Raw genomic sequence first — 139149 nt, forward strand, 5'->3', positions numbered from 1 at the left:
TCAGTGGGTCCAAAAGTATTTGTCGAGCGCACATGTGGCTGGAAACAGTGTGCAATGTGCGGGGTACATCTATGACAAGGTGACTCTATCCCCCATAAAAGCTGCCTTAAGTATGTGTCCCCCCCCCACCCCGTTCTCTCCCGTGACGATCCGAAAAGACGCCGCCCCAGTGAGAGGGGCAGAAGTCCCACCTGGCGGCAGGTGTCACAGGAGAGGCTAACACTACAAAGGCAACTCGGAGCGAGCGCCAGCTCTGACAGCCAGATGGGAAGCACGCTCGGCACCCCTACCCCCACCCCAGCCTCCCCGCAGCCCCAACCTAAGAAAAGAAACCCATCTCAGCCGCCCGCCCCCATCCCCGCCGCGAGACCGCCCGGCCCCGCAGCCCGAGCCCCGCCCCGCTCGGGAGCCCAGCGATTGGGAGATGCAAATCCCGGGTTCTCTGCCCAGCAACGGGTGACGCGCCGGCCGGGCGCGGGGCGTGGCCGGGCCGCAGCCCGGGCGGGCACCTCGGTGTTTACACGGGGCGGCCCCGCGCGAGCCGCAGCGGCCCGCAGACGGCGCGGGGGAGGGGCGGCGCGCGCGCCGGCGGGGCCGCGCGGGGAGAAAGACACTGGAAGGCGGCGGCGGCGGCGGCGGCGGGGGCTGCGAGAGAAGCCGGCGGGGTGCGATTCCTCCGCCCCCCCACGAAACAATGTGCGGCGTGCAGCGCGGCGCAACTTGCCGGGGGCGGCGGGGCCGCGCGGAACCCGCCTGAGGCCGCGCCGCGGGCCTTCTCCCCCCGCCGTCCGCTGGGCCGGAGCGCCCAGCTTCTCGCTCCCCAGCTCGCGGGGGCCGGGCCGAGCCGCGGGGCGGGGCCGCCCCTCCGTCGCCGCTGCCTCCTCCCCCACCCCCAGCCGCGGAGGATGCGGACGGCCCCCGGCGGCGTCTAGCGGCCCCGGGCCCAGGCGCGATGGTGCAGCAGCGGGGCGCGAGGGCCAAGCGGGACCACGGTGGGCCGCCGCCCCCGGGGCCCGGGCCGACCGAGGCGGGGGCGCGCGAGCCCGGCTGGTGCAAGACCCCGAGCGGCCACATCAAGAGGCCGATGAACGCGTTCATGGTGTGGTCGCAGCACGAACGGCGGAAGATCATGGACCAGTGGCCGGACATGCACAACGCCGAGATCTCCAAGCGCCTGGGCCGCCGCTGGCAGCTGCTGCAGGACTCGGAGAAGATCCCGTTCGTGCGGGAGGCGGAGCGGCTGCGCCTCAAGCACATGGCGGACTACCCGGACTACAAGTACCGGCCGCGCAAAAAGAGCAAGGGGGCGCCCGCCAAGGCGCGGCCCCGCCCCCCCGGCGGCGGCCGGCTCAAGCCCGGGCCGCAGCTGCCGGGCCGCGGGGGCCGCCGCGCTGCGGGCGGGCCCCTGGGGGGCGGCGCGGCGGCGCCCGAGGACGACGACGAGGACGACGACGAGGAGCTGCTGGAAGTGCGCCTGGTGGAGACCCCGGGGCGGGAGCTCTGGAGGATGGTCCCGGCGGGGCGCGCCGCCCGAGGGCCGGCCGAGCGTGCCCAGGGGCCGTCGGGGGAGGGGGCGGCGGCCGCGGCCGCCTCGCCTACCCCGTCGGAGGACGAGGAGCCCGAGGAGGAGGAGGAGGAGGAGGCGGCCCCGGCGGAGGAAGGCGAGGAGGAGACGGTGGCGTCGGGGGATGAGCCGCTGGGCTTTCTGTCCAGGCTGCCCCCGGGCCCCGTCGGCCTGGACTGCAGCGCCCTGGACCGCGACCCGGACCTGCCGCCCCCGTCGGGCACGTCCCACTTCGAGTTCCCGGACTACTGCACCCCCGAGGTCACCGAGATGATCGCGGGGGACTGGCGCCCGTCCAGCATCGCCGACCTGGTTTTCACCTACTGAGCCCACCGTCAGCGGGGCGCGCACGCCCCCAAACCAGCTGTTTACATACAGGAATCAGGTATCGGGGCCCCTCGGAGGCCGAGGCTGGCACCCCCCACCACCACCTCCTCCCGCGCAGCCTCCCCCCTCCCAGACGTGCCCATCCCCCTCTCCGATCCAGACGTGCCCCTCCCCCGCAGACACACCCCAAGGCGGCCCAACCCCCACCCCAGCCCTGACATCCAAGCCCCTCCCCACCGCGTCCCCTCCCGCACAGCCACCAGCAGCCAGCCCCCCTCCGAGGCAACTCGCGCCCTCTCCTACAGACCTGCGCCCCTCCCCCATTCTGCACACGCCCCTCCTCGTGGCCGGAGGACACGCCCCCGCGCCCGCTCTCGCGTCCTCCGCGCCGCCCCGGGGAGGGGGCGCTGCGGCCGGGCGGCCCCGCGCGCTCCTCCCATGCCCCCACCTCCGCGGGGGGAGGGGCTCTCTCCTTCGGCCCCGGGAGCTCCGGGGTCCGCCTCTCCTCTTGGGCCCACCCCCTTCCCGCGCATGCTTGATGCTTCTTGGGAGGAGGGGGCCGATCCCGGCAGGGCTGCACGCCTCGATCGGTCGCTCGGACTCCTTGCGGGATGGGGGTGGGGAGGGGGCGGTGGTGGATGCTGAGCGCTCCCGAGAAGTCCGCTGCTCCCTCTCCACCCGACGGGGTGTCGCTGCTTTAATGGGAGTCGTACTCCCAGGCTGGCTGGAAAGCGTCGGTTTGGGCCTGGAGCTCCCCCACGCCGCTTTGCCCGTCTTCCCCGAGGGGTCGCCCACAGCCCCGCACGCCGCCTCCCTGACTGCGTGCGTGATGCCTTTACAGCCTGCCTTCGGCCCCGGGAACGGCCCTTTCCTTCCCCATCTGGTAACGGGGGTGGGGGGTGGGGAGACGCTGCCTGAGAAAACGCAGCACCAGGACACGGGGGCCAGTCTGGGCGTGGGGTCCTTGCTGCTCCCGGCGCCCCCGCCCCCGCAGGCCCTATCACCTCAGGGCGCCCTTAAGCCCACCTCCCCCTCTCCGGTCCACCCTCGGCATCCGCAGTGTTCAGGGGGCCAACTGAGGCACGAGGGTGCTGGGAGTGGGGCTGGGGCCAGGCGGGTGGAGGTGGGCCACTGCGCGCCGCGGCGCTGCTGTGAGGAAGAAGTTGGACCCAGCCCTGCACCTGCGGGCCCCTGCCCTTGGCGCTGTCTCCCCCTGCAGCCCCGCCCCTCCGGCCTCCCTCACCCTTCGCCCTCACTACCTGTATCTCGCCGGCGTGGGCCCGCCCTCCGGGGTGGCCCCCACACACTCATTCACACACACAAATCTCAGGAACACACGGTCCCAGAGCCCTCCGGGCCCCCGCCCCGGTCTCGCAGGTCTCTGCCTCACGCGTTCCCGTTGCTGACAAAGCCACCAGCTGCCTCCTCTAAGCTTGGTGCTGGCCTCTGGGCCTTTCTTGCGCTCTTTCTCTGTCTCTTTCTCGTTTTCTTTTCTTTCTTTTTTTAAGAAAAAATAAAACGACAAAAAAGACTGAAAAAAAAAAAAAAACCCAACCAGAAAGCGTCATGTGAGCGAAGAAATGTGGCTGTCTGTAGCCTTGGAGGGGAGGGGTCCCCGCTGGGGCGTTGGCACCCACAGCAGGACTCGGCCAGCCTGGCGCCAGGACTGAATAAAGTGTATTTGCCCCGACCTCACCCTGTGGTTCCGCATGTCTGTGCTTGGCCAGATTCGAGTGGGGGGGCGGGATGCAGGTGGGTGCGGGAAGAGCTGTGTGTTCGGGACCAGGTCCCCGGAACTGCTGTCTGCCTGGGTGAGGGCAGCAGGCCCTGTGCACCCGGAGGCAGGGCATGGATGAGCCGTTCTCAGCACTGGCATCATGGTGGCCACTGCTCACCTGCCGTTGTGAGCCGGTGAGGATGCAGCCCCCTGGGGCCAGGTGGACAGACTGGAGGAAAAGTGGTGGATGGGGAAGTTTCTGAGTTGTGTTCACACCGGCCAAATGCAACGGGTGTGAGCTGAGCTGGGCCAGGAGGGCCAGAGAGCCAGGCTGAGCCACCCCGGGCTCGCAGCCCAGCTCCACCCCTGAGCACCTTTGCGACCTTGAGCTGCTCACTGTCCCCACTGTTGCAGCCGTGGTGCCTGGGTGTCTGCCTCACGGTGTGGAAGGAAGCTGGAGAGGAGCAGGTGGCCCAGCTGCGAAGCAGGTTCCCGGGTCTCGGTCTTGGCAGTCTTGGGGTGAGGCTGCCGCTCAGGGCCTGGGGCCAGGCACAGGCTGGCCAGCAGGTGGACATTCCGTAAGTGACCAAAGAGCAGCAGAACCCGCGATGGCGCTCCTTGAGGTCCTGACCATGGTGCTTTGTAACTGAGACCAAGACTTTGCCTTTGTCCCTTTGGATCCCCTGCCGAGTCCCTCTGTCAGACCTCAGAGGAAGCCCAGTTTCCCTGGAAGAGCGGGGGGGGGGGGGTGCTCGGGGTGGGAGTGACAGTGACTGCTTCCTGTGGCCTCGGTGGGAAGCAAGCTGGCGGAAAAGAAGGCAAGCCAGTGAGAAGAGAGAGCTGGGAAGGCTTGGAGGTCAGGGCTGTGTGCCACCCAGAAGCCCCTCCGGGGAGCAGCCCCTGGCAGAGGGAAGGGCGGCTGGCTGATGGCCTGAGCCGCAGGAAGCCGCCTGGGCCCTGGCGCACCCCAGCTAGTGCCCAGGGCAGCCGGGGCTTCTCCGTGCCTGCCGTGCAGTTCCCATTCTTCCTGTGCCCGGTCCCGCTTCCTCTTTTTTCACAGGTGTTCGTCTCTAATAAACATCTGGCACCCCAAACTCAGTCTCAGCGTTTGCTTCTGGGGGAGCACAGTCTGCAGGGGGCTGCACAAAGGGAATTGGGGCGCTAGCTCAGCGGCTAAGTGCAGTGTGACCCCAGATGCCAGGAGTCCCTTCCCTTCCCCCAGCACCCGCAGCACCGGGCTCGGGGCTGCACACCGGCAGGCACTGGTTAGGAGTCGCAGGCTGTTCCCCATGCTGCCCCATTGTCTCCCAGGGGCCTCCCCCAGCCACAGCAGGAGGAGGGCGGTGCTCTGCCTTTGTCCTTCAGGGTGGCCTAGGAGGGAGGCTAAAATGCCTGTCCAGAGACAATGCTGGACTTGGGGGGGGGATCCTTGGGCAACGCTCTCCCCTAGCCCGAGGCCTTGGCTGCCCCATGATGGGGGCGGGAGGTGGGGGGAAAAGCAAGGAGTAGCAGAGAGACCTTCCCTTGCTTTGCTTCCTTCCATCTCCGAGGCTGACCTGAAGGGTGGGGAGACACCTGCTTATGGGGGCTCTGGGGACACCTAGTGGCTGGGAGTGGAAAGCAAATTCCCGGCAGCTGAGGGTGGGCGGCAGGGTGTGTCCCACCCCAAGGAGCCAACTTGCCACCCAGCAGTCACTGCCTCCTTGCTGGGTCTGGTCCCTTGTCTGGGTGCTTTGAGCCGTCTGGGTTCCCAAGCTTTAAAAACAGCCGTTTGCACCTGTATTAGTTACTGCTGTGTAACCCAGTGCCACACACGGGCAGCTTCACACAGCACACGTGTGTATCTCACAGCCTGCGTGACTCAGGCGTCCACGCCTGCTTTCGCTGGGTCCTGCTCAGGCTCTCACAAGTCAGCACTGTCTGGCTGTGCAGCCTTTGCCCAGCTCTCGTGGTCCTGGGCAGAATTCAGGTCCTTGCATTAGAGGACAGAGGTCTCCACCTCCTGGCTCTTGATTCCCAAGAGCTGCCCGAGGTGCGGGCCACGCGGCCCGGCCACAGCACTGCAGCTCCCCGGGAAGAGAGAGGAGATGCCGCTGCTGCTGCCGTGCCAGGCCTCTAGTTAGGCACACCCAGGAATATCTCCCTTTTGCTCAGCGGAAACCCAGCTAACCTGGGATTGCACTTGCATCTGTGGAAGTCCTTTCGCTGTGTGCCGTTTATGGTAGCCTAGGCCTGGGTGCACACTGCATGTCCAAGAGGCTCGGCTGCGGGCCGGAGCGCAGACCTTGGCTTGGAGGAAGGGTAGGTAGGGCAGGTGCACCTGCGGCGGGGCGTCTCAGGGCCTCCTAGAACTCAAGTCTGCATCTCTGTTGCTGACCTTGCCGCACCTGCTGCCTCCTTGTTGTCCCCACCCGGGATGTCCAATCAGCGCCAACTTGACGCATCTAAAAATAACTAGTTTCCACAATGCTCCTGGCCACAGGGCCCCCGGGGGGTGAAAGGGCACCCCTGACCCCTCTTCCTCACTGCGTCATCTCCCTGGCGTCCTGCTGTCTCCACTTCTAGAATGTGTCATGTTCCAGCCTCCACATTGGATTCTTGTTTGCCCTTTGCCCTGGGTCCACACCCTTACTGTCCTCAGAGCAGCCAGCGTGGGCGGGTTGAGCTATAAATCAGAGCACAGCTGCCTCTATTTCAGATCCTCTACTGGCTCTGGTCAGGTTCAGTAAATGCCAGCGGTGTTGGCAAACCAGCCCGTGGCCCATCCTCGAACTCGCCTCTCACCACCGCTTCCTTCACTCACCATGCTCTAGTCACACGGGTCTCCTTGTGGTTCCTCAAAGCTGCCGCACCCACTGCCACCTCAGGCCCTTTGCACATGCTGTCCCCTTGCTCCCAGCACCCTTCCTGAAGATATCCACACAGCTCGCTCACTCCCTTCAGGCCCCGACTCCCACATCATCACCTCCAAGATGTCTCCCCTAGCCCTCTCTGCTAAGGCTCGCCCTCCTGCCTCTCTGTCTTTGCTTTATTTTTCTTAATAGTGTTTACCACCAGCTGGTGTTAGACATGTGACATGTGCATTTTTTATCTTTCTCTCCAATGACTGTGTAAGGATTGTGAGGAAGAAAAAACCCCAAATGGGCCCCGGTTCCTGTCCCAGCCACTCACCTTCCAATCCAGCTCTCTGCTGTGGCCTGGGAAAGCAGTAGAAGATGGCCCAAGTGCCTGGGCCCCTGCACCCACATGGGAGACCCAGAAGAAGCTCCAGGCTCCTGGTTTCGGATCCTTTGCTGCTTTCCCAGGCACATTAGCAGGGAGCAGGATCAGAAATGGAGCGGCCAGGACCGGAACTGGCACCGGCTTTACCAGCTACACTACAGCGCCCGCCCCCTGAGGGATCTTTTGAAAACACAAACCTGACCCCTGCTGAAGACCTTCCATGGCTCCCCGATACCCTCAGGATAGCCTTCGACTCCTTCCTCATGCTCAGCTATCAGACTCTGTCTCAGCCTTGCAGGCCACGCCCAGCTCCAACGACCCCCCCTTCTGCTTGTCTTTGCTCTTGTTGAGCAGCGGGGAGAGCTCGGGTTAACCATGATGCCTTTCGAGGCCTCAGTTTCCCCATCTACGTCAGGAGGTCGGACTGGAAGTCCCAGGAAGCCCACAGGGCCTGCAGTGTAAGAGTCCATACAACCAGGGAGAGAGGTGTTTGCAGCCAAACCTGCCTGTCTGGCTTCCAGGTTGCCTAGCAACGGACGCCAACCTTCTCCCCCATTCTTTGGGGTTTCTTAGCAACCCAGTTTTTCACCCTCAGCTGTTTTCAGGGTTTCCTTTTAAATAAATGTCAAGTTCTGCTCTTTCTCCTCTAAAAAACCCAAGGCCGGGGATCTCTGTGGAGTCTTGTATAGAAACCCGAGACGAGACTGAAAGAGGCCTGGGTTCGAGGCTGATGGAGGATTTGCTGTGTGATCTGGAGACCCTACCTGACCTCTCTGAATTTTATTTCAGATTGTGGCTCCCTGGCCCGCGCCCCCTAGAGCTTTCCCTCTTCTCTGGCATGTGTTACTTTTACTGGGCACCTACTATGTGCTCCACTCTAGCAATCAACTTCTACTTAGCACCTACTAAGTGCCAGGCACTGTCTTAGGGACGGGGATTAGTCCCTGACTCCTGGTGCTTGCGTTCTAGTGGACAGACACACATAATAAGTAGACAAATACATACAATTATGTCACGTGGTGAAGGGGATAAAATGTGAGAAGGGGCTCTGTTTTAGAGGTGGTGGTTGTATCAGTCCAGATACGCTCAGGAGGGCAGAGGAGGCCGAGAGAAACGCTCCGGCTCTGCCCCTCCCCCTGCAGACTCAGCGCGACGCCAGCTGGCGGGGAGGCCAGGCAGCCTCTGGGGGTCAGCACCCCAGGCCAGGGAAAGACCGAGGAATCCTTGGAAGACAGCAAGGCCCGGGAGTGCCTCTCGCCCCTGGGAGACACGTTGCTTTTCCAGTCCACTTCATGCATAGGAACTGTTAATATTTTGATAACTTTCAGAAATTGTAGTAAAATACACAGAACATAAAACATAACATCTTTTTTTAAAAGATTTATTTTATTTGAAAGACAGAGTTACAGAGAGAGGTAGAGACAGTGAGAGAGGTCTTCTATCTGCTGGTTCACTCCCCCAGATGGCCACAATGGCCAGGGCTTGGCTGATCCACGCCAGGAGCCAGGAGCTTCTTCAGGGTCTCCCACATGGGTACAGGGGCCCAAGGACTTGGACCATCCTCTTCTGCTTTCCCAGGCACATTAGCAGGGAGATGGATCAGAAGTGGAGCAGCTAGGCCTCGAACCCAAGTCCATATGGGATGCCAGTGCTGCAGGCAGCGGCTTTAACCCACTGTGCCACAGTACTGGTCCCAAAATATAACATCTTAACCATCTTTATGTGTACAGCTCCGTGGCATTAGGAACAGTCACGTTTTTTAAAAAAATGTTTAGTTTTTGAAAGTCAGAGTGATAGAGAAAGGAGAGGGAGAGACAGAGATGTGTTCCATCCACTTGTTCACTCTCCAAGTGGTTGCCACAGCCAGGGCTGGGCCATACTGAAGGCAGGAGTCTAGAACTCCATCTGGGCCTCCCACGTGGGTGGCAGGGGCTCATGTGCCTGGGCCATCCTCTGCTCCTTCCCAGGCACAGAAGCAGGGAGCTGGACTGGAAGCAGAGCAGCTGGGACTGCCGGGCTCTCCCGTGAGAGATGCAGGCCTCCCGGCGGCAGCTCAAACCCACTGCACCACACTGCCACACCACACTTTTACATTTTTTAAATTATTTATTTATATGATAGGAGGAGAGGGGGAGGGGAGGGGGAGGGGGAAGAGGGGGAAGAGGAGGGGGATCTCATCTGAATCCAGGAGCTTGGAACTCAGTCCGAGTCTCCCGCATGGGTGGCAGGGACCTGCTGCCTCCCAGGGTGCACACTAGCAGGAAGCTGGAATCAAGGGGGGAGGCAGGACTCCAACCCAGGGCTGCAGATGTGAGATGCGGGTAACCCAAGGGCTGTCTTAGCTGCTAGGCCAGACTCCCACCCCCGCCCCAATTTCTTTAGCGGTCAGGATGGGCTGGTTTCTGACCAGTGATGGCGAGCCCTGGAAAACAGTGACACCACAAAGACTCACCTCGCGTTTCACCAGGTCCTGGTGCCGGGTGCTGGTTGCCAGGTGCCGGGTGCCGGGTGCTGGGTACCGAGGCCCTGCCGAGCAGCCGGCCTCCACTCGGGCACTCAGAGACCGCGTCTGCTTCCGGCTGCTGGTCCAGGGCATCAACACCGAGCCTCCGCAGCTGTTCGGCGGGACTGCAGGTAACTGGAGGGCCAGGCCCGGGGCCTGAAAGCCGGCAGCTGTCAAGGCTTTGACTCCTCCCACCGTCAGGAAGCGGCTCCTCCCCTGGAGCAGGGAAGCAGGCCACCCTGGAAGTGGATCTCTCTGGTCTCTGGTGGAGCCGCCCCAGCCGACACCACGTGGAGCAGACTTGAGCCTTCCTGCCGAGGCTTGCCCAAGTGGCCGGTGTGTGGGCATAATAACGCTTGTTGGAGCTTCAAGTCTTTGTTATGCAGCAGGAATGATGGGAGCAAACGCTTTGGGCGGGGAGCCGTGCGCCACGCTGCTCCTGGCTCGCCGGCCAGAAATCACCCCACGGCTTTGCCGCACGCCACGGGCCACGTAGGTGAAGCCCACGGAAACTTGGGGAGCCGTCAGCATGTCCACCACGGTGTTTAAGTAAAGCGGCTCTGTAAGATAACAGGACCAGAGAGCTGGGTAAAGCAAGAGGCCAGCCGTGCAGTTACCTGGAGAAACAAGTAGTCAAGGCAGAGAAAAAGAAAGGAGCTTGGGGCGGGTGTCAGTGTGGCAGTTAGGCCCCTGCTTGGGCCACCCACATCCCAGCTGGAGTACAGGGGTTGGAGCCCCAGCTCTGCTCCCAACTCCGGCTTCCTGCTAATGAGCACCTTGGGAGGTAGCAGGTGACAGCTCAAGCGGTTGGGTCCCTGCCACGCACATGGGAGACCTGGATGGAGTTCCAGGCTCCTGGCTTCAGCTTGGTCCACCCTGGCTGTTGCAGGCATTTGGGCAGTGAATCAGCAGATGGGAGATAAGCTTGTTCTCTCTCTCTCTCTCTCTCTCTCTCTCTCTGTCTCTCCTTCAAATAAATGAAATAAAAATTTTACCAGGTTCTAGTCCCGGTCGGGGCGCCGGATTCTGTCCTGGTTGCCCCTCTTCCAGGCCAGCTCTCTGCTGTGGCCAGGGAGTGCAGTGGAGGATGGCCCAAGTGCTTGAGCCCTGCACCCCATGGGAGACCAGGAGAAGCACCTGGTTCCTGCCTTGGGATCAGCGTGGTGTGCCAGCCGCAGCGTGCTGGCCGTGGCGGCCATTGGAGGGTGAACCAATGGCAAAAGGAAGACCTTTCTTTTTTTTTTTTTTTTTTTTTTTTTGACAGGCAGAGTGGACAGTGAGAGAGAGAGAGAGAGAGAAAGGTCTTCCTTTTTGCCGTTGGTTCACCCTCCAATGGCCGCCGCGGCCGGCGCGCTGCGGCCGGCGCACCGCGCTGATCAGATGGCAGGAGCCAGGAGCCAGGAGCCAGGTGCTTTTCCTGGTCTTCCATGTGGTGCAGGGCCCAAGCACCTGGGCCATCCTCCACTGCACTCCCTGGCCACGGCAGAGGGCTGGCCTGGAAGAGGGGCAACCGGGACAGGATCCGGCGCCCCGACCGGGACTAGAACCTGGTGTGCCGGCGCCGCTAGGTGGAGGATTAGCCTAGTGAGCCGCGGCGCCGGCCAAAAGGAAGACCTTTCTCTCTGTCTCTCTCTCTCACTGTCCACTCTGCCTGTAAAAAAAAAAAAGAAAAAAGAAAAAAGAAAAAAGAAAAAGAAAAATTTTAAGGAAACATTAAACATGGTGTCTTAGCCATTTTAAGCGTATGTTTCAGTGGCGCTAAGGGTATTTAAATTGCTGTGCCATAGAGCTCTAGACTGTTTTCATCTTGCAGCAAACAGTACCTGCCAGTCCCTGATTCTCCTCACCTTGCACTTTGAAGTTGGCTGTGGCTGAGCGTGCGGACGAGGACTTTGGCACAGCACTGGGGGAGTGGAGATGGCAGGAGTCTTGTCAAGGCGACTCCTGAGAACCAGGTTCGTTCCCCTGTCATTTGCCTGTCACGAGTGACACGTGATTATTTCAGCTTAATTTGAAAGTAAGTAAAATTACGGGGCAGACACTTGGCCTGGGAGTGAAGGCACCAGCTAGGACAGCCACATCAGTATCCCAGGGCCTGAGTTCAAGTCCCGGCTCCAGCTCCTGGTTCCAGCTTCCTGCTAAGGTACCCTGGGCGATGCAGGTAGTGGCTGGGTCCCTGCCACTTCCATGGGAGATCCTGACTGAGGTCTGGGCTCCTGGCTTTGGCCTGGCCCAGACCTAGCTGTGGTGGGTATCTGGGGAATAAACCAGGAAATGCAAGATCTCTCTCTGTCCCTTCCTCTATTTCAAATAAAATGAAAATAAATAACATTTAAAATTCAGTGCCTCAGTCACACTAGCCACACTTCGAATGCCTGGCAGCCACACGTGGCCTGTGGTTCCCGTGTTGGCAGCAAGGTATAGAACCCAGCCATCTTGGGAGAAAGTTCTAGAGACAGCACTCGCCGCCAGCCACGTCCCACATCCGAAGCCACTCACAGGACCCGCACTCTGGACACAGACCCCTTCCTTCCCACTGGGGCTGACCTCATCGAGCTCCTCAGACCAGAAGCCCGGCTGTATCCGCGCCCCTCCTCGCCCGCCTTGGGGTTCCTCCCCCTGAGCCCCTGTGGAATCTGCTCTCTCCTTCCCGCTGCACCCCCTGTGCCTCCTCACTCTGCCCCTGCTCGGGGAAGTGACGGAATGGGAGGTGAGTGACTTAGCCTCCCGCTCTCAGGGTTCATCACCTGTGAAGTGGGAACCATCCCAGCTCCTAGCTCATAAGATCATTAGCAAGATTACTTTTTCCTCTTCCTTTTTTAGTTTTCATTTTATTTATTTGAAAGGCAGAGTGACAGAGAGAGAGGCAGAGACAGAGAGACAGAAAAGGGGTCTCCCATCTGCTGGTTGCTCCCCCAAATGGCTGCAATGGCTAGCGCTGGGCCAGGCCAAAGCCAGGAGCCTGCAGCTCCATCTGGGTCTCCTACGTGGGTGGCAGGGGCCCATGCACTGAGGCCATCTTCTGCTGCCCTTCTAGGCACATTAGCAGGGAGCTGGATCAGAAGAGGAGCAGCCAGAACTCAAACCTGCAGTAGATATGAGGTGTGGCGTTGCAAGCAGTGGCTTAACCCACTGCAGCACAACACTTACCCCTCCTGTTCACTCAAGAGCTTGGGACCGGCACTGTGGCGTAGCGGATAAGGCCACTGCCTGCAGTGCCACCATCCTATATTGGTGCCAGTTTGAGTCCCGGCTGCTCCACTTCCAATTCAGCTCTCTGGTATGGCCTGGGAAAGCAGTAGAAGATGGCCCAAGTCCTTGGGCCTCTGCACCGGCGTGGGAGACCCGGAGGAAGATCCTGGCTCCTGGCTTCAGATCGACACAGCTCTGGCTGTTGTGGGCATTTGGGGAGTGAACCAGCAGATGGAAGACCTTTCTCCCTCTGCCCCTGCCTCTCTGTAACTGCCTTTCAAATAAGTAAATAAATCTTAAAAAAAAAAAAAAAAGAGCAGACAGCCTATTAGGTGTCATGTCACTCAACCTCGTCCGCTGTGCACCTGTCCACTAATGAAACAGTCATAGTAGCAACAACAATGTATTGAGTTCTTACACTTCCAAACGCTTTGAAAAATGCCTCGAATGCACATCTCATTTCACTCTTTCAACCCCTTTCATTTCTTTTAAAGATTTTATTTATTTATTTGAGAGGCAGAGCTACAGACAGAAAGAGGGGGAGAGAGAGAGAGAGAGAGAGAGAGAGCGAGCTTCCATCCGCTGGTTCACTCTCCAAATGGGACGCAGAGGGAGGCTTAGCCTGCTGCGCCACAGTGCCAGCCCCTTCAACCTCTTCCAGAAGCAACCACTTCAGTATCTCGGCTCTACTACAGGGAAGCAGGCTCGCACTGGGTGAATCACGCAAGCACCAAGTGGCGCCTGACATTCAGACCTCCACCTGCCTGGCCCGGCACAACTCACCAGCCTTCCCCCGCAGCTCTTCCCAGGGGCTGCCCCCCACCCATCCACCCAGCCCCTCCACAGGCAGTGTGATCTCTGCAGGGTGCATATCAGGCCACGTCGCCCCTAGCCTTCCAAACCCTGCCGTGGCTCCCCGCTTGCCCCTTATGCCCCAGGTGAGTGGATGTTTGTGGAGCCGCCTGCTCAGTGGCAAGCGCTATGGGAGGCTTGGGTAACGCGGACAACACAGAGATGTGGCTCCCGGTGCAGAGCCCAGCCAGGCCCTCGCCTGGGGAGAGCCAGAGAGGAGGCTCAAGACACGAGGGCACGTTTGTGCACTGGTGCCCGGTGAAGTTCAGAGCAGTCAACGACTTTGCCCAGACTGCACAGAGGCTGAGCATAGAGCAGGCCTCCAGTGGAGGCAGCTGCCTGGTGGAGGCCGGTTCTAGGGGAGACAGTGGTGGCCGCACACTGCCCGGGGCACCGCTGCTCTACTCCTGCAAGACCACAGGGCAGGCTGTCTCCTCCGCTGCCTCCATCAGCAAAGGGGGAGTCGCTTGTCCCCCACACCTCCCCCCAGCCCAAGCCCTCCTCAGGGTTAGGGGGAAGATCCTTAGCAAGGGGAGAAGGCCCCAGGGAGAAGGAAGGGGCTTCCCTGCCAGCGGGAGGGGCCTCCTGGGAGGCGGCCGGGGAGAGAGGTGGGGCTCAGTGCGGGCTGGGGTGGGGGTTTCTATGCCAGGATGGGCTTGAGACCCTGAGAGGGGACCGAGGGTGTAGCGAGGAGACCGGCGCTCCGCGAGGGGAGCTGGGGTGGGGCCCAGGCAGGGGCTGGGGTCTCCACAAGAGGCCTGGGGTCCCAGCGCGAGAAGGGAACTCAGGAAAGGGCGAGGGGCTCAGGAAGCTACAGGGGCCGCCGTGTGCAGAGCCAGCCCCCGGGGCGGGCCGGCGCCCCCTCCTCCCTCCGCCCCCGTGTCACCCCCGCCCGGGACTGCAGCGCAGGCGCGGACCTAGCCCGCGTTTGCTCGGCTTCAGCTCCGGCTCCCGCTCGCTTGCTCGCTCGCTCGCTTGGCGGACACCGCAGGAAGAGAGGTGAGCTCAGCAGCCCCCCTCCTCGGGGATCTGAGGGTCCCCTCTTCCCCCTGCGGTGTCCCGCTAAGGGCAGGACCTCTGCGATGTGCGGGGGTGGGGGGTGTCCCGGAAAGCGCCAGGCCCCTTGCGGCTCCACCCCTTAGGGTGGGCGGAGGCTTCAAAGGACTCGATCTTTAAGGGCCGTTCCGCCCCCTCTCTGCCTCAGTTTCCCCCAGGGGAAAGGACACGGTTCGCCTCGCAGGGTCAGGTCAGAAAGAGGTAGCAGTAGAGATGTGCCGAGCAGGGGACGACAGTCCGACTGCCCTCGCCCCCCGCCTGGGGAGACAGCCTGGGCAGCAAGGGGCGCGGGAGTGGGCGGGTCTGGGGTCTGGGGTCTGGAAGGTAAACAGCCAGTCAGTGCCGACCACCGAGTCCAGCAGGCTTCGCCTGTCGCCTCCGCCGCCGCCGCAGTGGCCTCCTCCCGCTTCTGCCCACCAAGTTCCTCCCGGCGCCGGTGGGGGACACCTCCCCAGGTTCCCCTGGCAACCCCGCTGCATCCTCGGCGCCCCCCACCCCTCCCGCCTCCCTGCAGACCTAAAGGGGGCAGGCAGCCGAGGGGAGGCCCCGCCAAGGTCACCTTCCTGCGCCCTCACGGCCGGATTGCGGGGCTGCACACCTGCGGCGGGTCCCGGCGAGCTGCGTGCGCGGTGGGAGCTGACCCGGGCCGCCTGTCCCTCTGCCCCCTTGCCTGGGGTCCCTAATCCGCAGGGACCGACGCTCTTGCCCCCGCCCTTCTCCCAGAGCCTCCTACGAGGGCCAAAACCGCAGTAGATCCTGCTCCAGACCTCTCGCCCTCTGCTGCCTCCGCTCGCCCTGGCCTCGGCCTCGGCTTGCTCCCCTTCTGCGGGACTTGGAAAATGCGTTTTCCTTTCGGTCTGCTTCCTAGGATTGAGGGATGGACCGCTTTACCACCGCAGTCCTGGGGCTGCTGGGGCTGCGGGGCTGCGTCTCTCAGGCAGCACCCAACTCTGTGTGCGTGCGGGGGCGGGGTGGGTGTTCCTCTGTTGGGGGTGGGTTTCTGTGGGGAGAGGTGTGTGTCTCTGGGGTGTGTGTCTGTGGGGTGTGTGTGTCTCTGTGTCATGTTTGTATCTCAGTGGGGTGTGTGTCTCTGTGGGGTGTGTGTCTCTCTGGGGTGTGTGCGTCTGTGGGGTACGTGTGTCTCTGGGGTGTGAGTCAAGCCTCTGGGGTGTGAGTCTCTGTGGGGTGTGTGTCAGTGGAGTGTGTGTTTGTGGGGTGTGTGGGGGGTGTGTTTGTGGGGTGTGTGTGAGATGTATCTGTGGGGTGTGTGTCAGTGGGGTGTGTGTGCCTGTGGGGGGTGTGTTTGTGGGGTTGTGTCTCTGGGGGCATGTGGGGTGTGTGTCTCAGTGAGGTGCGTGTGCCTGTGGGGTGTGCACATGTGCCTTGAGTCTCTGGGCAGAGATTTGGGGGCCCCAGCTGATGGGAGGAGAGAGTTGTGGGTAGTCTGCATCCCCCCCCCAGAACAAGCCTTTGGTTTTTTGCTTTTTGTTTGTTTTTAAAAATTTATTTACCCATTTGAAAGGCAGAGTCACAGAGGGAGAGGGAGAGACAGAGAGAGGTCTTCTATCTGCTGGTTCACTCCCAAAATAACCACAGTGGCCTGAACTGGGCCGGTTTGAAGCCAGGAGCCAGGAGCTTCCTTCAGGTCTCCCACGTGGGTACAGGGGCCCAAGGACCTGAGCCATCTTCTATTGCTTTCCCAGGCCACAGCAGAGAGCTGGATCGGAAGTGGAGTAGCCAGGTCTTGAACCGGCGCCCATATGGGATGCCGGCACTGCAGGAGGCAGTCCCACACGCCACGCCACGGCACCAGCCCCAAGCCTGTGGTTTTGTGGAAGCTCTCAGAGGGGCCATGGTGGGGGAGGCGGGGGCAGCAGCTCCGTCCTGGCCTGGGTCTGGAGTGTGGAGACACAAGCACCTTCTGCTCTTGGAGGTCCCTAACTTTCATCTCCTGTGGGGCTCGAATTCCCTGGGCCTCCGAGAGGGCGGCCCTGAAGGGGGACCTCTAGGGGGCTCGCAGCCTGGGAGCCAGGTGTCAGCTGGGCCCTAAAGAGGAGCGAGACTGGTGGGGTGGGGGGAAGGGTCTCTCACTCCAGCCCCAGGCCTGGGAAGTTCAGGATGAAAATCCTAACAGGCTCCAGTAATCGGATTATGAGCCCTGCTTTACAGATGAGAAACAGGGGCCCAGAGAGGCCGCCATGGAGCAGTGAGTCTGGGGGTCCACTCAGCACAGCCAGGCTCCGGGGCCCACACCTGCCGCCGCCCGGCTCCGGGCCCAGTACTCAGAGCTGGGGCTTGGTCCAAGTGTGACTGGAGACAGGGGGACGGCCCCGTGGGCAGCTGCCCCTGACTGCGCCCTCCGCCGGCCCACCCTGCCCCCTCCCAGGAATCTACGATGCTGAGCTGCACTCGTCCCTGCGGCTGCAGCCATCGCAGCAGCGTGGAGGACGGCAGGTGCTCGGGGGTCCGCTCCTATCTGCACCTGTTCTATGAGGACTGCGCAGGTACGGCTCTCAGTGACGACCCAGAGGGGCCTCCAGTGCTGTGCCCCCGCCGACCCTGGCCCTCCCTGTGCTGGAAGGTAAGGCCGGAGGAGCGGCTCCCAGCATTCCTGGGGTTTCATGGAGGAGGTGGGGCTGAATGGGAGCCTCAGAGGGTGGAGCCAGGTGGAGTAGGAGTTTGGAGTCTTGTGTGTGTTCAAGCAACAGAAATCCCAACTCAAGTGGGTGTGAATAAAGGGAAAATTGTGCTCATTTTCTACATGAGACCACAGGCAGGGTGCCTTCAGGCAAAGTTTGATCAAGCAGTTTAAACCATCACACTGAGGACTTTACAGTTTCTCTTAGTTCTCTGGTTTCCCATGGTGCCACCACCCTAGTACCCTGGAGGCATCAGGGTCTCCCCCAGGTGTGGCCTGAGACATCAGGGTCTCCCCCAGTCATGACCTGAGGCATCAGGGTCTCCCCCAGTCATGGCCTGAGGCATCAGGGTCTCCCCCAGGTTCCCCTCGTGGCTGCTACCTTGCTGACCTTCAGACTATCAAGAGCAGCCAGGGTCTCCTCCAGTGTTTCCTAAAGAGACTATGCAGAATAGCCAGAAGCTAAAAACACATGGAGATGTCCATGACTACCAAAACAAGGAGTGCCTAGGTATAAGTCTAACACATTTACACACTATGTGGGAAGCTACAGAACTCTGATGAAAGGCACAGATGAAACATATCAATAGAGAGATAGTCCATGTTCATGGATGTCGAGACTCAGTGCTGTCCAGACGTCAGCTCTTCCCAGCCCGATCCCTAGATTCAAAGCTACTGCAAGCAGACCCACAGCAAGTCCTTGTGTGGGTTTTCTGCAGCCTGATTATACAATCCATTTAGAGGGATCAAGGGTGCAGAACAGCCAGAAATCTAGTTTGCCATTTACAGGAAACAGTGCTTCATCCCCAGCGGTCCTGGCCAGCCCAATCTAATTCGCATGACCCGGGGCAGGGAGTGGGCTCCTTTCGCTTACATCTTGCTGAGTTGCTGGGTGCTGTGCTGGGTTGCCATCGCCAGGGCAGCGGGAAGATGGGAGAGAACCGACGGCTGAGGTCACAGCAGCCAGGGAGCATGGCTGGCCAGGGTGCATGGTGTGGGGGCAGAAAGGGAGGGACAGTGACATTTGGTCACAGCACAGGGGTGATCAGGGAGGTCTTTCAGGAGAAGGTTGGTATTAAAGCCGTGAGCATCCTCTTATTGCCAGGCAGTGCGCTGGGCTCTTGGGAACAGTTAGGTGTGGAGACGTGGTCCCTGCCCTCAAGGAGCCCCTGGGCACGGCTCACGTGGTCATTCGGCAGGCAGCCACTCGTGCTGTGTGCCATCACCATGCCATGCACACAAGCCTCAGCAAGCACTGTGCATGCTCTCACGAGCCTCTCAGCCTGCTGGGACATGCAGACGTCACTCACACAGGAATTGCAACCCATGCTCCATCATGCTGCAAGGGACAGGCACGCAGGAATGAATGGGCACGGGGTTTTTGTGGAGGGCAGCGCAGGAGGCCTGACCCAGTCTGTGGAGTCTGGGGAGCCTGGCTGAGGAGGCACGCGCAGCAGTGAGATCTGAGGATGCACAGAGAGACAGAGGGTGAGAAGGTCAAGGGGACAAGATGGGATGGGCTGGGTGGGGGCTCAAGGCTGGCCAGAGGCAACCACTGCTGGGGGGAGCTGGGAAAGAAATGGATCAAGGAGCCCGGAGACTTCAAACAGAGCGTGGTGGTTAGCAGGTGTGTTCTGTGGTTTCAAGGGGTTCCCCGCAGGTGCAGTTGGGATCCAACATGATCCCTCGGCCCGGAGCCTCCCGCTGACCCTGACTGCCTCTCCCCAGATCAGCCTGTCCTCGGGGACCCTGCTTCTGCTGCTGGGTGTGGCTGCTCTGACCACGGGCTACGCAGTACCCCCCAAGCTGGAGAGTGTCACCTTCAGCGAGGCCCCCATATTGGATCAGCGTGCGGCCGACTACAACCAGGCCCTGGGCACCTGCCGCCTGGCAGGCACAGCGCTGTGCGTGGCAGCCGGCATCCTGCTGGCCATCTGCCTGTTCTGGGCCATGACAGGCTGGCTGAGCCAGGACACCAAGGCGGAGCCCGTGGACACTGAAGCCGACAGCCACGTGGAGGTCTTCAGGGACGAGCCGCCGCCGCCACTGTCCCCCGTCTTCCGAGACGCCAGTGGCCGGTCATGGCTCTCGGCTCCCGGCAGCAGCTTTGGGCAGCCTGTGCAGACCGTCCAGCCCGCACGGGACTCGTGAGCTGCCTGCATGGCAGCTCCAGGAGGCGCCAGAGCCCTCCCTCCTCCCCACCACCCCTTCTCTCCTTGTGTCTCCCCAACGCCTCCCTGTGAACGGGGCCCCTGCCTCCTAAGACCCCTGAGGACCCAAACCCCTGGGGGCAGGGCACCGACTCGGCCCAGATGCCAGCCTTCATGTCTCCCCACCCTCTTCTCCCGCCCCAGCCCTTCGGGGCAGAACACACGGCCCCCAGCCTGTCCCCACTCCTCCCTCTGGGACTTTGGTGGGCCAGGCCCTTGTCCTCTTGGTCCCTCGGTCCCTGCCCCTGTAGCAGGATGGGTGTGGGCCAGAGTCGGAGACCTTTCGGTTCTCCCCAGGGTGTGAGCTCGGCAGACAGGATGGAGGAGGGACCGGGCGCTGTCATCCTCCCAGGGCCTCTGAGTGGGCCAGCGAGCTCCCTTGAGCTCCCCCTCCAGGTCGGTGTGCAAACCTTGGCCCCTCACACTGCGTGCACTCCCTGCACTGTGCCTCTGACCCCAGGTCCACCCGCGATGGGCAGTGGCTACCCCAGTTTGCAGGTGAAGTGGCTGGGGGAGGCTGAGAGATTGTGTGTCCCAGGTCACAGTGCGAGGCCGTCTGTGCTGTGGGACCCCAGCCTCCTCTTGGGTCAGCTGTGGTTTCACGGCCAGAGGAGAGCCCTGCACCTTCCTGATCCCCAGGGAACCTAAGGGGTGGGGGACATGGCCCAGAGACACAGACGGAATAGGTCTCTAGGAACCAGGGGGCAGGAGAATTGGGGTGTCTTTGTCTGCCTCCTTGGAAACCGCCACTTCTAGTCCTACCCTGGTGACAAAAGGGGCGCTCTGACCCTCGGCTGGAAGCCACATCGCCTGCCTTTACCACCAGGGGGCGCTCCGACACAGCTCACGGATCCCGCCCCTTACTCGGGCCGGCTGAGTCCTCAGCACTGGCCCGCTGGCCCTTGTGCCTCCCGCCGCCTCCCCATCCTGCACCCTTTGCGTCCCACCTTCCCTTCCAATAAACAGCTGGGGTGGACCCCGACTCCTGCCTTCTCCCCTGCGGCTGGGGCCTGGGGAGGGAGGAGCGACGCGGTCTCCCAGCTGATGACCTGGAGCTCAGCGCTATCCTGCTGGGTCCACGCCTGAGAACCCACTGCCCCCACCCCAGGGGGAAGGTGAGCGGTGGAAGGGGCGACCATCGCTCAGCCAACCCCTGTGGGCCTTACCAGGGCTTCCAGACCTGCGTTCCTGCCACCTGGTGACCTGTGGCAGGGAGTGCACTGGACCAGTGGGCTCCTAAGCTCCAGGCAGTGTTTCTAGCTCTGCTGGGTCTCAGCTCAGCTATCTCAGGCCCCTGCCGGGCCAGCTGGCTCAGAGAGGGCAGCTCCACCCACGGAGTCCTCCAGTGTCAACTCGGCCTTGGAGATAAACCCTGGACCCCACCCCAGCCACTTCTCCTTGTCCCCTGGGCCAGGCTGGCCCCTGCTGGAAGCCTCCCACCTCCCACCTCAAACCAGAGATGCCGCAGCTTCTCCCAGCTCTCCTGGACTAAGCCTTTGGCACCCCTGCCCCCACGCGCATACCCTCCCCAAAGCTGATCTCTACAGAGCAGCCGCATGGATCCTGCTAGGACTTAAGTCGGCGCAAGTTCCTCCTCTGGTCAGAAGCCTCCTACGGCTCCTGCCCAGCTCAGAGCGAAACCCAGAACCCGCTCTGTGGCCCACAAGGTTCCAGATAATTTGCTGACCTTCAACCACCACCACCACCCTTGCTCTGTACCCTCCACTCCCACCATGCCCAGTTCCTGGGTTTATCTCAGGCCAGACTGGCCCCACGTCCCCCCATCACCACCCATCCCTCCTCTCAGGGGCCCAGGGTAATGCAGGGATGCTGCCACCTGGACCAGACATGAGGGGGCTTGGGGCCTCGGCAGGTGCAATGCTGTCCGGAAGCTGAGCTCCTGGGGGAGAGAAGCAGGACTCCGGGGAGGGGGGTAGGGAGGGCATGGGGTCCATGGAGGGGAGTGGGCAGTGGGTCAGTCCACCAGGGCTCCAGCCCCTGGGAGAGCCTGGGCAGCTTCCTTTCCTCTCGACCCCCAGGATTTCAGTCTCTAAGGTAGGGACAACAAGGTGCCAGTCTCAGGATGCTTTCAAGCCCTAAAGAGCTCAACTCGGTGTGCAGCTCACATCCGTGCCCCCGAGCCTCAGAAAGAGAAGTCTGAGGCCCAGACTCAGTGGGGAGCACACAGGTCAGGCTCCAGAGACGCGGCCAGGGAGCAGGACCACACTGCTCACCGTGAGAGGGCAGGTGCTGCGAGCGGATGGCACGGGGCGGCGTCAGCAGCCAAGGCCCTCGGCACCAGGCTCCGGGCTCGGTGCCACCCACAGATCAGCTCTTTCAAGTTACCAGCACCCCAATTCCCAGGAAAGGAACCTGAGCCCTTAGGGCTTAAGCAGTCTGGCCAAGACTGCACAGCACACAAAGGTGTTTTTTTTTTTTTTTTAAAGGAATCGTTGTCTTTATTTGAAAGGCACAGTTGGGGTGGAGAGAGACACAGAGAGGTTTTCTGTCTGTTGGTTCATGCCCCAGAGGGCTGCATTGGCCAGGGCTGGGCCAGGCCAGGAACTTCCTCCCAGACTGCCACATGGGTGCAGGGCCCCAAATACTCAGGCCATCTTCTACTGCTTTTCCCAGCCATTAGCGGGGAGCTGGATCGGAAGTGGAGCAGCAGGGACTCAGACTGGTGCCCATGTGGGATGGCGGCACTGCAGGCAGCGGCCGAACCCACAGCACCGGCCCTGAGATTGTGTTGCTCTGAGTGGGTTCACAGGTGCTTGCCTGTGTCTGTGTGTGCCATGGCTGCTGCAGCCATCTGGGAAGTAAGTCAATTCTCTGTCTCTCTCGCGCACACACTCTCTGTAACTCTGCCTTTCAAATAAATGAATAAATCTTAAAAAGAAAAGAAAAGAAAAGAAAAGAAAAGAAAAGAAAAGAAAAGAAAAGAAAAGAAGCACAATCCCTCCCCGCAGCCAGAGCTCAGACAGTCCTGTGCAACAGCACTCCAGGGATGGTGTGCGTGCTTGGAGAAAAGCAGCCTGCCCCCGGTGACTTCACAGGCAGGTGGGTGCATAGGTAAGTCGGCCAACTCATGCAGGTTCTTGAGTAAGCGTGTTACATGCCTGGACGCACATGTGTGCACACCAGCAGGTATGTTCTGAGGCTGTGGACGTGTTGCCGCACTTGCTGTATATTTGTACGCTGCTGCTGGGTGGTTTCAGCACCACTGTGTTTGAGTCAGCGTGGCTCAGAGAAGTGAAGTGGCTTGCCCACTCACACAACTGTCATAAAACGCTGGGGTTCAAGCCCTGCTCCTTTAATAGGGGGCGGAGATGTCCACCTTCACTGCTGTGCGGATGCGCCCGTGCCTGAACAGTGGTGCTGTGTCTGGCTTCTCACTTTGGCCTTGGCTGTGACCTTGGCCATGCCGTGTCATTGTCCATACTGCATCCCCATGTGAGTCTGTTGGCAGGCATGCTCTGAGAGGGGACTAGTGATCTTGGCCTTGCTCTGAGTCTCAGCCTGGGTTGGTGTCACCAGGTCTGTGAGCTTCCTGTCCTAGCCTCACCATGACCTGGAGCACAGGGCTCAGAGCCAAGCTCTGGGCTCTGGGCCACAATGGTTGTGGTGATGGAAGAACTCACAGGATTTCATAAGCATCTTCCCCAGGGCAGGGCTGGGGAGGGGAGGGAGGGGGAAGACAGGGTGTGCACCGGGCTGTGCACCTGGGCAGGGTCCCAGGCCAGGTCTGGCAGAACTGCGGGGATGAGGCAGCCAGGGGGTACTCCGCAGGTGCACGGTGTGTGAGCAGGAGGAGACAGGACCACACCTTTGCTGGCTCCTGGAGGCCCTGGTGAGGGGCAGATGGAGAGACGAATGAGTAAGTGAAGGGTGATTAAATTAATGATGGCAGCAAGGAGGCGTTCAGGTCTTCCACAATTTTTTTTTTTTTCAAAGGGAGGGGGAGTCATCCATCCACTGTTCTCTCCTCAAATGGCCACAATGGCGGGCCGGGCTAGCCCAAAGCCAGGAGCCGGGAGCTCCCACGTGGGTGCAGGGCCCCAGGCACCTGGGCCGTCTTCTGCTGCTTTCCCAGGGCATTAGCAGGGAGCTGGCCCAGAAGCAGAGCTGTGCCACAGCCCCAGCCCCTAGGATCCTATTTTCAAAAGTAAGTCAGACCTCATCCCTCTCCCTTCCTCTGCTTCAACGTCCTGGGGTTCCCAGAAGCCCTTTCAAAAGCCATCAAAGCGCCAGGTAGCCTGAAGCTCCATATCTCAGGTTTCACCTGCAAACACCCGCTCTGCAGCCACCCCAACACCGCCCACCGAGCCACGCACGCCCCCTCGGAGCCTCAGCTTAAGCTGCACTCCGTGCCTGAGCGGCGTCCCTGCAGACGGGCGCCCGGGCCCCTACTCCCGACACCGTGCCTGTCGCCCTGTAGCTCACGCCGTGGTTTATCCACTGCGGGAGTCGACGTGAGCAGCAGTCCTGTGGTTCTCCCCGCTGTTTCCCCGGCGTGAGAACGCGGTCTGGCAAGTGGGAGGGACCCGCAAACACCTGTAGTGTGAACGCGTGCGCTTTAAACCATACTGGAAAGAGAGACAGGCGATGGATGGATGGGTGGGCTTGTCGAAGAGAGGGCAGAGGGAAGGATGGAGAGGAAGCTAAAGCAAGCCAAAATGCGAGCAGAATCCTCGTCATGATGGAAAAGATAGAGTGCAGCGGGTGCAGCAAGACAGGGAACCGTGCGTGGGTGTGGATGGACCCGCTGAGTGGCCTTCTCTTACAGGTCCCCGCTGGCCGTGGCCGTGGAGGCACGGGCTGCTCGGCACCAGGTCCTTGGTTTGGCTTCAGGAAAGCACTGGAGGGAGGTAGGAAGCAGCAGATAGCGAGAGAAAGTTAAAACACTTCCTTATGAAATCACACGGGCGCAGAGTGGGGGTGGGGCGCCAGAATGGGCTGAGTTTGACAATACCTGGGTCTCTGGGGGGGGAGGGGAGGAGCATGGGGTGCAGCGGGGGAGGGGGGGATCTGGGCTGGGCTGTGTGTGTCATTACCTGAATCTCTGGAGCGGGGGAGGTGCATGCTAATGAGGGGCTTTCCTGCGGAGGTTTCCCGGAACCCAGCTACTGCCCCGTGTTTGCTGTCATGGCGGCTGGCAGGTGTGTCGTGAGCGTGCTCAGGTATGACTGCACACTCAGGGAGAGTGTAGTGAGCTGGCGGGCAATCTAGGGCAGCACTGGCCCCTGGACTGGTGGGGGCCTGATCCAGATGGGGGCTCTGTCTATCTTCAGGGCATGGGAAACCAAACCCATATCATGTAGGCCTTGAGCTCCTAGGAGTTCTTATTTCCAGGGGGCTCACCCTCTGCTTCCCTGTCTCAGCCACACGCGCCAGCCAACATCTCCAGAGCAAAGCCTTGCCACATCCCACCCGTGACCCTGACCTCAGAGTGCCTGGCCCTGCCTTGACTCAGCACCGGCCCCAGCCTGTCCCCAGTGGCGGCTCCCACCCTGCTGAGCAGGAGAAAGCTCCAAGTTCAGCAGAGCCCCTTGGCCATCAGCCTGCAGGGAAGTGGCAGGGGGTGGGGGACAGACAGGATGGAGGAGAACTAGGAGGGCGGCAGGTGTGGGAAGCTGCGCATCAGCCCCTGGGGTTTGACAGGAAGTCTGTGGCCAAGACTGGGGTGAGGGCCAAGCTTGGTCTGGGGGCTGAGGTCACGGCTAATGGGTTACAGCCAAATCTGTCTCCAGGTTTGTAACTCGATCAAGGTCTAGAATTGAAATCCAGGTCATGGATCAGGGTGGGTGCCCAGTCAGTGACCAAATCAGAGCTCAGGTTAGGGCCAGGGTCACGGCCAGCGGCCGGGTTTCAGGCTATGTCCACTGTTTCAGGTCAGAGTGCGGTGGGAGCCCTGGGTCGGGCAGCAGGGCTGCCTCTGCGCAGAGCCCAGGATCGGTCTCAGTCAGGATCGGGCACTGGCCTGGTCTCTCTCCAGGGGGGACTCTGTGATTGGGGTGGGCTCTGGATTCCCGGAGAGCTCCTTCCAGCCGTCTCAGCACCTGTCCCAGTCCCCTCCATCTCCTCACCATCCCCAGGTCACTCCCGAGGGCCAGGCCTGGCAGCCTCCCCAAGGCCCCCAGGGGCCACGTGCGAGCAGGGGCTGCAGGCAGGGCTCTGTGCACCTTGCGCAAGGCTGTCTGATGCAACGGGCTCCACATCCTCCCCCACCCCCTCCAGCTTTTCTCAGAAGGGGAAGGGCTGGGCAGTGCCTGAGTGGAACACACACAATCCCCTTGTCTTCCTGGCCTCTGATGGACCTGCAGGAGACAGGAAGGCAGAGGCTGGGGGAGGGGGCAGACGAGTCAGCCTTGGGGTGGAGGGAGCTGGGGCCCCCTCCTCCTCCCAGCCTGGTGGTGGGTGAGGCAGTGTGGGGCTGCCCTCGCCTCCCCCCTCCCTGACACACCAGTGATTTTGTCCCTGAGCCCGAGCCAGCTGGCTCCCTCTGCCCTCAGCACAGGCCTGCACTCCCACAGGAAGGGAGAGGACTCTTTCCAGGGAGGGAGTGGGACTTCCCCACCCCAGAACCTTCTGTCCCTCTCCACCGCACTCCTGAAGCAGGGGGACCATTGGGCCCCCACGGGGGCTGCACTCACCCCAGGCTTTCGTGGGGGTGGGGCACAGATTCCAGCAGAAAGTGCAGAGTCAGCTCCCCCCCCCCCCCGTCATCCTTGGCTGTGCTGGAGTGTGCACGTATGTGTGTGTGCTGGTGTGTATGTGTGTGTGTGCTTATGGGTGTGTGTGTATCTGTGTTGGGGAGTGTGTGTGTCATGTGTGTATGTTGGTGTGTATGTGTGTTCTTATGTGTGTGTTGGTGTGTATGTGTGTGTTGGTGTGTATATATGTGTTGGTGCATATGTGTGTTGGGGAGTGTGTGTTGATGTGTATGTGTGTGTGTTGTGTGTGTGTGTTGGGGAGTGTATGTATGTGTTGGTGTCTATGTGTGTGTCGGTGTGTATGTGTGTGTTGGTGTATATGTGTGTGTGTGCTTATGGGTGTGCGTATCTGTGTTGGGGAGTGTGTGTTGATGTGTATGTGTGTGTGTTGGTGTGTATGTGCGTTGGGGAGTATATGTATGTGTTGGTGTGTATGTGTGTGTGTTGGTATGTATGTGTGTTGGGGAGTATATGTATGCGTTGGTGTGTATGTGTGTGTGTTGGTGTGTATGTGTGTTGGGGAGTGTTTGTGTAGTTCAATCACCCTATCAAGAGGACAGATTTGCTCTGGGTCTCAGAGCAGCTAAGCGACCTGTCCAGCGTCATCCGAAGAGGACAGCTGGCACAGGGCGGTGGGTAAGAAACCAGCGGGGAGGGCGGGCACTGTGGTGCAGCCCTAGACATCAGCACCCATATTGGAGCCTCAGTTCGAATCCCAGCTGCTCCACTTCTGATCCAGCTTCTTGCTAATGCACTGGCAGGCAGCCAATAATGGCTCAAGCACTTGGTCCTCTGCCACACTTGTGGGAAACCGGATGGGGCTCCAGACTCCTGGCTGTCGCTATTCGGGGAGTGAACCAGTGGATGGATCTCTCTCTCTCTCTCTCTCTCTCTGTCTTTGCCCCTTTCTTTGTCACTCTGCCTTTCAGATAAATAGTAAATCTTTAAAGAGAGGGGCTGGTGCTATGTTGTAGTGGGTAAAGCTGCTGCCTGCAGTGCCACTACCCCATATGGGCACCAATTGGAGTCCTGGCTGCTCCGCTTCTGATCCAGCTCTCTGCTATGGCCTGGGAAAGCAGTAGAAAATGGCCCAAGTCCTTGGGCCCCTGTACCCACGTGGGAGACCAGAAGAAGCTCCTGGCTCCTGGCTTCGGATTGGCACAGCTCCAGCCATTGTGGCCAATTGAGGAATGAGCCAGCCAATGGAAGACTCTCTCTCTCTCTGCCTCTCCTTCTCTCTTTGTGTAACTCTGACTTTCAAATAAAGAAAGAAATTTTTTTTTAATTAAAAAAAAAAAAAAAAGAGACCGAGGGAGAGGGAGAATCCCGCGGCCCTCGGTCCCGGGCAGCGACGTCCCTTCTCCGAGGCCTGCTTTCCTCATCTGTCTCCAGGGATGCAAACAGCAGCCGCATGGCAAGGTTTGAGGATGACGTGAGAAGATGCAAGGCGGCTCCCACGCAGGGCCGTGCCCTCCCCACAGGCACAGGACTCACGTTCCTCACCCAGCCTCTGCCCAGGCCCCTGCTGGGGCCTCCTGGGGCCCCACCCTGGCCCCTACAGAGCCTCTGGCTGGCCTCTGAGAAAGGGCGGTGCCCTGTCTCCCAGCTAAGGGCTCCCCACAGGACCACGGGCCTAGAGCTGCACCTCTCGAGTCACGCACTGTGTTCCCCAAATTCATTGGCCAAATCCATGTACCTGTTGGTAGTACTAGCTCCAGGATGTGTTCTCTCAATCAGCTCATTTTTCTTAAAAAAAAAAAAAAAAGATTCATTCATTTATTTGAAAGAATCACACACACACACACAGATACACACACCCCTTCTGTGCTCTGGTTCACTCCAAGTTGGCAGCAATAGCCAGGGCTGGCATCACAGGCCATGGCTTAATCCACTGTGCCACAACGCTGGCTCCCAGTCGGCTCATTTTTAAAAAGAAAACCCGAGTTCTTTTTCTTTAAGAAAAGGTTTATTTATTTGCAAGAGAGACAGACAGAACAAGACAGAAACTTCCCATCTGCCGGTCCATCCCCAGATGGCCCGCTATGGGAAGTCCGTCCAGGTCTCCCCCACGATGCTAGGGGTCACCACTGGCTCCCAGAGTGTGCATCAACGGGAACAGCGCTGGGTCTCCAATGCCGACCCTGCAGTGTGGGAGGCACCTGCTGCAGCACGCTCGCCTAAGGGGGGGCCTCCCATCCCAGAGCCAGCGCCTGCTGGGAGGAGGAGGAGGTGACTGCAACATCACGCAACCGGAAAGCAAACTAGATTGTTGGTTTCTGGCCAGGTCCCGTTCCTCACGGCAGGCTCTGAGCTGAGCTCCTCTGTCCTTGACGACAGAGACATTGAAATGCTGCACATGTTAGACGAGACTCTGAGCAGTTGGAGGAACAGGAAGAAAACGAAAGGGAAGAAATGCGTCCCAGCATGATTCGTGTACATCGTTTGGTCTCGAGGCCTGAGACTCCGGTGCCCGCCACTGCTCCACACCCTGTACCTTGGACACCACCCGACCCCACTCCCCCCATTTCACAGGTGAGAGAACTGAGCCCCTGGACAGGGAAGTGACTTGCCCACAGTCCCATGGGGCTCCAGTGGGACCCAGAATCCAGCCGGAAATTTGAGGCCTTATTTTGGTGGGAAGAATGGGCAAAGATGCAAAGCTATGGGAACCAGTAGTGGGATTTTAGATACAGGGTGGCACTGGGGGCATGGAGGGGAGGCCGGGGTGGGGGGTGGGGTGGGCGCCGTTCCTGCCGAGGTGGGGCTCTGGACCGCCGCCTCCTCTCCTTCCTCAGAGCGGCTCTGCCAGCCCTGGAGCTCCTCAGGACCAAAGTAGATAGATACCCAGCTTGCTGTGCTTGGGAACCCAGGGCTCTGAGCCGCGAGAGGGAAAGATTTATTTATTTCAAAGTCAGAGTTACACACAGAGAGAAGGAGAGGGAGAGGGAGAGGGAGAGGGAGAGGGAGAGGGAGAGGGAGAGGAGAGAGAGAGAGAGAGGAGAGAGAGAAAGAGAGAGTGTGTCTTCCATCTGCTGGTTCACTTCCCAATTAGCTGCAACCACCGGAGTTACACTGATCCGAAGCCGGAAGCCAGGAGCTTCTTCCGGGTCTCCCACGCAGGTGCAGGGGCCCAAGGACCTGGGCCTTCTTCTACTGCTTTCCCAGGCCATAGCAGGGAGCTGGATTAGAAGTGGAACAGCTGGGACTCGAACTGGCGCCCATATGGGATGCGGCACTGTAGGTGGTGGCTTAACCCACTACACCGCAGCACCAGCCATGATTTTCTTTTTGACAGCTGCTCATATAGCACTTCTATCCCAGGCACTTCACAAAGAGCCACTACGTTCTATGACAAACCAATAAGGGAAATACTGTTATCATTCCTGCTTCACAGAAGAGGAAGTGCAGCTTGCCCAATGTCTGAGTGGTAAGATTTGAACCCAGGAATGTGATTTGGCTATGACAGGAGGTGGCCTTGATGCATTTAATCCTGATGACTGCAATGCGAGGGAGGTATAATTAATCCCATTTTACAGATTACAAAACTGAGGCTCAAGGTCAAACTACACTTGAGCAGGGGGCAAGCTACACACCTATCAAACTAAACATCTGTCTGCCCAGACGCTTCTCTTTGTGGTACCCTCTGGACCATGTGTTGGGAGTTCTCGGTCTAGCGACTACCTTTCCACATGGTGGCCGGTGTTGCCTGCACTATGGACATCCCACATTGGCGCCGGTTCGATTCCCAGCTGCTCTGCTGGTTCACTCCCAAATGCTCACAATGGCTGGGGCTGAAGTTGGGAGCCAGGAACTCAACCCATTTTTTCCCAGCTGGAGGGCAGGGACCTAAGTACTTGAGCCATCGCCTGTTGTCTCCCAGGGTGCACACTAGCAGGAGGCTGCAACTGGAACTGGAGCCAGGATTCAAACCCAGGCACTCCACAGTACGGGACACAGGCATCCCAAGCATAACTGCAACCACGGTGCCAAGCACCCACCCCTAAACACCACTTTGTGACCACCCCTACTAGAAAGAGCCACGCCCAGTGATGCTTCGGAACCAATCTATCCTGCTTTACTTTTTCCCTTCACGTCAAGAACATGCATGGCACTTTTTTTTTTTTTTTTTGACAGGCAGAGTGGACAGTGAGAGAGAGAGACAGAGAGAAAGGTCTTCCTTTGCTGTTGGTTCACCTTCCAATGGCCGCTGCGGCCGGCGTGCTGCAGCCGGTGCACCACGCTGATCTGAAGCCAGGAGCCAGGTGCTTTTCCTGGTTTCCCATGGGGTGCAGGGCCCAAGCACTTGGGCCATCCTCCACTGCCTTCCCAGGTCACAGCAGAGAGCTGGCCTGGAAGAGGGGCAACCGGGACAGAATCCAGCGCCCCGACCGGGACTAGAACCCGGTGTGCCGGCGCCGCAAGGCAGAGGATTAGCCTACTGAGCCGTGGCGCCGGCCATGGCACTTCTATAATCTATTTCAGAGTATGTTGGCTGTTGATTTTATTCTCTTGCTCAGTCTCCTTCCTGATCTGTGGATGCATAGATGGGTCACCTGGGCAGCCAGCATTCAGAACAGGGCGTGACACAGCGTGCAACAAAGTCAGGAATGGCCACCCAGACCCATCCCACCCCCAGCCCCTTGCAGCAGCGGGGTCTCCCCACCTGTCCTGGGGTAGGAAATGAGTTCATGCATTCCTCCCCACCTGGGGAGCCACTGAGTGAAATGAGACCCCAGAGTCCCCTAGGGTGCCCCAAAGCTTCCAAGACCTAGGTGAGCTGGTCCCTGGGGTTCTGGAGCCAGGGAGACAAGGGTGGTGCCGCCTGTCTCCCATCCAGCTCTGGCAGGAGGAGTTATTATTTTTTATTTATTTTACTTGAAAGAGTTACACAGAGAGAGGAGAGAGAGAGAGAGAGAGAGAGAGAGGTCTTCCATCTTCTGATTCACTCCCCAAGTGGCCACAATGGCTGGAGCTGCGCCAATCCAAAGCCAGGAGCCGGGAGCTTCAGCAAAGTCTCCCATGCAGGTGCAGGGGCTGAAGGACTTGGGCCATCTTCTACTGCTTCCCCAGGCCATAGCAGAGAGCTGGGCAGAAAGTGGATAGCCGTGTCTCTAACTAGTGTCCATATGGGATGCCATCGTTTCAGGCCAGGGCGTTAACCCGCTGCACCACAGTGCCTGCCCCTGGAGGGGTTATTTTTGACACTGATGAATTCAGATACAGAGACCTACTGTATTTTTAAATTCCCACTATATTTGTTAAAACACTTTTTTTATTTGAAAGGCAGAGTTAGAGAGAGAGGAGAGACGTTCCATGAACTGGTTCACTCCCCAGCAACATTGGCAGCAGCGGTGGAAGGCATTCAGGTCTCCCTCCGGGGCTGCAGGGGCCCAAGCACTCAGGCCACTTTCCGCAGCCATCCTGCATTGGCAGGGAGCTGAATCAGAAGCTGAGCGGCTGGGACTCCAGCGGGGTCCTCCTATGGGATGCCTGCCGCACCGGTGGCGCTGGCCCCAAGGCCGGCCCCAAGCAGTAAGTTATTTAACCGTCTCAAAGACGCCTTGAAGTGAGCGCTACTGTGAGACCGGTTCATGGAGAGGGACCCTGGGGCAGGGCATTAAGCAGCTTTCCTGAGCTGGGAAGGCGAAGCGCACGCCTAGGACGGCCGGCGCTGCGGGGGTGGCTCTAACCACTGGGCTGCACGGCCCCCGTCGGATGGCGGCGGGGCGCTCACCGACCTCGCTCTCCCCAGGGCACCGCACTGGCTCTTTGGAGCTCTTGGCTCAGCGCTGCAGCCTGATTGAGCAGAGCTCCAGGGCCGCTTCGGCGCATCTGGGAGAAAGGCGATCCCTGCGTGCCGGGTCTTCTCCCAAAGCAGCCCCGCACGGCGACGGCGGGAGCGCGCCGCACACGCGCGCCAGCGCCCGGGACACCCGGCTCCGCTCCTTTTCAGAGGGGAGAGGGTGACGTTGAGAAGGGAAGCTGCTCTCGGCCCCTGGCGGCTGGGAATCAAGGCTCCGGAAAGAGAAGCGCACCGTTTGCGCCGCGACCGAGCCAGCGGCTACGGGTCTGCCCTCGAGCGGCCGCCCGGCTGCAAGGGCGGAGGTTCCGGCGCGGACGCCGGCCGGCGCCGAGGCAGGGTCCCCGGGGCGGCGGGCGGAGCGCACTCGGGCGGCCCCGGGAGAGGCGGGGCGCGCGGATGGTGCAATCCGCGGCCCGAGGGCATCAGGCGAAGGCGGATTAGCTCAGGTTTACATCACCCGGGCCGGGGCCGCCAGACACTCGTGCGGGGCCGCCAGACACTCGTGCGGAAAGCCGCGGCCGCTCCGAGCGCACGCGTCCTCTGGTGGAGGCCCGTGTCGGAGCGGGACCGGGATCCCTGTTCGCCGGCGGTAGCCAGGACCAGGGCGGGACGCCAGGGTAAGGTGGCGGGCGAGGGGGCCTGGCGGAGCCGGAGGCTGGAGGGCGTCCGCGTGTCTCACTCAACTTCCAACTCCGTCGTTCGGGGGTGCTGGGGGCCGAGGGATCCCGCGGGTCTGGGGCGACGTGGTCCCGTACGCTTGCTTGTATGTGTGTGCCTGTGCCCGGGTGGGGACGCTGTAGGGTCTGCGTGTGTGGCAGTGTGCGAGGCTCTGCGAGTCCCGCGTGAGCCCGTGGGAGGAGAGGCCTGGGTGGAGCGGTCTCCGGAGTTCGCGTCTCCGTGCACGCTGAGCGCACTCTTGAGCTGTGGGGAGAGCCGGGCACACACGATGGGGCCCCCGGCGCGAGGGACCCCGCCGGGACGGAACTGGGCGCCCTGGAGGGGGTGCGTGTGCAGGGCGAGTGGAGCGAGGACGCAGCGCCGCGTGCGGGGCCACTGCGCGCCGGGTCTGGTCGGCAGGTACCCTGCTCCGCGCTTGCGGGTCCGGCGCGCGGGGTACTGGGTGTCCGCAGGCAAGGGGGGCGGGACGCGGGACGCCTCCCGGCCCTGGGTCCCGCCTCCTTCCCTCGGACTCACTCCGCCCAGTCCTGGGGCCGCCCCTCAGTTTCCGCGGCACCTTCCGGCCCGGCACACCCGCAGCCACCCCTTCCGCTCCCACGCGAGGAGCCTGCTGCGGAAGGCGGGGCGAGGTCGCTGACCAGCCTCGGGCACCCGGGCGTGCGTGTGGCCTCGGGGTCTGCCGTGGGAGGGGGAGCTGGCTGGGCCCGCGTGTGTCCGCGCTTGCCCGTAAGGGGCCAGGTGTATGCACTTGGTGGTGTGCCTGGCCCCGCCTGCCGGGTTGGGACAAAGTGAGAGTGAGAGAGAGAGAGCGCGCACTTTAAAGATATTATTTATTTATTTACAGGTGGAGTTACAGAGAGAGGGAGAGCCGGAAAAGTCTTCCATCCGCTGGTTCCCTCCCCGGAGCTGGGCTGATCCAAAGTCAGGAACCAGAAGCTTCCTCCCGGCCTCCCGCGGGGCTGCAGGGACCCAGGCACTTCGTCCGTCTTCCACTGCTTTCCCAGGCCACAGCAGAGAGCTGGACAGGAAGTGGAGCAGCTGGAGCCCGTGTGGGATGTCTAACGGGAGGCAGAGGCGTAGCCCACTGTGTCACAGCCCCGCCCCACGTGTGTTTTTGAGGGCGGGGAGGGGGTGTTTGGTGTAAGCTGCCAGAATCCTCCCTCACCCCTACCGTTGGGGTCGGAGTCTTGGGGCCTCTGAGAGACCCACCCAGCCCACCCAGGGCTCTTGAGGCTTTGGAGAAAAGAAATAGCCTGCTTTGAAATGCAGTCACTGAGGGCAGAACTTTGAAGGCACTGAAGGAGAAAATTGCCTTGCCTGTCTACCACAGCGCTTCCTCCTCCCACCGGGGCCGGTTTAGTCTGGGTCCTTCCAGACCTGTCCCTGTGTACAGACACACACGAGGTACACGCGCTGTGTGTAGGGGGATTGTTCAGCACTTGCACTGCCCCAGGACAACCGGCCTCTTGTTGGTCCTGCATTCAGCCCATACCTACCCACCCACCTACCTGCTGCCTTCCCTCCCTCCTTGCTTGCTCCCTCTCTTTCCTTCCCTCCCCTCCCCTCTCTCTCCTTGCCTCTCCTCCCCCCTGACTCCCCCCTCCCCTCCCTCTTCTCCCCTCCCCCTCCTGTATAGTAGTATTCCACTGCCCAGGCTGTTTTAGCCTTCTGTTTTAGCGGCCAGACATTTGAGTAGGTCCTGCCTTTTGTCTTTGGGCGCAAGCCTCTGCTATTTTATTTTCCTGTGAGCAGTTTAACTGGAGGATAAAGTGGGACACTTTTTCACACACACAAGGGAGTGTACTTTGTCATTTTAAAACAAGCTGCCAGGGGCCAGTGCTGAGGCACAGAAGGTTAAACCGCTGCCCTGCAGCGCCGGCATCCCATGTGGGCACCGGTTCATGCTCCAGCTGCTCCTCTTCAGTCCAGCTCCCTGCGAATGGGAAAGCAGCAGAAGATGGCGCAAGCGCTTGGGCCCCTGCACTCGCGTGGGAGACCCGGATGAAGCTCCTGGCTCCTGGCTGCCGCCTGGCTCAGCCCCAGCTGATGTAGCCATTTGGGGAGTGAACCAACGGTTGGAAGACCTCTCTGTCTCTCACTCTAACTCTGCCTTTTAAATAATAAATAAACCTTAAACAAACAAAAACATGCTGCCAGTGGCTCCCTCTGTGTGAGGACACACACACACACACACACACACACACCCCGCCCCGGCAGGGAATGGGGACCACCACAGCCTCACCTTAGAGCCTCTCTCCTTCTTTCCCTAGATGCCAGCCTCCCCAGCGGCAGCCTCCGGGGGTCCCCCCTCCCAGAAGAAGCAGAAGCGTTTGGAGCTGGACGATGACTTAGACACCAGGTGTCCCATCCGAAAACGAGCTCGAAGTGGACCCCCGTCTGGGCCATCCCCGTGCCTGCTGCCCCTGAGCCCTGACCCTGCACCTGCTGTGGCCCCTGCCTCCCGGATTGGGCCCTATGTCCTCCTGGAGCCCAAGGAGGGTGGGCGGGCCTACCGGGCCCTGCACCGGCCCACAGGCGTGGAGTACACCTGCAAGGTGCGTGCCCGGGCCACCCTCTTCCATAGCTGCAGGCGCTGCCACAGTGCTCGGAGGCCCCTGCCTTCAGTTATTCCTGTGTTTATTCTGAGAGCGGGGAGGGAAGCCAGGCGTGGTCCCAGCCCTGTGGGAATTCACAGCTTAGACCTGCCGGGTGGGCGCTGGGGGGACAGAGGAGACGCTTGGCAAAGGGGGGTGTCAGCAACAGCTGAATAGGAGCTGGGTGAGTAGGAGTTAACTGGGTGGAGGTGGGAGAAGGGAGTTCCAGAGAGGGGTGAGCTTCCGCTGGGCTGCAGGCAGCCTCTGGAGGAGTTTGCGCAGGAGAAGGGTGAGATGTGGTGAGACGTCAAAACTCCCGGCACCCTGGAGGTGATCGGGGACTCAACCTATGGCCATTTTACAGATGGGAAGACTGAGGACAAGATGGGGGAAGGGCCATACATGAAGTCATCGAGCACTGGGCCTGGCTCCTGGGGCAAAGTACCGGGTAGAGAAGTTGGAGGGTTCGTGGCAAAAATTAGGAAACTGGCAGGCCTGGGGCTCCCTGAGGTTTAGCCTGTGTGTGACAGCCCAGAGCTGACACTAAAAAGTGGAACAGTGGGTATGTACTGTGCACTCAGGGATGTGCTGACTGCTCAGGGCCCATCATGTCTGAATTCCACACAACCTGCGAGCTAATTACTATTCTCAAGCCCACTTTGCAGACAGGGAACATCGAGGCTGAGACAGGTGTGATTACTTGTCTTAGCACAGAGCCCGGAAGTGTCAGAGCTGGAAGTGGGCCTGGCAGGCTGAGCTCTGAGCTCTGTGCCCTGTGCTGGGACAAGTATTTCAGACATGGGCAGGGCAGGCAGGCCAAAGGAAGAAAGGGGACACCCAGATCCCCTGGGAGAGGCAGAGGGCGACCCGGATCTCCCTGGGGATGTATAGAGGGAGGGGGACTGAGGTCCCTCCCCCAGAAGATGCTGCACCCGCCTCTCGCTGTGACTGCCAGCTCTGCCTCGGCTCTGGGCTGTCTCATGTAGCCCCAGACTCTTCCCCCAGGTGTTTAAGGGAGCCTGCACTCTGCCTCCCAGGTTCCTGTTCATTCCCACAGGGGAGAGGCGGCCGTGCCAAGAGCAGTGACCGAGGCAGGCTCCAGGAAGAAATCCCTGGCCTTCACCTAGCTCCCGCGCTCGTCCCCAGGTTCCTTTGAGCTGCGGGGCCTGAGCTGTCCCCTCCAGACACCACCAGCTCTTCTGGCTGGTGTGCAGGGAGACCCATGGCCGGTCTCTGTTGATTACCGCCTCACCCCCTGAGCGCCCCCTACCTGCCTGGCACCACACTGCACTCAGATGGCAGACCTGCTCTGTTCTTGGCACACTGGCATTCCAGCGGGGATTCAGACAACAGGGATCCCAAGTGAGGTGGGGCAAACAGCTGGGAATGGAGAGAAGGGGGTGGGAGTGGGGCCAGCGCTGTGGCGTAGTGGGTAAAACTCTACCTGTGGTGTCAGCGTCATATAGGGGCGCCAGGTTCAAGTTCTGGCTGCTGCACTTCCCATGCAGCTCCCGGCTAATGCACCTGGGAAATGTGCCTCTGCCTCTCTGTATCTCTGCCTTTTAAATAAATAAATTTTAAAAGATTATTTATTTGAAAGGCAGAGATACAGAGAAAAGAGAGAAAGAGAGAGAGAGAAGCTGGGCCAGTCTGAAGCCAGAAGCCAGGAGCTTCTTCTGGGTCTCCCACATGGGTGCAGGGGTCCAAGGACCTGAGCCATCCTCCATTGTTTTCCCAGGTGCATTGGCAGGGAGCCGGATGGGAAGTAGAGCAGCCAGGATTCAAACCAGCGCTGTATGGGAGGCTGGCACCACAGGCAGAGGCTTAACCTCCTATGCCACAATGCTGGCCCCATAAACAAATCCTTTTTTAAAAAGAGTGAGGGGAGTGGGAGATCAGGGGTGCAGCTGGCTTAGCTGGGGTGGGGCAGAGGGTCGTGTGAGCGGTGACTTGCATAGTGGAAGGAGGCAGCTCCAGCACTGTCCAGGGGAAGGCCTCCGGGCAGCAGGTGCGGCAAGTGGGAGGGCATGGAGGTAGGCCCGGCTTGTCATACAGAAAAAAAGGACTCTGTGTTGAGATTCTTTCCTCAGTGCCGTCCCAACTGTAATTTCTTCCTTCTACTTCGTGAGAAAACAGCTGTGTCCTTTTTTCCAGTTTTTGAAAAGATTTATTGGGGCTGGCGCTGTGGCTCATTTGGTTAATCCTCCGCCTGCGGCACCGGCATCCCATATGGGCACCGGGTTCTAGTCCCAGATGCTCCTCTTCCAGTCCAGCTCTCTGCTATGGCCCGGGAGTGCAGTGGAGGATGGCCCAAGTCCTTGGGCCCTGCACCCACATGGGAGACCAGGAGGAAGCACCTGGCTCCTGGCTTTGGATCAGCGCAGCTCCAGCCATTGCAGCCATTTGGGGGGGTGAACCAACAAAAGGAAGACCTTTCTCTCTGTCTCTCTGTCTCACTGCCTATAACTCTACCTGTTAAATAAATTTAAAAAAGAAAAGATTTATTTATTCACTTGAAAGGCAGAGAGAGAAAGAGAGAGTGATCTTCTATCTGTCAGTTCACTTCCCAAATGCTCACAAAGGCTAGGGCTAGGCCAAGTGGAAGCCAGGATCCTGGAATTCCATCTGGGTCTCCCACGTGGCTGCAGGGGCCCGAGGATTCTGGCCATCTTCTGCTGCCTTCTCCGGTGCATTAGTAGGGAGTTGGGTCAGAAGCACAGGAATAGGGGACCAGAGGAGCTGGCACTTGAACCAGCGCTCATACGAGATTCTGGCTTCACAGGTAGTAGCTTAACCTGCTGTGCCACAGCGCTGGCCCATGTTTTGTGCTTTCGTGGGTTTGTTTTGTTTTGTTTGCTCTTGAGTTTTTGTTCACGGATTAAAATGTGTATATGCTCTTCTATTTTTTTTAAAAGATTTTTTATTTGAAAAGCAGAGTGACAGGGAAAGACAGAAAGTCCTCCAGCCGTTAGTTCACTCCCTAGATGGCTGTTGTGGCTGGGCCAGGCTGAAGCCAGGAACCCCTTCCAGGAGTCCCACACAGGTGGCAGGGACCCAAGCCCTTGGGTCATCTTCCACAGCTTCCCAGGAGCATTAGCAGGGAGCAGAACAGAGAGCGAGGACCTGGGACTCCAGCTGGCACTCGGCACGGCGTGTGGGGGTCCCAAGCAGCAGGGTTGTGCGCCGTGCCACACGCCAGCCCAGTGCTCCTGTTTTTCCTTTGTGGCACTGTCAAGATCATGTGCAGAGAGCTCCAATTCACACAAGCCACAGTGCGCGCACCAGCTCTGCTGCTGATGAGCTGGCTGATGGCTAACAAGTCACTTCCCTGTTGGGACCCTCGGTTTTGCCATCAGTAAAATGGGACACATCTTTCAGGGTGCGGGCGAGGTTTCTCTGTAAAGTCCACAAACCCCGAGCAGATTTCCCAGCAAGCCGGGCACCGTTCCCTGGTGTCCCTGTTCCGCTGCCCATCCATGCTTGCTGCCGTAATCTCTGGCTGGGTTTCTACAGTGGGTCAGGCCTGTTCTCTCCTCAGGGCCCTCGCACTGCCCCCACCTGAAAAACTTAGCCCACACGGGGCTCTGGATTACCGAGTGCACCCCCAGAATTGTGTCCGGTCTCCATTTCCTAAGATCGGTGTCCTCTTTCAAAACACCTCTATCCTCACACCTTCCATCACAGCATTTTTCAGAATTTGTAAATATCTAGTTTGTTGGCTTGTTTCCAGCGTCTCATGTTGAAACATGGGCACCAGGAAGGCAGGGGCCATGGCTGTCGGTCCAGCGAGTGGCCAGGCGGGCTCCGTGCTGGCGACCGAGTGACTGAAAGAGGGAGGCATGGTCCCAGAAGAAGTAGCTTTGGTGATGAGCGGCTGGGACCCCGCTCCTCTGGATTTACCCTGTGTTGAGGGTTCCCTTCCTGTTTGGGTTACCTGCCGTTTCCCAATTGTCTGAAGTTTTAGGTCATGCAAGGTAGCAGGTGCACAGGTTCCAGTCCCAGGTGCTGGGGCCCCCCAGCTTCCTTACTTGTGAAATGGAGCCTGTCTTGTCCTTAAAGGGTCGGTGTGTGGGTTGAGCCACTTAGCAAGGGCCGGGCTTGGCGCAGTGCCTGCCTGTCCCCGGGCGTGTCTGCAGGGTTGGTGGTTGCCTGCGCACGAGTGCCCCCGCTGTGCTCACACCATACTTGGTCCGCAGGTGTACCCGGCTTCCCAGGCTCAGGCCGTGCTGGAGCCCTACACACGGCTACCCCACCACCAGCATGTGGCCTGGCCCGCTGAGGTCCTGGCGGGCACCCAGCACCTCTACGCCTTTTTCACTCGGACCCACGGGGACATGCACAGCCTGGTGCGCAGCCGCCGCCGCGTCCCCGAGCTGGAGGCCGCAGCGCTCTTCCGCCAGATGGCCGCAGCCCTGGCGCACTGCCACCAGCATGGTCTGGTCCTGCGTGACCTCAAGCTGCGGCGCTTCGTCTTCACGGATGGCCAGAGGTGAGTACGGCTGTGGAGCCCCAGATGCCCACCCCCCCAGCTGGGCTGTGACGGGACACGGAGGCCTGGGAGGGAAAGGTACCCGAGGCGAGAAGCGGGGAAGCACAGACTAGCCTCGCTGCGACTCCCGGGAGCAGCTGGCTCGGTACCTGCTGCTGCTGGTGCCCGGAGGGTGAGAGCCGGCGTGCCCAGAGCTCAGTAGGGGCACCTTCCTGCCTTCCCGGCAGGCTGCAGCCAACTAAAGGAGTGGAGCCAGGGGAGCAGAGCCAGGAACGGCTACACAGCCGACGCGGGGATGCGCCCGCACTCTTGCCTCCCACACTTCCTGTTTCTCCCCCTTTATTACCCCACGGACTTTAGCTTTGCCCTTGGTTTAAGAGGTTTAGCCCCACTCAGCCACCTCCCCGAGACATCACTGGGCAATGTGATCTTCTCAGAAGTCTTGGTTTATATTTTATTTTTGGCTGGCATTGCCACTCACTAGGCTAATCCTCCACCTGCGGCGCCGGCACCCCGGGTTCTAGTCCCGGTCGGGGCGCCGGATTCTGTCCCGGTTGCTCCTCTTCCAGTCCAGCTCTCTGCTGTGGCCCGGGAGTGCAGTGGAGGATGGCCCAAGTGCTTGGGCCCTGCACCCGCATGGGAGACCAGGAGAAACATGTGGCTCCTGGCTTCGGATCGGCACAGCACCAGCTGCAGCGGCCATTGGAGGGTGAACCAATGGAAGGAAGACCTTTCTCTCTCTCTCTCTAACTCTGCCTGTCAAAAATATATATATTTTTTATTTTTAAGATTTATTTATTTGAAAGTCAGTTACACAGAGAGAAGAGAGGTAGAGGTAGAGAGAGAGAGGGAGGGAGGGAGGGAGGGAAAGGGAGAGAGAGGTGTCTTTATTTGCTAGTTCACTCTACAGTTGGCCGGAACGGCTGGAGCCGCGCTGATCCAAAGCCAGGAGCCATGCAGTTCCTCCAGGTCTCCCATATGGGTGCAGGGGCCCAAGGACCTGAGCCATCTTCTACTGCTTTCCCAGGCCATAGCACAGAGCTAGATTGGAAGTGGAGCAGCTGGGACTTGAACTGGCACCCCTATGGGATGCCGGCACTGCAGGTGGCAGCTTTACCTGCTATGCCACAGTGCCGGCCCCTATTTTTTATTTTTATAAATTTTACTTATTTCACACACACATACACACACACACACACACACACACACACACAGAGGCCCCCATCCACTGGCTCACTCCCCCAGTGCCTCTGAGAGCCAGAATGCAGTCAGGTCTCCCACGCGGGTGGCAGGAACCGGATTCCCTGAGCCCCCACTGCCGCCTCCCAGGGTGTGCACTAGCAGGAAGCTGGCGTGGGAGCTGCAGCCAGACCTGAAACCCAGCCGCTGGGCATCTTCACCACCTGGTTTCTTGGAATCTCTAATTTGTAAGACTGATTTTATTTATTTGAAAGAGTGCCAGAGAGGGAGGGAGGGAGAGACAAAGAAAGAGACAGACCTTCCATCCGCTGGTTCACTCCCCAAAAGGCTGCAATGGTCTTGGTTGGGCCAGGCTGAAGCCAGCAGCCTGGAGCTTCATCCGGGTCTCCCACGTGGGTGGCAGAGACCCAAGCACTCGGGCCATCTTCTGCTGCCTTCCCAGGTGCATTAGCAGGGAGCTGGATGGGAAAGGAAGCAGCCGGGACTTAAACTTACATGGTGCTCATATGGGATGCCAGGGTCGCAGGTGACCGCTTAATCTGCTCCGCCACAGCGCTGGCTCTCCGGGGTCTTAAACATAATTGCTCTGCAATTTCAAGAAAAGCTTTAACCTCTCTGAGCCTGGGCTTCCTCGCCAGCGAAGGATGAGGACTGGCTCTTGCCCAAAGCCAGCGGGCATTCGGGCATGGGTGCTCTTGAGGGGTGACGGTGTGGGGTGGTGGCATGGCGCTTCCAGACAGGGCCTGAGCCCTCTGTGTCTGCCCTGGCCCAGGACGAAGCTGGTGCTGGAGGACCTGGAGGACGCGCACGTGCTGACCGGGCCCGACGACTTGCTGTGGGACAAGCACGCATGCCCAGCCTACGTGGGCCCCGAGATCCTCAGCTCACAGGCGTCCTACTCGGGCAAGGCGGCCGATGTGTGGAGCCTGGGCGTGGCACTCTTCACCATGCTGGCTGGCCACTACCCCTTCCAGGACTCGGCCCCTGCCCTGCTCTTCGGCAAGATCCGCCGGGGGGCCTTCGCCCTGCCCGAGGGCCTCTCGGCCCCCGCCCGCTGCCTGCTCCGCTGCCTCCTTCGCCGGGAGCCGGTTGAGCGGCTCACCGCCACCGGCATCCTGCTGCACCCCTGGCTGAGGGGGGACCCGGTTCCCCCTGCCCCGGCCCGACCCCACCTCTGGGAGGCTGACCAGGTGGTCCCCGATGGGCCAGGTCTGGAGGAGGCCGAGGAGGAGGAGGGGGAAGGGGGGGCGGGTCTATACGGCTAGGGCCGCCTTCCTGGACCCTTAGCTGCAAACCGTGGATTGAGTTTGGGTGGGGGTCTCCCAGCTTTTCCCTGTCTCTTTGGACTGAGGCAAACCTTAAGTGCCTTTTAGGTGGGGGGAAGTGTGCTGTGTGCACATCCGTGTGGCCTGGCTGCTCAGGGAGCTGGCCCTGTCCCAGGGGCTGGGGACAGAGCCATGAGCGAGGGACACCGAACTCCCCACTCACAGCTCCTGAGCTGACAACAGGTCCTGTTGCCTTTGGGACCGTCCCCTTTACAACCACCCTGCTGCCTTTGAACTTGCACCTTTCAGAAAAGGGAAGCTTCTCTGTGCCAAAGGCTCCAGGCCTCTCGCCTGCAACTCAGGGAGATGCGCTCCCAGCCGCTGCAGCCTCTCGATGAGGGGCTGCTCCTTCTGCGCCTGAGCCCAGCCCTCGTGAGGCCGGTTCTCATCTAACTCAAGCTGTGGTTGGAGGTGAGGGCTCAGGCCTGTCTGCCCTGGTCGCCCCTGACCTGAGCACCAAGGCGGGGGGGACAGGATTCGGTGGGGCCTGTCCCACAGTCACCTGCAATGTCCCAGGCCCTGTGCTGGGGACGCGTGGGGTCCAGGACCCAGCCAGTGCTCTGGGTTTGGACACCATGAGTGTGTAGTTTTACTCTGTGCCTGGTAAAGGAGACTGTGCAATACTTCTGTGTCTGTGAGACTTTTCTATCTTCCTCCCACCTCTTACTGGTTTTCCCTGCCTTCAAAACTGGCCCCCAGGGCTGGTATTGGGATACAGTGGGTTAAGCCACAGCTTGCGACGCCAGCATCCCATATGGGCACTGGTTCAAGTCCTGGCTGTTCCACTTGTGATCCAGCTCACCGAGAAAGCAGTAGAAGATGGCCCAAGTGCTTGGGTCCCTGCCACCCACGTGGGAGACCCAGAGGCAGTTCTGGGCTCTGGGCTTCAGCCTGGACCAATCCTGGCTGTTGCAGTCATCTGGGAATGGAAGATCCCTGTGTCACTCTGCCTGTTGAATAAAATAAATCTGAAACAAAAGTGGCCCCAGTAAAGGGCCAGCGTCCTGGGTCATGTCTACACCGCAGCTGAGGGGTTTGGAGAATGGATTCCTGCAGCCCAGTCTTCTTCCTGCACTCTCTCCCCTCCTTCCCAAGGCAGTGATGGCTCAGTGGCCGTGTTGTTTCTGAGTCAGAGAGGCTTAACCAGGAAAGCAAGCTGTTTCACGGAGCAGAAGTCAGCAGACGGTGTGGACTTCAGTGCTGGTCTGTTCGGCTCTCAGAACTGCTGAGCCCAGGCTCCTCCTCTGTCTGCTCTGTCGTCTCTGGCGACGGCTGGTGCAGTGGCTGCTGCGCTTGCCAGGGTCACGATAGAGAGCCTCCTGCCCAGGGGAAGAGGGGGGCGACTTTGCATCGCTTGAGAACTTGTGCCCTGGTGTCAGGCTGCCCGATTCAAGTCCTGACTCCAGCACTCACCAGCTGTCTGACCCTTGGCAAGCTTCTTTTTAAAATAATTTGAAATTTGTTTTATTCGAAAGGCAGAGGGACAGAAATCTTCCATCTGCTGATTCACTCTCCAAATGTCTGCAACAGCCAGGAGCCCAGAACTCAATCCAGTTCTCCCACATGGGTGGCCAGATCCCAACCACTTAAGCCACCTGCTGCCTCCCAGGAAGGAAGCCAGGGACTCAGGGGCTCCAACCAGTGGCTTAGCTGCTGCACCGCCGCCTGCCCTGAGGAGGGAGCCTCTGACAGGGCAGCTCAGATGCCCTGTGAACAAACACTGCCCGCCTAGAAACGTAAAATCCACTTTCCCCTTAGCCAGGGCTGGGTGGAGCCACACCCCTGCCCCAGGTAGTAAGGGCTTTCCGCTTCCATTGGTGTTCTCTGAGTCAGCCTGATCTAAGAGTTTTACAACCTCTCACTGGGAGGGAGGGAAATTCAACTGAGGATTCCCTCTGCTACTGGGAGGTAAACAGGATCCACATGGCCTGTCCCGCCCCTCATCACTTAGCAATCCAGCAACCATCACTGAATGCCTGCCGGGGGGGGGGGCACCAGCAAGGCACCCACGCAGAGCCCCCCACGGGCGCTATCACACCTGTTGTTAGTTCCTTGCAGCAGTGACAGACATCACATCTCCTAGCCGTCCCCACCGTCACATGACAAGTTCTGACCAATGGTGTGCAGGCTGAAGTGTCGGGGAGGTGGGGCTCACTTCCCTGCCCACCTGCTCCCTACTGCAGCCTTCTGGAGGCTCCAGTTCCCGGCTAAAAGTAGATGTGGACCACCAGATCCGCGTGGAGCAGGGGCGAGCTTCCCATGCTAAGTTTCTGAGATGTGGAGTTTGTCGGTGTTCATTACAGGACCAAGGAAAATCTGCCACAGTGAAGGGGGGAGAAATCCTGCCCCTGGTGGAAAAGCTATGTCAGGGTGTGGCAAAACCAACGCCTGAACTTGCTAGTTTACGATTCTTGGGGGGGGGGGGGGGCAGCAGGTGGGTCCTCCAATAGGCTTAGCCTCAGCCCTTCAAGTGGTGGTCTCAGAATTCAAAAGGCAAAGGAGTGGGAGGCGCTTAGCCTGGAGGCCTGCGTTCCGTTTCTCGATGTCTGGGTTCCATTACCAGCTCTTGCTTCTACCTCCAGCTTCGCACTAATGACTCAAATAACTGGGTCCCTGCCACCCACGTGAGAGATTTGGGCTGAGTTTCTGGTTCCTGGCTCTGGCCCAGCCCCACCTGATAGACATTTTAGATAGTGAACCAGCAGCTAGGAGCTTGCTCGCTCTTTTTTATTTTAAAGATTGATTTATTTGAAAGTCGGAGGTAGAAAGGGAGGTCTTCCATCCACTCACACCCCAGAGGGCTGCAATGGCCAGTGTGGGCCAGACCAAAGCCAGGAGCTTCATCTGGGTCTCCTATGTGGGTGGTAGGGGACTGAAAACTTGGGGCATTTTCCGCTTTTTCCAGGCCATTAGTAGGGAGCTGGATTGGAAGCAGAGCAGCCAGGACACAAACCCGCGGGCCTCTATGGGATGCTGGCATTACAGGCGGCAGCTTTACCCCCACACCACAACGCCGGCCCCAGGAGCCCTCTCGGTCTCTCTCAGTCTGCCTGCCTCTGAAATGGAGAGAGAAACTTCAGGGGCAGGAATTTGGTGCAGGAGTTAAGGCGCCTCTTGGGACACCTGCACCCCCATCAGAGTGGCCGGGTTCAGTCCTGGTTCTACTCCCGATCCCAGCTGCCTGCTGATGGGCACCATGGGGGGCTCGAATTCTGGGGGCCCCCTGGTCCCCATGGGAAACACGGCTTGAGTTCTGGACTCCTGGTTACTTGGGAGGAATGTTGAGGTTATCTGGGGGAATAAACCAGTGGATGGAAGATCTGTGTCTTCCAAATACAACTGAGAAGAATTACAATTTAAAGAATGAGGTCTAAACAAAAATGAACAACATCTGTCTGCAGACCACTGAAAAGCAGCAGCTGTCAAACTTGGCTTCTCAGACACCCCAGGACTTCACCACGCCTGATGCCCGCCCAGCCCCAGGCATTGCCCGTTAGCTCCCCTGCCATGTGGCCTGGGCATCAGAGGTGTTGAGGGCTCCCCAGGTGAGGACCATCGTCTTAAGGGCTCTTTCAGGCCAGATGAAAGCTGGTGCTCCGTTAGCTCATTTAACCTACAGCTCACGCACCTGTCGCACATCAGGAACTGCCCTAGACAAAAAACAGCAGTGAGCAACACGGAAGTCTGCCCTCTGGAAGCAGAAAACAGACCAAGAGGCAAGATACATATTCGCAGTAACACATGCTGAGAGCGGCAACTGAAGCCAGCGTGCGGATGTCAGGTTCAGATGGGGCGGCCAGGGGAGATTGAGGAGAGACCAAGATCAACGAGGAGCGAAGCATCCAGACTCGCATCTGGGCTATGCGAGGGGGTTCCTGTTCCGGGACCCAGGGGGCCAGTGGCGCTTGAGTGGGGGGGGAGGGGGCAGTAGTCAGAGGCGTAGTAGGGGGCGAGGCGGGCCTCAAAGACACTTCGCTTTTCCTGTAGTCGCACCGGAGTATTTGAGTGTGGGGCGTGACATGGCTTGATTGACATTTCAACAGGCCTGTCGGGTAGCAGTGGGCGGGAACGGGCTGGGCAGTGAAGCAAGGCGCCCAGTGATGCCGGTCCCCGGACCCCGAAATAGCAGAGAACTGAGCACAGGTGCAGCGAGAGGAGGCGACGGCTCCTGGATCCACTCTGCAGGTGCAGCCCGCGGGATCTGCGGAGCCACGGGATGAGCAAAACTAAAAGGGGCGGGATGCTGGGGGCACGCAAAGGGTTGCCAGCCTTTGCTGAGAATGCAAACCTCACCCATGGCCCCGTGGAAAGGGGAGGGTCGCCGCTAGAGGCAGCGTCCGTCCCGGTGTGCCGGCCGCCCGAGGGGACAGGTGCGAGCCAGGGCTCACAGAGCGCCCGCCCCGCCCCCGCCGGCCAGCCCCGGCCCCGCCCCCCGCGAAGCCCAGGAGTCGGCGGTCAGCCCCGGGGTACGGGACGGGGTCGCCTGGGGCCGGGGTCCTGCGCCCCCGGGACCGCTTGGTGGGGTCGGGGACGCCAGGGACGGACAGCCCGGGTGTCTGCGGCCGCTGACCGGGGATCCAGCTGAGCTGACAGCTTTCCGGGCCTGAGCCGGCCCACTTCCGGGGCCGCCGCTTTCACTTTCTCTTCCGCCCAGGCGGCGCCCCTCCCCCTCCTGGTTCTGTCAGCGGCGCCTCCGGGAGGGGCCGGGGTCGGGCTGCGGGGAGTAGTGGGGTCCCCGCCGCCCGCACCCCTCTCGCCCGTCGCGGGCTCGCCGCCGCCGCCGCGCTTGCACCGCCCCGGGCGGGGTGCGGCCCTCGACCCCGACTCCCGCCCGGGCCGCCGAGGCTCCCGCAGAGTGTAGGCCGCCCGCGGGGCCCTGAGCCGCTCCTGGTCCCCTGCGCTCCCCCAGGTGACCGAAGGCAGCGATTCCCCGGAGCCACGGCCCCCTAGGGGGGATGGGTGCAGCCGCCCCCGATGGACGAGAAGACCAAGAAAGGTGGGCGCGGCGTGGGGCCTCGGGCGGGACCCTGCCTTGCCTACGCAGAAGGGCCTGGAGACGGGGCTCCCTCCCGCCCTCGGCCCACCTGCCCCTGCAGTTCCGCCCTTCGGGCCTCGAGGCCCTGAGCCGGCTCTGCTCCGGGAGCGGGGTGGGGGTTTCCCGAGGACGCAGAGCCCTGAAGGGGACGACCTCGCCGACCGGGGCCCCGGCGTGCTGCCGCTCCTGCCCTCACCCCCTCGCTCCGCCTCCCTTACTGCTGTGCCGTTAAAGCCCCCGGCCCGGCCTGCGGGCCTCGGGGACCCCCAGCCTGCCGGGCTCAGCCCCGGGCTCCCTCTGCCGGCATTTCTGTTTACGTCCGGCATTTCTCGCCCGAGGCCTTTCCCCCCCTCCCCCACCGGGCGCCCTTTCCACCTGCTCCTCCCCCAGCGTTACTCTCCCGAGCCCCTGGAGAGCGGGGGTGGGGGGGAATGGGTCCCAGTAGCCTGGGGGAGGGAGAGTCCCAGCAGGCCCCGAAAGAGATGGACCTGGAAGCCGGCTGTCGAGGGATGTGTGGGGGTTCGCCAGGAAGCGGCAGGGACTCCTGCCCCCCTCCCCCACCCCGCTCCGGAGAGGATCCCGTGCTAACCTGTGCCTGCTGTGCTGGCCCTCAGCCGAGGAGATGGCGCTGAGCCTGGCCAGGGCAGTGGCGGGCGGCGATGAGCAGGCGGCTGTGAAGTGTGCCACCTGGCTGGCGGAGCAGCGGGTGCCCCTGCGCATGCAGCTGAAGCCTGAGGCCTCCCCCACAAAGGACATCAGGTGAGCCGCGCGGCCCGCGGGGCCCAGGCCTCGGCTTCCCCAGCCGCTGTTGGCACCCGCACATGCTGGCCTGTAGAAAAGTTACTCCTGGTGGCAGGCGCTGAGGCCGGAAAACCTGGTTTCATTTAATTTCTTTTCTTGTTCTTCCTTTTTTTGTTTCCTCTCCTTTTCTTTCTCTTAAAAAAAAATACTTGAAGGGGAGAGTGAGAGGTGGATGGGGAGAGACAGATCTTCCATCCGCGGGTTCTCTCCTCAGGTGATGGCAGTGGCCGGGGCTGGACCAGGCCAAAACCAGGAGCCTGAAGCCCCGTCTGCCTCTCCCATGTGGGTGCAGAGGCCTAAGTGCTTTCGCAGCACGTTAGCAGGGAGTGGGATGGGAGTGGAACAGCCAAGACTCGAACCACTGCCCTGATACAGGGCCGCCGCTTAGCCGTGTACCACAGGGCTGGCCTGAGACTTGTTTTTTTTTTTTTTAAAGATTTATTTGAGAGGGAGGAGTTAACAGAGAGGTCTTCTATCTGCTGGTTTACTCCCCAGACAGCCACAATGATCAGAGCTGGGTCAAGCCTAAGCCAGGAGCTTCCTCTGGATCTCCCACGTGGGTGCAGGGGCCCAAGCACTTGGGCCATCTGCTGCTTTCCCAGGTGCGTTAGCAGGGATGCTGGCTTGGAAGCAGAACAGCTGGGACTTGAACTGGCGCCTCTATGGGAGGCTGGTGCACAGGCAGAGGCTTAACCTACTCTGCCACAGTGACCGCCCCCATCCCCACCCCCACCCCCACCCCCACCCCCTGGTTTCAAACCCCAGGTGTGTTGCACATCAACTGAGACACAGGGCAGGGCACCTGCCCTCTGAGCACTTAGATTGTCTGGTAAATTGGGATGATAATGAACTGTCTTGAGGCTGTGAGGACACGCACTGGCATGGCTGGCCTGTGACAGAACAACACCGTGGTGGCATAAACAAGTCTGGTGGCCTGGGGCCGGCACTGTTTTGTAGTAAGTTAAGCCTCTGCCTGCAGCACTGGCCTCCCACATGGTGTCAGTTCACATCCCGCACGCTCCAATTCTGATCCAGCTTTCTGCTATGGCCTGGGAAAGCGGTAGAAGATGGCCCAAGTGCTTGGGCCCCTGCACCCATGTGGGAGACCCAGAGAAAGCTCCTGGCTTCGATTTGCCCAGCTCTAGCTGTTGTGGGCATTTGGGAGGTGGACCAGCAGACGGAAGACCTCTGTCTCCCTCTCTCTCAAATCTTCAAAAAAACAAACAAACCTGTAGGCAGGCGGTCCGGGTGGAGGCTGTGTTCCTCTTTGTCCTCGGAGGCTCAGGCTGCTGCTGCCTTCTGCCATTCATGGTCTTCATTCTGAGATTCACCTCATGGTCCAAAGTGGCTGTCCCAACCCCAGCCATCACACAGAAGGGAAGACTCCCCTGAAGAGCATAACTCAGAAGTCGTACCTGCTTTTCCCTCTCACTTCCTGTGGCTGTGGAGCAGGACTTACTCTCACACTTCCTTGGCTGGATGCGGGGCTGTGCGGTGCAGTGGTGCATCCCACAGGAATTCAGAACAGCTTCTGCCAGGGGAGGCAAAGGCGAACACGTTCTGCCGTCTGCACCCTGGGAGACCTGAACCTGATGCTGAAATGCTTAGCACAGTCCTGGCAGAGTCACCCGTTGGTGTTGCCGCCTGGGGTTTTTGTCCCCTCTCCCCCCTCCTTTTTTTTTTTTTTTAATATTTATTTATTTATTTATTTATTTATTTATTTTTTTTTTTAATTTTTGACAGGCAGAGTGGACAGTGAGAGAGAGAGACAGAGAGAGAAAGGTCTTCCTTTTGCCGTTGGTTCACCCTCCAATGGCCGCCGCTGCAGCCGGCGCACCGCGCTGATCCGATGGCAGGAGCCAGGATCCAGGTGCTTTTTCCTGGTCTCCCACGGGGTGCAGGGCCCAAGCACCTGGGCCATCCTCCACTGCACTCCCTGGCCATAGCAGAGAGCTGGCCTGGAAGAGGGGCAACCGGGACAGAATCCGGCGCCCCAACCGGGACTAGAACCCGGTGTGCCGGCGCCGCAAGGTGGAGGATTAGCCTAGTGAGCCACGGCGCCGGCTCTTTAATATTTATTTGAAAGTCAGAATTACCCAGAGAAAGAGAGGCAGAGAGGTCTTCCATCTGCTGGTTCACTCCCCAATTGGCTGCAACGGGCAGAGCTGCGCCGATCTGAAGCCAGGAGCTTTTTCTGGGTCTCCCATGCAGGTACAGGGGCTTAAGGACTTGGGTCATCATCTTCTACTTTCCCAGGCCACAGCAGAGAGCCGGACTGGAAGTGGAGCAGCCAGGACTCGAACCGGTGCCCGGTGCCCATATGGGATGCCGGCACTGCAGACAGTGGCTTTCCCTGTTATACCACAGTGCTGGCCCCTTCCCTGCCTTTTTTTATAAGCTATGTAATAGCAGTAGTTTTAGTTTCTGATTCTCAGTTCTCCACATGGAGAATTTGATTTTTTTCCCACATTCTGTGGAGGTCAGACTCGCATCCTACAGCTCGGCCATTTCGGGCAAATCGTTCAGTGACCTCCTTCAGTTTACTGAAAGCTGTGCACCGGGTACCATGATCCCTTTTGGAGCCTTTTCGTCCTCTCAGAAGGAAACGGTGCACCCGGTTACTCCGGTCCCCTCCTCAGCCTCCAGCCCCAGGGAACCACGCACCTGCTTCATAGCTAGGGCTTTGCCAGCTCTGGAGATTTCACACAAGAGGAACTGGGACATGTGGCCCTTTGGGGTCTGGCTTCTTTTTACTGTGCATCAAGTTTTCTAGATTCATATGTTGCATACATCATCTTAAAAAGTAAATAGATTTTAAAATCTACGTATTTTCCTGTTATTTGAAAAATCTTCCATCCCTAATTCATTCCCCTAACACCCACAACAGCCAGGGCTGGACCCGGCTGAAGTCAGGAGCTAGGAACTCCATCTGGTCTCCCAGACGGGTATCAGGGGCCCACATTCTCGAACCATCACTGCTGCCTCCCAGGGTGCTCATTAGCAGGAAGCTGGCATCCAAAGCAGAGCCGGGACTTGAACCCACGCTCTCCCGCATAGAATGCCGGTGTCCTGAGCTCGGCCTGCCCATAGAGCGTCATTCTGAATAATCGTCCAGGGGCCTGTGCTGTGTTAAGCTGCTGCCTGCAGTGCTGGCTCCTCCACTTCCAATCCAGCTCCCTGCTAATATGCTTGGGAGGGCAGTGGAAGATGGCCCAAGTGCTTGGGCCCCTGCACCTGTATGGGAGACGGGGAAGAAGCCCCTGGCTTCCGTCTGGCCCAGCCCAGGCAGTTGTGGTCATCTGGGGAGTAAACCAGCAGGTGGAAGATCTCTCTCTCTCTTCCTGTCTCTGTAACTCTTTCAAACAATTAAATTAAATCTTTAACAAATTGCCTATTGGCAACTTTTGAAAAAAAATCATCCGTTGTGTGGACACTGCATTTCATCCTCCATTCATCGGTTGATGGACATGTGGGTTGTTTCTGTTCTGTTATGAATGATGTTGCCATGAACATTTGTGTCCACGTTTTAACATGGACATGTTTTTATCTCAAGTGGAATTCCTGGACCATATGGTGACTGTTTAACCATTGGAAGAGCTGTCAGATTGTTTTTCAAAGTGGTTGCACTGGGGCTGGAGTTGTGACATAGCGGGTAAAGCCACTGCCTACAGTGCCAGCATCCCATATGGGCACTGGTTCAAGACCACTCCACTTCCAATCCAGCTCCCTGCTAATGACCTGGGAAAGCAGCAGCAGATAGTCCAAGTGTTTGGGCCCCTGCACCCACGTGGGAGACCCAGATGAAGCTCCTGGCCGTTGTAGCCATCTGGCGAGTGGTCCAGGGGATGGAAGATCTCTCTGTCTCCCCCTCTCTGTAACTCTCACTTTCAAGTAATTCTTTTTCTTTTTTTTTTTCTTTTTTGACAGGCAGAGTGGACAGTGAGAGAGAGAGACAGAGAGAAAGGTCTTCCTTTTGCCGTTGGTTCACCCTCCAATGGCCGCCGTGGCCGGCGCACCGCGCTGATCCGATGGCAGGAGCCAGGAGCTTCTCCTGGTCTCCCATGGGGTGCAGGGCCCAAGCACCTGGGCCATCCTCCACTGCACTCCCGGGCCACAGCAGAGAGCTGGCCTGGAAGAGGGGCAACCGGGGCAGAATCCGGCGCCCCAACCGGGACTAGAACCCGGTGTGCCGGCGCCGCTAGGCGGAGGATTAGCCTAGTGAGCTGCGGTGCCGGCTTCAAGTAAATTTTAAAGACAACAAAGTGGCTGCACCATTTTACATTCCCACTGGGAGTGTGTTCAGGGCGCCAGCTTCTCCAGACCTTCTCCAGCACTTCTTATCTTTGATTATAGTCCTCTGAGTCTGGAGGGGGTAGCTTTGTGTGTGTGTGTGTGCGTGTGTGTGTGCGCTTAAGATTCATTTATTTGAAAGGCAGAGCAACAGATTTTCCATGCGCTGCTTTGCTCCCCAGATGCCAGTAACAGCCAAGGCTGGGTCAGACCGAAGCCAGGAGCCGGAAACCCCGTCTGGGTTGCCCACGTGGGTGGCAGGGGCCCCAGTACTTGGGCCATTACCTGCTACCTCCCAGGGAGTAGATTAGCAGGAAGCTGGATTGGAAGTGGAGTAGCCAGGGCTCAAACCAGGTGCTCCGAGAGGGCTGTGGCGGGATGCCGATGTATCCAGCAGGGATTTAACTGCCGTGTCCCCGGCCTGGGCCAGCAGTCACTTTTTAATGTTGAAAACCTCCGCCTCATTCCCCAGTTGCTTCCGGTCTCTTCCTTATTGGAAGCGGTGTGTTCCCAGCCTCGCTGAAGGACCCAGCTAGGCTTTGCAGCCCTGCACCCTAAATCATCTTTACCTTAGCTCTTCCTCTCCTGCTCTTCACCTGCCTGAAGTGTTGGCGGGTCTTTGAGGAAGTCGGTGTTAGACCACTTCCCCTGTCTCTGTGGAGTCCGCCCTCCAGCGGTCATCGCCTGCTTTCTTGGGTGGAGACCCCAGCACCTATCTGCGCCCCATGGTCTTAGCTGTAGAAAGGGGGTTGTGCAGCAGTGCCACCTGCCTCGGGGGTTCGTTGCAAGGACTGAGTTAATGTTAAGTGTGAGGAAGATTCCTGGCCGTAGACAGCTGGGCCTGGGAGTGTGGCTGCAGTGTGGGGGAGGAGGTAGTGCGGGGTGCCGAGCCGCAGGGTTTGGCTTGTCCCAACAGCAGTGGGGAGCCAGTGAGGGGGGTAAGCTGTAGATTCTAGCACAGGAGGGGTTCAGGGGCGTGGGAATCCAGGGCAGCCCCTCCCCAGACTGAAGCCCACGTGCAAGCAAGGACTCCTGTGCAGCCTTGCCCTTCCTTCCCCCAGGCTGTGGGTGAGCGTGGAGGATGCGCAGATGCACACGGTCACCATCTGGCTCACGGTGCGCCCCGACATGACGGTGGCTTCCCTCAAGGACATGGTGAGAGCGGTGCCTTCGGCCTGTCCTCAGCCCCCGGCCCCGCCTCCCGCGCCTCCGCCCTCCCCGCCACTGCCGTCTGTCGGTGCCCCGCCAGGTGTTCCTGGACTACGGCTTCCCACCCGTCCTGCAGCAGTGGGTGATTGGGCAGCGGCTGGCACGAGACCAGGAGACCCTGCACTCGCATGGGGTGCGGCGGAACGGGGACAGCGCCTACCTGTACCTGCTGTCGGCCCGCAACACCTCGCTCAACCCTCAGGAGCTGCACCGCCAGCGGCAGCTGCGGATGCTGGAAGGTGAGCCCCGTCCTCAGCAGGAGACGCCCACCGGGAGCACCGAGGGCCGCTGGCGTGGGAGGGGCCAAAAAACCTGGACTATAAACCCCGTGACGCTTTGCCATGGACACCCCCGGTGTGAGCGTTTCCTTCACGAGAAACGTGGTCCACTCCCGTTGCCACGGTCACGCCCCCGTCCCGCAGGTCGGCTGGGATGTGGTTACCCCGCCTGTAGAGTTCGCTGGGCTCTGCCAGCCGGCCTGCCGCTGTCCTTCAGACGTAGAATTTGGCTATGGGGCGCGGCTCCGTCCCCGTCATCCCTGCCGGCCACGGGGCTCCCGGCTCTGCCCTGACGCAGGGCGTCGGTGTCCCACGCTTCCTCTTCTACGGTTCCGAGTCAGGACCGCCCCCTACCCCCAGGCTCACCGGAGGTGCAGGATGGTGTGACACGGGGTCTTATGGGAGCAGCAGGGCCCTGACCCCGGCAGGCTGGGCCTGGGGACCTAGGGAGGAGGGAGGCCTGTGGGCTGGCTGGGGAGTGGGCCGCACGGATCTGCCAACCTTCACCTTGTCTGCAGATCTGGGCTTCAAGGACCTCACGCTGCAGCCAAGGGGCCCCCTGGAGCCGGCCACCCCGAAGCCAGCAGCCCCCCAGGAGCCAGATGCAGTCCCTGAGCCCCCGCCGGTAAGCAGCCTCCGTGGCCCTCCTCCCTGGCCCGTGCCCCGCCCTGTCTGGCTCACGTTCCCTGTGCCCCCAGGTGGGCTGGCAGTGCCCGGGGTGCACCTTCATCAACAAGCCCACGCGGCCTGGCTGTGAGATGTGCTGCCGCGCGCGGCCTGAGGCCTACCAGGTCCCTGCCTCGTACCAGCCGGATGAGGAAGAGCGAGCGCGCCTGGCGGGCGAGGAGGAGGGGCTGCGCCAGTACCAGCAGGTGGGCACGGGAGGCCCGGGACGGGCACCTGCACCCCGGGCTGGGGAGGGAGGCGCCTGTGCACTGCCGCTGTCCCGTTCCGCCTTGCCTGCTCATGCTGCCGCTGTGACCCTGCACTGGACTGTGGCCATGTTCTCGGTCACCTCTGGCTGAGGCCCACTCCCTGGCTGTGACACAGCCCCACCTTTGTGTGGCTGCAGCTCCCCTCGTTTTGATACACACTCCCCCATGTACATAGATGCATCCCTGGCCATGACCCTGGCATGCCTCAGCCTAGACCTCATCCCCATCTACCTGTGACCTGGCTCCCACTGTACCCGCACGACCTCACCCTGGACCTCCTCCTCCTGACCCCGCCCTCCCTCATCCCTTCCCCCTCCCCTCCAGCATGACCCACTCCTGCCTTCCTGGGACCTGCCCTGTGGTGGCACTGGCAGACTGCATCGGGCCAGCTCTCGTGCCTGCCCTTCCTGTGGACACGGGCTCTGCCCGCTGTACCCACCGTGACCACTCCGCGGCGCACCCGCAGCCTCGCTCTGCTCTGGCTTCGCCACCTCACCGTTCCCCCGCTCTCCCCTGGGCGCAGCCCCGCCCCACCCCTTCCTGACCCCGTCTGGCCCTCTGCCGTCTCTCGTCTCCACCTCCTTCCCGGCCCTGCTCCCAGCCCCACTCCCACCTCCTGGCCAGTCCCAGCCTGACCCCGGGCCTGGCCCCGCCCCTGTGCCCAGCGGAAGCAGCAGCAGCAGGAGGGGAACTACCTGCAGCACCTCCAGCTGGAGCAGAGGAGCCTGGTGCTGAGCGCCGAGCCCACCGAGTGCCCCGTGTGCTACTCGGCGCTGGGGCCCGGCGAGGCCGTGGTGCTGCGGGAGTGTCTGCACGCCTTCTGCAGGTGCGCCCGCCCCGGCACACAGGGCTGAGTGTGGGGGGGGCCCTGCGCTCTCACAGCTCCTTGGGCGCTCACAGAAACCTGGAGGAGGTACCCTCTGTCTCCCCATTTTACATATGAGATAGGTTCAGAGAAGCCAAGCAACTAACCCCAGGCTGCACAGCTCCTAGAGGAGCCCGGAGAGGATGCTGGGTACTCTGGCTCCCTTTCCCACTGAGCTTTGGGGGCAGGCAGGCCACCGCTCTGAGGCCACTGCCCTGGCCCCCCGCCCCACACGGAGGGAGTGTGTGTGTCCATCCGCCACAGCAGACTGGAGAGCCCTGGCTGCCGGGCTCGCCCAGCGCCTACCTGGGGATGACGTGGGTCGGCTGTCACCGATGTGCCAGCTGCTATAACAGGGATCCTAGCACAGGCCACAGCCCGCCTGGGAGGCAGCCCTGGAGCAGAGGGGTCCTCGTGGCCAGAGCGGGAGGACCTGGGGAGGGCGTGGCTGCCAGGCTGAGAGCCCCGCTTGGGGGCTGGCAAGGGGAGGTGGGGAGAGTTGAGGAGAAGCCCGCCAAGTCCAGGTCTCACGCCCCCCCTCCCTCTGCTCCGCAGGGAGTGCCTGCAGGGCACCATCCGCAACAGCCAGGAGGCCGAGGTCTCCTGCCCCTTCATTGACAACACCTACTCGTGCCCGGGCAAGCTGCTGGAGCGGGAGATCCGGGCGGTACGGCGGGCCCGGGCCCTAAGTCTCGCTCCGCTGGGGGGCCAGGGGCGGGTGGCTTCCTCCCTGGGGGAGCCGGGGCCCCAGGCAGGACCAGCCCAGAGAGAAGCCGTCCTTGTGGAGACCCGGGCCGGGCCAGGGGTGTGCTGCAGCCCGATGGCCTGGCCCCGTGACCGGGAGTCAGGCCCCTGCCCTCCGTGTGCGGTGTCTTACCGCCTGCCTTTCCGTTTCAAGAGTTGTGACGATGGCAGTGAGGGGCGTGCGGCAGGAACCCAGAGCGGAGTGACACGGAAGGCCCTTGCAGCAGCTGTTCCCGGGCAGCAGTGTCGCTCGCGGTGGCTTAGGACAGCAGCTGCCTGCTCGGCTCACGAAGCTGCAGGGCGGCCCTTTGGTTGGGCTTAGCTGGCAGCTTGCGTGGCGGCCTGGTTTAGGGTGGTCTCGGCTGCTGTGGCTGGGCGGTGGCCGGGCCCGTGCACCTGCTCCCATGCTGGTCGCAGGGGCCTCAGCTTGGCTGTAGGGGAGCCCCTGTGCTTCCCACCTGCTGCCCCCAGGTAGATGCGACCCTTCCTCTTGGCTACAGCAAGTCACACCTCGAGGCCAGCATCCGGGTGGGAGGGCCCTGCCCAGGGTGTGGACTCAGGGCCACAAGGACCAGAATCTGCTGAGGGGACACGCATCAGTGGCTGGAGCTCACACTCGGGGCTTCGAGTGTGGAGGGGCAGGGAGCAGCAGAGCGATGCAGGAGTGGATGCCTGTTTTAAGGTTTATTTATTTGAGAGGCAGAGCGACAGAGATCTTCCATCCACTGGTTCACTTTCCAGGTGCTCACAACAGGCAGGTGTGGGCCAGGGAAAAGCCAGGAGCTTCTTCTGGGTCTCCCACATGGGTGCAGGGGCCCAAGGACTTGGCCGTCCTCCACTGCCTCCCCAGGTGCATCAGCGGGGAGCTAGATTGGAAGTGGGGCGGCTAGGGTACACACTGGCGCCCCCTCTTAAGTGGAGTGTTTGACTAGAAGGGTTAGGTTAGTCAAGAGCAGAGCCTGGGACTTGGCTGGGGGTGTCCGGGGGGACGCTTGGTGCAGAGGACCATAGGTCAGGTGCTGGGAACCCCAAGTGACAAGGCTGCGATGTGTCCCAGCTCCTGTCCCCCGAGGACTACCAGCGCTTTCTGGACTTGAGCGTCTCCATCGCCGAGAACCGCAGTGCCTTCAGCTACCACTGCAAGACCCCGGACTGCAAGGGCTGGTGCTTCTTCGAGGATGACGTCAACGAGTTCACCTGCCCTGTGTGTTTCCATGTCAACTGCCTGCTCTGCAAGGTAGGGGCGAGACCCACTGCTCACTGCTCGGTGCCTGCTGTCCTGGGCGGAGCTGTGCCACTGGCTGGTCACAGCTAAGAGCTGCATGGCAGCCGGAGCCTGGCTTGGGCCTGAACCACGTCGCAGCCCTGGCCTCACACGCAGCCTCAACCCTGGGCCGAGCCCGGTTCTGGCCCCAGTCCTAGGCTGTGCCTCAATCCCAGGCTAGGTTCCGACCCACCCAAGTCCCAATCCTTGCCACGCGCCAGGCCTGACCCTGATGTGAACCAGGCTCTATAGCAAAATCCTCCTGTTCCCGTGCCAAGCCTGGTCCCTGGCTCTGACTGGACCTTAGTCTCAGTCCCAGCCCAGACCCCAAGGCTGGCTCCAGGCTGAGTCTCGACCCTTGTCCTGAAGTGAGCTGTGCCCCCCCGCCTCCCCCCACCCCAGCCAGACTGAGCCCTGCCGCATTCTTCTCCCAGGCAGCTCCCTGGCCCAGCCACCTCAAAAGCTGGCTGAGGTGAGGAGCAGGCCGGCAGTTTGGGTATCCGGGTAGTCTCAGCCGAGCAGGTGTAGTCCCTGAGCCCTGGGCAGAACCAGGGTGGGGGCCTAAGGCCTGGGGCTCAGGGGGAGCTGCCCAGGCGGGGCTTCAGAGGTACAGAGTCTCACCCTGGGTGACGACCTTGGCTCCACCTCCCCAGCCTTAGTGTCCTCTTCTGTAAAGTGGGTGTGTGGACAGGAGGCGAAGCCCTGTCACTGACGGTATCTAGAGGCCTGGAGTCCACGGGGCCGGTGTTGTGCAGTGGGTTAAGCCACCGCCTGCAGTGCCGGATGCCCCTATGGGTGCTGGTTCGCATCCCGGCTGCTCCACTTCCAGTCTAGCTCCCTGCTAATGTGCCATTTGCGGCCATTCGGGGAGTGAACCAGCGGGCTGAAGACTTCTCTTTCTGTCCCTCTGTAACTAACTTCCAGATAATAAGTCAGTCTTAAAAAAAGTGGGGGGAGGGGCAGAGAGATTTTTCCATTGCTGGTTCATTCTCCAGATGGCTGCAATGGCCAGGGCCGGGGCAGGCCCAAGCCAGGAGCCTGGAACTCCACGTAGGTCTCTCACATGAGTGGCAGGGGCCTAAGAACCTGGGCTGTCACTTGCTGCCTCCCAGGGAGTGAATTAGTCAACTAGCAGGGAGCTGGATTGGCAGTGGAGCAGCCAGGATGTGGACTGGCGCTCACAGGGGTGCTGGCATTGCAGGCTGTGGTTGGACCTAATGGGCCTGATGCCAGGCCCTCTGCTGCTGCTTCAGTCCCCTGGGGACCTTTCACCTCTGCCCTTTGCCCCCTGCAGGCCATCCACGAGCACATGAACTGCAGGGAGTATCAGGACGACCTGGCCCTGCGGGCGCAGAATGACGTGGCTGCCCGGCAGACGACAGAGATGCTGAGGGTGAGGCTGGGCAGGGCTGAGGGACGCGAGTCCTGGGGGCTTCTGGGGGCTGGGCTTGCTCCGTCTGCAGGCCCTGCCCTCTCTCTGGCTGTCACTCCCAGCCAGTGGAAGGCCTCGGGCCAAGTGGGCAGGTGGTGAGCAGCAGGAAGAGCCTCTGGCAGAGGCCGGGGCCCACGGGGACCTAGGAGCGGGCAGCCCGGGGGGGACTTCACGGCTCCGGGGCGGGGCAGGGGCAGGGTGAGGCGGGCGGTGGCTCCAGCTCAGCGCCTGCTCCGCTCCAGCTGATGCTGCAGCAGGGGGAGGCCATGCACTGCCCGCAGTGCCAGATCGTGGTGCAGAAGAAGGACGGCTGCGACTGGATCCGCTGCACCGTCTGCCACACCGAGATCTGCTGGGTCACCAAGGGCCCGCGCTGGGGCCCCGGGGTGAGTGCGGGGAGAGGGCTGCGGGCAGGGGAGGGCGCCATCCTGGAGGAGGACCTGAGAAACTGCGGCCCCAGGGCCCACTCCAGCACCCCCTCAAGGTCACAGTGTTCTTCATGTCTTTCTGTGGCTGAAAAACTGCCCGGAGGCGAGCAGGGCCGTGTGACAGTGAAACCTGTGCAGCGCCCACGGCTCGGCACCCGTCTGCCTGTCGGCGCTGGCGGCTTTTCCCCCGCAGATCTCAGGACCAGGTGGCCTCCCGGGCTAGGATGCTGGCCCCGTAGGAGGGCGCAGCAAGCAAGGGCTCCACGTGGAGCTGAGGGGTTGGCCCTGGCTCTGGCACATGCTGGCTGCCAGTCACCTCTTCTGGGAAATGGGGATGACAGAATCCAGAGTGTCTGCTGCGGGGCTGTCCGTGCCGGGGCTGTGGTTACCGCATGTGGGGCTGAGCCGCCCTCCCGCCTGCCAGGACAGCAGGGAACACAGGGCCTTTCCCTGCCTGGCTCCGGTGCAGCTAGACCGGGGCCGGGGTTCACGCCTGCTTCCTGGGGGCGGCTGAGGCTCGGAGCTGCTCTTGACAGATGACTGGCAGGGCCAAGGCCCCCACAGCGGGGACACAGCAGGGGGCTGTCCTCTTTGCCCTGACATTCTCTTCACTTCCTCTCACCCTCCAGGGCCCAGGGGACACCAGCGGGGGCTGCCGCTGCCGGATGAACGGAGTTCCTTGCCACCCAAGCTGTCAGAACTGCCACTGAGCCTCAGGGCGGAATCCCCTCGCCCGCCCGGCCCCAGCTTTCCAGGCTGGGGGGGGGAGGTGCCTGCAGAGGCCCAGGCTCGTGAGCTGTGTGGGCAGCCTTGTCTGGCGGCCATCCGTGGCCATGTGCCCTGTGCCTTTGCCCTCCCCTGGGACTTGCCAGTCTCAGCTCTCAGCTGTCTGCAGCTCCCTGGCCGGAAGCCTTGCTGGGGAGCCTCCTGTGACTCCATGCTGCTCCCTGAGCCCCGGACTGCTGAACACCGGCGCCTGCAGCCTCGTCCCTCCGCCGGCTCTCTGGGGATGGCTTTGCCCTGACTACGCCGTGGGAGGCCGAGGGCCTCTGAGAACTGCTGCTAACCTGTGTCGGGCCAGGAGGGCGGCTGGGTGGGGCCTGAAGCTCAGCCTGGGTCTCCCTCCTGCCCCCACAAGCTGATTAAAGTGGTTTTCCAGGAACGGGTGAGTGTGGTGTCGCTGAGGGGTGACTGTCATGGGCTGGGACCCTGCACAGGTAGGATCCCAGGAGCTCCGAGAACGCCACCAGGAGAGTGATCTGTCGCCCCTCTGATAGGCTGTGGCTGAGCTCTGGGATCTCGTACAGACGAGGGCCAAGGACACTCCTGGGCCAGCACGAGTCCGGCCACGCAGTCTGCAGGTCAGCGTGCGCTTGGCGTGACAGGTGCTGCCCAAGACAGGCAGTCCCACAGTGCCCTCTGAGTGGGCATCCAGGGCTGGCGGCCTAAGACCGCTTGGGACCAGATGACGCTGTGGCCACTGGGGTGATGCTGACCACCCTGACAGCTCAGGCGAGGCAGCCATTACTGCTTCCGCAGTATCCTGATCCACTCTGCTGGGCAGACGCGTGAAACCCGGTGCTTAGATGTCCAAAAACCTGTTCTGTTCTTCCTTTCAGTCCCCGCAGACAGTCCCTTCATTCAGATCACGGGGCCCAGGTGCAGGGCTGGCTGAGGTGTTCATCGGTCAATGAATAGTCACCAAGGGCCAGTGCCGTGGCACACTGGGTTAAGTCACCACCCCATGTCAGGACACCAGTTTGAGTCCAAGCTGCTTTGTTGTCGTTGTTTGCTTCTGCCTCTCTGTAACGCTGCATTTCAGAGAGAGGTCTTCCATCTACTGGTTCACTCCCCCAGATGGCTGTGACAGCTGGAGCAGAGCTGATCTGAAGCCAGGAGTTTCTTCCAGGTCTCCCATGCAGGTGCAGGGGCCCAAGCACTTGGGCCATCTTCTACTGCTTTCCCAGGACACAGCAGAGAGCTGAAACGGAAGTGGAGGAGGGGCCAGCGCTGTGGCGTAGCAGGTAAAGTTGCTGCCTGCTGTGCCAGCATCCCATAGGGGCGCTGGTTCAAGTCCTGGCTGCTCCACTTCCAATCCAGCTCTCTGCTATGGCCTGGGAAAGCAGTGGAAGATGGCCCAAGTGCTTGGGCCCCTGCACCCACCTGGGAGACCCGGAAGAAGCTCCTGGCGTTGGATTGGTGCAGCTGTTGTGGCCAACTGGGGAGTGAAGCAGCAGATGGAAGAACTCTCTGCCTTTCCTTCTCTTTCAATAAATCTTTTAAAAAAAAGCAGTCAAGACTTGAACCAGTGCCCACATGGGGTGCTGGTACTGCAGGTGGCAGCTTTACCTGCTACATCGCAGGGTAGGCCCCCTGCTCTACTTTTTCCTTCGAGATTTATTTACTTGAAAGTCAGAGTTAGAGAGAGGAGGAGAGGCAGAAAGGAAGAGGTCTTCCATCTGCTGGTTCACTCCCCAAATGGCCGGAGCTGTACCAATTCAGAGCCAGGAGCTTCTTCCGGGTCTCCCACACGGGTGCAGGGGCCCATCTTCCACTGCTTTCCCAGGCCACAGCAGAGAGCTGGATTGGAAGTGGAGCAGCCGGGACTCGAACCGGCGCCCATATGGGATGCTGGCACTGCAGGCAGCAGCTTTATCTGCTACGCCACAGTGCTGGCCCCCTGCTCTGCTTTCAATATGGCTCCTTGCTAATATGCACCTGATGGCCCAAGTTCTTGGGCTCCTGCCACTTGGGAGACCAGGATGGAGTTCCTGCTGGTTGCTGCCCTCAGCCTGGCCCAGCCCTGCCTGTTGGGCCATTTGGGGAGTAAACCAGCAGGCGGAAGGTATCCCCCATCTCTCCCTCTTTGTCATACTGCCTTTCAAGTAGTATTTTTAAATGATTAAAGTTCACAAGGACTGAAGCACCCCTACACTAGCATAACTTCTGTCTGTAAGACATTTTCACAAGTGCCACGTCATGACCCTTCCTGTGGGATGCACCTACTTTACTGTCAAGGACAGTGAGCTCAGAGGCGGTGAGCTCTACACGCTCACAGCCGGGAAGGAAGGCACGCACCCCGGGCCTCCCTCTCATGCATCAGGCCCCCAGCTTTGGTCATGGCCCACAGAGGAGACCCGCATCTCCTTCCAGGACGGCCAAAGCTGCCCCCAGGGGCCCTGCCCACTGCCCCTACCCATACACCCATGGGCGGCTGTATTTTATGCGGCTCCTGGGTGCTGTTTCTCCTGACACCGTCTCGCTGTCCTCGGGAAGTCGGTGTCCTATCCTGCAAGCTAAAGAGCTCAGTGCCACAGGCTGCCCATCTCAGATGCCAGCTATGAGGAACTCGGGGCCTCCCATGATCTCCCCTTCCCCACTTTCACCCTGCTGGGATGACTCGGGGCTCAGAAAACCACCTTAGCTCACTGGTTTATCAGAAGGGACACGATGCTGCAACAGCCAAAGGAACAGACAGGCAAGGCACGGCACGGGGGTGGAACAAGCTGCTCCCCTCCCTGTGTGCACCACCCCCTGCACACCAGGTGGCTCCTGGAATCTGGCGCTGGCTTTTCTACAGAACTCACCTGCCATTGCCCCAACCCCTACATAGGTCAGTGCATGGCCTGCGAGTCCCCGTCTGACCCCTTGACCAGCCCCATCCTGAGGCCTTCTAGGGTCACACCGTAAGTCACCTTGCCAGCGCCAGCTCATAGAGCTGCGAGGGCTTGGGGACCCCTGGGATTTATCCCCGCGCACACCCCTCCTTCCTTCCCTTCTCCATTCCACTCAGTCTTCATACTTAGTCAACTCCCATGAGGCTGCCTTGCCTTTGCCACCAAAAACCAACCGCCCCTTGGCACAGCTCTCTGCTGTGAATTCCCACAGGCAGGACAATGCACTCCACAACTGCCTGAACAGAGGGTAGCTTGGGCCCTGGCCTGTGGGGGTGGGACAAGGTCCAAGAGCAGAGAGCTGCTCAGCCAAGGGCGCCTGCGCACGCCCCACTGGGCCAGGGAACCACGGTGTCTTGTATCCAGGATGGCCCCTCCCCAGGGCAGACGACAGGCATTTGGTGCCACTCCGCACTACTCTCCCCAGTGGCTGGGAACATTAGGAAGACGCTAGAAAGCTTGGCAGAAACAGCTCCTTTGTGCCTGTAGATTACACACGGAGGAAAAGTGCCATCACAACAGGCTCTGGTTAGGCACCAAAATCGAATGCCAAGTCCAGGGCATCCCCAGAGCAGCAGGCGCAGGGGAACCGGGAGCACTGAGGCCGGGTGCCGCCTCAGTCGCCGTCAGTGCCGAGCGCAGGCGCAGCAGGAACGGGACTGCAGCATCGCTCAAGGTCTCCCAGCAAGTCCAGGCCAAGCAGGAGGGCAGGCACCACGGCACAGCCCCAGGCCTGGGCTGGGAGGGGCGAGCTTCAGGGCCAGCTGTGCGAGACCAGTCCACTCCAGCCCGTAGGGGCGCAGACAGAGCCACAGGGAGGTGATTAGCAACCACATATGGCTCTTTATTTCATAGAGGGCTCTGTACAAAATATTTACACGTGTTCTTTACAGAGGAGGCAAACCGACCGAAGGCAAACAGGTAACGCAGTCTGCTCAACGTCATACAACAAGCCACTCGTTTCCTTCTCTGGCCACAACACAAGCAAATGCCACTTATTTCCCGGAATTAAAAAAGCCGTGGCCCCAGGACCCTGGTCCCACACGCGCGTGCAGCCCCTCTCCTGTTCCCCACCAGTTCCTGCAGGATTTACAAACAGGCGTGAGTGTTTGTGGCAGGAGGGGCAGCTTCTGCCGCCCATTTGCAGACAAGAGGGCAGCTCTGCTGAGGGAGGGGACCGCAGCTATGCGCCCACCCCCACTGCTGGCTCCTGGGTGAACTTCCCGTCTTCCTGAATTACCCCATGGACAGCACACCTCCCCCGGGCGGGCCTGCCGCGGAGAACATCCATCACACTGAGCTCTTTGTTGGCTTTAAAGTGCTTCACGGAGGGGCTGGCCTCGTGGCATAGCAGGTTAAACTTCAGCCTGCTGCACCACACCCCGTATGGATGGCCTATTCGTGTCCTGGCTGCTCCACTTCTCATCCAGCTCCCTGCTAACACGCCTAGGAAAGCAGTGGAAGATGGCCCAAGTGTCTGGGCCCCTGCCACCCCGCAGGAGACCCGGATGAAGCTCCTTGCTCTTGGCTTCAGCCTGCCTAGCCCAGCACCAGGCAATTGCAGCCATCTGGGGAGTGAACTAGCAGGTGCAAGATCTCGCTCTCTCCAACTTTCAAAATAATAAATACACCATAAAGGCGGGAGGGGGCTTCGTGGAGCTCGGTGTAGACCCTCTCCCAAGCGCTGCGGGCACAGCGGCAGCCTGGCGTGCCAGCATGCGGAGAGGGGCTCTCCTGTTAGGGAGAGCGCTTCTGCACGTTCACTCTAGGAAGACACCTGCCCAGGAAAATAAGGAAAAGGCTGCTTCCAACTGCATCCAAAGGCACTTCTTCAAGCCAGTTAATCTAACCCACACCTGGCTCCCAGGACGGAGTGGTCCCCTTGTTCCCTGGGGCCTGGAGAGTCCTTGGAAGCCGAGGCTGCTGTCAGGCCCCTGCGAAGCTCTTCAGCCACAGTCTGCCCCATTCCGGGGCTGGTGGGTTTCAAGGACATTTCCAACCACACGGGAGACGGCAGTGAGGCCAAGGGAGTGGCAGGTGCCCGTGTGGGGCAGGCCGCAGGTTGGCAGGCAGCACATCAGGGCCGGCTGTGGAGGGCCCTGCTCTCACCGATGCCAGCTGCCGAGTGCCACCTCCAGGACAGCTTGTCCTTCTCACAAAGCGACGGCTGCTGTCAAGTGGGGCACCTGACATGGGGGTATGGAATTCTAAAAACAGTGATAAAAGATGTCTTGTAAATGATGTGTGGATCGCAGAAGGGAACAGGGAAAACCAATCTGGGTCTAGGGCTTACAAAACGACCACTCTTTCCCACCTGGGCCAGAGACTCGCGACTTCTAGGCTGGACAAGGACTCAGCTGGCCACCCAGCTCCCCTGCATCCCGACTCCTGCCCTCCAGCCAGCGCCAGCGCCCCGCGCCCCGTGCACACCACTGCTTTCCAAGGCTCGTCTTCTCCGGCAGCGGCAGCTGCTTCCGTGAGTCAGAAGCACACAGCCCGAGACCGGCTGTGGGGCAGTCCTGGCCCGCTTCCTCTTCCTGGGCGCCCACGAGGCTCCGCGGTTAGCAGGGAAGCCCGCGCCCTGCAGGTTCCAGCGGCAGCTGCAGCCCGAGAAACTGACTTCCTCCAACACAAGGGAGCCCGTCCCAGTCCAGGGGAGGCGACAGAGGCCTGCGGCCAGGCCCCAGTGCCCTCGGTGGCGGCCGGGCCGGCGGGCTCTTGTAGCAGCCTCTGAAGCCACGGTGAACACCGACAGGCAGGGAGGGGGCAGAATAGAAAACCCTTGACAGAAACCCTTTTAATAAAGGAAATTCTACCCCTCCCAATCCTTCCACGGAAGGGTGCGACCTCAGTGGAGTGACAGGAAGTGCTGTCCAGCCTTCACGGAAACAGCTGCAGCTGGAACTTGGGGGCCCACTCCAGGGCACTTTTCACCACAGCCAGCGCAGCTGCCCCCAGCGCCACCGTCAGCCCCATCACTGCCAGCTTCACAAAGCGGTTGGTCCTCGGTTTGGTCAGGACGTCTTTTGTTCGCTCCTCAGGCCGCAGGAGCTCCCGGAACCGCTGCCGCAGCACCATATCCGGCCTCTGCTGGGCGGACACCAGCTCGAAGTCTTTGAAGGTAGAGGCTGCCGTCCTACAGGGGAAGGAAACAGAAAAATTGCACAAAAGAGCGAAAAGCTGCACTTAGCAGGAGGAGAGAAGAGCCATCCACTACTCAAGAGAGCTTGTCCTAGGGGCGGTGTTGTGGCGCAGAGGGTAAAGCCACTGCCTGCAGCGCCAGCATCCCACATGGGCGCCAGTTCAAGTCCTGGCTGCTCCTCTTCCAATCCTGCTCTCTGCAGATGGAATTCTGTCTCTCCCTCTCTCAAATAAATTCTTTTAAAAAAAAGAAGGCAAGAAAGCTCTCCTTGGTAGGACTCAGGAGGACTTCTCAGTGGGGATTCCACTGGCACAAGCTCAGATCTCTCCCCTCAGCCTCATCCCAGGACACAAATCCTCCCTCACTGCCCTCACTTACAATGGCCCAATGCCAGGAGTGCCTCGGCCTCACCCACCTCGTGGCCTCCTGCTGGGCGGCTGCCTCCCGGGCGAGCTCGGAAGGAGGAAACTGAACAAAGAGGTCTCCTGCTCTACTGATGAGCGTTTCATAGGGCAGGTCCTGAGGGATCTGGGACAACAGGTGGTGGACAGAGGCCATGTCACAGTCACAGTCCAGGACCTCCTGCTCCCGATACAGCACGATCTGCAGGGAGAAAAGCCCTGCGTCAGAGACTGCACACCCGGGCTGGGCCCATGGCTCAGGTGCTCGGCAAACTCCTGTATTCCTCAGGACTCACAGGGCTGCCCCCGCGGGACTGGCCCTGCTGCCGGAGGCCAACTCCCAATTACATTCCAAGTCTTGCTGGGCACATCTGTCTGCTCAAGTGTCCTTCAAGTCTTGAAACAAATGCAGGAGATTCTTTCAGAAGGAAGCAAAGGGGAGGGGTTACTGGGAGAGTCCCGGAGCTCCAGCCCGGAAGACATGGGTCAAACCAGAAGGGATGGGCTGCTCGCTCGCTCGCTCGCTCTTGAACACCTTCCTCTGACTGCCGGCCCAGAAATCCACAGCTGCTGCATGAAGACCTTCCCTGGATCCCCACTCCACGCTACCATGCAGCCCTTCTGAGGGTCACAGCCCCCTCACGCTTCCCTCCGCACACTGGATCTCTCTTCTTAAATCTGGAGGTGGTAGTTTGTGCCACTGTTTCCCTAGCTGCGCTCAGCAGCTGAACACAGTTCCAGATGTCAGCAGGAGTGCTGACAACTCACAACACACAGTGGCATGTGGAAGGTTCACCAGAGGCGTGTGGCAGAGAACCTGCCTGCCTGTTTAACCAGCATTTCCCAACCTGTTACGTAGTTTTTCCATAATGTCCCCATTAACACTGCACGGAACCATGTCCAGGAGCGCTAGCCTGGAAAATACGCTAGCCTCTCCCATTTTCCCATAATCACCGGGTGTCCCTTCAGGGCCAGTGAAGGAGCTGGGCTGGTGAAGGTGAACCCAGTTGCTGGCTCGTGGCCTGTACCTACCACAGCTGCAAAGTAAATGGGCATCAGCGGGTGGCAGGCCAGGAAGAAGTCGTACAACCGCACAACGTGCCTGAAGTCAGACAGGACGTGGCCGAACCAGGTGATGAGCCAGCTAAGGGCAAAGATAGTCCCCACCTCAGCACTAGGAGCAAAGAAACGCAGATGTTAGGTGCCTCGCTGCGCCATCGCTTCCCTTCCTCTGGGCCTTCTCTGTCCTCAGTGCTGGTGAGGGGGCAGCACTTGGAACCAGGCTCTCTGGACAATTCAGCCACACAGGAATTCAGCATCCTCCCTATAAAATACAAAGTCCTTACAATGTGCAGCGACACCATTACCACAACAGGGTCCCGGCTGCCTTACCTCACTGGGGATGCTCTTAATGACCAACAAACGTCAACTAGAGGAATAAGAACCATTTGTATTCAGAGAACACACCCTGATATTCCTTCTGAGAAAGTCTCATCCTTTCTGAGGACATAGGCACATATTTCCAGGCTTGAAAACACAACTGTGCCAATTTTTCTGTTAATATGAGAACACTGAAATATCTTGAAATATAGCCATTATTTTAAAAAAAAAATAAGTAAAGCATTGGCCATGGACATTTTCTAACTAAACAGAGAACAAAACAAAACAAATCAAGGACATTTGCAAAAACAGTATTTCCTCTCCGTGGTACTTCGGAAAGAAAACACCCACATTTAAGCCTTGTCATTCCCTCCTGAGTGTGTCCTCTCCACCTCCAAGTCTACCGTGGCATACTTACCTCTCCCCACTAGAGGTAAACACCTGAAGACATGAGCTATGTCATCCTGTATCTCCCAAACAGCACAGCTATGAGACTGTGCAGAGTACTGAATTATCTAGACTGCTGGTGATGGACAACTTGGAGGAACTTAACACTAATCAACAAAAAGATGATGATGAAATCGAACTAGACTTTGGAAGCAGAAACAGCAGCAAGGAGAGAGCTTGCGGTATAGGGGTGTGTATGTACACATAAATGTAGATACATAGATACCTCTGCATGAAATCATGGAGTTCTGGATTCACCTGGTCAATGATGGGCATCAGATAGTTTAAGATATGCCGAGTGTTGTCCATTGTGGGCTCCATGAAATCCCTAGAGGGAGACAATTTGATATGCTTGATCAGACCAAACACTTAGATCAGGGTTGGCAGGTGGAGTCGGTGCAAACCTCTGAACACCTGACTAGACCGTGGGCTGAGGAGTCATCCCAGGGCCTGAGGAGCGGTGCCCTCCCTCTCCTGTCCCTCTGCACTGTACCTGAGGTGGTGGGTAGACAACTTTTCTACCAGGGACGTGGTGAGCTTCTCGCCTACCACCAGCAGAAACGTGACCACGATGTCGTGGTAGCCCTGGTAGTAGTGCAGCTGGGGGTTGCGCTCCAAGACGAGCAGGATGATGTCGATGAGTTCCTCCTGCAGCCCTTCCCTCTGCTCGTCGGGCATGCCTGGGGAGCGCAGGGAGAGGGCACGTGAGCAGAGTGCGCAGCCCGTGACCAGGACGGGGAGGCCTTCAGGGAAGGTCTTCGGTGAAAGAAAATGCATGATAAACAACCTGGCAACGCAGAGCAGGTTCCACCCTGGCATACAGCAAAGAGCTGGTGTGTGGCACACCACACACCAGCACCCGCACAGCGGGGGGCCGGGTGATGGAACTGCTGTGGGCTCGGCGTCACGTCTGCAGGGCTCTTCAACAGTCTTACAATGAGGAACACAGGTGAACCCAAGGGGAGGGACACTGAGCTAAATAACTGGCTCGTCACAAAACCCAGAGGAAGAGCTCTAGATTAAAGGAGGCTGAAGAGAGAACGGCTAAGGGAGACATGCCTCGGTTTGGATTTAGACATTACTAGGACAAATGGTAGGATCTGAATAAAATCTATGAATCCGTTAACGGCATTTCCCAATGAGGTACTGATTTGGATGAGTACTGTAGTGATAAAAGAGCTTTAGCTTTAGGAAATAGATCCTGAAGTATTTAGGGGCAAAGGGGTGCTACATTTGCAATCACAGTACTTCAGGAAAACATTGTGTATGGAGAAAGAGAGAAAGAAGCTAATGTTAGTATAGTTAATAGTTACATAGTAGATACTTATAAAGTTGGTATAATGGTAGCAATCAAGAAAATCTGGGTAAAATATTTCTGGGGAATTATCTGTCCTATTTTTGCAACTTTTTGGTAAATATGAAATTATGTGAAAAAAATGTTGTACATTCTCCTCTAAAACAAACCAAATATTATAAGCACTGATGTCTCCTTCGTCCAGAAACCTGGCTGACACAGGCAGTGCGGCAGGGGCTCATTCAGTGCATGGAGCTGGTCCCGCCGGCGGTCAGTACACTCCTAGGGCTTTCAGCTGAAGAATGTCTGCCCTTGGCCTTTTGAATCATTTCAGAAGAATTTATCCAGCACAGCTTCCAACACCATTAACTTGTACAGTTAAAAACAGACACCAGGGGCTGGTTCAAGTCCCAGCTGCTCCACTTTTGATTCAGCTCTCTGCTGTGGCCGGACAAAGCAGTAGAAGGTGAACCAAGTCCTTGGGTCCCTGCACCCATGTGGGAGACCTGGAAGAAGCTCCTGGCTCCTAGCTTTGGATCAGCTCAGCTCTGGCCGTGTAGTCATTTGGGGAGTGAATTAGCGGATGGAAGACCTCTCTCTCTCTGGCTCTACCTCTAACTCTGTCTTTCAAATAAGTAAAATAAATCTTTAAGAAAAACAAAAACAAAAACAGATACTGGGACAAAAAAGCAATGTGGCCGGCGCCGAGGCTCACTAGGCTAATCCTCCGCCTGCGGCGCCAGCACACCGGGTTCTAGTCCCAGTTGGGGTGCCAGATTCTGTCCCAGTTGCTCCTCTTCCAGGCCAGCTCTCTGCTGTGGCCAGGGAGTGCAGTGGAGGACGGCCCAAGTGCTTGGGTCCTGCACCCCACGGGAGACCAGGAGGGGCACCTGGCTGCTGCCTTCGGATCAGTGCAGTGCGCCGGCTGTAGCGTGCTGGCCGCGGTGGCCACTGAAAAGTAAACCAATGGCAAAGGAAGACCTTTCTCCCTCTCTCACTGTCCACTCTGCCTGCCCCCCCCACCCCCAAAAAAAGCAATGTAGTGGCCCAGACTACAGTGAACAAATTCAGGAGAAGAGCAGTGCTCCTCTCCTGCCCACATTTACCCTACCCCTCCTCAAAAAAAGCACACACTAAGAGAACATCAGAAAGTGATCCGGCTGTTGGTTGGCATAGTGGTTAAGACGTGGCCTGGGATTTCAAGACACACTGCAGGGCAGTTATAATCACAACAGCCTGGTCCTGGTACAAAAACAGACGGATAGACCAATGGAACAGAATGCAAATCCCAGAAGTCAACCCACACATCCACAACCAACTCATCTCTGACAAAGGAGCTAAAGTCAACCCCGGGAGCAAGGACAGTCTCTTCAACAGATGGTGCTGGGAAAACTGCATCTCCACATGCAGAAATATAAAGCAAGACCCCTACTTTACACCTTACACAAAAATCCACTCAAAATGGATTAAAGGCCTAAATCTACAACCATCAAATTATTAGAGAACATTGGGGAAACCCTGCAGGACATTGGCATAGGCAGAGAGTTCTTGGAAAAGAACCCAATTTCGGCAATAAAAGCCAACATTGACAAATGAGACTATATAAAAAATTGAGACACTTCTGCACTGCAAACAAAACACTCAGAAAAGTGAAGAGGCAACTGACAAAATCGGAGTAATTATTTGCAAACTATGCAACTGATAAAGGGTTAATAACCAGAATATACAGAGATCAAGAAACAAGAACAAAACACACAACCCAGTACAAAGTGGGCAAAGGACTTAAACAGGCATTTTTCAAAAGAGGAAATCCAGATGGCCAAAAGATACACACACAAAAACCGCTCAGGATCACTAGCCGTCAGGAAAATGCCTGACCACAATGAGGTTTCATCTTGTCCCCCCACTCCCGTCAGAATGGCTTTTGTACAGAAATCAACAAATTCTGGCGAGGATTGGGGGGGGTTGGGAAGTACCTTAATCCACTGCTGGTGGGAATGTAAACTGGCACAGCCACTGTGGAAGACAGTATGGAGATACCTCAGAGATCTGAATATAGACCTACCACATGACCCAGCCATCCCACTCCTGGGAATTTACCCAAGGGAAATGAAATCAGCATATGAAAGAGTTATCTGTAACCCCATGTTTACTGCAGCTCAATTCACAATAGCTAAGATATGGAATCAATCCAAATGACTGTCACTTGAAGACTGGATAAAGAAATTATGGGATATGTACACCATGGAACACTGAACAGTGGTAAAAAAAAAAATGAAATCCTGTCATTTGCAACAAAATGGATGGAACTGGAAAACATCGCATTTAGTGAAATAAGCCAATCCCAAAAGGACAAATACCATGTTTCTCTGACCTGCGATAAGTAATAGAGCACCTAACGGTAATCCATAGCAGTGAAATTTGGCACTCTGAAATGCAATGACTTTGAACAGCCCTTGTCTCCATTGTTGAGGAACATATTTTTTCAGATTGTTTGTTGAACTCTCTATTTAGTATAATCATATGTGTTATAAAGTTAATTGAAAACAGATCTTAGTAAAAAAAAAAAAAAAAAGAATGGGAATAGAAGTGGGAGGAGGAAACGGGGTGGGGGGTGGGGGGGTGGGTATGGTAGGAAGAAATACTATGTTCCTAAAGTTGTACTTATGAAATGCATAAAGTCTGTATTCCTTAAATAGAAGGTTTCGGGGCGGGGGGGCGGGGGAGGCATGGCCTGGGACACCTGCATCCCAAATCAGGTTGCCTGGGTTCAAGTCCTGGCTCTGCTTCTAATTCCAGTTTCCTATTGTACAACCTAAAAGGAAGCAGGTGCAGGTCAAGTACTTGGGTCCCTGCCAACCACGTGAGAGATCTGGATTGCGTGGACTGAGTTCCTGGCTCCTGGCTTCAGCCTGGCCCCTGGCTTCAGCCTGGCCCAGCTCTGGCTGTTTTGGGTATTTGGGAGGGAACCACTGTTTGGGAGATCTGCATCTTTGCCTCTTTTTTTTTAATTTTTTTTTTTTGACAGGCAGAGTGGACAGTGAGAGAGAGAGAGACAGAGAGAAAGGTCTTCCTTTTGCCGTTGGTTCATCCTCCAATGGCTGCCGCGGCTGGCGTGCTGCAGCCGGCGCACCGCGCTGATCCGATGGCAGGAGCCAGGTACTTATCCTGGTCTCCCATGGGGTGCAGGGCCCAAGCACTTGGGCCATCCTCCACTGCACTCCCTGGCCACAGCAAAGAGCTGGCCTGGAAGAGGGGCAACCGGGACAGAATCCGGCGCCCCGACCGGGACTAGAACCCGGTGTGCCGGCGCCGCAAGGTGGAGGATTAGCCTAGTGAGCCGCGGCGCCGGCCCATCTTTGCCTTTCAAATAAAATATATATAGAAATTTTGTTTTAAAGATTTTTAAAATTTATTTGAGAGGTAGAGTTACAGACAGTAAGAGGGAGAGGAGAGACAAAGAAAAAGGTCTTCCTTCTGTTGGTTCACAAACAAATGGCCACAACGGACAGAGGTGGGCCAATTCGAAGCCAGGAGCCAGGCGTTCTTCCAGGTCTCCCATGTGGGTGCAGGGGCCCAAGGACTTGGGCCATCTTCCACTGCTTTCCCAGGCCATAGCAGAGAGCTGGATTGGAAATGGAGCAGCCAGGACTAGAACCAGCACCCATATGGAATGCTAGCACCACAGGCGGAGGATTAACCTACTGTGCCACGGTGCCAGCCTTGATAAAATTTTTTTAAATGAAAGTCTTTTTTAAATAAGTAAAGTAAACCTTGGTACCAGCATCTAGCATAGCAGGTTAAGCCTCCACCTGTGATGCTAGCAAGCCACACAGGCACCAGTTTGAGTCCCAGCTGCTCCATTTCCAATCCAGCTGCCTGCTAAGCACCTGGAAAAACAGCAGAAAATGGCCCAACTACTTGGGCCCCTGCACCCATGTGGGAGACCCAGATGGAGTTCCAAGTTTCTGGCTTTGGCCTGGCCCAACCCTACTGTTCTGGGTGTGAACCAGAGGATGGAAGACCAATGTCTCTCTAACACTTTCAAATAAATAAATAAATCTTAAAACAAAACAAAAAATGAAGTAAACCAAGAACTGGAAAGGAAAAAGCAATGAAGTAATAAGAATATAAATTAAACCCTGTTTGAATTTTCAGTTAAGAATGGACAACCAAACCCAGTAGAACACAAATGGAAGAAAAGTTCAACTTACAGAAAGATGATCACAGAATGATACTACATGAATGGAAAAAGAATAAAGGATTCAGGGGAAAAAACCAAACAAACAGGTTTCCCAGGGTAGAAGTGGAAGGCCTGTGACCTGCCTGGTCTCATCCAAATGGGCAGGATGAGAAAAGGGGACTGCACTGGATGGTTTCACCAGATCTAAGCTGGCAGGCTGCTGGCTATGTGGGACTCACAGGGAACACGTACACAAGCAGGAGAGACAAAATCCAAGCCAGAGTGGTTTCAGAAGAGTGAAGTGACAGGTTTAGAGGCTCTGTTCCCTTTAGCAATTTTCCCTTCAAGGGGGCATTGCCAGGGAGAACTAGGTCATACACTGGTTTGTTATCCAGTTTCCTTCGTTTACTATGAAAACAGAGACAATGATCATTCTTCTCTTTCTTCTGAGGACTGGGGACACAGTTTTAGGAACAGACTTTATAAACACAAAGAGAATGACTTCCCTGCCAGTCCACAGGACCCGATATACATGTATGCCAGGCATCACTGAGACTCTAGGAGGAAGACACTAGTGCTTCTTGTTAGCACCCAGTTCCAAACCCACCTGCTCACTAAAGCCAGAATGATGTTCTAACAATCACTATAAAGTCCCTTCTGTGGCTTGAAGGAAAAACAAAACAAAAACCCTTCCATCATTCACAACACCTAGGCCAGGAGACACATCTTTGGTTCAGGCTTCCTCCATGGGAGTCTGAAAGCGACCCTGCTAACCAAAGAAGGACTTAGCAGATGGAGCGTGCTGAAGACCCACAAAAAGAATGCAGGCTCCTCCGCACTAGGCCGTGCTGTGCTGGGAGAGACTCCCTGGAACTGACAAGCACCAACACCAAGCTTCCTTCCAAATGTGGCAAAACTGGGAGACTGCTCACCAGGAGGGAACCGCCGCAGAGATCGCCGGACATCCAGCAGCACTTGTTGGTAGTCCTTGCTCATCTGCCGTAGGTCCTTCCCTAGTGGAAGAAAAGGAATGTGTTATTGCAGGGAAGTCTGGGAAGCCAGATCAGGAGCAAAACCTTCTGTAATGACATCGAGGGCCTGGAAGACACACTACAGCTTTTTCTTGAAGAGGGCACGACTCAAGATACAACATTTAGAAGGGAATTCCTAGTTTAGCTCTGAATAAATCTTGTCCCATGCAAGTCAGGATGACTTAAGAGAGCTCACAGACTGTCCAGGAGCAATACAGTGGGGTAGTGAGAGACACAGGAAGTAAGGAGTCGGGGGCCTAGTGCAGGCTGCCACTGACCATCACTGGGTAACCGCTCTGAATCGTGGTGCTCCCATCTGTAAAGTGAGGCGATCCCCCGTCCCGTGTGGACCTCTCAGGTTACTACTGTAACTACTATTACTACTAAATCAGAAACGCGGAACCAGAGACAACTGGAAAAAACCCTAACACCTGTAAAGCTGTTTAGCAATATTATGATAAACCCATAGGGGCCGGTGCTATGACATATTTGGTAAAGCTGCTGCCTGTGGTGCCGGCATCCCATATAGGTGCCAGTTTGAGTCCCAGCTGTTCCACTTCTGATCCAGCTTCCTGCTATTGTGCCTGGGAAAGCAGTAGAAGATGGCCCAAGTGCTTGGGCCCCTGCACTCACATGAGAGACCTGGAAGAAGCTCCTGATTGGTCCAGTTTTGGCTATTGTGGCCATCTGGGGAATAAACCTGAGGATAGAAGAGTCTCTCTCTGCCTCTCCTTCTCTGTAACTGTTTAATGTATATATAAAAAAAGATTTATTTCTTCGAAAGGCAAAGTTACAAAGAAGCAGAGGAAGAGAGAAAGAGAAGTCTTCTATCCATTGGTTCACTCTCCAAATGGCTGCAATGGTCAGAGCTGGACTGATCAGGAGCCAGGAGCTTCCTCCAGGTCTTCTATGCAGGTGCAGGGGCCCATGCACCTGGGCCTTCCTCTACTGCTTTCCCAGGCCACAGCAGAGAGCTGGATCAGAAGTGGAACAGCCAGGACTTGAACTGGCTCCCATATGGATGCCAGTCCTGCAGGTGCTGACTTTACCCACTACGCCACAGTGTTGGCCCCTATAATTCTTTCAAATAAATAAATAAACCTTAAAAAAAAAAAAAGAAGGGGGGCTGGCGTGGTGGCACAGCAGGTTAAAGCCCCAGCCTGCAGTGCTGGCATCCCATATAGGTGCCAGTTCTAGTCCCAGCTGCTCCACAATCCAGCTCCCTGCTGGTATGCCTGGGAAAGCAGCAGAAGATGACTCAAGTCCTTGGGCCCCTGCACCCACATTTGAGACCTGGAAGAAGCTTCTGGCTTTGGATTGGTGCAGTTGGCCATTTGGGGAGTGAACCAGCAGATGGAAGATTTCTCTCTCTCTCTCTTTTTTTTTTTTTGACAGGCAGAGTGGACAGTGAGAGAGAGAGACAGGGAGAAAGGTCTTCCTTTACCATTGGTTCACCCTCCAATGGCCGCTGCGGCCAGCGCGCTGCACCGATCCAAAGCCAGGAGCCAGGTGCTTCCTCCTGGTCTCCCATGCGGATGCAGGGCCCAAGCACTTGGGTCATCCTCCACTGCCTTCCCGGGCCACAGCAGAGAGCTGGACTAGAAGAGGAGCAACTGGGACAGAATCCGGCTCCCTGACTGGGACTAGAACCTGGTGTACCAGCGCCACGGGTGGAGGATTAGCCTAGTGAGCCACGGCACCAGCCTGCTGTGGGCATTTTGAATGTGAATCAGTAGACAGACGATCTCTTTTCACTGTATTTCTGTCACTCTGCCTTTCAAATAAATAAATCTTAGTCCCTCTCCCCCCACAAAAAAAAATCTTAAACTCCCCCCCCCCCCCATCACAAAAAAACTACCAGAGGAATCTATATGATACTTCTTACACACGGACTTCTTTTTATAAAATGAAAGGGCAATTTGGAATCCAACAGGACATCACCTCAGGACTGGGAGTGTGACTATAGCAATGCTTTTGCCTTCCAGCAAAAAGCTGACTGCTCCAAAGATAACAACAGGTTGGCAACTCAGTATCTCCTGGTGGCACTACAACACTGTGAAGAGATCCCGTTTTAATCCTCTCCAGCACCTGGCACACATCAGGGGCACGTATACTAGTATTTGCCAAATCAAAGAATCTCTAGCACCAGGCATTTTGCCATAATAGCAGGAAAGCAATAAAGAGAATGAACGGAGTGAATGAACGACAAAGTGGATTCACTGCTGTCCAGTCCTTCCTTCTGTATTCTGAACTGTATTTCAGGGCACTTCCTTTGACTACATGAGCCTTGCATAAATTAGTTAAATAACAGCCATTCAGATTTACAGAATTTTAGAACTCCTTATTTCCCAATAAAAAGTCTTTTTTGTTTAGGACTACACAGCTGTCTATCATCTCTCCCTACGGTCTAGTGTTTCTCAAAATGTAGTCCTTCTGCATTAGAATCAGCTGGGGTATTTGTTAACATGAAGCTTCCTATATCCCACCTTCAACTGAATGAATCTGGTTTAGAATATAAATTTTTAAAAAAGATTTATTTATATATAATTTGAAAGTCAGAGTTGGAGAGAGACAGACATCTTCCATCTGCTGGTTCATTCCCTAGATGACTGCAATAGCACAGGCCGGACCAGGCTGAAGCCAGGAGCATCTTTTGGGTCTCCCACGTGGTGCAAGAGCCCAAGCACTTGGGCTAGCCTCCACAGCTTTCCAGACATGTTAGCAGGGAGCTAGATGGGAAATGGAGCAGCTGGGGCTCGAACTGGTGCCCATATGGGATACTGGAGTCGCAGGTGGTAGCTCTACCCACTACACCACAACCCTTGGCCCCTAGAATACAAATTGTTAATGAATACCTCTACCTATCTAGTATTCTAATCTTTAATAGAAATTCATTCCATTTTTTAATAAAATTCCACTTATCAGTTAGACCTTATTCTCAGAGCGGGCTCAAGTACTTCCTATGGGGCTTTTCTGATTCAGCTGCTCATGGTGTGAAATGAGCATCTAAACCAGTTTCCGGAATTCTGTTCTGCCTGCTTCTGAGACAAGTGCCCCTCAGCCCGCCGTTACCTAATAGAGGAGGTGGGTCACTGGTGTTGACGTTGAGGAGCCTGGGCCACACTTTTCGCCTGATCTCATCAGTCAGCAGTCCACCTTCACTGATAGCCATGCGTCGAAGGGCGGCCACATCGATGGGATCACTGTTCAGAGCCTGGTAGATCTCTGCCACTTTCTTTTTCTTTTTGTTGTTAAAGTCTGGGGGAAAAAAAGGGGGTAGGGAGGGAAGCATTAGAGCATTAGGCACACACTCAGCATGCATGTCTCCACTCAGGGCCCAGTTCCCTCATCTGGTTGGAGGCACGGGTAGTTGTCTCCTTCCAGACAGCTCTGAGGTCATGCAGGCACAGATCTTACGGGCGCATGCACTCTAGATTTCAGGCCCAGTGCACTGAACACCGTGGAGGGGGGACGCTCATTTCAGATTTTGGGACTGGTGTTGTGGCACAGCGGATTAAGCTGCTGCCTCTAATTCCTGTATCCCTCTGATCTCTGGTTCACGTACCGGCTGTTCCATTTCAGATCCAGCTCCCATGCTCCTGAGAAGACAGCAGAGGATTGCCCAAGTATTTAGGCTCCTGCCACCCACACAGGAAACCCAGAAGCAGCTCCAGGTTCCTGATTTGGGCCTCGCAGCTACTGCGGCCGTTTGGGGAGTAAATCAGCAAATGGAAGATCAACCCTGCTCCCCTCCCCCGCTCCCGCAGAACTCTGCCTTTCAAATAAATCTTAAAAACAAATTAAAAACAACAACAACAACAACAACAAAATACGGGCCAGCACTGTGGCATACAGGTTAAGCAGCCACCTGCAGCACCAGCAGCCCATATGGGCTCCAGTTCAAGTTGCAGCTGTTCTACTTCCAATCCAGCTCCCTGCTGATGTGCCTGGGAAAACAGTGGAAAACGGTCCATGTGCTTGGGCCTCTGCACCCACATGGGATACTTGGAAGAAGCTCCTGGCTTCAGCCTGGCCCAGCCCGGGCCGTGGCAGCCACCTGGGAAGTTTACTAGTGGATGGAAGCTCTCCGTAATTCTGCCTTTCAAATAAATAAACTAAATCTTAAAAAAACAAAACAAAACCAAAAAAACAAACAGGGGCCAGTAATGTGGTGTAATAGGTAAAGCCACCACCTGCAACACTGGCGTCCCATATAGGCATGTGTTCAAAGTCCGGGCAACTCCACTTTTTTTTTTTTTCCATTTTTAAAGATTTATTTATTTATTTGAAAGGCAGAGCTACACAGAGAGAAGGAGAGGCAGAGAGGGGGAGAGGGGGAGAGAGGGGGAGAGAGGGAGAGAGAGGGAGAGAGAGGGAGAGAGAGGGAGAGAGAGGGAGAGAGAGGGAGAGGGAGGGAGAGAGGGAGGGAGAGAGAGAGGGAGAGAGAGAGGGAGAGGGAGAGGGAGGGAGAGAGAGGGAGAGAGAGAGAGGGGGAGGGAGGGGGAGGGAGGGAGAGAGAGGCAGGGAGAGAGAGGCAGGGAGAGAGAGGGAGAGAGAGGGGGGGGAGGGAGGGGGAGGGAGGGAGAGGGAGTGAGAGAGGGAGGGAGGTCTTCCATTCGCCGGTTCACTCCCCAATTGGCCGCAATGGGAGGAGCTGTGCCAATCCAAAATCAGGGGACTCCTCTGGGTCTTCCTACACAGGTGCAGGGGCCCAAGGACTTGGGCCATCTTCCACTGCTTTCCCAGGCCACAGCAGAGAGCTGGATTGGAAGTGGAGCAGCTGGGACTTGAACCGGTGCCCATGTGGGATGCTGGCACTGCAGTTGGCAGCTTTACCTGCTACGCCACAGTGCCAGCCCCACTGGCAGCTCCACTTTGATCCAGCTCCCTGCTAATATGCCTGGGAAAGCAGTGGAAGATGGCCAAAATGCCTAGGCCCCTGCATCCAAGTGGGAGACCCAGACAAAGCGCCTAGCTTTGGCCTGGCCTAGCTCTATTGCAGCCATTTGGAGTGTGAACCAGCAGATGAAGGATCCCTCTCTCTGCCTCTGCCTCTCCTCTGTAACTCTGACCTTCAAATACATAAATAAATCTTTAAAAAAAGAAAATCAGATCTTGGTTCACATCCTGGCTCTGCCACTGAAGTGTTGTACAAACAACCTTGGGCTGATTACTTCATCCCCCTGGGCCTCAGAGTTGACACTCTCCTATCAGGAGAGTTACCACTGTACACAGTAGACACTCACTAGATATCAGTTCCTATCCTCACTCTGAAACAGCACACACATTTAGTTAGTATGTAATGGGCAAACACTTAAGGAGACAGACTAAATGACAAACAAGGACTTACAATGATGATAAATACTCCATACATTCAAGCATATTTAGCAGCTGGCGTCAATGTTTAAAACAAAACAAAACAAAAACCCAAGCACTTGGCAGGGAGCTGGATCAGAAGTGGAGCAGCCAGGACTTGAACCTGTGTCCATATGGGAAGCCAGCACTATACAGTGGCAAATTTTACAGAGCATATGTATCTCTCTTATCAAACTATTTTTCTTATATTTCATATAAGAAAATGCATGTATGTTACCAAAACTCGATGCTACATTAACTTTTCTTTTTCACTTTTAATTTATTGGCAGAGAAAGAATGAGAGAAGGCGCTTCAATCTCCTAATGCCTGCAACCACCAGGGCTGAGCTGCCTGAAGCTGGGAGCCAGGCACTCAATCCATCTCCCACGTGGGCGGCAGGGACCTCAGAGTTGAGCTATCACCCTGCACTCCAGGATCTATATCAGCAGGAAGCTGGATCAGGGGTTGCAGCCAGGAGGTAAACTCAGGCACTCCAAAACAGGACAGAGGAATCTTAACCATCAGGCTAGTCAGTGGTCCCAAACAATACATTCTTAATGAAAGTCCCAGTTACATGCAAATACAAGCAGTAAAACACCAGAATCATAAAGACATTTTCAAAGGCATAGCATCAAAGGGTGTTTGGGTCCCCAGGTAAGAGAGGGCATGATACTGCATTCAAAGCAACTGTCTCTTAACAAACATTAAATACTGGTAATCAAAAAGGAGTTTTTAAAAAAAAAAAAAAAATTTTTTTTTTTTTATTTTACAGGCAGAGTGGACAGTGAAAGAGACAGAGAGAAAGATCTCCCTTTGCCGTTGGTTCACCCTCCAATGGCCGCCATGGCTGGTGCGCTGCGGCCGGCGCACCGCACTGATCCGAAGCCAGGAGCCAGGTGCTTCTCCTGGTCTCCCATGGGGTGCAGGGCCCAAGTACTTGGGCCATCCTCCACTGAACTCCCGGGCCATAGCAGAGAGCTGGCCTGGAAGAGGGGCAACCGGGAAAGAATCCGGCACCCCTGACCGGGACTAGGACCCGGTGTGCCGGCGCCGCTAGGCGGAGGATTAGCCTCAGCGCCGGCCAAAAAAGGAGTATTTTAAGAATCTACATCTTTATGTGACAGTCTGCTATTCACAGGCATTTTACTATGCTTAAATGACTTTTAGGAAACTGGTTGGGAGTTTGTTATTGAGATTTACCATACTACACTTTTTTTTTCTATTTAAAAAGGGATAATAGGCTCTCAAGGTTTTCAAGCAGAATGCCTACTTAATTTAGGAATGGCTTGAAGTTAAGTGGGTAATACTAATAGTCAATTTCTTTCTGGCTGCCTGCATCATTGAGACAAGAAGCCCAAAACACTAGAAATATTAAAGAAGACAACACCAAATATCACAAAGCAGTGTAGTTGCCAAAAAAAAAAAAAAAAAGATGAGAATTACTGTTTACTTTTTATTATTACTTAATTTATTAATTGATTTTATTAATTGAGAGGTGGAGAGAATGCAAGTGCTCTTATCTTCTGGCCCACTTCCCAAACACCCACAATGGCCAGAGGCTGAAGCTGGAGCCAGGAACTCATTCCAGGTCTCCCACAGCACTGCAGGAACCCAACCACCAGAGCTGTCACTTCTGCCTCCCAGGATCTGCACATGGAATCAGGGACCAGAGCCAGGATTAAACCCTGGTACTTGAATGTAGGCACCCTAATTGGCAACTTTTTTTTAAAGATTTATCTTATGTGAAAGTCCAAGTTACAGAGAGGAAGAGACAGAGAAAGAGATTTTCTATCACTGGTTCACGCTCCAGATGGCCGCAACATCTGGGGCTGGAGCTTCATCCAGGTCTCCCACGTGGGTGGCGGGGCCCCAAGCACTAGGGCCATCTTCCACTGCTTTCCCATGTAATTAGCAGGGAGCTGGATCGGAAGTAGAGCAGCTGGGACTAGATCTAGCACCCACATGGGATTCTGGTGTCACAGGCAGTGGCTTTATTTGGTACACCACAATGCCTGCCCCTCAACCGGCATCTTAACTGCTAGGCCAAACTGCTACGCCAGGAAAGGAAGGATTTAGAGGTTGGGAAGAGGGGTAGAGAATAGGTTTGGATTCAGGAAACATACGGCCTTTTCTCCCCTACAGTAAACAGACTTATGTAGGAGTGGGCATTTTGCCTCGTGGTTACACCTGGGTCCCATATCAGACTCCCTGGGTTTGATGCCTGCCTCTGGATCATTTGGGAGACCTAGATTGTGTTCCTGGTTCTCAGCTTCAGCCTTGGTCCCAGCCCAATTCTGGCCATCCCAGGCATTTCGGGACTGAACCAATGGATGGGAGTGCTCTCTTTGCCTCTCAAATAATAAATAAATTTTAAAAAATACACATCAATGTAGTATATAGCAAGCACAAGGAAATAGAATTAATGTAAAGTATAAAATAACACTGAGAGCAGGTTAGACTTTAGAAGGGACTAACACTGGAAGAAATACTAGGTTTTAGAAGGGACAGTAAACAGCTTCCCTAAGCAATGTTTTACTCTGAGACAACAGCCCACAAACTGTTTCCATGACAAAGCTGTACTTTATTAGCACAAACCACAGTTGGTACAAGAGCCTTGGTGACCTCCAGGGAGGGGTCCAACATATAAGCCACATACACAGAGGTCCCAGCTGGCTTAGAGTCACATGCAGGTACTCAGAGGCGCAGATAGGAAAATTAACACGAGTGACTTTTTTGCCCAGGTAAACCTGTCTTCTTGGACACACTGCTATTTTCCCTAATAGCCTAGTAGGGTGACCATTTGTTCTAGTCTGAGTGAGATCTTCCTGCTTTAAACCTACAGTCTGGGCAGAATTGTTCACAGCAAACCCCTCCTGCTCCCTGCATTCTCAACTGTCCAAGCTTCGATGCTAAATGGTTATTGTACCTAAACCATGAAAAATCAAGTGCCCCATTTCCACTGTCAGCACAGCACCCAACCACCAAAGGTTTGTTTCTGAGGCACATCAAGCTCCTGGACCAGGTGTGTCCTTCCATGTGTACCTCCACCCTGACTCGTCCATGCAGCCATCCTTTAGTGTCTACTAACATGCAGCACTGTACAGGGGACACAGAGATGAATGGCACAGCAGCCCTTGAGAGGCTCACTGTAGAGGAACACAAGCAGTTACAACAGAGACAGAATCCAGAGAAGCAATGACTTCTACTGAGGCCACAAGCAAAGGCTTCCTGAAGAATATATTCCCAGGGCTGGCAGTGTGGTCAGCGGGTTAAGCTGCTGCCTGTGACAACAGCAACAATCCAAATGGGTGCCGGTTCGCGTCCCGATTGCTCCACTTCCGATCCAGCTCCCTGCCAATGCGCCTGGGAAAGCAGCAGAGGATGGCCCAAGTGTTTGGGCCCCTGCACCCACATGAGAGACCCGGATGACTACCAGGCTCCTGGCTTCAGGCCTAGCCCAGCTCTAACTGCTGCAGCTATTTGGGGAGTGAACCAACGGATGGGAGAGATCTCTCTCTGCAACTCTGCCTTTCAGATAAATAATTTTTTTCTTCCTTTTCTAGATTATACACTGGTATGTTCTTAAAGAAAGCTGTCACATGGCAGGGCGTATTGAAGGGAAAGCACTCCAGGCAAAGGAAAGAATATAAACAAGGACCTTGGAACATGAAAGAAACACAACATCCAGGAAACAGCTCTGCGGAGCTGCAGCTGCAGTGTCAGGTACTGGAACAGAAGCAGGAAGCACTGCAGAGGAGCTGGGGCTGAGTGCCTCCCGCAGAGGGCCATCTGGGGATCCTCTCTCAAAAGGCAGGCAGGGAGGGCTTCGACTCTGCACCCTTTGGAAGACCCAGCTGCAGGTTTCCAAAAGAGAAACAGAGACTTCATCTAACGGCAGAGCTGAGACAATATGTGGGCAAGAGTTCGAATGATTTTCAATGAAGAAAACTAACAGATACATATATTTTTCACTTAAGAGTATCCGTGCACTTCACACACATCACAAACTAGAGCACTGAAGGGGCCGGTGCTGTGGCATGGTGGGTAAAGCCACCGCCTACAGTGCCGGTATCTCATATGGGCGCCAGTTCGAGTCCCAGCTGCTCCTCTTCTGATCCAGCTCTGCTGTGGCCTGGGAAAGCGGTGGAGGATGGCCCAAGTCCTTGGGTCCCTGCACCTGTGTGGGAGACCTAGAGAAGGCTCCTGGCTTCAGATCCGCTCAGCTCCAGCCATTGTGGCCAATTGGGTTGTGAACCAGTGGATGGAAGACCGACAGACCGACCGACCGACCGACCGACCGACCGACCTCCCTCTCCCTCTCTCTCTCTCTCTCTCTCTCTAACTCTAACTTTCAAATAAATAAATAAATCTTAAAAAAAAAAAAAAAAAAGAGCACTTAAATGATACTGCCAAATACTGCTTCGGGGAAGCGGACAGAACTCTCGTTCACCTGTTTGCTAGGAGTACAGAGCTTCCCCACAGTTCGTTTCGACACAGCCACTCCACTTTCCCTTCAAGCAAGCTCAGCAGCAATCTGGGGGAAAGGAAGCATTACTTATCCTGGGACAAAGAACACTGTAATCAGCTGGATTTCCACGAGGTTTTGGCAAACAGAAAAGTCAGAAAGTTAACTGATTCGGAACCCAAACCACAGCGCTGGTACTTATTTCTCCCTGTTCGGATTCTATTCTTAATCTTGCATCCCAAAATTTTAGAGCAGGACACACATTTTGGATTTGAGAATGCTCTATCTGGGCTTGGGATGAGACTACATTTATCTAGAGCGGCAGATGTGTTATTCTAACCCCCTGAATCTTCCCTCTTCGATTTCTTCACTGCTCTCTGAGAGATACACTATATACTCCAAAGCTGATCCCTTCCAATTTCCTTTATAGTAGAGGTCTTGGCTATTATAACCATGATGGAATGAAATGACTGTCCTACAGCTGGCAGCAAAATACACAGTGGCTATAAATAAATCCCTAATGCCTGAAAAGTAATTCATTCAACAAAGGAAAAAGAAATAGCACGGGCACTGCTTTGGCCAGCTCACCATTAAAATGCTTACTTTGTAATAGGGGCACCAAAGGAGTAGTTTGAACAGTTCAGATAAAGATGGCTGAGCAATTGTTGTCTTAAACCTCTCCCAAATCAAAAGTACCTGGCACAGGGAACTAACCATACAGGGAACAAACAATGGCCAAAGATGACCATTAGCTTGCTTCTCAAAGTTTCTCCATTTCACCAAAATAAGTGCTAGTGACTGGGATCAAGTGATCTCCACACTTCCATACTGGGATCTTATGTGAGGGTACAACATTTCACACAGGCTGAGGTCAAGCCTGCATATCCAGAAAGATGAACAGTCTTTAAAAAGTTAAACCCACATTAAGCAATGCTAGCCTTAACCAAAATAACAGGAGGGCCAATCAGAGATACAGACAGAATTCCCCCTACCCCCAACAACTCGTGATATTAACATGGGAAATTAACTTGAAAATTTATGAACTTCAGGTCTATAGCAGAGAAAGACATCGGGAGAGGAAAACCTTATGTTATCCTGTGTATGATTCCCATTAAAAGCAACATAAAGTAGTCTCTCTTTTTGGAGGTCTCCTAATTAGCTGCTACAAAATAGTATCCAAATTAGCAGCCATTCATTAACTCCCTGAAACATAAAGTATCAAGAAAGAATGCTTTTGGTCTCATTATGGGCCAGTACAGCTGCAGACCAAGCGGTGTCTGTCTGGGAAGGGAGAAAAAACAGCAGCTGGCACCCTGGGCAGCCGGAGAGGTGTGCAGGGCTGCGTGGCCAGCCACAGGGGGGAGAGTGCTTCACCACACCAGCGACGGAGAGAGTAAACCAAGCTGACACAGCACCACAGAGAAGGGCTTCTGGCATTGTAACTCTGCCAACAATTCTCCCATATGATTAAAATGATACAAAACCAAAATCAAAGAAACGGCATCTCTAAATTCCTCCCTTTTATCCCGAGAAGCAACATCACGGGAAGCGCAGGGGCACAAGTTTTCCTGCCAGGATACAGCTGCACTGCAACAGGTCACAAGGCCCATGCCACTCGCGGCACTGACTATTACGCACGAGGACAGATGTCACACAAACAGCAGCAAAGGGGTTACGACGCCAAAGGGCGCTGAGGACAAACAGGCGGAGTGGGCTCCCCTTGCAGCCAGTCCGAGACCCGAAGAAAGAGGGGACAGCAGACGCCAGACGTGGAGGCCGGGAACTCCTCGAACCGTAAGGGCTGATTCTGGGGCCCGTGCTGTGGGCAACGTGGGACAACCACCCCAGCATTCGCCGGGGGGAAAGACGCTCTAACTCGGCACGAAGCAAACGTGCATCAGTTTAACCGTCAAGTAGTCACTGGAAAACATTCGAGAATAATAACGTGCAACAAAAGTATGAATTCATGGAAATTCAGACTGAAACAGCCTGGGGAAAAAAAAAAAAAAACCAGTGCCCTTTTAACCCCATTAAATGAGGTTAAAATAGGTGGAGGAGGATGCGACAGGGAGAGCCGCGGTGGCCAGAGCTGAAGGCGAAGCGGCTCCTGCCGGACACGGGTTTCTTTTTTGAACTGGAAATGTTTCGAAAACAGCGGCGATGCTGGCGCAACTTCGTGGATGCACTAAGAACCACCGAACTTCACACCGGAAAAGGCAGAATTTGATGGTAAACAGGTGGCGCACGCATATACGGCGTTAAGTCTAGGTGGCGACACGTGAATCAAGTTTGGGAAACCTGCCCTTCCAAGAGGGCGGCGGCTCCAGGAGTCTGCGGACGTGGCCGGACGTCTCGGGCCCACGGGGGCGAGGCCTCTGCCTCAGTTCTCAGAAAGCCCCGTCTCCTCCCCAGATGGAACGAGGCCCGAGCGCACAGCCCCGCACGATCCTGCCGCCAGGATTCCTTGGGTCAGCTCAGCATCCGCCGGACCCCGCGACTGCAGACCCTCTCCCCATACAGACGCGCCCCGCAGTCATCTTCTCTCTCGCTGCCCAGACCCCGCCCGCCGCCCCGCGGCCCCTCCGGCACCCCTCCGCCGCCGGCTCCCCTTCAGACAGCTGTCCCGGGCCCTGGGGCCGCCCCTGCCCCTGCCCCTGAGGCCGACCTCACAGGCCTCTCCTGCCGGGTTCCGTACCTGCCTTCTCGGCGCCGCCGTCCCAGCGGCTGGAGATGGGGCCGTCACCCTGTGCACTCCGGAGGGCCATGTCCCGGGGGCCCGGGCTCCAGCCCGAGCCCCGGCTGGTGGCAGAGCCGTGAGAAGACGCGGCTATGGCCGCTGGACGCAGCGCCCACTCCGCCCGGGCAGGCTCGGCTTCGTCGGCCCGCGGCACGCAGGCGCAGCGGAGACCACGCCCCACACCGGCACGTGACGCTCCGCTGCGCGGGGGGCGGGGCCGGGGCGGTGGAGGCGCGCGCGGCCCGAGCCGCCTGGGACAGCGGCGGGAGCGCGCTGGGAGAGTTCCCGCCGTAGCAGCTGTCGCTCTTGGCCTAGTGCGATCGGGACTTGTCTGCAAAGTGGGACTAAGAGCACTGAGCTCACAGGTGCTTAGAACGTTACCAGGCCTGCTGTGTAACTGTGAGATGCCGTTTCAGCTTAGGGATTTTACGCTGGCGCCCAGGGCGTGCACTGTAGACGCCGTCCACGTCGACCCCTGTGGGCACCGCGCCCGCCTTCTGCACGGCCGCGACCCCCGCGGCTGACCAGGCCAGGTCCCGGCGACACGCCCGGCTTCCGAAGGCCACCCGCTCCGCGTCTGCTTGCCCTGCCTCCCCCCGGAGCTCCTGCCCGTCCTGCCCCATCCGCCTCCAGGGCCCCGTCTCGCTGGGGGAGGTTACTCCGAAGTTAATTTGATTTCTAGAACCAATATTCCATTTATTAAAATTAGAAATCCCCAAGCGATTTTTTTCCTTCAACTGACAAATTTTACAATTCTGTTCATAAATTTAGTAAATGAGATTCTTTGGGCTCATTAATGAATTTAATGAAGGCCCTTTGAACATTTGAAACTGGGTTTATAAATTTAATAATTTTCCATTTTTAAGCATCAGAATTTTAAGTCTTTACAAATGTTTGTTAATGGTAGCTAGGTATACATGAGCCTAAGTGTGTGAGGGGCAGAAGAAAAATGGGAATTTTTCTGTGCGATGCAACAAGGCAGCAAACTAACATTTACACATCTAAAGTGGATGTGGTTCAATAACCAGGCTGGGGTCAGCCTCTCTCCTCTGCCCTTCATCAAGGGGACTATTAAGAGGTTCTCGGTGGAACTCCGCACCCAGAAAGCCCTTCATCCAGCAATATTCCAGAGAGGGTGTAGAAGGCCCAGACACAGCATCTGTGAACCACCAGTGTGAGTGCAGACTCGGCTCCCAGCTCTTTCCCGAGATCCCGGCCTGGTCTGCCAGGTGCACTCCTCACTCAATGTCGCTAGCATGCTCACAGCTACCAGTCTCACATCTGAACTCTTTCTTGCATGAAGACAAGAACCAGGTAATGCCCTCCTGAGGCAACACTTTTTTTAAGTTTTAAGATTTAACAATTTCTAACATTTTGCCTCCTTCACTTCATAGGTAGATATTATATACGTGTGCATACTTTTTCTTTAAAAACAGGGATGTTAACATCATAAAAGGATTCGTGACAATCAGAATGTGGGGGAAGGAGGGTATATTGTCACATACCAGGTTTAATTCAGTGAAACAGTTTAACAATGATACAACAAAGCCTTTTAAGTCTGTGCAATTCTTTAATGTTATTAAACTTACAAATACACTGAGTGCTTTTTTTTAAAAAAGGATTTTTTTTTTTTTTAATTTTAAAGAGTTAGAGAGAAAGGAAGAGACAGATCTTCCATCCACTGGTTCACTCCCCAAATGGCTGCAACGGCCAGGCTGGACTGAAGTCAGGAGCCAGGAATTTCTTCTGTTGTTTCTTACGTAGGTGCAGGGGTCCAAGCACGGGCCGTCTTCCACTGCTTTCCCAGGCCATCGCAGAGAGCTGGATTGGAAGTGGAGCAGCCAGAACTCCAACAGGTGCCCATATGGGATGCTGGTACTGCAGGCCACAATTTAACTACACCATGGTGCTGGCCCCAGAATTTTATTTAAAAAAAAAAATTATTAATTTGAAAGACAAAGTGACAAGGAGGGAATGAGTTGTGGACAGAGATCTGTCTGCTGGTTTACTCCCCAAATGGCTGCAACAGCTGGAGCTGGGCCAGACCAGGAGTCCAGAGCTCCACCAGCTCCCAAACCAACACTGTGATACAGGATGCTGTTGCAAACTCCGGCTTAACCCACTGCGCCCCAACACAGGCCTCCATACATTTTACTTTAAAAATCCCTTCAGCCTCCTATCTCCCAACCACCTGCAGACAACTACTTATCTATGTTGGGTCACTATAGATTGGTCTGCACGTTCAAGAATCCTATATGGATGGTCTGGCTTCTTCAGCATAAGTATTTTTATTATTTTTTAAAGTTTTATTTATTTATTTGAAAGGCAGAGTTACAGAAAGGCAGAGGCAGAGAGAGAGGTTTTCCTTCTGCTGGTTCACTCCCCAGTTGGCCACAACCACTGGAGCTGTGCTGATCTGAAGCCAGGAGCCAGGAGCTTCTTCCAGGTCTCCTACTTGGGTTCAGGGGCCCAAGCACTTGGGCCATCTCCCACTGCTTTCCCAGGCCACAGCAGAGAGCTGGGATCAGAAGAGCAGCAGGACATGAACTGGTGCTCATATGGGATGCCGGTGCCACAGACAGAGGGTTAACCTACTACTACTACACCACCACACTGGCCCCAAGAGATTACATTTTTAAAAAGTTTATTTTTACTTATTTGAAAGGCAGAGATAGGAAAAAGATCTTCCATCCATTGGTTCATTCCCCACATGCCTGTAACAACTGGGGCTGGGCTAGGCTGAAGCCAAGAGCCAAAATTCCATCCTGCTCTCCCACATGGGTGGCAGGGAGTCAAGTACTTGAGCCATTACCTGCTTCCTCGCAGGGCACACAGCAGCAGGAAGCTGGAGAGGAAGCAGAGGTGGGACTCCATCCCAGGTGCAGGTGTCCCAAGTGCTGGCTTAACGAGCTGTGCCACGTGTCTCCATACACTTTTGATCTTGCATGGGATCTACTTTTTCAGTTATGTCACCATGTTAGTAGTGATTTCAAATTCCTTACCATAAAGACGGCTCCAATTTGGATTCGGAGTTTGGTTCTAAAGACTGCTTTCTCTTGGAATTGTGGCATCGGACATCTTGTGTGGGACTAGAGGCCACGGGAAAGGGTTTTTAATGTGTGGAAATGACCACTTTTCTTTCAGTGGGGCCTTTAGTGTGGGGTTTTTGAGTTAATCTAGAGCCTGGCTAGACTTGAGGTTTGCTGGTTACTCCCAATGCACCACAAACTTCAAATTCATCTACTGACACCTTGGACTTAGGGTGCAGGCTGTGTGTTCCACCCTCAGCTTTCAGTCCAAATTTCGTGCTGTTTCAGACAGGATGGTCTTTCATGCTCTTGTCCCTCTCCTAGCAGTACTGACTTCTGCTCAATGCCTGTTAGCTTAGTGGTGCTCACGGGGGAAGTAGGGTGTTCCCCATAGTTCTGACCCTTGGTCCTGGCGGGAATTGTGTCCCTGGTCTTGGGGTGTGCTCTTTAGTGCTCCTGTTCCTCCTCTAGCTGGAGTTCTGGACCCAGGGTGTAATCCTTGCCTCTGCCCCGGGGCAGCTGTTTTTCCTGTATGATTCCTCCAGATCTGAATGCCATAGAGGGGATGGTGTTTGGCTTTTGTACAGCAGGGAGAGGGGAAGAAGGGTCCAGGAGAGGGCTGTGGTCTTAGAGCAGCGGCCACTCCTTACTTCTGGAGCATCAAGAGGCACCCAACCCCAGTGGGGTTTATGGAGAAAAACCCTGAAGAGGGTGCAGACTCCTGCAGTTTCTGGGCCCATGCTCTCACCAGTGTCCACTTGTACAGGTCCACCAGGTAGCACGTGCTCTCATGTCTTCTCTTTGCCCTGTGCTGGGCTCAGATCTGTAGCCAGTAGGGGCTGGCACTGTGGTGTAGCATGTTAAGCTGCCAACAGTGATGCTGGCATCCCATATGGGTACCAGTTCAAGACCCGACCGCTCCACTTCTGGTCTAGCTCCTCGCTAATGAGCCCAGGAAAGCAGCAGAAGATGGCCCAAGTGCCCCTGCACCCACGTGGCAGAGCTGGATGACGCTCCAGGCTCCTGGCTTTGGCCTGGCACAGTCCCAGCCTTTGCAGCCATTTGGAAAGTGAACCAGCAGATGGAAGATCTTTCTCTCTTTAATCCTGCTTTTCAAATACATAAAAATAAAGCTTAAAAAAAAAAAATCTGTAGCCAGCTGATGCCCTTTGACCTCAGCCAGCTCTCTAGAAGACGCTTTTCAGAAGAACTCTTCTCTCTTGACATGCCCACTTCTAAACCAGTTGACAGTCCCGATTCACGCAGGAGCACAACACACTCCCGCCTGCCCCGTGCTGCCCCCCCACCCCCAGGTTCTGTCACCAAAGGAAGACAATCGACACTAGGTACAGCCGGGGAGCCTTGCAATGACTGCGAAGAGATTACCTTTCTGAAAGATTTCTTTGGGTGCAGGGTGTAAGATGAGTCAGGAGGCGAGAGAGAGACAGGAAGGCATTAAGAAGGGATATCTGCTGTGATCATCCAGGCGAGAGGACAGTGGCTAGGATGAGGGATGTGGCAGCTGGAATGGTGGGAAGTGGATGCATTCAAGATAAATATCCATTTATTAAAATTTGGTTTATCAGAGTAATACATAAACAGCTTTAAAAGTGAATAGTGTTATTAACAATAATTTTAAAAAGTCTCAAAATAACATGCATACAGTACTACTTGGTTTTTCAATTGTAAGCATCATTTTACTTCCCATGATGTAAGATGAGGGTTCAGTGCTTGTACACAGCTTATTCTGTTACCCACATTCCCACACACGTCCGCACTCCCCACCACTCACCCTCCCATTGTAACTATGCTGCGGCATTGGATAGACCAGTAGCTACCGTCTCCACTATGGCTAGGTAAGTTTTAGTCACAGCTGAGTCAGCAGTATATTTAGCTTTCTCTCCTAATTCGCCTGCCATTCCCTGGAGCTCATAATTACATTTGGGTTTCAGTTTGCTTGGTTTTCCTTTAAACTTTTCAACATATGAGCTCTAACAAATACACTGAGAAGTGCCCCAAACAGAAGCATACAGTGTAACAAATACAGAGCAAACACACATGTAATCACCACCCCAAAAAACAGAACATTGACAGTCTCCAGCAGCTTTCTGTGCACAGTGGGATTCTGTGTTGTTTCTGGCCGTGGAGACTCAAAGCCTGGCTCTTGATTTCCGTTGCCTGAAAACAGTAATTATCTCTGATAAACACATCTGTATGTAACTTGTATGTGTAACTTACAGATAGCCACCTAGAGTCCCCACCCTCAGGGATAACCAGCTAAGAGCTGATATGATCACGCATACCTCCACAGCCGTTATACGTGGGGCCTTCTGTGCCCAGTGAGATAGTACGGTTGATTGCATCACTGGTGTCAAGTCTTCATTCTTCCACGGTAAGACCACAATCCATATCCTTTGCCACACTCTCCTGATGTGGCACACTTGTCCATGCATGGCAGGTGCCATGTGACTTGCTTTGGCCAGTGGGATGATAGCGCATGGGACACTGGAAAAGCTTAAAATGCGCTTATGTGATTTCATTTGGCCTCTTGCGCTTCAGCAACTGACCATGACAAGATGTTGCTCTTGGTAGCTGCAGCTTCAGCATGGGGCCCACATGGAACTGCCCAGAGCAAACCTGAATCCAATTCATGAAGAAGTGCCCATCCCCACTACACTGACCATCAACCCAAAACACAGCTGACTGGCTGCACTCAGCTCAGATGAGCTCAACTACGGCTGCCCCTGAGACCTGTGTGAGGGTAAGACCAGAGAGTGCAAGCGAAAGCGAGCACAAGTTTACATGCAATGACTGGCCAGTAAACTGCATGGCATTCCCGGCAGCAGGACTGAGCCTTGATACGGAGTTCTGGCTCCAGCTGGGCCCTCCAACTTGCTACAGCCAGGTCTCCCCGAGCCTGCCCGGGCAGCGGCTGCCCTGACCATCGTCCCTTCTCTGACAGGGATCCCTAGTGGCGCATTTCTCAACCTTACCCCTCACGGGCAGCTGCAGTTAGTATCTGTTTCCTTCCAGTTCTTCCCCCTGCAGGCAGGACTGCTTCAGGGTGCCCCACTCCTGTCCCCCCAGGCTGCTTCCTATCTCCCTGGAGGCTCGTCCCTTTCCAGTCCTCGTCCGCAAGGCCAGCGGTGCCTTCCGACTCACCTCCAGGACGAGCTGCTTTCCTCTCTGCCACCTGGGAACCCCCATTTCTCTCCGTGAACAGGCTACTGATTTACAAGTAAATGATCTACTTTGGTCAGCACCCCATGTATTTGGAGTAAGAGGTGGTGAGCTATGGGAATCAGCTCAGTCTGTCAGGTTGACAAAACCTGACATTTTTCTAGATGATTAAAAAAAAAAAAACACAGTTGAAATTATGTACACAATTTTCTCACTTTTCTGTTTAACAACATATATTTCCCAAGGACTTGTTGTCCTGGTGTTTCATCTCTCAATCACTACTGTTTAGCACAGGGCCAGGCTTGTGGTCACGAACAGTGTTTATGGAATTAAGAGCACCTTTCATAGAAATGGACGCTGGACCGATCAGTGGAGAGGGGTGAGCAAGGCAGCGGGGACAGACGCCCGGGGAACGGGCACAATGCCGCACATCAGGCTGTGAAGTGCCAGCAGTATGCAGGCTTCCTCAACCCTGGAGCTTCCCAGAGCTCCCACAGTCCCCAGGGTCCTCCCTTTCCAGGCATGGCACCAGTGGTTCCCCGTGGCTGAGACGGACTCACAGGCCGGGCGCAGCAATGCACTTCCCAGCCGCCGCGGCCCCCTTCTTATGCAGTAGAGGAGCCAAGATGACCGTGTTGACCCAGCTGACGCAAGAGAGACGCCGAGTCAGAAACACTCAATCCCCTTAGCAACATCTCTGAGAAAGGGATTTTGCCATCCTCTAAGAACCCCTGTGTGGAGGTACCTAGTGAGGGGCTTCTCACGTTACAGTCACTACGACTCTCTAGTGATTATGGGAGGTGAGATAAATCCAGTTTGTAATTTGCTAGTGTCTAAAAATTCCGGCTATCAGGAAAGAAAAACAGCCTAGTGGTTCAGAATACCTGCCTTCTACATCAGAGCACCTGGGTTTGCAGCTCCAGCTCCTGACTCGTTTCCTGCTATTGTATAACCTGGGAGGCAGTAGCGATAGCTCAACTGTGTCCCTACTACCCACCTGCAAGACCTAGATTGAGTTTCCAACTGGGCTTCAACCCCAGTCTGGCCATGACTAATGAAGGCATTTGGGGAGTGAATTGGCAGATGGGCACTCTCTGTCACTCCAATAAACAAACTTTAAAATTGCTTAAAAAAAAAAAAAAAGGAACAAGAAAAAGAAGAAAAATTCAAAGGAGACGGAATTACAGACTCTTAGAGGGGAAGAATGGCAGAGGAAAAGGGCAATGCTGGCCTTTGCACCAATCAGAAACTTCACTAGCATCTGTTGAAAACCTGTGCCGTTCAACGGGTGGTTTTTTCTCATATAGATTTTACTGCCATCTGCTGGAAAACTGTCAGGAATGCTCCAAATGCACGCTGCCGTGGCATCCCTCTGGACACAACATCCTTCTACAGCATGCAATCTGTACACTCAAAAGCAGAAACCAGTGCTTGGGCCAGCTCCACCACATGCCACACACTTGTTGGGCACTTCCCTTGCATCATCATCTAATCCGAACAACTGTATAAAGCTGACAGGTAAAGAAAATATTAGGACACGTGGGGCAGGGTAGAAGAGAGGAGGACCTGGCCAGGAAAGGGCAAGTGGGGGCTTCATCTGTTGGTAATGGGGACTAACTGAGGCGGTGGGTTTATGGGTGTGTTACAGCTTTGTGACATGGTACCTGCCTAACAAGTTTCTACTAGTTGTTGAAGCTACTTGTGAAGATTCAGAGAGGTTAAGTAACCGAGGCAGAAATGAGACAGAACACTGATCAGAAGCAGAATCTCTGCAGCCCCGATAGGTTACCTCTCTGATGCGGTTAAACTGATCACAGACGCACAGCTAGAAAGTCTAAAAGAGCCCTCTTACATGTAAGACTGACTCAAAACCAGCATATCTTGTGAGACACCCTCTATCTGTTCCACGAGGAGGATATCCTAAATTTTATAAGCGAGATTTCAGCATTTAAATCTACTAAACTGGTCAGGTATTTCCACGTAGCCTTCAGCCTCCTACCTACTCACCCAAGGTACATTAAACATTTTTTGTTGTGTTAATTCAGTCCTGCCTGGGACTTATAATTACACCTGCAAACCTAAGGGCAAGGTTCTTATGATCTTGCCATGGCTGTTTATGCAACACCACTTCCTGCACTCATTGTGTGTCTGCAGGTGTAACTAGCAGAGAAGAGGGTGGTGAGGGGAGTGGAGGCGAGAATCACTGCGTATTAAGTATTTAGTACAGGCCAGGTTTGGTGCTACGCGTTTTCCTTGTGCTACCCCACTGAAGTCTTCTTCAACCCAGAGGGACAACGGGCCCGTGTCATAAAGCAAGAGGGGAGCCCAATAATTCAGGTGTTATGAGGAAAAAGAAGGGAAGCAATGGTAGCGGGAAAGCAGCAAAGGGTGACCTGAGATGGGTGAAGTAGGAATTAGCATCAGGCTTTCCAGATCTATTTTCTGAGGAGGAAACAGAGGACTGCACCTTGCTTCAAAGCCTTTTGGAAAAGGCCCTGTGGAGACCGTCCCTCTAGCGTGCATGTCACCTACGCTCTGTCAGAGTTGAGGTACAAAGAAGAAAATGCCAGCAGGGAAGTGTCGAGGACCAGTGATTGATAAGCAGCTACGCAGACCCAATCATAATTCTGGGAGACAACTGGCTGGTGGAGACCTGTATGCAGTAGTGGAAAAACTGGCTTTTTAAAGAGATGCTCAAATGGTCAGTTCTAATTATAACCACATTTAATACAGGTGACACAAAGATGAAATTTCAAGACTAAGAGGAAATTAAAATGTCCAAATCTCTCAACCAATCTCCAATCTGCTTTACTACTTTATGTCTACAGTAATTAACCATATCCTAAATATCTATTTTATAAAATAGGTCACTATCTCTGTGTGACAATGATAGTTCAATAAGTTAATCCTCCTGTCTCATATATAAAATAGCAAGATAGATGTTAGAAGTTAAAGTCCATGTGAGTTGGACGGGCATTTCCAATACAAGATATTACAAGATAGTTCCCTATATCTAAACCATACTTTTCAACCTCCTATATTCTCAACACCAACACACTGGTGCCATAAAATAGTATACAGTGAACATTTAAGGGAAACTAGAAATATGGGACACCAGCATTTTCCTTGGTTTCACTATTTTACTGTGGTTAAATGAAGAAGAAACAGTGATTTGAATCTATTCTGGTAGACTCTACTCACTTGGTGTTGATAAGGCAGTAAATGGTTTTCTTTCTTTTACTAGCCCTTTTGCTGGTTTCAGCTGAAGCTGCCACATAGGTTCCCACAAGCTCCTAGCACACCCGCAGGCCAGCCCAAAGACTCTGCAGGGTGCCCTCAGGGCTGGGCCGTCTCCTGAGCTGACCTGCCATTCACTGAACAAGCTATCTCCATGGACCTTTTAGCTGCAGCACTAAACTTGCTAAAATAAAAGACCTCAGAGACATCTCATTCAGTCTGCCTATGCTGAAAAGGTTCTACTGTGCATTATCCACAGCACCACCGACTCATTCTCCATACCAAAGAGCCAGGAGGAGGAGGTTTATCAAGGCCCAACAAGTGCCAGGTACCTGACATTCGTACTCAATCCAAAGGAAGCAGTCCCACTTTACAGATGAAATGCATTCAGAAGGTAAGTAATCCACCTAGGATAAAACCAATCTTTTCTAGCAGTAGCATGTTCCCTTCACTGTACATTGATGTCAGCAACACCCAGACATCATTGCTCCTCAGTCTTAATCCGTCCCGCATAACAGCTCCATCAACCCAACATTCAAGTTGAACACAGGAGAACTAAGCAGCTATCACAAGCGGTGTCGGCTGGAGAAGCATATTGCTCAGGCTGCAGGGATATTTTATTTATTTCAATGTTTTTATTTAAAAAAAATTAAAGACCTTCATGGCACAACTTCTTCCCAGCACAGTTATGTTTTAGTTATACCAATTACAATACAATTACAACCAATAAATCAAGGGGAGGAGGGGGGGCTTCTGACTTCAAAAAAAAAAAGCCACTTCAAACAAGGTTAGAGATGCTTTTAAAACCTTTCAGAGTAGTTGCCAACAAAACTGGTTTATACTGGCGCTCTTTCCTGCCATCTACGCAATGCAGACAAGTAGTGCTGAGAAGGAGCTCCCAATACAAGGCATACAGATGAGGTCATTTGCAGCAACACACAGTTGTTACTCTGTAAATCCTGGCCCCCACTCCCACCCCAGCTGGGTCATTTTCACTCTCCATGCTTCTGCAGGGACTCAAGTAGCATTTGAAAACGATTCTATTGAAAGGCTCCTGGGTGGCACTTCAGAGCCTCTGCACGCACTTGCAGTTTCTTGAAAGACTGATGGGTGTGGAGGTCCAGCTGTCTGCAGCTCTCCACTTCAGCCTCAGCTACACCTAGATTTCTGAGCTCCAAGAGTAGGATACGAAGTCTGACTGAGTTATAACCCTCCTCCCCATTTCAAAGGAAAGAATTCATTAGCCATAAGAGTTCTGTCAAATCACAATCCAGTGCAAACATAATCACAAATTGCATCTCTGGCACATCTGGTGCTTTTAGCTTCTGCACAAGTTCAACATGGTCACCCTCACAGCATTCTAGGGCTTAAAAGGGTCAAGTACAATAAATATCCACCGCTCGGTGGCCACAAGGAAGAACTCACCCTGTCACACAGTCAGAATGTTTTCTCTGCAGCCCCCCTGCGGCTGAGCGCTGAGAAGCACTAGGAAAGGAGGCACTAGCTTCCTCCAGGTTCACCATTATAGTCACTAAGCCACCACCTTGGTAAACTTACTGAAACCAAGATGGGTTACAAAGTTAGATAAATTCATTAAATTCAACTCCCCAAACAAATTTTTACCTATGATGCCTAGGTGAGAAAGGCTTGTGAATCTATAATGGTAGAATAGGGAACTAAGATTTTAGGCCTTAAAATCTGTTGGAAGAGTTTTTCCTAGTCCCCAAAAGCAGCTACTGTAATGAAAATAGGAGAAAATACAGAGCTGATGGTTTTGCTATTGTGCTTAAAAAACTAGGCTTCCTCAGTGAAGCACCTGATAAACTTAGGTGGTTGGATTACAGTGGAAAGTCCACTTTACACACACACACACACACACACACACACAGAGGCGACTTTTTCCATCCCCAATCCCTGCACTGCTGAGACACAAAATGGGTTTTTATGGCAAAGGATCCTTAATCCCCAGAGACGCTTTGGCTTGTGGTGCTTTTTTAAGGCCTCTCTGCCCTGCCCAGTACCATGGGTCAAATGAGGGGTGTATAAAAATGGGGGCTTTGGGAAGCCTCCACCGTACAGGGCCACAGGCCCCTCAGATGTGAACGTGAGACACCCACCCAGCGAGACCTTTACACAGGGAACTTAAATCTAACCTTGATAAATAAAACCAAACGTTTATTTACACCAAAGAATTCCAACACTGGATCTTTCACATATGAAGGACAAAGTATTATATATATACACACAGCAAGGGGTGGCAGGGCTGTAACAAGAGAGTTTATAGTTTTCCCACGATTACAGGTCTACCATTTCTGTTTCATTGGAGATAGTGGCTCTGCTCCCCCCTCTCAGATACATTTACAGGACGAGGAGCAGTCTTCTCACTAGATGGCATGTGAGGGAAGGGGAAGGCAGGAGGAAAGGAAGGTAGAAAACTAAAGTGAAGCTCCCTGTGGCCACATCTCCCATTTGCTCTCAGAGTTGCTAGCATGAGACCTATATAGAGAACGTCTCTTTTGTAAAAAGCAGTAAGTTATGCCCAGGAACTAACTGAATTCAAAATGGCCAAGTCAAAGAAAACTGACAAATAGATATATTTGCCTTCCCCCTCCTACCAGCTAGTGGAGCACAGCATGTTGGAGATGAAAGGAGAAAAGACTAAGGTAAGGAGCCTGGAAGGGAAAGATCACAATTCTGAACTAAACTAAAACGAAAATGATAACTGAGTTGGATTCAAGGTTAGGTCAATAAGACATGATTCATACTGAACAGAAGTGTGTGGGATCTGCCTGCACTTCGGGTAGATTTGCCATCGTCAGTATAGCCTCCACCAGTCAGCAGGCTGGCCCTGCAGAAGCACTTGTGGGGTCAAGAGATCTAAAGGACTACAGTGCAGGGTCCTCCCTGCCTCCTTCCTTCCCGCCTCCCTCAAGAAGCTACATTTGTGTAATCTCTGGAGAAGAGCACGAGATATGACCCCCAAAAGCATGGGACAGTGGGGGAGCATTGGTGGGGATGGGAAGAAACCTCCACCCAAACGCAGCAGCCAGGAATGAGGCTGGTTCATCTTTGTTCTTTAGTAATGAGGAACTGAATTTGGGACGGGAAAAAAAAAATCTGTCTGTGAAATATTCCACCTGCAGGTAATTTTTCAGGGAATCCCCTGAGTTATGAAAAGTTCGAGTTAAAAAAGGAAAAAAAAAGAAAAAAAGAAAATCAGCCTATTATATTTTTTTTTATGACTGAACTACTATAAATCCACAAGCAACGGTTCAGACACGGTGCTTCTGAAAGTGTCTCACCCCTCCCCGCCAGGCGCAAGCTGCATCAAGGAGAGGGTGGACTTCCCCACCTCTGCTCAGGCATCAGGAGACAGATGGGGCCATTACTGCTGAGCGCCAGCGGCAGCTGGAACTGGCATCCCCAGGGGGTTGGCAGCAGCAATCACTGGTGAGCCTGCCAGAGGTCCGAGAGGTGAAGGGGTTGGCACTGAAGAAATCCCTGGAAGAAAAGAGCTGAGAGTGAGCCACAGACACCAACCATGACAACCTCAGTCAGCAGTTTTTCAGAGTACTTATCCTAAAAGTAACACAATGACAATTGTTTCTTTATTGACGCTTCCTCTCAGCCACATGTGCATAAACACTTCAAGTCTAATCCTCACAAATTCAAGTTAAAACAACAAATCCTAATGAGTTTGGGAAACAGGTAAAGAAATCTAAACTTGGAGAAGCTGAGCCGTTTGTTCAAGGTATATGACTCCCCAGCTGTGGCTATGCTTGGATTCCAACTCAAGCCTGTCTAGGGCAGCACTGTCCAACAGAATGTTCTGTTCTGCTATCTGCTGATGTGGCTGCTGAGCACTTGAAATGTGGCTAGTGCAACGGAGTTATTAAACTTTTAATTTTATTCTGTTTTAACTAAATAGCCAACCAGCACACAGAACAGCACGGACCACAGTCAAGGCTCATGCACTGTTATACCACACTGCCTTGAGAGCTGGCAGCTTTTAAAACTGCTAAGTGGGGGAAAGGATCACTTCCCACCTATAAGCTAAAACTGTGCTTTTGAATTTATTTCCATTTGGTTTCTTCCTACCTACCAGAATTACCTGTTAGTTTGCCTTCAATCGGTCAGTATAGAATTTATATATATAGGGCCGGCGCCGTGGCTCACTAGGCTAATCCTCCGCCTAGCGGCGCCGGCACACCGGGTTCTAGTCCCGGTCGGGGCGCCGGATCCTGTACCGGTTGCCCCTCTTCCAGGCCAGCCCTCTGCTGTGGCCAGGGAGTGCAGTGGAGGATGGCCCAGGTGCTTGGGCCCTGCACCCCATGGGAGACCAGGAAAAGCACCTGGCTCCTGGCTCCTGCCATCGGATCAGCGCGGTGCGCCGGCCGCAGCGCGCCGGCCGCGGCGGCCATTGGAGGGTGAACCAACGGCAAAAGGAAGACCTTTCTCTCTGTCTCTCTCTCTCACTGTCCACTCTGCCTGTCAAAAAAAAAAAAAAATTTTTTTTATATATATACACAAACACCCACATATTTTTTTATAAGTAATACAGTGGTCTTCCTAGTGAATACTTGAAACCATGGGTGCAGCTCAATTCACAAGAGCTAAGATATGGAATCAACCCAAATGTCCATCAACTGAAGATTAGACTCTCCCTGATCTGTGATAACAAAGAACGTAAAAGGTAATCTACAGAAATGAAACTGACACTTTGAGATGTGATGATTTTGAATAGCCCTTGTATTGACTGTTAAGGAACACTTTTTTTTCATACTATCTGTCGAACTCTTTACTTAGTATAGAATTAATCATATGTATAAAGTTAACTGAAAATAGATCTTAGTAAAAAAAATAAGAATGGGAATAGGAGAGGGAGAAGGAAGAGGCGTTGAGGGTATAAGTGGGAGGGTGAGTATGGTGGGAAAAATCACTATGTTCCTAAAGTTGTACTTAGAAATGCATGAAGTTTGTATCCTTTAAATAAAAGGTTTCTGAGGGGGAAAAGAAAAGAAACCATGAGTAGTAAACTGAATCCTAGATAGATTACACTGTTCCCTTTATATAAGTATTTATGATAAAATTTATAAATTAGACACAGTAATCAATTATTAATAATAAACCAAAAAATTATAACACTGCATAAAAGTTACATGACTGTGTCTTTTTCTTGAGAGTTAAATATTAGCATTTTTGGACCCTAGTAGACTACAGTAACAGAAAACTTAGAAAAGGAAACCACGGGTAAGGAGAGGCTACTACTATTCATAGGGCGCAAACAGAAAAGGTTCCAAGGAGCATATAAGCGAGAAATCTCCCCTGCCCTGTCACTAGGCCAACTTACAGCACCACTTTGGGAGGGTTTATCCTTCTAGATATTTTATGCACATATTTGAATATAGATTTTTATGACATAAGACTGTGCATGTAAGAATCATATAAGAACATGATTATACATTCTTGCTCACTCCTATTCATGGATATGGTTCTGCATTTTTCTTCTCCCCCTGTATTTCACACTATCTTGGGGTCTGAGCTCTCAGAGAACATGAAACACTTAAGTTATTCTTTCCTCTGGCCTCACCATGTTCTATTGAATGAAATACACCATACTTAACCAGTTTGCTACTGAGAGATGTGTTCAATGTTTCGCTATTATAAGGCTCTGAGTGACCTTGGATATACATCACTTTGCACATAGTCAAGATACCCAGGGGATAAATTCTAAAAGGCAGCTAATTCCTTAAAAAAGAAATGGAAAAACAGTATTTTTTACTATCACAAGTGCACCCACTTAAGATGCTGCCTACCTTAGAATTTTTTTTTCTTTTTCCTTTGGACAGTGAGTAAAGAAAGATTTACTGAAAGCATGAAATCTGCTGTCGCAGCAGTCAGGGGCGGGGCTCCGAGGGAGGAGCTGCCTGGGGAAGCCTGTGGATACTGGCTCCTTTCACGCACGTCATTATGTGGCTGCCTAGATTTCACCAATCAAGAGAGGAGCTGATGACCTATAAAAGTACCTATAAAATTCCAGGACCTGTGGTTTCTGTAGGATATTTATATACGCCACACAGAGATGTACTAGTGTCATGACACAACTCAACCATTATGAAAAACAATTTCATATAAATTTTTACAATTTACTACATATACTGTAGTTGCTCTGGCAAAGATCCTTTTACACATTCAAACCTATATATAAACATAAACCCTCATCAATGCCCCAATTTCATAATCTTGCTTCTGAGAACTATGTAACTACTGTGAGATGAAAAGTCTCTTTTTACTCTTCATGGCTTGCTGAGACTTTCAAGTCCTTCTGCAAGAAATATTCAGTTAGGGATGCTCAGATTCTGACCTAGAAGAGAATGCTGAAATACTTTATTTTAGACAGTGTCACAGAAGTACACCAGGAGTCAAAAGCACCCGAAACCTGGAGGGAAAAGCCACATAGGCTAGTGTGCTATGAAGGCAATCATTACAAAGAAGAGAAGCTACACACAAATCAAGTCACAAAAGGGGCAAACTCGAGGACAACAACTCACTTTGATTGACTGATTTATCTTTAAAGGCGGATTCACCAGTGTACTCACCTGACATCATATTGGCGCTGCTGACAGGTGTGCTGCCCCCTGGCATGCTAGAGGAACCCATGCGAGCCTGGTCCTTCACAACAGTATCTGGAAAAGAGACAAAGCGGCTAGCTTCTGTTTTGCTTGAAGGATTAAACTAATGGGCTAGAGTCTGAAAGTAGCCACCTTTACAGATTCTATGCATTTATTTATAAACCATACTTGCATTATTCCTAAAATAATGCAAATGCCTTCAGGATAAATTAGACAGACAGTATAAAATGGAAATATCTTTCCTGTCAAACTGTGGTACACACCAATCTTAGTAGGAAAACGAGGTAGTTATTCACCACAGAGTCCATTTAAAATGAAGACGATCCTGCTAGGGTTTAATGGAGACGGCACCCTCAAACCTGGTCAAGATGATGATAACATCATCAGAGTGACCTGGTTTTAGTGGTCCTTAGCCCAGCTGGGCAGAGCATGGTAGCAAGGAGGCAAAAGTGACAGTTCTGTGTAGGTTTTCATCAGGACTACAACCCCACCCTGCATCCCACACAGCCAATCTACTTCAGGCACAGGACAGTGAGCCAACGGACGCACTACAAAACCCCACCACTCCCCAAGAACAACTTAATATCGATTAAACTAACATCACAGTAAGGACAGGGTCTCCAAGTAACATGCTCACTCAGGATGGCAGTTAGCTGCAGTCACTAACCTAAGTCAAGGTTTTCATACACTATCCAGATTTGCAAGCTCACTGGCAATCTCCAACAAATAACTGCCAGAGACAAGATGGATAAAGTACTGTTTGTTCTAATTCAACAACTCCAGACCAGCAACTCAGAATCATCACCCACACTAAGAAAGCTTATTTAGGAGTGCTTATGTGTCACACACTGTGTTACACAAGAATCCTTCCAACAATTCTGTGAGATAGCAACCGCTGCTATCCCTGTTCCCACCTGAAGAAAAAAAAAACATTTTCTTTTTTCAAAAAGAATTATTATTTATTTATTTGAAAGGCAAAGTGCTGGAGTGGGGATGGTGGGGAGGGAGTAACAGAAAGAGAGATCTTTCACCTGCTGGCTCACTCTCCAAATGGCTGAAACAGCCAGGATTGGGCCAGTCTAAAGTCAGGAACCAGGAATGCCATCCCCGTCTCCCTTGCGGGTTGGAGGAGCCCAAATACTTGGGCCGTCTTGTGCTGCCTTCCTAGATGCACTAGGAGGATGCTGATGTCATAAGCATTTGCTTAACCTGCTGGGACACGACGCCAGCCCTGGGTGAAGTAACTTTGAAGGGAGCTGCTGGGAACTAGCATTGCAACTGTGTTCTGTAGGACTCTGGGTTCACAGCTGTCTTCACAGGATAGATTTTCTGCCACTTCAGAGCCTGCTGGGAGATGGCAGAATGGATTGTAAGACTTACAGAAATAGGGGTGTTCCATGGCCTCCCTTGCGGTGAGTCGTGACTGGTGGTCATATCGCAGCAGCTTGTCCAGGAAATCCAAGGCCTCAGGGCTGACAAGGTGCTGGTTTTCACTGTGGACAAAGCGTTCCCATCGCTTACGAGAGTGCCTGTGGGCCAAACAGGGGAATGAGAAATGGGCCACAGGGTAGAGAAGCCCAACAGAACATTCTTTCTTTTCTTTTTTTTTTTAAAGATTTATTTATTTATTTATTTGCAAGTCAGAGTTACACAGAGAGAGGAGAGGCAGAGAGAGAGAGAGAGAGAGAGTGAGCGAGAACGCACAAGTGAGGGAGGGAGAGGTCTTTCATCCGATGGCTGACTCCCCAACTGGCCACAATGGCTGGAGCTGCGCAGATCCGAAGCCAGGAGCCAGGAGCTTCCCTTTGGTCTCCCACATGGGAGCAGGAGCCCAAGGACTTGGGCCTTCCTCCACTGCTTTCCCAGGCCATAGCAGAGAGCTGGATCGGAAGTGGAGCAGCCGGGTCTTGGCATATGGGATGCCGGCTCCCCAGGCCAGGGGACATCAACCCACTGTGCCACAGCACCGGGCCCCCAACATTCCATTCTTACATTTTCCTTGGTGGCTAGGAGCCCAGCCACCAGCAAAGAAGAATCAAAAATCAAAAAGACAGTAGCCTTGTACCACTATGCCACTGGAGGGACAACAAAGGTGACTGGAGAGATTACAAATAGTAGTGGTGCAGAAAAAAAAACCCCGAGTCCTATCAACTTTGAGAAACTTAATTCCGGTTACTTTATAGGACACAAATGCCAGTGCAGAAAGGAGGGCAAGTGGCTGGGCTACACAGCCCTCCTTCCCAGCCCACACCCTCCTGACTCGACTTTGCCAGCAGAAGCCTTGCAGCGAGGAAGTCCACGCCTCCTGTGAAGTGCTCAGCGTATCAGCACTGTCTCGTCACTACTGTCCCAGGCAGCTGTCTACGTATCAGCCAGGAAGCATTTTCTACTTCTTTTTCTTGAAAAAGACTTCATCATTTACAAAAGGAAGCTAAATCAAGAGTGATTTTTGTCCCAATTGTAATGCTTCTACGAGAGACTTCAGTTCATTCATTTCACAGGAATCCTCTGACTATAATTCTCACACTTTTACTCTATAAGAGAATTTGAGGAAATGACTACTCAGTCCACCATTTCTACTCAGGCTTGCTAAGGCAGCACCCTGCAGCATCAGACCACTGGCATCTTGGCAGTGCTGGGACAGAGAACAGTACTGTTTTGAGGACCCAAAGCACCAGTTCATACCCAATGTGCAAAGCTACAAATGCACAAATTTTATGACTTACCTGCCCAGGATATCATTGAAACGTGGATCTAATTCAATGTTGTATTTGTCAATATAGTCATACAAATCTTCTGTCCCCAGAACCTTGGCTATCCTCACCAACTAGTATTGAAGAAAGACAAAAACCCACACCACAAGCACATTATATGATCAAATCAAATCAACCAGGACTGAATTTATAGAATACAATCATCCTATCTACATGGTCAACATTACCTCTTAAGTTTATACTTCAAATTTACGCATGTGGCAAGAGTGCATTTCCAACATAAAATTCCCTAGGTCACCTCAATTTGAGTGTCAGAAAAAGCAAACTGCATGACAACCCGGTTTCTTCCTCTTGAAATATCTCCCTAGTGGTCCTACTTTTTCCCCCCTCAAAAATCCAGTCGAAGATGGCACTTCTTTTGGGAAGCTCCCTGCGCACACTCTATTTACCCCAACTGACTTGTATACCTTGTTCCACATCTATTCTGATAGTCATGAACTCATTCACTTTCTTCTATGTTTGATTCTCTTATGAGACAGACTATGAACTACTTGAGAGGAAGGACTGTTTCTTTCTCCCCTGTATTTCTCTTCTGCAGAGCACATGATAGAGCTGCTGACTTCAACCAAATTCCAGTTGATATTCCTTGACTTATTAAAAATGACCATTGTGCTCAAAGTAAACAAGTCAACAGTACCTTCCACAAGCTACCAGAACCATTCCAGGTTCTTTTGAATGAAATGGCCCTTTGATCTTCCAGAGGAAAATGCAGCTAGTCTAAAGAAACATCATTTCTACTGCTGTACATTAACTCAATAGGTAATATCCTATTTTTTAATTTGGGTGATAATAACATGGTTGTTCACTTTACTATTATTGAGTTATATAGATGTCTTATAAAATGTTTTACATCTGTACTTCACCATAAAACAACCAATGCAAACTAAAAAAAATTAAAGTTGAAGGGGAGTCTAATTTCAAAAGGCTCAACTGGTAGCTCTCAAAATAACAATCTGAGGATCAATGTCAGTGGGTGGAATAAACAGTGAACTGAAACTACTGCCCACCCTTAGAGACTCTGAACTAACAGGACTCGAGGCAGGTGCAAAGCAACTGATTTTAGCAGCATCCACAGGGATTTCTAATGAGCAGGTAGATATGATCATTATTAAACATTAGGCTAATACGTTTCTTAATGGAAGCAACATATATCACCTGATCGTAATTATCATGTCCATGGAAAAACGGCTCCTTCCGGAAGATCATACTTGCCAGCATACAACCCAGGCTCCACATGTCCAAACTATAATCATACATCTGCATTAAAGAAAAATTCATGTTACCACATGTGAACCCTCAGTTCTGTATATCTTTTAAATACATAAAAAACCCTCCAAAGTCAAAACACCAATAGCATCTTCATGTATTTCCTCTCAGTCATTTCTTCTATGTATTCTTGTAAATTTAGTATTTTACTTTTTGAGATAACATTTTTAATTTACATTATAGTCAGAGGCTTAATGGCTCTGTGTACTATTTGAAAGGCAGAGTTACAGAGAGTGAGAGGGCAAGTGTGTGTGACAGTGAGTGAGTGAGAGAGAGAGAGAGAGAGAGAAATTTTCTACCCGCTGGTCTACTCTCCAGATGGCAACGCCAAGCCGAAGCTAGGAGTCAGGAGCTTCATCTGGGTCTCCCACGTAGCTGCAAGGGCCGAAGTATTTGGGCCATCATCTGCTGCATTCCCAGGCCCCTCCGTGTAGTCTTTTACTCAGCTTAAAATTAATTTTTAGGGGCCGGTACTGTGGCATAGTGGGTAGAACTGCCGCCTGCAGTGCCAGCATCCCATATGGGCGCTGGTTCGAGTCCCGGCTGCTCTACTTTCGATCCAGTTCTCTGCTCTGGCCTGGGAAAGCAGTAGAAGATGGCCCAAGTCCTTGGGCCCCTGCACCCACGTGGGAGACCCAGAAGAAGCTCCTGGCTCCTAGCTTTGATGGGTGCAGCTCCGGCCATTGCAGCCAATTGGGGAGTGAACTGGCAGATGGAAGACCTCACTCTCTCACTGCCTCTGCCTTCTCTCTAACTCTTTCAAATAAAAATAAATCTTAAAAAAAAAAAAAAAGAAGAAATAAAATATCAGGCAGGGGCTGGCATAGTGCTGTAGTGGGTAAGCCGCCATCTGTGACACCTGTATCCCATACAGAAGCTGATTCAAGTCTTGGCTGCTCCACTTCTGATCCAGCTCCCTGCTAATTGCCTGGGAAAAGCAGAAGATGGCTTCAGTGCTTGGGCCTCTGTATCCTATGTGGGAGACTGGAAGAATCTCCTGACTCCTGGCTTTGCCTGGCCTAGGTTCAGATGTTGCAGGTATTTGGAGACTGAATCAAATAGTGGGAAATCTGTCTCTTTCAAATAAAATAAAATTTTTAAAAAATAAAAATACTCAAATTGTTAGGCTATGGGAAGTTTTAATGTGTACTATTTATTCTATTACATAAATGATTCAGAATTTAATTCCTCTCTATCAGGAATGTGGGTTTTTTCCCCCACTATTTTAAGTAATGCTGTGAAGAAAAATTTTTTTCTAAAGATTTGTTTATTCCTTTTGAAGTTAAAATTACACAGAGAAAGAGATCTTCCATTTGCTGGCTTACTCCCCAACTGGCCATATCAACCAGGGTTGAGCCAGGAGCTTCATCTGGGTCTCCCACATGGGTAGCAGGGACCCAAGCACCTGGGTCATCCCCCGTTGCTCTCCCAGGCCATTAACAGGGAGCTGGATCAGAAGTGGAACAGCAAGAACTCAAATCAGTGCCCATAGAGGATGCTGGTGTTGCAGGCGGCAGCTTTGTCCACAATGAAACACCAGTCCCTGTAAAGAATATTTAGTGCATTTTGAGCTTAGAGTTAAATCCTTAAAGCCCAGAAAGGGAATTTCTAGGATCAAGAGTGAAATGCTTTAAGGCATCTGATATCCTAGGGAAGTTGTTCATGAAAAGGTATTCCCAAGTTTTTAGATTTTTAAAACACTTGGTAAATCTATTATTCATTGGTCTTTTGTGTGTGTGTGTGTGTGTGTGTGTGCAAAGTCGTCTTTTAGGAGAAGTTGGGAATTTTGGAGAAGGTCTTCATATTAGCATATGCACAAGAGAACATTCTCAAATGAGCCCTGGAATTCCTGCTCAGAAAAGTCTCTTGAGTGTGCTTTTCCTTAAGCGAAGACCAAATGCAGATCTGCTCATACTGTACTGACATTTTGACAACAGAAGCCTCATACATTATGGTAGATGAATTAAGGTTATTCACGTTTTACATTTCATATAAAAAAGACAGCTATGAATGTGAATAAATGACATTCTCAGAAGCAGAAAATTATTATTTTTTTTTTGCAAAGTAAAGAGATGCAAAATTGTACTTGTGCTTCTCTTCTCACCTGATAGTCTACTAGTAGCTCAGGACCTTTGAAGTATCGAGAAGCAACTCGGACATTATATTCTTGTCCAGGATGGTAAAATTCAGCCAAACCCCAGTCTATTAGTCGTAGCTGAAAGGAAAAGGGGAAAAAAGAGAATAAACCAAAAGCAACTTTATTTCCTACTAAGATACCCTCATTCTGCCCTTAATTTTTTAAAAATAGCAGCGATGTCATTCTATATTAAAACACCTGATCTGACTACCTAAATCCTTTAGGGTGACAATCAAACTTCACAGCTTGACATACAACTTTCTCTAGGATCTAGTTTTATGCTCCTGTGTATTTCTAAAATTGATCATCTGATTAGAATATTCATTCAACCTGTATATATATATTCCTACTGGAAAACAACTCCTTGTCTTTTGTGATATTTAAGGAGACCCAGATGGAGTTTCAGGTTACTGGCTTTGGCCTGGCCTAATCCCCAGCTGTTGCAGCCATTTGGAAAGTGAACCAATGGGTGGAAAATCTGTCTGTCTCTCCCCCTCTCCCTTTCTAACTATGCCTTTCAAATAAATAAATGTTAAAAAAGAGAGAGAGAGCTCCTCCAGTGAACTCTTTTTTTAAAATAAATAAATTTTCTTTATTTTATTTGAAAGACATCCATGTGGATGGCTGGGTGTTAGATATGGAAGCAGGGGCTGGCGCTGTGGCATACTGGCTAAAGCTACCACCTGTGGTGCTGGCATTCTATATGGGCGCCAATTCTAGTCCCAGCTGCTAAACTGATCCTCCACTTCTGATAGCTCAAATCCTTGGGTCCCTGCACCTATGTGGGAGACCCAGAAGAAGCTCCTGGCTCCTGCCTTCAGATCGGCTTAGCTCTGTCGTTGTGGCCTTTTGGGGAGCAAACCAGCAGATGGAAGACTCTCTGTCTGAAATTCTGCCTTTCAAATAAATAATAAAGCTTTAAGAAAAAATAAAAGAAATGGAAGCAGAGCCTGGACTTGACCTCAGACATTCCAATATGGAATCCTCATGTCCTGTGCAGCAGTTTAACTGCTGTGCCAAATGCCAGCCTTAAATTTACTGATTTGAAAAGGAAAAAGAGTGACTTTGCATCTGCTGGCTCACTCCTTAAATGCCTCCAGTGGCTGGGGCTGGTCTGGACTGAAGCTGGGAGCTCAACTACCTGAGCCATCATCACTGCTTCACAGGGTCCGCATTAGCTGGAAACTGGAAACAGGAGCCAGAGTTGGAAATCAAATCCAGCTGCAACAGGGGCATCTTAACCACTAGGCCAAACACCAAACCCACCCTGCCCACTCCTAAAGAACTTTCTTTTTCTAAAAAATAAATAAATTAATTAATTATTTGAGAGGTAGAGGCAGAGAGAAACAGAGGTCTTCCATCTGCTGCTTCATTCCCCAAATGACCACAATGGCTGGAGCTGGGCCAATCTGAAATCAAGAGCTTCTTCCAGGTCTCCCACGTGGGTGCAGGGGCCCAAGGGCTTGGGCCATATTCTACTGCTTTCCCAGGCCATGGCAGAGAGTTGGATCGGAAGTGGAGCAGCTGGGATTCGAACTGGTGCCTATATAAGATGCCAGCACTGCAGGCAGCACCTTCACCCACTACTCCACAGCACTATCTCCTGCATGAAGTCTATAATTATCCAAGTAGAGCTAACCATTGCCTTCTGCCCTCTGAACTTGATATATATTTGTTTCACAGAATCTACAACTCTTTATGGTATGTTTATTTTTTACTTCTCTTTTTCAAAATGGACTGTAAGCTCCTTGAAGACAGGGGCTGTTTTAGTCACCTTGGTTAATTTTCAGAATTCAACACAATGCCTTGTATACAGGAGAAAAATGAGCAAATACTTATTATGTGAATCAAGTAAAACAACTATGAGGAACAAGAAGGGCCAGCACTACAGTGCAGCGGGTTAAAGCCCTGGCCTGAAGCGCCAGCATCCCATATGGGCACTGGTTCTAGTCCTGGCAGCTCCACTTCCCATCCAGCTCTCTACTATGGCCTGGGAAAGCAGTGGAAGATTGCCCAAGTGCTTGGGCCCCTAACCCTTGCCCACAAGGAGGAAGCTCCTGGCTCCTGATCAGTGTAGCTCTGGCCATTGTGGTCATCTGGGGAGTGAACCAGCGGATGGAAGACTCTCTGTCTCTACCTTTCTGTGTAACTCTTTCAAATAAAAAATCTTAAAAAAAAAAAATAAAAAGAGGAACAAGAGGCAACCTTATTCACAATAAGGTAAAGCATAATCGGTGGGACTGGTGTTGTGGCAGAGCAGGTTAGGCTATTGCATTTAACACTGCCATCCGATATGGGTGCCAGTTCTAGTCTAGGCTGCTCCACTTCCTATCCAGCTCCTTGCTGATGCACCTGGGAAGGCAGTAGAAGATGGCTTAAGTATCAGGGCCCCTGCACCCATATGGGAGACTTGAATGAAGCTCCTGGCTCCTGGCTTTGACCTGGCCCAGCCCTGTCCATTGCAGTCATTTGAGGAGTGGATCAGTAGATGAAAGACATCTCTCTGTAATTCTGCATTTCAAATAAGTGAATAAATCTTAAAAAAAACAAAAAATGCATGATGATTTAGAGTGAGCAGAAGGCCCTGAGGACTACTGCCTAACTACTCTGGCGCTTGTCCATGTCCCAAACGAAACCTCTGTGGGGCAAGTGCTGTGGTGTAGCTGGTAAAGCTGCCACCCTGCAGTGCCAGCACCCCATATGGGCGCTGGTAAGAGAACCCGGCTATTTCACTTGCGATCTAGCTCTGTGCTATAGCCTGGGAATGCAGTGGAAAATGGCCCAAATCCTTGGGCCCCTGCACCCATATAGGAGACCTGGAAGAAGCTCCCGGCTCCCGATCAGCGCAGATCCAGCCATTGTGGCCATCTGGGGAGTAAACCAGTGGATGGAAGATCTTTTTTTCTCTCTCTCTTTTTTTAAAGATTTTATTTGAGAGTTAGAGTTACAGACAGTGAGAGGGAGAGACAGAGAGCAAGGTCTTCCATCCGCTGGTTCACTGTCCAAATGGCCACAATGGCCGGAGCTGCACCGATCTGAGGGCAGGAGTCAGGTGCTTATTCCTGGTCTCCCACGCGGGTGCAGGGACCCCAGGACTTGGGCCATCTTCTACTGCTTTCCCAGGCCACAGCACAGAGCTGGATTGGAAGAGGAGCAGCCTAGACTAGAACTGGCACCCATATGGGATGTCAGCACCACAGGCCGAGGATTAACCAAGTGAGCCACAGCACTGGCCCCAAGATCTCTCTCTCTTTACCTGTATCTGCCTCTCTGTAACTCTGCCTTTCAAACAAACAAACAAACAAACAAAAAAACAAACAAAAAAAAACCGCTGGTCATTTGCCTACAAAACCGGCTCTATGCAGTCTCCCACTTCTCAGCTCATCTGGTCCCATTCATGACATCATTCCAGCCAAACGATTCACCCTAGAGAAGCCAGCACTGTGCACAGCAGGTAAAGCTGTCACCTGTGATGCCCACATCCCATATGGGTTCCAGTTTGATTCCGGCTGCTCCACTTCTGATGCAGCTCCTTGTTAATGCGCCTGGGAAAGCAGTAGAGGATGGCCCAGATTTTTGGGCCTCTGCACCCAACTGGGAGACCTGGAAGAAGCTACTAGCTTCCTGGCTTCAGCCTGGCCCAGCCTAGGCTGTGGCAGCCATTTGGGGAGTGAAACAGTGGATGGAAGACCTAACTCTACCTTTCAAATAAAAAAATAAATCTTAAAAAACAAAGAAACAAAGATTTACCTTGGTCTCTCTCTCTCTCTTATTTTTTTTTTGAAAACTAGTTTGTGATAAGGCTAATGCTTGTTTTTTTTTTTTTTTTTTTCCTTTTTTAAAGATTTATTTATTTTACTTGAAAGTCAAAGTCAGTTACACATAGAGAGGAGAGGCAGAGAGAGAGGAGAGAGAGAGAGGTCTTCCATCCGATGGTTCACTCCCCAATTGGCCGCAATGGCCAGAACTGTGCCGATCTGAAGCCAGGAGCCAGGAGCTTCTTCCAGGTCTCCCATGCAAGTGCAGGGGCCCAAGGCCTTGGGCCATCTTCTACTGCTTTCCCAGGCCATAGCAGAGAGGTGGAGCAGCCGGGTTCTTGTACCGGTGCCCATATGGGATGCCAGCACTTCAGGCCAGGGTGTTAACTTGCTGCGCCACAGCGCCAGCCCCTACCCTAGACTCTTAATTCTCTCACACCATTTAATCTGTCAATGGATCCTGCTGATTCCACCATTACTCTGACCATTATCATCACCTCTACCTGCCACCACCACCACCATTCCTGCCTGCCTTACAGCAGGTAGCTCCTTTTCCTAACTGGTCTCCTTGTTTTCACTCTTGCCCTGTATTTCCTATACAACAACCAGAATGACCCTTTTAAAAAGCTGACTATTTCAAATGATTATACTCACAGAAGCTGCAAAAATAGTATACAGGGCCTACATACCCTTCACCCAGTTTCCACCAATAGCAATACCTTACATAACTAGAGTACAGTATCAAATCCAGGAAAACTGACTTTGGCATAATTCAGATAGAAGTTAATCAGATCTTACCAGCTTTATGTGTCCTGTAAAACTGAAATTTTATCCCAGGTATAGATTCATATAACCACTACAATATATAGAAATATTCCAGCACTACACAAGTATCCCATGTAGTTTCCCAACCCCTGGTAACCTCTGTTCTTTACTGCTCTAATTCTGTCATGGTGACAATGTTACATAAATGGAATCATTACCATATAACATTTTCTCCTCCAGCAGCACTGACAGAGTTGAAACCTGACTTTTTGAGAGTACTTCTGTTATACTCAGCATAAGATCTAAGTTGTTGCATACAGCTACAGTTCTCTTACTGCTGAGTAATACTACCCATAAAATACTACTACATGATATGGATTAAACACAATTTAACCATTCGTCCATTAAAGAATTTTTTTTTCCTTCTAACTTTGGGCCTTCACAAATGAAGCTGCATTCATGTCTAAGTTCTTGTGTTGACCTAAGTTTTTGTTTTTTTGGTGTAAATGTCACTGCTGAATTGTTTGGTAACCTATGTTTAGCTTTCTAAGAAACTGAAAAACTAAAAACAATAATTTGGCATTTCCAAAACATCCAATTTTATATTCCCACCGGCAATGTGAGAGATCTTAAGCTTCTTCACATCTCTGCAAGCATGCAGATAAATTCAACCTGTCAGCCCATCACTCTACCTTTCTGTGTTCATGATCGATCATGACATTGTGGGGCTTCACATCTCTGTGCATAATTCCCATGCTGTGGCAATAATCCAAGGCCTGTGGGAGGAACAGGGAAGGAAGGAGAGAACCTGTGTAAGAGCAGCTTATTTTTTTACAGTTATTCAAAGTATTTCATTTTTTCTTTCATGTAAATTTTCTTCCTAGCCTCACAGTATCCCTAGGAATCTGTAATAGGACATTCACTCACACAGCTATTCTTCATTTTCTTGTTTAAGATTCCATAGCCAAGCAAATTCAAGTTTTGTTCAAAGACACAAAATATACACTGATGGCACCACTTCCAATTTTTCCCTCTGATTCAAAGCCTAGATTATTTTCACAGACACAGGTCCTTCAACAAAAGAAAACTTTTCTGTACTACATGCCTCTTATTTGAAGAACAGTAATTTTTTTTTTAGCAGTCAAGAGTCTACAATGGAGAGTGCAAGCTACCACCCACTGGCCAAACCTGGACTACTGCCTGTTCCTGTGAAGCTTTTACTGGAACACAGCCACATCTATTTGCTTCCATATTGTCTCTGAGGCTTTCATGCTATAAGAGCAGAGCTGAACAGTGTGACAGACGCTGTGGCTCAAAGAGCCACAAACACACCCTTTAAAGAAGTTCGCCAACCCTGTATTTAGGTCATGAAATGCAATTTGAAAAGTTTCCATTCTTAAACTAAGGTGAACTGAGTGGCATAACCTTTGGGGTTTATTAATCACTCAACTAATGGCATTAGCCAAATTCTTGTCCTTCCCGAAGGACAACTTGGATTCCTACAGCTCCCGGGTCTAAGCAGATACATTCATAACTTTCTGAAGCTCTGTAACCATAGACTGCATAAGGCAACAGAAAGATCAAATCTCTGTTAGCATAATCTCTTTAAGGTATTTCTAAGGCTCAAATAGCAGGCTTTATGTCAACCCTTGCTTAGTAAGAAACTGTAACAACTCTTATCAATTTTCTAAAAATCAGATCTTGTGACGACTAGGAGCAAGATATTTGGCGATCCCACTTTAGAAATCAAAGTCCACCCTCAATCAGCAATGCCTAAGCAGAGATTTATACAGTCCTTGGGGCAATGACCCTTTGAGGGCTGAGTTAAAGTTTACCAGTTTACTTATTGAATTGTTAAGTGAAATGAAGTATTTCAATAGGGGTTGTTTTATAAGCTTTGACAATTCACTTTCCACTTACAAAGCTAAACAATGGAAATTACAAACATTTGTTAAGAGGTCAGATTCAAATCTTTTTCAAAATATCCTTTTCAAAGCATGTGAGTTATACTCCTATTAGACCCATCTGTTAGGACAGAGTTCTAATACTTCTAATAGTAAAAACTTGCATGTGGAGATCCCTCTTTCAACAGACTTTACAAAGTTAATTCACTGGCTTTTTCACCATCAACTGGGCTGTATTAACAAAGACAAGATCAAATTAAAGATATTTAGTATTGAAGGTTCCCTTACCTTCAGAATCTCATACATGTAAAATCGAATATCATAGTCTGTTAATGTCTGGTACAATTGCTGTTAAAGACAAATGAAACATTTAAGTCATGGAATAATACTGACAGGAAGACTATTTCCCATTCTTATTGGTAGTAATTTAAAACAAGACTTGGTTCACTGGCCATTGTTTCAAGATCTGTTCACTGGTCTCTATTTCTCTAACATAATGTTCACTTCTTGGGTCTTCAATGCCACATATAACAGTGAAGAATTACTGACATTCAACTTGCTTAAGCTAAAGTCTACTGCTGGGAACACACTAGATTCTGTTACATGCAACATGTACTGGTAACCCACAATTCCCCCTGCTTTCCATTACCTTTAGACCTTTTCATCAAAGGCATCTTGACACGTACGTAGCCTCCTTAGAAGGGAACCAACCCATAACCCACCTGTGACTTAGACAGTTAGCATTACAGATTACCAGTGAGTATGCAGATGGCATCATGCCAAACCTGGTTAGCCAATGTTGAAAGTAAACTTTGTGAACAACAGTTATGCATGTTTTTTCTAAATTGTTAGCAGTGTTCCCACACAAAGTTTTTAAGTTATCATTCTAATTCCAAAATAGTTCTTCTTCCTTTTTTCCTCTTCTCAGCCAAATAATTTACTCATTTATTGATATTTGATATTCTAGATACTGAAGAGGTGTAAAGCTACGTCAAGAACCTTTACAGCTTATATTCCAGGAGTGCCTACAGTTTTCTGTTAACACTGGAATGAAAACTATTTGAAGTAAGGCGGCAATGGATGGATAGGGATTCAGAAACATGTGCTGTAGAGGTTTGTGTTACAGCAGAATTTGACATCCTTCCCCACTCCCCCCTTTTAAAGAGCTGTGACCCATAATTTCTGAGGTATCCTAAGGAATAAACAGTCTACACTATTAGACACACAATACGCTCCTTCTTGAACACTGTGGTTTTACAGTAAATGGTCATAGGGTCAGATCTTAAGTGAACAGGTGTTAGTGCCTTCATTAGGTTAGACAACTGTCAAATGAGTAGAAACTGTCAAATGAGTAGTAAAGGTGGTAAAAGGTAAACACACTGGTCAATATAACAAGTGCTGAACAACTAACATGGCAAAGTGTGCACTACCTCGTAAAGGAGTTTTACTATCCTAAAACTAAAAAACATGGGACCGGCATTATGGCACAGTGGATTAAGCTACCACTTGTGACACTGGCATCCCCTAGAACAGTGCTGATTTGAGTCTCAGCAACTCTGCTTCCAATCCAGGTTCCTGCTAATGCACCTAGGAAAGCAGCAGATGGCCCCAAGCACTTGGGGCCTCTGCCAACCATGTGGGAGACCAGGATGGAGTTCCTGGCTCCTGGCTTTTTGGCCTGGCCCAGACCTAGATGTTGTGGCATTTGAGGAGTGAACTAGTGTCCAGAAGATCTGTCTCTCTCCCTTTCAAATAAATAAATCTAAAAAAAATTTAATAACATCAGAATGAAACCGTCTTTTCTAACTAACAATATCATCTCCAAAGGCTTTCAATGTGGCCTAAAATCCCAACAGCTTGAAATGGCTGGTTAGATATACCTTGAAGTCTGTGTTGTTTACGTGTTCAAAAACCAAGGCAGGGGTTCGTGACTAGGGGAAAGAAAAAGAAAACACACATTAGTAATAGCCCTGGGCAGGTTTAATGGGCACAATGTTTGCGGATGCTGCGTGGTAAATTTGGCAGTCCTCGCCTCACTTGTAAGAAACCCTCTATAATGCTACAAGCCCTCCCCACTCTCATCATCACCACACTTAGGTCATTTTTGGGATGGATTTCAAACAGAAGACATGGAGCTGAAGTCTCACCAGGCTCTAGGCAGCCCGACAATGCGCCCATCGCCCATCGGCATCGGACCTGAGTTTGCAAAATGGATTAACACATTTCAGTTTCCAGTGCTATCAGTCTCTTAGCCTAGAAGAATAAGAAATAGTCTGTGGGTGGAGGTCTCTTTGAAAGAAAGACCCAAGCTAGTTAAATGGTATATCTGATTAAGCACTTTTAAAGCAGGACTTAATGGTGAGGGCGGGAGAACAGAAAGAGGCCAGCTGAGCTCCAGGCTAAACAAACTCAGCCCTGGTGGGCCTTGCTAACAGCTACTATACTCACCACAGGGTCTTTGACAATGTCTGCCAGTGTAATGATGTTGGGTCCTCCTCTCAAATTCTCCAAAATCTTTATTTCACGCTTAATTTTCTTCTTTTTTACTGGCTGAAAGGGGAAAAGTATTATCGGCAAAAAAATTTAAAAATAAAATATCAGAATATTTCGACAGGGAATGTAACACATAAATGGCCTACTTATGAGCTCCTTGAAGGAAATGTGTCATACTTTTCTCTGAATCCCCTTCTCCTAGCACTGTGCCAGGCATTCTGTAGGCACTTACTAAAGTTGAATTAAAGGAAGAAAAATTTCCCACTCCAAAGACAAGAGTATCTCAGAATTAGCATTTAATTTCAATCACTAGTCTTAGTATGTTAACATTTTAAAAGCTTACAGCTAGTCATTTAAAATGGTTAGTAATACTAAAGTACATCTTGAAAAGCTTTCTATCAACTAGGATAGAACACAGACCCTTTCCACTCCTTCCTCTGAGTCTATAAACTAAACTCCCTACAGAGGAGAAGGCAATCAGGTCCAACCACAAGGATGGCCCAATCAGCTCTGCACAGCATAGCCTTGTGGGGAAGTACAGATCTTGGAGTCAGACCACCTAATGAGGATCCTACCTTCACTACCTGCAACCTGTGTGCCTACAGACAATTTGTAACTTCTCCAAGACTTCCATGACATGTAAAATGAATAATGAGAATACATATAAGATTGTTCAAGAGTACAATGAGGTATCTGAACAGACCTCTGGATAGGCTGAGACATGACACACTGTAATATCTGTCTAGTCTCACCACCAGTACTTCTCCACTCTAAAAAACACTACCCTGCAGGGTGCCTAGAGTACATATTTCACATTCCTTTGTCCTCATCCATTCTTCCCACATTTGTTCTAGTATAGAATATTCCTTCTCATTTCCCTGAGAAGGGCCTTGGTGCAGATATTCCTTTCACCAAAACTCCTTTCTGAATAGTCTAAAATAGTTCAGGCTCACAAGAAATGTGATGCAAGCCACAAGTGTGATTTTAAATAATCAAGTAGTTACATCAGGAAAAGAATAAATATCCATTTTAATATATTTTAACTAATGTATCCAAAATCTTACCATCCCTTTAAATACATAAATCAATATAAAAATTATCAACAATGATCTATTTGATATTCTTCTCTGGCACTGATTCTTTGAAATTTAGTGTATTTTCCTCTCCTTGCATAATCTCCTTTTTGCCATCTTGGTACATTCTAGAGAATGCTTCCCTTCTCCATCCCACCTGTATCTATCCAAATCCTCCTCCCATTTAGTTCATGGAGTCTTTCCTACCTACTACGTTCTTTTGGACTACAAACTCACAATCTGTGTATTTCATGTGGCTTTAAATAATATTATCACTTCATTCTATCATCCATCTTTCCATATGAATACCATCCTACAATTACAAAGAACTTTACTTTTTTGTTAACAATTTTTAAAAAGTTCTCATTTATTTATTTGAAAGGCAGGAGAAATGAGAGAGGGAGGGAGAGGGGAGGGGAGAGGGAGAGAGAATCTTCCATCTGCTGGTTCACTCCACAAATGCCAGCAACAGCCATGTCTAGGCCAGGCTGAAGCCAGAAGTCTAGAACTCATTCCAGGTATCCTATATGGGTGGCAGGGAGGCAAACATTCCAGTCATCATCTGCTGCCTCCTAGAATGTGCATCACCAGGAAACTGGATCAGAAGTGGGCTAGGACTCAAACTCAGGGATTCCAACATGAGGTGCAGAAGTCTCAAGCAGCAACTTGAACCGCTGTGCTGAATACCCAAGCAGACTAGCTCCTCTGATGTTTCTATATATAATTTGTATTTGATCCTTCTAATAACCCTGAGGAAGGTAAGTAAAGCAAAATTGCCTCATTTTCACCGATGAACAAAGGTATCTTAATAAAAGGCCTGACTGCCATGGCTAATTATTTTTGGGTTAAAACCCAAGTGTTCTGATTTGTAGCCTAGTTCTTCTACGTGTGACAAACCAGGCATCCCAGGATATTCAAAGGGATACAGCAGAATACTTTAATTTCTGAACACACAAAGCAATATCTGCCATACACTGATACACTACCAGCTTGGGCTCACAGTTTTAATATTAGATTGCACTAAAATCCTTTTGAGGGGATATTGTTTCAAAAAGCAAGTACTGAGGAAAAAGGTACATGAAATAATCAATAAGGATAGTGTCCAATTTGATTCCAACATTTGAGAAGATGTACAGTGACTATCAAGTATACATATCGCAATACTTATTATTTATGGTTATATAAGAATAATTTTGGGGACTATTGTGGTACAGCAGGTTAAGCCACCACTTGGGACGTCCACATCCCATATCAGAGTGTCGGTCAGAGTCCAGGCTACTCCACTTCTGATCCAGATCCCTGGTAATGTGCCTGGGAAGCAACAGACAGTGGCTCAAATACTTGAGTCCCTGCCATCCACATGGGAGACCTGGACAAATCCTGGCTCCTAGCTTTGACCTGGCCCAGCTCCACTACTACAGTCATTTGAGGAGTGAATCAGCAGATGGAAGATCTGTCTCTCCCTCTTTATCACTATGCCCTTTAAATAAATAAAGCTTCAAAAAATAATTTTTTAAATTTAAACATATAACTTAATTTTTTACAGGTAGAGTGAACAGTGAGAGAGAAAGACAGAGAGAAAGGTCTTCCTTTTCCGTTGGTTCACCCCTCAAAGGCCACTGTGGCTGGCGCGCTGCTGCCAGCACACCGTGCTGATCCGAAGCCAGGAACCAGGTGCTTCTCCTGGTCTCCCATGCTGGTGCAGGGCCCAAGGACTTGGACCATCTTCCACTGCACTCCCGGGCCACAGCAGAGACCTGGACTGGAAGAGGAGCAACTGGGACTAGAACCCGGGTTTTGAAATGGCTACCATGTTACTAAAATAGAAATTACTGAGACAATCTAAGTATGGAGATTGAGGAAATCTGAGAACTTCTACTTCTCACCATCAAATATGGAAAAATTCCCATAGTAAGAAACTATATACTAAATTCCCAATACATGACAACACATAGTGCAGTTATACTTTAACTACAAGTTGTATACTGGTAGCTTACTGCACAAATTTGTCCAACGCGGTGTTTTTAAAAAATCTTGAGCCAATGTTTAAAAATCAACGGAATTCACATATAAATATAAATCTCTGACTTCTCTTTGAAAAATAGAATATCAAGCACGACAGAACTAGTACTACTGCAATACAATACTGCACAGCTTCCCAAATGTTTTGGAATCAAATTGGTTAGCACTACCCAACACCAACTGTTGCAGCCATCTGGGGAGTGAACCAGAGGGTGAAGACCTCTCTCTCTGCCTCTGTAACTCAGAAAGAAAGGAAGAAAGGAAGAAAGGAAGAAAGGAAGAAAGGAAGAGAAATCTTAACCAAAAAAAGGGGGGGGGGCACATGTGCTTTCTCTCTGTTCACTTCCTCTAGGCAGGGTTATTCATATACCACACTAGCTTGACTCGTGTCATCTGCTTGCCCCTTTAGGAACTATAATTGTGACTCATCATTCTTACAAAGCAGGGGTGATGATTTATTTATTGAACACAAAACATGGGATATAGTTTAAAATACAGGGAATAAATTATTAGGCAAGACCTAGAAGAGACTATACTTTTATTCCCTTACTCTGCCATAACCTAGCACATGACTTGAGTCACATCACTTCTTTTGCCTCAGTTTCCTGATCTGTCAAACGAATAAAACCTGTTCTACTGACTTCACAAGATGTAACAGAATAAAGATGCCAAAGTACTCCAGAAATCCTTCAAACATTTCTAAAGACATCACTATTACTTTTAACAATCTACATTCCAAATGCCTCTCAAATTAGTCTTTCTCTTCTTGTACTCACCTTGAGAATTTTAACAACAACTTTTTCATTATTTGTAATGTTGATGGCTTCAAATACTTCACTATATTTACCCCGGCCTAATTTTCGAACCAGTTGGTAGTCATCTTGATTTCTATGGACAAAAAAGGTCACAGTCACATGATTTAAGAAGTTCGTATTATCAAGTACCAATTCAAGACAAAACTCTAGTATCAACTGGAGTAATAGAAATAATGGCTTGTATTAGGGTTTGTTTGTCTTCAATAAGATACCTTTCCCTTAAAGAATAGTTTTATATTTTCCTGTCTAATAGTGCCTGGCATGAAGCTGGCACTCAGCAGGAACTCAATACATGAATATTTCAGTTCAGCCACATTTTGAGAACAGCTGATTTTTAATGGATCTCTCTGTAGGTAAGTAGCCTTCAAATATATAGGCTCCATCTCCCTCTTACCCTCCAGGGCAACCTCTCAAGAAAATCCATGTAATAAAAATTGCAAACCATATTATATAACACAAATCATCGTTAGGGGTTGCGTCCTCTCCACTTTTACCCATAGCTCATGATCAATAACATCAGAAGTAATAAACAGAGGTAAAGAATAAGAAAACAACCAACATTTTCCTACTGCCCTGGCAACTTAAAACACTCTGCTCCAAAGAATGAAAAACCTGGTTCCTTTAATAGGAAGCTCTTAGTTCTAGTTGAGTTTTCCTCTTGTGGGAGGGCACTGAAACACAAGCAACCAAGTGGGACCATATCGAAAATTCTCACAGTTGTTTAGCACCATTGAAGCAGAACTAAGTACCCAGCACTCAATCTGAAGACAATGCTGAGATTTCTACAGTAAACATAGGTGTTACTAGGAGTCCAAAGTGTCTAACACAGAGGGAAACTGGTAGATTATCAGCAGTGATAATATTTATTAATAGTGTTCAAACTGCTGTTTGATGGCATCTTTAAAGCACACCAGTACTTCTTTAGGCAGAGACAACATACTCACTGTTAAGAATCACAGCATCATCAGGATTAAAAATACACTCTATGACATTTTTGGGAGATAGTCCTTTTCAAAAAAATTTTATTTAGGGATCAGCATTGTGGTTTAGCGGGTTAATCTACCACCTGTGACACTCGCATCTCATATTGGCACACCAGCTCAAGTCTTGGCTGCCCAGCTTCCAATCTAGCACCCTGCTAACGTGCCTGAGAAAGCAACAGAAGATTGACCAAGTCCTGGGGCCTCTGCTGTTGATATGGGCAACCAGGATGGAATTCCTGACTGTTGTAGCTATTTGAGGAGTGAACCAGCAGATGGAAGATTGATCTCTCGCCTTCCCTCATTCCCTCCCTTGCTCTGTTGCTCTGCCTTTCAATTAAATAAATAAATCTTAAACAATTTTACTTATTTATTTGGGGGGGCTTATAGAAAGTGAGAATGAGAGCATGTGTCAAAGACCAGTAGCTCCCACCCATTGGTTCATTCCCTAAATATCCACAATGGCTGGGGCTAGTCCATGCCAAAACCAGGAGTTGGTGGTGCAATCCAGGTCTCCCATGTGGGCGGCAGGGATCCAACAACTCACCCCAGGAGATAGTCTTTAATCACTTACAGCCTTGGAAATCACATATAGTCAGATATGATTTACAGTATACAGGAACTGTAGATTTCTTTTTACACTGCTTTCTTTTTGCCCCTCAATGTCAAAATGCCTTTATTATAAAAAATATGATTCTGATCAATTAAATGCATACCACTTTGGAACAGGAAATGGAAATACCTAAATAAGCCTGCATAGCGAATCAGAAGGACAAACACAGCTGTTCAGGTAGCCTACAGCTGTTCAAGATGAAATTACACATGCTGCATCTCATGACGAGGACAAATGCTTAAGGATTTAATTCTGCTTCACAACAGAAGACACCTTTCTAGAGAACCGTTTCATCCTTCAGAGTCATCACGGGACAACATTCTGACCTCAGAAATACTTTATGTAAGAATTTGGTGGTGTTTTCGAAGTCTCTCAAATATCAATTCTCACCATCTGCAATGTCCTTAGCTTGAGAAGCAATTTGGTAGGTTAACTCTTCCTCACCAGCTTTGTTTACATAACATGTAAATCACAGAAAAGGACAAGAGACCGAAATGATTTTTAAATGGTAAGCCCTTCAAAACAGTTAACTTGCCAAAACAATACCTGCTTCTTTAATACAGAAACTAAAGTTTTGAAAGAACAATCTGGGCTTCGACCTTGAGGTTTACGTATGTAGTCAAGGTTTCCTGACAATTACTCAACAAATCCACAAGAGTCAGTTCTTAGGTGAGTGCAGCGAGGTAAACAGAAATAATTACCCCCATTCCACCACATGTGACTCATAATCCCAGTACTCTCGGGGTCTGTGCGTATTCACATCTGTGTAAACTCTGGCCCTGCTTGGCACGGGTCCCGACATGTCAGACAGGTTGGCGGACAAAGCTGGCTTTGATGTTTGAAGATCTGGTGGTCACTGTGTTTGGAGGCAGCTGAGGGGTAAGACCTTGTTTTCAGACCTGTCTTCTTCAAACTGCAGAAACAAAATGCACAAAGGCCAAGAATTACTTTTAAAATTCTATGGGAAGAAACAAAACATCCTTATATAAACACTAACGGTTTCCAATCTACCTCTGGCTCTCCTACCTGTTAACCAATGGATATATCTCAACTGTGTTCTACCCTAGACAAAATTTAAAAAAAAGGGGGGGGTGGGGGCGCCAGCGCTGTGGCGCAGCGGGTTAAAGCCCTGGCCTGAAGCACCAGCGTCCCATATGGGCACCGGTTAGAGATCCAGCTGCTCCACTTCCAATCTATCTCTCTATTATGGCCTGGGAAAGCAGTAGAAGATGGCCCAAGTCCTGGGGCCCCTACACCCACATGGGAGACCCAGAAAAAGCTCCTGACTCCTGGCTTCGGATCGGTGCAGCTCTGACCGTTGCAGCCAATTGGGGAGTGAATCAGTGGATGGAAGATCTCTATCTCTCTGCCTCTCCTCTCTCTGTGTAACTCTGACTTTCAAATAAATAAATAAATAAATAAATCTTTAAAAAAAGGGGGAGACAAAAAGAAATACATATACTAAAAACCATATTGTCCCTAATCGTATCTGTAGCAGCCTATAACCTCTGCAGTGAATGTCTGGAAATTTTTTTTTTTTTTATTTACTTGGAAGAGTTACAGCAACAGAGATAGCAACAGAACACAGACAATCTTCCACCTGCTGATTCAATCTCCAAATGGCTGCAAAGACCAGGACTGGGCCAGACCGAAGCCAGGAACCAGAACCAGGAGCTTCTTCCAGGTCTCCCATGTGGGTGCAGGGGCCCAAGCACTTGGGTCATCTTCCACTGCTTTTCCAGGCACATTAGCAGGGAGCTGGATCAGAAGTAGAGCAGCCAGTATTTGAACCAGTGCTCACATGAGATGCTGGCGTCGCAAGTGACAGCTTTACCAGCTAGGCCACAATGCTGGCTCCTGGATATCTTTGTAAGACAGTCTGGGAGGAAAACATGACATTGAGGACAGATGCCTCAACATTATCAAAACTAATTACATTCTACAAAAGGCATTGGCAAGACCAGCACTTTCTTTTTAGTAGCTTGCTACAGTCATGTAGGGGTTGCAAAAAATTTTCTATAATAGTAGCAAAGCCCAGAGTACAAACTGTCAGGCTTACTCTAATATTTGATGAAACCAGAAAGGGAACAAAGACTTGCTGTCATATACGAAACTTCAATATCATCAGATCCAAATTATTTGGGGAACTCTCTGTAATGAGTAGACCCTGGAACAACCTTTTACGGACACTTGATTTCCTAAAATTTTAAAACAGCATTCAGTAATTCTCTTAAGAGATTTATTTATTTATTTATTTATTTGAAAGGCAGAGTTTACAGAGAGAGAAATGTTCTATTCGAAGGTTCACTCCACAAATGGCTGCATCGGCCAGAGCTGAACCGATCAGAAGGCAGAAGCTGGGAGCCAGGAGCTTCCTCTGGGTCTCCCAAGCGGGTGCAGGGGCCCAAGGACTCAGGCCATCTTCTGCTGCTCTCCCAGGCACATCAGCAGTGAGCTGGATTAGAAGGGGAGCAGCCACTACCTGAACTGGCACCCTTATGGGATGCCAGCGTTGCAGGCAGCAGCTTTACCCACTACACTACAATGCTAGCCCCCAGTAGTTTTCTTTTAAAAAAATTTCTTTAAAAGATTTATACTCCCCAAATGGCTGCAACAGCCAGGGCTTGACCAAGCAGACGCCAGGAACCAGGAACTCATCCTGGTTTCCCACATAGGCAGCAGGGACACAGGTACCTGAGCCACCATCTGCTGCTTCCCCAGGTACATTAAGCAGTTAGTTGGATTTTAAATGAAGCAGTGGGGACTTGAAAATAGAATCCAGATATGGGATACCAATGTTGTAAATGGTTTAACTCACTGTGCCACAATGCCTGCCCTCTTTTTAATTTTTTAAAAAATTATTTATTTGAAAAGTGTGTGTTGGGGAATAGGTACTAATCTCGCTGTCTGTTGGTTCACTTCCCAAGTGGCTGTCAACAGCCTGTACTAGGCCAGGCCAAAGCAGGAAGCAGGTTTCCCATGCGGGTGGCAGCCATCACTTAGTATCTCCCATAGTGCATATTAAATAGGAAGCTGGATTGGGAGCAGACAGGACTCAAGCCTAAGCACTCCAATATGGGATGCAGACATCTAAAGTGGCACCTTAACTGCTGTACCAAACAGCCCAGAAATCAATAATTTTCTCTTGGTTTATCAGAGGAGCAAGATTTTTTTTTTTTTTTAAAGATATATGTATTCATTTGAAAGTCAGAGTTACAGAGAGGCTTAGGCAGAGAGAGAGCTTTCCTCCATCCACTGGTTCACTCCCCAAATGGCTGCAACGACTGGAACTGAGATGATCAGAAGCCAGGAGCCAGGAACTTCCTCCCAGTCTCCCATGTGGGTTCAGGGGCACAAGTACTTGGGCCACCTTCTACTACTTTCCCAGGCCATCAGCACAGAGTTGGATCAGAAGTGGAACAGTTGGGACTTGAACAGGTGCCCATATGGGACGCTCGCACTGCAGGTGGCAGCTTTACCCATTACACCACAGTGCCAGCCCCTAGAACAGCATCACTTTAACAACTGGTATAATAATTTATTTTAGCTGAGCTAGTGTAAAATTTGACATGAAGAAAATTAATAAAATTTAGAAATATGCCTTCTATCAAATCAGTCTTTTTTAGAAAGAAGTTTTTTTTTTTTTTAATTTATTTTATTTATTTGAAAGACAGAGTTACAGAGAGAGGCAGAGACAGAGAGAGAGAGAGATCTTCCATCCACTGGTTCACTCCCCAGATGGCTGCAACGGCCAGAGCTGTGCCGATCCGAAGCCAGGAGCCAGGAGCTTCTTCCTGGTCTTCCATGCGGGTGCAGGGGCCCAAGGACTTTGGCCATCTTCCACTGCTTTCCCCAGGCCACAGCAGAGAGCTGGATCGGAAATGGAGCAGCCAGGGCTCAAATGGCACCCATATGGGATGCTGGTGCTTCAGGCCAGGGCTTTAACCCGCTGCGCCACAGCACCGGCCCCATCAGTCTTGTTTTTGATATCTTCCCTGACTAACCCAAACTTTTTGTCTTCATTCTCTGAAATTTGTCTAGTGATTGTTGATTCCCTTTCCTATGTGTTTCATTAAAATGTATTAAGTTTCCAGATGTGATCAACTGAAGGACACATCAGCTATGCAGTTTTTTGGCTGAGATTGCATGACCTCCATTTAATTATTGGAAACACTGGACAAACAGAAGGAGGCAGCTATTAAATCAAAGGGGAGGGGCTCTGCACTAAAAAAATGTATCAGTATCACAAAAGACAAAGGAAGATAAAGACATATGACAACTGAATGCTACACCTTATTTCAGACTGTATGTATCCTGTACTGCTGGGGATAGGTGTGTAGGGGGTAGAAATAGTCACGAAACCAGATTTTAGATAGCAAAAGTTTTGTATCAATGTGAAATTATGAAGTTGGCATGTATCTACAAAGTTGAGGTAGAGCCAGGACACATATAATGTGCCCTCAAATGGTTCAGAAAAAAATGTACTTCCATGTATGTACAAGTGTACAGAGTACACAAGAAGGCACATTCACAAATCATAAAGCCAATGGGTAAAATATTATAATAGGTGGAATGGATGCTTGATGCAGTGGTTAAGTCACCACATGGATGCCTGTATCCCAAGTCACAGTGACAGGTTTGCATACTGGCTACTCTGCTTCTAATCTAGCTTCCTGCTAATGGATACCCTGGGAGGCAGCAGGGAAGGGCTCAAGTACTTAGGTCCCTATGCAGGACACCCAGATTAGTTCTCAGTTCTTGGCTTTAGCTTGGTGCAGCCCTGGTTACTGTGGGCATTTGGGAAGTGAACCAATAGATGTCTCTCTGCCTTTCAAGTAAAAACGGAAAAAAAAAAAAATTTTTTTTTTAAATCACAATTGGTAAATCTGGGTAAAGAAGATAAAGATCTCCTTTGTACTCTTATTTTTCATTTTTAAACAAACTGTGGGGATTGGCACTGTGGCTTAGCAGGTAAAGCCAGCGCTGCATCCCACAGAGGCACCCATTCAAGCCCCAGCTGCTCCACTTCACATCCAGCTCCCTGCTGATGAGCCTGGGAAAGCAGAGGAAATGGCCTGTGTACTTGTGCCCTTGCACCCATGAGGGAGACCCAAAAGCATCTAGCTCCTGGTTCCTGGCTTCAGCCTGGCTCAGCTCTGACCGTTACTACTATTTGGGGAGTGAACCATCAGGTGAAGATTCTCTCTCTGCCTCTCAAATAAATAAATCTTAAAACAAGTAACTGTGGTAAAATTTACCACTTTAACCATCCAATTCAGTGGCATTAAGTACATTCACATTCTCTTCAACTGCATCACACCAGTTAGTTCTAGCTATTTTTACCATTTCAAACTGAAACTCTGTACCTGTTAAACACAAACCACCTCTCCTGTCAGCGCCATGCATTCACAATTCTGTTTTCTGTCTCTGTAAATTGACTATTCTAGGTAACTCATATAAACAGAACTAGACAGTATTTGCCCTTTTATGCTTCACTTTTTAACTTAGCATTATCTCCAAGGTTCATCCATTCTTTCGTTGGGAGACACTTGGGTGGCTACTGTATTTTATCTATTGTGAAAGATACAGAGGCATATAAATACCTGAGACTCTGATTTGATTTACTGTATGACTTAACTGGCATGTTTAAGTTTTTGAGGAGTCGACATACTGTTTTCCACAGCAGCTTCATCATTTTACATTTCCACCAATAGTACCCAAGGGTTGCACTTGCTCCACATCCTCAACCAGCACTTTTTTTTCTGTTCTTTTCATAACAGTACGAAGTGCTATCTCACTGACTGGGATTTTGATTGGCATGTCCCTATTGATAAGTGATTTGAGTATGGAGTATCCTTCCAGGTGCTCACTGGGCATTTGTTTATCTTATCTGGAGAAATGTTTATTTGAGGCTTCTGCCATTTTTAAACTGGATTATTCTGTTTATTATCTATGCTTTTGGTGTCACATTTCTGCCACTGTAATTTTTGTCCCTTATGTAAATCTGAAATTATTTTCTAGAAAAGTTTAAAACAATGGCGTAAGAAAACTAAGGCCCCAAAAGAGGGAAATTTACCCAAGAACACATAGCTATTTAATATCAGATCAAGGATCAGAAACCAAATTTTTTTATTCTTGTGACCATGATATTTTTGTCACAGCATCATAAATTAGACAATACACCTGCTAGGTATTTCTTTGTGAGAATTTTTTTCATTTCACCCTTAGTATACAAGGAAGTGATCAGGAAGTTACCATTATTCTCATTTTGTAGATGGAACAGAGGTAAGGAAAGGTTAAGTAACTTGCCAAAAGACACACAATAAAAGGAACTCAGATTCAAACCCAGTCAGTTTGGTCCTGGATTTAACAGGGAAAACTTTACTTATGTCAGAGGTTTGAAGTGAGAGTTCACCAAGTTAATAAATGTTAAGTGTTTAGAGTTACTTGAAAGCTCTAAAACACCTGTTTATGACAAACTGCTTGTTATTTCTAAGGTTGTATTCAAGCTAGAGTTTAGCTGTCATGCCTAGAGAAGACAAAACAGAAGAGATACCTACCTCCTTATACCCATGAGTTCATTAGCTTAAAGCTTTCAAAAGAACAGCAAGACACTGGGTGGAGATGAGTGTTGTACTCCTTAAGTGGGACACACATAAATCAATGAGTGCTGTTTGTCCCAAATACATGAGATCAAAAGTCCTATGTTTTCACTTACTAATTTTCCCACCCAAAACACTTGCCTCCATTCAATTCAAATCTTCTGGGGCCCTGTAAAATGTACAATCTTTTATTTTATTTTATTTTATTTTTGACAGGCAGAGTGGACAGTGAGAGAGAGAGAGAGAGAGAGAGAGAGAGAGAGAGAGAGAGAGAGAAAGGTCTTCATTTGCTGTTGGTTCACCCTCCAATGGCTGCTGCAGCCAGTGCATCGCGCTAATCTAAAGCCAGGAGCCAGGTGCTTCTCCTGGTCTCCCATGCGAGTGCAGGGCCCAAGCACTTGGGCCACCCTCCACTGCAATTCCCGGGCCACAGCAGAGAGCTGGCCTGGAAGAGGGGCAACCGGAACAGAATCCAGCGCCCCGACCGGGACTAGAACCCGGTGTGCCGGCGCCGCAGGTGGAGGATTAGCCTAGTGAGCCGCGGCGCCGGCCAAATGTACAACCTTAAAAAAAGAAAATTGCCAGAAGACAAAGTTGTTCAAGAGGCCAGCAGGGTGGTGCAGATTAAACCAACACTTGCAATGACAGCATCCCATATCAGAGTGCCAGCTGGAGCCCTGGATGCTCTGCTTCTGATCCAGCTCCCGGCTAATGCACCTGGGAAAGCAGCAAACAATGGCCCAAGTACTTGAGCCCCTGCCACCCACATGGGAGACCTGGATGGAGTTCCTGACTCTCAGCTTTGGACTGGCCCAGCTCTGGCTGTTGTGACTAATGTGGCAGTGAACCAGATCTCTTGGTATTTCTCTTCCTTTTTCTGTTGCTCTGCTTTACAAGTAAATCTTCAAAGCAAAACAAAACAGCAACAACCAAAGTTGTTCAAGGACCAAAAATCTTTAAAATCATTTCCAGGTGCCAGTGTTGTGGCGTAGAAGACTAGGACACTGGCATCCCACATTGGAGTACTGGTTAGAGTCCAAATTGCCCAGCTTCCAATCCAGCTTTCTGCTAATGTGTCTGGGAAGGCATTGAAGGATGCTCATGTAGTTGAGCCCCTATCACCATGTGGGAGATCTGGATGGAATTCCAGGCTCTTAGCTTTGGACTGGCCCAGCCTGTCACTCTGGTCATTAGGGGAGTGACCCAGTGGATAGATTTCTTTTTCTGTCATTCTGCCTTTCAAATAAATCTACAAAAAAAAAAAAAAAAAAAAAAATTCCAAATATTTCTTTGGTTTAGCAAGACAATCAGTGATATTAATCTACTTTCATTTTGTTAGAAGCAGACACACATGGGGCCGGCGCCACAATGTAGCAGGTAAAAGCTGCCGTCTGCAGTGCCGGCATCCCATGTGGGCGCCAGTTCGAGTCCTGGCTGCTCCACTTCCAATCCAGCTCTCTTCTATGGCCTGGGAAAACAGTAGAGGATGGCCCAAGTGCTTGGGGTCCTTGTACCCATGTAGGAGACCAGGAGCTTCTGGCTCCTGGCTTTGTATCAGTGCAGTTCCAGCTGTTGTGGCCAATTGGGGAATGAACAAGTGGATAGAAGACCCCTCTCTCTGCCTCTCCTTCTCTCTCTGTGTGACTCTTTCAAATAAATAAATAAATCTTAAAAAAAAAAAAAAAAGGCAGACACACAAATCAAACAAACAAAAACCAGAAAGCAGGCACTTTAAATCATTTCTTTCCTTCTCAAAGAAGCAAGGTCAGAGCTGGCGCAGCGGCTCACTAGGCTAATCCTCCACCTTGCGGCGCCGGCACACCAGGTTCTAGTCCCGGTCAGGGTGCCGGATTCTGTCCCGGTTGCCCCTCTTCCAGGCCAGCTCTCTGCTGTGGCCCGGGAATGCAGTGGAGGATGGCCCAGGTCCTTGGGCCCTGCACCCCATGGGAGACCAGGATAAGTACCTGGCTCCTGCCACTGGATCAGTGTGGTGCGCCGGCCGCGGCAGCCATTGGAGGGTGAACCAACGACAAAAGGAAGACCTTTCTCTCTGTCTCTCTCTCTCACACTGTCCACTCTGCCTGTCAAAAAAAAAAAAAAAAAGAGGCAAGGTCAGAATTGTGGACTTTTTCTATGACTACAATTCCTGCACTGACAGAAGCAGGAGACACTAGGAAAATAGGTAAAGATGTATGTTTATGGGAATAAAAACACCAAAAAATTATGAGCAACATGAAACCAGCAGAAGTACTCTCCCTAGGAATGCACAACTTCCAGTGACGCTGACTTTTAAATCCTCAGCTTCTGCTCTGAAACAGCATGTTTAGTCCCGACATTACCTTTAGAGGCACTTCACTTCTCTGCTTAGTACTTTACACCTAATATACCCTTCGTCCACGGCTCGCAAAGCCCTTTCCCTATCAGCCACATTTACTAGTTGGGACTAAATTCCGTAAGGTGATGGAACAAGTAATGGAGTCCTGGCTCCAAACCCCTGACTACAGGATCACTGTTGGGCTTCTTCCAGCTGTGGTTCATCAACTTATACAACCTGCTAACTGCATCTACAGACTGAAGGGAGATCAAGTGGGCGATCTTCCAGAGAGGTCTTAGAAACACAAAACACATGTAAATTAGTAGTAAACAGTTATCAAGTCATAACTCTCAGAGTGAAAGTTAACAAGCAGGAACCCATATTTAAAAGGCCCAAGTCTCCACTCCTACTTTTCTTCAAAATGGAACATAGGAGCTGTGGTTCCAGCATCTGAGGGCTAACTCATGGGTGGACATTAACTCCACAAAACGAGCCCTTATTCTTCCCTGGAAATCACCTGACTTATATGGAAAACATATCCCAAGTTCCATTTACTAGCTCATGTATCTATCACGGTCTCATCACTCCATCTTCCTCTGATCTTTTAAGGCCTTCCTATTTTCTTCGAGAGCAGAGCAAGACTAATTACTAATGAAACTCTTGAGATTTTCAAGTACTTGTCTGAATGACCCTTACAGCGCTGGTCCCCATCAGCTGGTACCTAATTTATGAGCTGGTAGATTTAATTCTCCACTGAGAGGATGTCTAGCTAACTGTTTTGCAGCACCCCAAAGTGGTGCTTCACTTTACTGCCTTGCATATCAAATAATCTGCTCATAGTAAGAGAGGCATTCACAAGAATTCAAATGGCTGGTTTATTAATTACATGGGGAGAATAAAACAGGGTTCTTGAACTGGTTCTGCTACTTCAGATAAATAAAACAGGACTAAGTGGAATGGAGATAAAGGGGGCATGTGAGGATAGGAAGACAATGTCATTGATATTTACACATTATTCATAAATGGTGCTCCATTTGCACCCCTGCACATGTGTATATTCACGTGCAGTCTAAGAGGAAGGAAACAGGGACGGCTTACATTGCTCAATTACTGTTTTTATTTTTCCACACATGAGTTCCTTTGCCCATGCTCTGTGGCCTGGGAAGGCAGTGGAGGATGGTCCAAGTGCTTGGGCCCTTCACCCACATGGGAGACAAGGAGGAAGCACCTGGCTCCTGGCTTCGGATCAGTGCAGCACGCCGGCCGTAGCAGCCATTTGGGGGGTGAACCAATGGAAGGAAGACCTTTCTGTCTCTCTCTGCCTGAGCAAGAAAAAAAAAAAAAAATAGAACCATCTACCTTGAAAAAGCAGTACTCCAGGCCGTAGGAATACAGGTGTCCCGGGGTATCTGCGGGGATTGGTTCCAGAGATATCCTCCTATATACTTTAAATCATCTCTAGATTATTTTTTAAAAGATTTATTTGTTTACTTGAAAGGCAGAGTTACAGAGAGGCAGAGGCACAGAGAGAGGTCTTTCATCTGCTAGTTCACTCCCTAGATGGCCATAATGACTGGAGCTGTGCTGACCTGGAGCCAGGAGCCAGGAGCAGGAGCTGCTTCTGGGTCTCCCACGCGGGTGCAGGGGCCCAAGGACTTGGGCCATCCTCTACTGCTTTCCCAGGCCATAGCAGAGAGCTGGATGGGAAGAGGAGCAGCCGGGACTCCAACTGGCGCCCATATAGGATGAGGTGCTGCAGGTGGCAGCTTTACCTGCTACACAACAGTGCCAGCCCCCTAGATTACTTATATCTAATACAATGCAGAGGCTATGTAAATAGTTGTAACACAGAGCTAATTTATTTTTTCAACACTGTATTTTCAATTAATAGTTGGTTCAATATGCAGATGTAGAGGGCTGACTATAACAGTAAGGCAGAGCAGGGGTTTATCTTGCAAACCAAGGATAATAGAAATGCACAGAAAAGTTTTATGTAGGAAAGTGATCCATATGTATACTAAAAAAACTTTTTACTCTGTGAGAGTGGGCATTAGGCCTACTGGTCAAGATGTCTTGCCCCAAATGGAGTACTTGGAGTGCAGCTCCAGCTCCTTACTCAAGCTTCTTGCTAATACAGATCCTGGGAGGAAGCAGGTGATGGCTGATGGGACTGAATTCCTGGCTCTGGGCTTCACCCCTGCCCTGGCTTTTGTTTGCATGCATCTGGGGAGTGAACCAGCAGATGGGAGCTGTCAGTCTCCCAAATGAAAAAGATAACCTGCACTTCCCGTGAACTTTTTGAAGACTTAGACACAATAGAATACTACTCAGCCATAGAAAGGATGAAATCAGTCAGGCACAGAGACAAGTGGCGCCATCATCTCACACATAGGCAGAATCAAAAAATGCTGATCTCATACAAGTGAGAGTAGAGTGGTAGTTATCAGAGACTAGGCAGAGTAGGGGCAAGGAAGAAATGAAGAAAAGTTGATCAATGCGTATTAACTAAGTCATAGTTAGGAGAAAGAAGTTCTTACATTCTACTGCACAGTAGAGTGACTAGAGTGGTCATGTGTTACATATTTAAAAAAAAAAAGCTAGAAGAAATGATTTTGAATGCTTCACCATAATGACATGATGTCTGACTTACCATTTATATTGATTTGAATATTACCACATGGTATCCCATAAATATGTACAACTTTTACATATCAGTTAAAAAACTTTTAAAATGAAAACTCATATTTTTTCTTTTTCTTTTTTTTTTTTTCAACTGAGCGTGGGAGATGGAGGAGTAGCCTATGTGAGAGAAATGATGATAGCTGGACCTGAGATGGTAGTAGCAGAGATAGGTGGACTGACTAGAGGAACAAAATTTATGGTGATCATCAACCATCTCTGGGTGGATTGGAAGATGGAGTAAGAAGTGGAAGGTATCGAGCCGGCGCCGTGGCTCAATAGGCTAATCCTCCACCTTGCGGCGCCGGCACACCGGGTTCTAGTCCCGGTTGGGGCGCCGGATTCTGTCCCAGTTGCCCCTCTTCCAGGCCAGCTCTCTGCTATGGCCAGGGAGTGCAGTGGAGGATGGCCCAGGTGCTTGGGCCCTGCACCCCATGGGAGACCAGGAAAAGCACCTGGCTCCTGGCTCCTGCCAGGATCAGCGCGGTGCGCCGGCTGCAGCGGCGGCCATTGGAGGGTGAACCAACGGCAAAGGAAGACCTTTCTCTCTCTGTCTCTCTCTCACTGTCCACTCTGCCTGTCAAAAAAAAAAAAAAAAAAAAAAAAAAAAGAAGTGGAAGGTATCTCAAATTTCTAGCTTGATAAGATTGCCGATGCCATTCGTAGAGAGAGAAAAAATTTCAGAAGAAAGCTCACAAGATAGGTTTTGAGATTAAAATGGCTTTGAGACATTCAAAAGAAGATTCTAAAAACCAGGTAGATATTACAAATATGGACCTAAAAGAGTGCCTCAGAACTTTTAAATATTGAACTCTCTCAACAATGAGGAACAATTATTTCCCTAGGCCACAAATAAGAAAATAGCCTAAGGAAGTTTAGTAGCTTGACCAAGAATACCGAAGGGTCAAGTCTTTTCATTAGTTATAGTACTATTTCCTACAATATACACACATAATAGTCTTAGCTCATCAAAGTCTAACTGACCTTTTAACTTTATAGTATCCAGTGTAAAGCTCTTTATTTTGGAAACACTTGCTGATGAAATTAATGTTGCTTCATTTTTTGGGTCTTGAACTGCCTTCAAAGTATGCTGTACTGGGGCCAGTGCTGTGGTGCAGTGGGTGAATCCTTTGCCTGCAGTGCTGGCATCCCATACAGGCACTGGTTCAAGTCCCGGCTGCTCCATTTCCAATCCAGCTCCCTGCTAATGGCCTGAAAAAGCAGAGGAAGATGGCCTACACCTACACCTATGTGGAAGACCCAGAGGAAGCTCCTGGCTCCTGGCTTTAGCCTGACCCAGATCCAACTATTGAGGCCACTTGGGGGTGAACTAGTAGATGGAAGAGCTCTCTGTCTCTGTAAATCTTTCAAATAAATAAATAAATAAATCTAAACACTTCAGGTCATCTGGTACACAACCAGGAGAACTGGAAAACCAAGTCAAGGGTTCTTGAGTAATCGTTCCCCTGCTTTCACTCTCCCAATACTAAAGCTGCTTCTATTAAATTATAAGATTACAAGTAAGATTTCCCCCCCTAATAATTCCAAGTAAAGGAATATTGGAGACAGACTATTTTTGCATTTTTACAACAGCTTATTTGGAAGTCGGGAACAGCATCAGAGTCCTGGATATCTGGAAGGCCAGTTTTCCTATCCACTGTTTCATAATAAAAATGTATCTTATAAGAAAACCTGACTTACAGAAAAAGTATTACCTTTACTAATAATTTCCATTTTAAATCAACTCACTCAGCCCTTACTCTTTCTGCATAATTACATTACAGGAAGTATAACTGAAGTGGCTAACAATTTCAGACCACTAAGGCTACCTCTTATGAAGCTCTCAAATCGACTTTGAAGACATGGCTAAATCTTACTTGCTCAATGTTTAGCCTAACAGAAGCTCATGAAAAAGTATTTTGTCAACTAAAATTTCCCTTCTACAGTCATACCATATGAAGGCCAATTACATGGCTTTACATGACTTATTTTCTAAATCAATATAAGTAAATACTCAATCCATAAGGCTAAATTATACACTGCACTGACAAAATCATAAGTTTATAGGCCGGCGCCACGGCTCAATAGACTAATCCTCCACCTAGCGGCGCCAGCACACCGGGTTCTAGTCCCGGTCAGGGTGCCAGATTCTGTCCCGGTTGCCCCTCTTCCAGGCCAGCTCTCTGCTGTGGCCAGGGAGGGCAGTGGAGGATGGCCCAGGTGCTTGGGCCCTGCACCCCATGGGAGACCAGGAGGAGCACCTGGCTCCTGCCATCGGATCAACGTGGTGCGCCGGCCACAGCGGCCATTGGAGGGTGAACCAACGGTAAAGGAAGACCTTTCTCTCTGTCTCTCCCTCTCTCACTGTCCACTCTGCCTGTTAAAAAAAAAAAAAAAATCGTAAGTTTATACATAATTTGAATACCGAATGAATTCCAATAAAAACTCTTGCTCTTAGCAAGCCTCTCCCTGTGTTCTCTTCGACTCTGTGGTTCCTATTATTTCATTTTGCAACCCAGAAGAAAACTAGGCACTGGCTAAGTCCCAGCTGCTCCACTTCCAACCCAACAGAGATATCTCACTCTCTGTCTCTCCCTCTCTCTAACTCTGACTTTCAAATAAACAAATAAACCTGAAGCAAAAAAAAAAAAAAAAAAGGAAAGTACTTAGACTGCACAGACTGGATGATCTAGGGAGGACTGTTTGTTTCTAGGAAAACACCTTTTAAGCACTGCTGCAGAGAATGGATTCTTATTCCTAGGAAGCAAGATTCACCAAACCTAGGGGAACATAACTATGTATACTTTCCTGCCTTGTAGAAGCAAAGATAAAAACATAGCCAAACAAACATGTCTTTTTTCCTTTACAAAAGTGGCACTGATGGGGCCAGCACTGTGGTGCTGCAGGTTAAAGTCCTGGGCTGCTGTGCTGGCATCCCATTCTAGAGCCAGTCCAAGTCCCGGTTGCTCCACTTCCAATCCAGCTCCCTGCTAATGTGCCTGGGAAAGCACGGAGGATGGCCCAAGTCCTTGGACCCCTGCATTCATGTGGGAGACCCAGAAGAAACTCCTAGCTCCTGCCTTCAGATCAGATCAGCTCAGCTCCGGCTGTTGCGGCCACTTGGGGAGTGAACCAGCGGATGGATGGAAGACCTCTCTCTTTCTGTCTCTACCTCTCTCTGTAACTCTTTCAAATAAATAAACTAAATCTTAAAAATAAAGTGGCATTGATTAGAGGACCAAATGAACATTTAAAAAGCACAAGAAGCTAATAGTATGTGAATTACTTGCTTCAAATGTCCATAGTTGCTCATCATTTCCAATTCTCTCTTCATTTCAAATCAAAAGTAGAAAGCTCAGTCAGCAAGCATTTACTGAATACTATGTACCAGGAAATGTGTGCC

The 139149-nt window shown here is 52.5% G+C and overlaps 6 protein-coding genes and 2 long non-coding RNA genes across 13 annotated transcripts; 4 read left to right on the top strand and 4 right to left on the bottom strand.

The window, feature by feature from the left end:
* Positions 1 to 493: 493 nt before the first annotated feature.
* On the top strand, positions 494 to 3586 carry SOX12 (SRY-box transcription factor 12). Its single transcript, XM_070051421.1, has one exon. It carries the CDS (start codon positions 953 to 955, stop codon positions 1889 to 1891), a length of 939 nt encoding a protein of 312 aa, XP_069907522.1. The 5' UTR covers positions 494 to 952; the 3' UTR covers positions 1892 to 3586.
* Positions 3587 to 14258: 10672 nt separating this feature from the next.
* Positions 14259 to 20263, top strand: NRSN2 (neurensin 2). Its single transcript, XM_008256172.4, has 3 exons — positions 14259 to 14376; positions 16820 to 17014; positions 18800 to 20263. The coding sequence occupies exons 2-3, from the start codon at positions 16829 to 16831 to the stop codon at positions 19220 to 19222; spliced, it is 609 nt and encodes a 202-aa protein (XP_008254394.1). The 5' UTR covers positions 14259 to 14376; positions 16820 to 16828; the 3' UTR covers positions 19223 to 20263.
* Positions 20264 to 28399: 8136 nt separating this feature from the next.
* TRIB3 (tribbles pseudokinase 3) lies at positions 28400 to 42706 on the top strand. Of its 3 annotated transcripts, none has more exons than XM_070051423.1 (4): positions 28400 to 28526; positions 34746 to 35030; positions 39266 to 39558; positions 41531 to 42706. In XM_070051423.1, exons 1-4 carry the CDS (start codon positions 28407 to 28409, stop codon positions 42021 to 42023), a joined length of 1191 nt encoding a protein of 396 aa, XP_069907524.1. In that variant the 5' UTR covers positions 28400 to 28406; the 3' UTR covers positions 42024 to 42706. The 3 variants fall into 3 exon arrangements, with proteins under 3 accessions (XP_069907524.1, XP_008254396.2, XP_069907525.1); XM_008256174.4 differs by lacking the exon at positions 28400 to 28526 and adding an exon at positions 32190 to 32414; XM_070051424.1 differs by lacking the exon at positions 28400 to 28526 and adding an exon at positions 33074 to 33132.
* Positions 42707 to 46137: 3431 nt separating this feature from the next.
* RBCK1 (RANBP2-type and C3HC4-type zinc finger containing 1) lies at positions 46138 to 60526 on the top strand. 2 transcript variants are annotated; one of them, XM_051845153.2, is made up of 13 exons: positions 46138 to 46268; positions 46993 to 47079; positions 47733 to 47877; positions 53271 to 53364; positions 53459 to 53657; positions 54215 to 54321; positions 54395 to 54568; positions 55297 to 55457; positions 56052 to 56163; positions 57298 to 57477; positions 58799 to 58897; positions 59179 to 59322; positions 59994 to 60526. In XM_051845153.2, exons 2-13 carry the CDS (start codon positions 47058 to 47060, stop codon positions 60072 to 60074), a joined length of 1518 nt encoding a protein of 505 aa, XP_051701113.2. In that variant the 5' UTR covers positions 46138 to 46268; positions 46993 to 47057; the 3' UTR covers positions 60075 to 60526. The 2 variants fall into 2 exon arrangements, with proteins under 2 accessions (XP_051701113.2, XP_069907523.1); XM_070051422.1 differs by lacking the exons at positions 46138 to 46268; positions 55297 to 55457 and having other exon boundaries at positions 46753 to 47079.
* Positions 60527 to 63861: 3335 nt separating this feature from the next.
* On the bottom strand, positions 63862 to 87634 carry TBC1D20 (TBC1 domain family member 20). 3 transcript variants are annotated; one of them, XM_008256178.4, is made up of 9 exons: positions 87432 to 87620; positions 84722 to 84805; positions 77989 to 78174; positions 74818 to 74898; positions 68902 to 69088; positions 68635 to 68736; positions 67614 to 67755; positions 66596 to 66783; positions 63862 to 66174 (listed from the first exon to the last, which is right to left on the bottom strand). In XM_008256178.4, exons 3-9 carry the CDS (start codon positions 78086 to 78088, stop codon positions 65919 to 65921), a joined length of 1056 nt encoding a protein of 351 aa, XP_008254400.1. In that variant the 5' UTR covers positions 78089 to 78174; positions 84722 to 84805; positions 87432 to 87620; the 3' UTR covers positions 63862 to 65918. The 3 variants fall into 3 exon arrangements, with proteins under 3 accessions (XP_008254400.1, XP_002710935.1, XP_069908078.1); XM_002710889.5 differs by lacking the exon at positions 84722 to 84805 and having other exon boundaries at positions 87432 to 87634; XM_070051977.1 differs by lacking the exons at positions 77989 to 78174; positions 84722 to 84805 and having other exon boundaries at positions 87432 to 87634.
* Positions 87635 to 89023: 1389 nt separating this feature from the next.
* LOC138844319 (uncharacterized) lies at positions 89024 to 92024 on the bottom strand. Its single transcript, XR_011379953.1, has 2 exons — positions 91889 to 92024; positions 89024 to 89382 (listed from the first exon to the last, which is right to left on the bottom strand). It is a non-coding gene; the product is annotated as an uncharacterized lncRNA (long non-coding RNA).
* A 24-nt stretch (positions 92025 to 92048) lies between these two features.
* On the bottom strand, positions 92049 to 94829 carry LOC138844318 (uncharacterized). The gene is made up of 2 exons (XR_011379952.1): positions 92806 to 94829; positions 92049 to 92680 (listed from the first exon to the last, which is right to left on the bottom strand). It is a non-coding gene; the product is annotated as an uncharacterized lncRNA (long non-coding RNA).
* Positions 94830 to 100304: 5475 nt separating this feature from the next.
* Positions 100305 to 124953, bottom strand: CSNK2A1 (casein kinase 2 alpha 1; the record flags this gene model as incomplete). The annotated part of the gene is given in 12 exon segments (NM_001160284.1): positions 100305 to 100420; positions 103519 to 103605; positions 104932 to 105080; positions 106278 to 106378; positions 107481 to 107582; positions 109696 to 109806; positions 114944 to 115027; positions 116444 to 116503; positions 118036 to 118086; positions 118604 to 118705; positions 122520 to 122631; positions 124853 to 124953. Coding segments are annotated over 12 exon segments (1176 nt in total).
* Between the last annotated feature and the right edge of the window lie 14196 nt (positions 124954 to 139149).

This window comes from Oryctolagus cuniculus, chromosome 11 (genome assembly GCF_964237555.1).
Source record: "Oryctolagus cuniculus chromosome 11, mOryCun1.1, whole genome shotgun sequence".
NCBI classification, from domain to species: Eukaryota; Metazoa; Chordata; class Mammalia; order Lagomorpha; family Leporidae; genus Oryctolagus; species Oryctolagus cuniculus.

Bases quoted from the DNA above. Each gene is read 5' to 3' on its own strand.
- TBC1D20 (XM_002710889.5), bottom strand. From the start codon at position 87,501: ATGGCCCTCCGGAGTGCACAGGGTGACGGCCCCATCTCCAGCCGCTGG. The intron at 67,756-68,634 runs GTATCTATGTAT...CTTTGCTCCTAG, and splicing joins CTCCATGATTTCATGCAGAG to TGCTGAGGTGGGGACTATCT. The intron at 66,784-67,613 runs GTAGGTACAGGC...TTCTCCCTGCAG, and splicing joins CCATTTACTTTGCAGCTGTG to ATCGTGCTGTATCGGGAGCA.
- SOX12 (XM_070051421.1), top strand. From the start codon at position 953: ATGGTGCAGCAGCGGGGCGCGAGGGCCAAGCGGGACCACGGTGGGCCG.
- RBCK1 (XM_051845153.2), top strand. From the start codon at position 47,058: ATGGACGAGAAGACCAAGAAAG. The intron at 54,322-54,394 runs GTAAGCAGCCTC...CTGTGCCCCCAG, and splicing joins CAGTCCCTGAGCCCCCGCCG to GTGGGCTGGCAGTGCCCGGG. The intron at 59,323-59,993 runs GTGAGTGCGGGG...CTCACCCTCCAG, and splicing joins GCCCGCGCTGGGGCCCCGGG to GGCCCAGGGGACACCAGCGG.
- NRSN2 (XM_008256172.4), top strand. From the start codon at position 16,829: ATGCTGAGCTGCACTCGTCCCTGCGGCTGCAGCCATCGCAGCAGCGTG. The intron at 17,015-18,799 runs GTAAGGCCGGAG...GCCTCTCCCCAG, and splicing joins GGCCCTCCCTGTGCTGGAAG to ATCAGCCTGTCCTCGGGGAC.
- TRIB3 (XM_070051423.1), top strand. From the start codon at position 28,407: ATGCGTCCCAGCATGATTCGTGTACATCGTTTGGTCTCGAGGCCTGAG. The intron at 28,527-34,745 runs GTGAGAGAACTG...TTCTTTCCCTAG, and splicing joins CCACTCCCCCCATTTCACAG to ATGCCAGCCTCCCCAGCGGC. The intron at 39,559-41,530 runs GTGAGTACGGCT...GCCCTGGCCCAG, and splicing joins GTCTTCACGGATGGCCAGAG to GACGAAGCTGGTGCTGGAGG.